Raw genomic sequence first — 140,349 nt, forward strand, 5'->3', positions numbered from 1 at the left:
GCTCGTAGGTTGAAGAAAGTGGCTCGAAAACGTTATCCAGGACTCCTTTTCGGTCAAAAACTGAAAATTTTATACAAAAAACTCTGTCTGTATATCCAGATGTCCGGATAACAGTTCTGATAATCTTGACATCGTGAAGTACGTATAAATAGATTACTGTAGCAAACTAAAATGTGGCAAATGCGCTCTAATTATAATCTTGTGAAAATACAGTTTTTAATAAGAAAACTGGAATTTTTATGAGATTATGAATAGAGCGCATTTAGTCACGCGTAGGGGGGAACCTATGCCCAAATTTTTCGAAGTGAGACATCCGGATGCACAGACAGACAGACAGACAGAAATGTTTTTTTTGCATCAAGCCAAATATCTAGACGTCCGGATGTCCGGATACATAGAAATAGAGCAAAACGTTAGCTTGTCTGTCTGTGTGTCCGGATATCCAATTGTTTGGAAAAGTGCTTTTTTTTGGTCAAAAAATGCCCAAAAAATTAAAAATGCGAATATCCGGACACACAGACAAATATTTTTAATGCACTCGCATGCATCCGGATGTCCCATTTTTTTCTCTTTTTTTTGTCAGTCTGCACATTTGGATATCCGGATGTCCATCACATCATCACCCATCTAACCCCATTCTCAGTTGAATTTGTGATTTTTTGTCAAAAATGCATACTGTAGCAAACCAAAATGTGGCAAATGCGCTCTAATTATAATCTTGTGAAAATACAGTTTTTTCGCTGGAAAAACTGGCATTTTCATGCGATTATGAATAGAGCGCATTTAGTCACGCGTAGGGGGGAACCTATGCCCAAATGTTTTTCCGAATTTGCGATTTTTTGTCAAAAATGCGGATATCCGGACACACAGACAACGAAAATGCGGTCTGTGCGTCTTTGTGTATCCGGATATCCCACTTTTTCAGTTTTCTGACAGTCTGTACATCTGGATATCCTGATGTCCATCACATCATCACCCCCATCTAATCCCATCCTCAGTTACAGCATGGTCCTGGAAGCCTGGATGTCGTCCACCCACACTCACATCTTCCACTTCATCTTCCGAATCTCCCACCACTTCCACCTCAACCACGAACCCCTGCAGCCCGGATGCCATCGATTGCGAAGGATATCGAGCAGAGTTTGTCGAATAACGATGCGAAGTAAGCCCCGCCCCCCCTCCTTTCAGAAAATCTTTAAAATTTGAAAAAAGAGTTTTCAGTTTCCGCCGTCAAGATTTCATGAATCGCAAGAACGCCTATAGTATCATCAAATGGTTGGATTACGTGGCGTCAAAACAGGGCGAGACGAATAGTGTCATCAAGCAGAGGATACGATTCGAATTTCAGCACGCAAGCCTTCCGGCGCTTTTCGAGATACGTAATCGGCTGGAATTCGCGTTGTCGACGAACGAGTCGGCGATTCGGGAGAGGGTATTCCTGTGTGGATTGAGAAAACATGAAAGTGACAGTAGTCACGGCGGTGTGATTTCGCTTCGAGAATCGAATCTATCGATTTTCGGTACGAATTCCCATGACGGACGCTTCGAAGTTCTCACCACTGATCCGTTCCACGCGATGACAGAGGATTGTGGAGTGGATGAGAGTCAGAATCAGGAGGAATACATTCTTGTCAGCTGTATTAAGAATGTGTTCGACGGGTTTTGTGAGAATGATATCCGGACGAAAGCCGATGTCGATGCGATGCGACACACGTTTTCGACGCATTTGCGTGAGTTTTCGGAGAGACATCCGGATACACAGAGATACGAATTTTCAAAATAAGGGAGAAAAATGGGGGAAACTTGTGAAAAAAATTGAAAAATTAGTGAAAAATTACTGAAAATCGGCAGTATTTGAGTTTAGAGGCATACGGTCATTCGTCTAAACAGATGGACATCTGAATAGATTTCAACAGACAGATAGGTACAAACATTTGGACATCAGGATAATCAGACAGACAGATAGACAGAAAATTTGGTTCCTCCACTGTTTCAGACCGATTTTTTTCGAGAAAAATGGGATTTTCTGAGTTTTAGAAGATTGTCTGTCTGTCTGTCTGTTCATACAGATGTCCATTAAGATATAGTTTTGTTTATATGGACATCTGGACATCCGGACACATCTACAGATTACTGTAGTGAACTAAAATGACTGTCTAAATGCGTTCTAATTATAATCTTGTGAAAGTGACAATTTCTTCACTGAAAAACTGACATTTCCATAAGATTATAAATAGAGCGCATTTAGTCACGCGTAGGGGGAACCTATGCTCAAATTTTCACAGTTTTGGAGATCTGGACTCACAGATAAACAAGAAGACATTTTGAAAGACAAGAATCACCGAAAAATGTGTTTTTTTGAGAATTTTTCGACATTCAGCATCTGAAAACGCGCCAAAAGTCACGCCAGACTCGAAAACTATAGTTTTTGCTCGGAAATCTCGTTTTTCTGCCTGAAAAGACGGACGCGTCACAGGTGGGCCAGACACACTTTGGAAAATCCAATAGTTTTAGATCGGTTGAGATCCGATAAATAGATAGACATGGATTACTGTAGAAAAGTAAGATATGGCAAATGCGCTCTAAGTATAATCTTGTGAAAATACTTTTTTTTTCACTAAAAAACTGACATTTTCATAAGATTATGAATAGAGCGCATTTAGTCACGCGTAGGGGGAACCTATGCCCAAATTTTTTGCAAATTTCCAGACATCTGGATTTACAGATAAACAGACAGAAGGGGGCGGAACCTCATCTTTCTATTTTCAGACGGAAAATACAGTCCACTGGTCCAACAAAGAATGTATTGTCCACGTCAACGTATAATGATGGCATTCCTGAAAGGAGACTTCATGACGATCTACTTCTACAACTATCACTCGAACATTCATCAAGAAGCCGTCGATTGCATGAATCGAATCGTCGGATTCCACAACGCCAAGTCACGTCTTCTCCGTGAGATTGGACTTCACAAAATGGGCATCACTCATTTGTCGCCGTTCCACACGGAACCGATACACGAGTACGACTACGAGGTGCTGATTTGGACGGATCCGACGACGTTGATCTCGAAAGAGTTCCCGATTGAGCATAAAGCACCGCCGGCGTATATGAAGGAGGCGCAGTGCTCGAACATCTTTTTCCGAATGTATAGACAACCGGATTTGCAGGAGACGATGGGAAGGAATAAGACATTGTTTAAGGTGCGGAATTGGAAGAAAGGGCGGAAAAATTGGCTGAAAATCACAGAATAGACATCTAGATTCACAGATAGATTTGCATCTTCATTGATGTAATATGTGGCAAATGCGCTCTAATTGTAATCTTGTGAAAATGACTGTTTTTATTAAGAAAACTGACATTTTCATGAGAAATAGAGCGCATTTAGTCACGCGTAGGGGGAACCTATGCCCAAATTTTTCGCGTTTTGGACATCTGGACTCACAGATAAGCAGGAAGGCATTTTGAAAGGCAAGAATCACCAAAAAATAGTTTTTTTGAAAATTTCTTGAGATATCTGGACATCTGGACGTCCGGACACACAGAAACAACAAAATGAGAAATGGTAACGTTGTCTGTCTGTGGGTCTGTGTGTCCGGATGTCGAGATGCTCGTAGAAACGTTATCTAAGACTCAATTTCAGCCAAAAACTGCCGAAATTTTGAAAGTTTTGTACAAAAAAGGTTGTCTGTATATCCAGATGTCCAGATAACAGTTCTGATAATCTTGGTGGGCATCTGGACATCAGGACACGTCTATAGATAAACGAGGATAGCATACCAAAAAGTGGCAAATGCGCTCTAATTATAATCTTGTGAAAATGACAGTTTTTTATCGGAAAACTGAAATTTTCCTGAGATTACAATTAGAGCGCATTTAGTCACGCGTAGGGGGAACCTATGCCCAAATTTTACACGGTTTGTGAGCTAAAAACGCGATTTTTTGCAGAGTGATTGTGTCAAAACAATGCACTACGAGCAACTTCTCCGCTGGCGTAGCGGTCTCAAAACGAAACTAGATTTCATCCAAAAAGTGCATCGATGCCACGTGGAGATGACTCGAAAATCGCCGATTATCACCGAACACGAGCTTCTAATGTTCATTCGACCACCGAAGTTAGCGAAGAAGTGTGGCGGCGGACCGCCGACGACGTCATCCACGTCTTCGGTGGTTCGACACCGCCCGTCTTCTCATCACCACCAACACCACAACGACGACGATCATCATACCATTGAGGATAACGGATCGATGACTGAACGAACATCGAAACGAGCCTCGATTTATGGGGAATCGGTGAAAAGTGTTCATTCACAAGTTATTGCGAATGAATCTGAAATTTTCAAAGGGAAAGGAGAGTTTTTGAGGAAAACAGAGCTGAAATTGGGATTGGCCGCTGAAAAGTTCCATGAGATCCGCACGCCCTTTTTCCTACGCTCTGAATGGAATCGAGATGCTCCACGCCGAGCTGGAGAGCTCTTTGATGAGGTCGTTCGGGAGACTGATATCAGATCGATGCTCGAGGAGCCCCTTAAAGAATTTCTGGAGATTTATGAGGTTCAGAAGGCGAAGACGACGAAACAGCTGATGAAACGCAAGTATTCGGAGAAGAATGTGGAGGTGCAAGTGGCTGAGATGGTGGTGAAGAATGAGCAACGGCACGAAGGGGAGGAGCTATTTGAGAGGGATGAGTTGGACGAGGATTGGTCGGAAGTGGATAGCGATTTGGAGGATGACGAGGAGGAGGATTCGGGGGGAAGTGGAGGACAACAGATGATGACGGGAGATGAGAATTTTCAGCGGATGGTGAGGAGAAAATTGGACAAAAACCTTCATATCTATCCAGCCAGACTCATCTCGTCGAGAGCTTTCAAAAAAGTACCCACAAGCCATGGTTCCGTGCAAGTTGGGTCTCGCCACGAAAACTACAGTAATCCTTCGGGTTACTGTAGGTTTCGTGGCGAGACCCAACTCGCTTCAAATCCAGGCTTGTGGGTACTTTTCTGAAAGCTCTCGACGAGCTGAATTCAGCTATGTAAATTACGAGGACTAGTTTTGGGTTTCTAGGCCGTCATTATCGTTTTTGACCCATTTTTTGTGTTCAATCGTCCAAAAAAACCGCTATTTTAATGATTTTCAGTACGGAAAAGTGCGTCGCTCGTGGAAAGTCAACCCACCAGTGTCTCCAATGCCATTCGACTCTCGTCACAACTCGATATCCTCTTCGATTCCATCGTCAAAACCATCCGAATCCGGGCCAATTGAGAAAATGTTCAGTTTTACGATGAACGCGGCGAGCAAATTGACGAGACGTTTGAGCAGGAAACCGACGGAAAAGTTAGTGCAGAGAAAATTGACTTAAAGCGAACGAAAAAGTGGCAAAAATCGGAATTTCTGACTGAAAATACACTTAAATTGTTGAAAATCACTTTTTCGCAATGCCCTCCGAGGACTAGTTTTGGGCCTAGAAACCCAAAACTAGTCCTCGTGATCTACATAGCTGAATTCAGCTCATCGAGAGCTTTCAGAAAAGTACCCACAAGCCTAGGTTTGCAGCATTTCAGGTCTCACCACGAAAACTACAATAATCCGCAGGACTACTGTAGTTTTCGTGGCGAGACCCAGCCTGCACGGAACCATGGCTTGTGGGTACTTTTATGAAAGCTCTCGACGAGCTGAATTCCGCTATGTAGATCACGAGGACTGGTTGTAGTTTTCTAGGCCACCAGATCAATTTCTGTCCGCGATCAAAAGGAGGGCATCAACCGTGCGGACATTAAGGATTTTTGGTTTTTGACTGAAATTTCACCTTTTTCGGATCGAAAAACCTCTAAAATCCACGTTTTTTGCAGAGAACAATCGATCGATAAAGGAGAAGACGTCGCCCAAGAATTGGAAGACCTGGATAACGAAGAATCTGGAATGGAACCAGCGGCGATCGCTCCAATCATGTATAAACACGCTGAGGAGTTCTCACACTATTTCACGCAAAAATACGGTTTCATCCAGTTTCAAGTGGAAAAATGCAATCGTCGATCGAAAGTTCTGAATCGATATACGACGAACACGAATGTCTACACGGATCTACCGTACCTCGTGTTCTTTAAAGCGTTCGACGGTGGCGTGATTTTCGCCGATTTGAGATACGAAATGCCCGAGTTTGTTGTCAATTTTTATATGTATGAACGGGCGAAATCGTCGTCCGCCGACTATTATATGGTCGATCGAATGGAGGCGTTGTATTGGAAAGAGACTGAAGAGTTGCATTTGGCGGCGAAACAGTTGAAGGTTAGGTATAGTGGACGTATCCGGATATTCTGACGAATAGACCGACAGAGAGAGAGAGAGATTAAAAAGGAAATCAGAAAGTCTGGAAATCTGGACGTCTTGAGAAACAAACAGGCAGAAAGATCGATGGAACCGTTATCTAGGACTCATTTTCAGTCGAAAACTACCGAATTTCTGAAAATTTCGTGTAAAAAACGTCTGTCCGTATATCCAGATGTCCAGATAACAGATCTGATGATCTTGATGGACATCTGGACAACCGGACACACTTATATATAGATACACGAAGATTACTGTAACAAACCAAAATGTGGCAAATGTGCTCTAAATATAATCTTGTGAAAATGACAGTTTTTTATTTGAAAACTGACATTTTCATAAGATTATGAATAGAGCGCATTTAGTCACGCGTAGGGGGGAACCTATGCCCAAATTTTTCACACAAAATGACGTATGGCGCTCGAAAAGCCGAACTTTTCGAAATTCAGCATCTGAAAACGCGCTAAAAGTCACGCCAGACTCGAAAACTATAATTTTTGCTCGAAAATCTCGTTTTTCTGCCTGAAAAGATGTCACAGGTGCGCCAGACACACTTCAGAAAATCCAATTTTTGACTCAAAATGACGTATAGAGTTCAAAAAGCCGAACTTTTGGACATTCAACATCTGAAAACGCGCCAAAAGTCACGCCAGACTCGAAAATCTCGTTTTTCTGCCTGAAAAGACGCGTCACAGGTGCGCCAGGCACACTTTAGAAAAACCAATTTTCGACACGAGACGCCAAAAGAGTAGTTCAAGATCGGTTGAGATTCGATAAATAGATAGACATGGATTACTGTAGCAACCCAAAATGTGGCAAATGCGCTCTAATTATAATCTTGTGAAAATGACAGTTTTTCCGCTGGAAAATTGAAATTTTCAGAAGATTATCAATAGAGCGCGAATAGTCACGCGTACGGGGAACCTATGCCCAATTTTTTTGCGGTTTTTCTGTGATTACAGTAATCCTTCGTTTTTCTCCCACCCACTAACGATTCGAGATAGTTACAGGACAGTGTCTGTTTCATGACATTCAATTTCGACTATCATCTTCGTGCCGTCGCCACGTATATCGATGCGAAAGTGAACAAGGAGAAGTGTCTCTACGGCAATTCGATGAACGTCTTCCATCTCATCGAACGTCTTCTTGATTTCTATCAACACGATCTCATTCTCTCACGAAATCTTGTGGCTATAAGTATGTCGGCGCTGGCGTACCTTTGACGCGAAATAGCAATTTTGTATTTTCTTTCAGAATACGTGTACATGACAAAAGAGCAGAACGACGAAATCCTGGCGAGAGCCGAAATGGATCGAGGAATGGTTTTGATGAAGATGGAGGTTAGTGGTTAATGCTGGCGCACCGTTGACGCGTTTTTTTTCTGAAAAAATGGAAAATTTCGAAAATTTCAGAGCGATCCGGTGACTGAGAAGAGATATGCGGGAACACCGATTGAGGATGCAATGTGTCGAGTGACGGAGAGTACGCTTTATAAAACGGTACTGTGGAGAACATCTGAATTTGTGACGATGTCGGGATTCTGAATCTTTTGACTTCGAAAAAATTCTGAAGTTTTTTTTTTGGAAATTTAAGCAAAAAATGGAATTTTGACGTATTTTGGAGCTTCTGTAAAGATTAACGTCGGGATTCTGAATCCGAGATTCTAAGATTCTAGTTATCAGTGTCAGAATATGAAATTTTTAAAATTCTGAATTTTGACGACTTCAGGATTCTGAATTCTGTGTTTTTTGAAACTGGGAATCTGAATCTTGACGTCGAAAATTCCGAAAACCAAAAAAAAAAGAGTTTTGACGTGAGGATTCTGTATTTTGGAGCTTCAACGTCGGGATTCTGAATCCGAAATTGTAAGATTCTAGTTAACATCGTCAGAATCTGAAATTTTAAAATTCTGAAATTTCGGAATTCTGAATCTGAGGTTTTCGAGATTCAGAGATTCAGTATAATGAAATCTGAATTCAAAACTCCAGATTTCGACGGCCTGAAATTGTAATTTGGATATTGTGAACTTGAAATTGGAAGAATTTTCCAGCTTGCAACCGCTGGCCTAGAAACCCAAATAGAGAAAGTTCGGCCACCAGAGAGCACTGACCACTTTCGAGTGTGCCGATTCATGCGGATGTCCATACAGAGCTCTGATGATATTTTTGGGCTTCTGGCCGTCTGGATTCACAAGACATTACTGTAACAATATAAAATGTGGCAAATGCGCTCTAATTACAATCTTGTGAAAATGACACTTTTTTCATTGAAAAATTGACATTTTCAAAAGATTATAAATAGAGCGCATTTAGTCACGCGTAAGGGGAACCTATGCCCAAATTTTTCGCGATTTGTGAGTTAAAAACGCGGAATTTGACGATTTCGAACATCATATAGAGTTGAAAAAAGGGAAATCCAGACATCCGGACATCTGGACGTCTTGAGAGACAGACATACCGAAAGATCGATGGAAACCTTATCTAGGACTCATTTTTAGTCAAAAACCGCCGGATTTGCTGAAAAGTTTGCACAAAACGTCTGTCTGTATATCCAGATGTTCAGATAACATGTTCTCCTGGTCTTGATGAACATCTGGACATCTGGAGATACTTATAATTAGATAGACAGAAATTACTGTAGCAAACAAACCAAAATGTGGCAAATGCGCTCTAATTGTAATCTTGTGAAAATGACAGTTTTTAATAAGAAAACTGACATTTTCATAAGATTATGAATAGAGCGCATTTAGTCACGCGTAGGGGGAACCTATGCCCAAATTTTTTGCAACGCTCATTTTGAAAATCACTGAATTCTGTAAATTCTGTAAACGGATTCAGAATCCTCCCCCACGTCTTCATCATTTTCATCTGAATATCATAATTCCAGAGTCATCCAGTCACCATCATCGAAATGACGGGTCTGCTCAGCGCGTTTCCCACAATCAGCGGTAAACAGTGCTCTCGCGTCGTGCCAGCCATCAAACTCCGTGTTCACACTGAAGACGTTGGCGACGGTGAACTGTGGCCACCGACGGAAGACCGTGAATTCATCGAATCGTTCGAGGGAAAACAACGACGACGTCTTCTGGAGAATATGTCGAAATACGGGACGGAACACGTGCCGACACCGTGGGAAGACAGTTGTGTCCGACGAACTGTTCGGGAGATGATGGCCGACGGAGGAGGCGGACCGTCGAACACCAATTCGCCACGATTTTTGTAATGACTATTGATTTTTCTAGTTTTGTAAATTGTACTGTATTGTGAATTTTTGACGTTGAAAAGTGGGAATTCTGGAGTTTTGACGTAAACTTTCTGAAATTCTGAATCTCAGCGTCAAAATCTGGAAAACTGACGTCCAAAATTGGGGATCAGTGGTGGGCGCGAGTGAAGCTGAGCTTCACTCCAAAATCCACGGGGGGAGGAGAAATGTCTGCGTCTCTCGCTGTCGGCAATGGTGGGGCGCGCTCTCTCGCGCTCTCTTCCCCCCGCGCTGTGGCCGCTGCCGCCACGGGGAGAGTCACTAATTTCACTCCGCGCCCACCACTGTTGGGGATTCTGAATTCAGATGCCAAGATTCTGAATCGTGAGCTTCAGGATGTTGAATTCAACATTTGAGATTCTGAACTTTTCCATCAGAATCTGGAGATGTTGAAGTCAAATTCTGGTATTCTGAATCCAAAAATAGAGTTTTTTTTCTGAATTCTTGACGTTGAAAAGTGGGAATTCTAAATTTTTGACGTCAAATTTTGAGATTCTGAATGCGAAAAACGTGAATTTTGACGTCGGAATTCCATATTTTGAATTTCAGCGTCGAAATCTGAAAAAACGACGTCAGACGTCCAAGATTGGGGATTCTGAATCCGAAACCCTGGATGTTGACGTCAAGATTTGAGATTCTGAAGTTTTGACGTCAAATTTTGAGATTCTGAATCTGAAACACGAGAATTTTTACTTCGGAATTCCATAATTATATATATCTTGTAAATTGTATTTCTCCCCAGTCTTCTGAATCCTCTCCTTCAGAATTCGGAAAACTTCTGAATCCCCATCCATCCATTTCCCTCTGATCTTCTCATTATTTTTTTTGGGTAATTCTCTTCTGTTTTTCTCATTTTATTCAATTTTTTTGTTTGTGATAAACTTCATTCAATCGTTTCAATCCCTTCCAGTTCTCAACGATAACGTCTCCGTCGTTCCCGCCGTCGACGTCGTCGTCGTCAGATTGGGATTCTGATGACCCGACGGTGGTGGTGGTGGTGGTGATGAAGTTGGGGGCGGAGCCACTGGGAGCCGCATCGTCCGCGTCGACTTCTCTTCAGATGGAACCACGACAGTGGGCTCCGGCTCTTTTTCCAACGGAATCGCAGTTTTTGGAGCAACTTCTGGTGGCGGCTGGGGCTCCACAGCCGTATGATCTTCAGATGACGTCGTGGATTTAGAAGACGTGGAGGCTCCAGGAGCATAGAATATGGGTGCCGTTTTAAAAGAGTGAATCATCATCGGCTGGGGCACGTTGACGCGACTCGCACTATCCACTTCTTGTATTGTGAAGTCAATCTCCTCGTCTGTGTACGTCAAACCGCCGCGCTGCAATTTTTTAATAAAAATCGATAATTTTGGGGGCGGGGCCGAACTTTGTGGTGGCCTAACTTTTCGCATTCCTAGTGGGGGGACTAGGAATTTGAAAAGTTAGGCCACCAAAGAGTTCGGCCATCCCTCCAGGACAGAAAATTGGGAATTCATAGGCCACGCCCACTTTCTTTGCAGTTTTCCCGCACGTTTTTACCCTCTTCAGGGTTTTTCGTATCTTTTTTGTTGTTTTGTGCGGCAAAATTGCAGAAAAATAGGCTCCGCCCACTTTTTTTTTTGCAATTTTGCGGCACGGTTTAGTCAATCCAAGGTGTTGTGTTTCGGATGAAAACAACAGTGCGGCTAAATTGCAAAAGTGGGCGTGGCCAAAATAGGCTCCGCCCACTTTTGCAACTTTTCCGCGGAACAGAAATCGGAAATTCCGAAATTTCCGTAAAGTTTTCGGAACTGGATGTAACCTTGCGTCAGAATCGTCCGAAAAAAAGTGGGCGTGGCCTAACTCACCAAGCCACGCCCACTTTTCATCAATCCTGCGGCATCAGCACTGTTTACCATGAGACGTCATCATATTGCTTCTTTTCGAAAGTGGGAGTGGTCTAAAAGTGGGCGGAGCCTAACAGAAAGAAAATCTGACGCCGCCCACATATTTAGGCCACGCCCACACATTTAGGCTCCGCCCACTTTTTGCGACTTTTCCGAACAAATGTAACTCGGGGAACGTGCGGAATGGATGTGCCCGTCGTTCAAAATGGAAAAAAAAGTGGACGTGGCCTAAAAGTGGGCGTGGTCTGAATTCCGGATGAAATAAAGAGTAGCTCCGCCCACTTTTGCAAGGACCGCACGGATCATAAGTTAGTGACTGTCCGGATTAAAAAGAAAATTAGTGCCGCTAAAATTCAAAATGAAAAGTGGGGGGGGGGGGGGCGTGGCTTATACAAGCTGTGATGAATTCTCAATAGAGCGCACTTAATCTTACCGGTTGAATGACAATATAATATAAAAATGGGCGTGGCCTAAATTAACAAGCCACGCCCACTTTTTAAAAGAAATTCTGCCGCAACAGCATTGTTTAACAAAAAACGTCATATCATGTTGCTTCTTTTCGAAAGTGGGCGTGGCCTAAAAGTGGGCGGAGCCTAACAGACAAAAATCTGACGCCGCCCACATATTTAGGCCACGCCCACACATTTAGGCTCCGCCCACTTTTTGCGACTTTTCCGAACGAATGTAACTCGGGGAACGTGCGGAATGGATGTGCCCGTCGTTCAAAATGGAAAAAAAAGTGGACGTGGCCTAAAAGTGGGCGTGGTCTGAATTCCGGATGAAATAAAGAGTAGCTCCGCCCACTTTTGCAAGGACCGCACGGATCATAAGTTAGTGACTGTCCGGATTAAAAAGAAAATTAGTGCCGCTAAAATTCAAAATGAAAAGTGGGGGGGGGGGGGCGTGGCTTATACAAGCTGTGATGAATTCTCAATAGAGCGCACTTAATCTTACCGGTTGAATGACAATATAATATAAAAGTGGGCGTGGCCTAAATTAACAAGCCACGCCCACTTTTTAAAATAAATTCTGCCGCAACAGCATTGTTTAACAAGAAACGTCATATCATGTTGCTTCTTTTCGAAAGTGGGCGTGGCCTAAAAGTGGACGGAGCCTAACAGACGAAAATCTGACACCGGCCACTTTTTGACCACGCCCACGTTTTGGCTCCGCCCATTTATTTTTAGCTGTGATGAATTGTCCAATAGAGCGCACTTACTCTTACCGGTTGAATAACAATATAGCATGAAACGACGACGCCAAAGAATATCATTGGCATGACAGACAACACAAGAAGCCACGATATCGACCACTGATCCCCATCATCATCCGACGTCTTCCCATTCTTTTCTTCCATTTTCTGATATTGCCACGTGGCAGGTGGCAGGTATACTGTAGGCGTGAAAAAGTGATGCAGAGACAGGGGGGCGTACGACAAACGATTGAGTCGAAGCATATGCTCGACAGTCTTCTGAATCTTCGAAATCACCGTACGACGATGGAATTCAAATTGGACGCCGAGATGACCGCCCGGGTTACGGTAGGCGAGTTCCATGCGGCGTGTTGATGAGTTCCGTGTGCCGTCGATGAACATTTTTATCTGGAAAAGACGTTTTGAAATTTTTCGGAAAAAAATTATTCCAAAAAATCTGAAAATTCACCAACTTTGACATAATGTAACTCTGTCAGATATTGCTCGATTTTAATGATCTTTACTTCATTTTGTAGATCAAACCTAGTTCTCCATTTTTGTGGTTGACAACTTTTTGATACGGGCGGTCCCTAGAGAGATATTGCTTGGGGGAGTACTGTAGCTCCAAATGAGAGCCCACATGTGCTTCAAGGCGCTGTAACTCGCTAGGGAACGGTTTTGCCTAAAAATTATCAACTGCAAAAATGGAGATTCAACTTTGATCTACAAAATAAGGTAAAAATCGATAAAATCAGACAACATCTGAAAGAGTTACATTATGTCAAAATTAGGGAATTTTCAGATTTTTCCGAAACATTCAAACCGTTGTATCTCCCCTCACTTTTACGCTAGAAAAATTCTGAAGCCAGATTCAGAATCCTCACGTCTTCAACTTCCCGCCACTCACATTCAAAATATTCGGAATCGGTCCATAAATCGACGGCGTGCAATTCTGTGCACTCTGTCCCTCGCTCATCACAACAATCAGTTGTCCGACTTTCACATCGATCGTCGATATCCCGTAACATATCGTCTCATTATCCCCTTTCGTATCAATCGAGAACGCTCCGACGATTCGAAAATTCTTCTGAAGCCAACAATCCACGTCGTCGAGTGCTGACGTCATCCGGATGTCGTTCGAGTGGTGCTCACGGAGCACAACGATAGGAGGGGTGGACGAGGAGGACCAGGTGGAGGGCACGTCGTGGCATAGCTAGAAAACGATGGCCTAGAAACTGGTGGCCTAGAAACCCAAATCCCTACTTATGGCCTAGAAATCCTTCTGGCGGCCTAGAAACACAAATCCCCAAGCTATGGCCTAGAAAACTCCATGGTGGCCTAGAAACCCAAATCCCAGATTATGGCCTAAAAGACTCCATGGTGGCCTAGAAACCCAAATCCCAATCTATGGCCTAGAAAACCTTTTGATGGCCTAGAAACCCAAATCCCGACTTATGGCCTAGAAAACTCTTTGATGGCCTAGGAACCCAAATCCCAACTTATGGCCTAGAAAACCTCTTGGTGGCCTAGAAACCCAAATCCCAGCTAATGGCCTAGAAAACTCCATGGTGGTCTAGGAACCCATACCCCAACTTGTGGCCTAGAAAACCTTTTGATGGCCTAGAAACCCAAATCCCAACTTATGGCCTAGAAAACTCCATGATGGCCTAGGAACCCAAATCCCCTCACTATCTGGCACAATCTAGTCAATGGCCGAGGATATCGCCGGTGACCTAGAAAAATCTTGATGGCCTAGGAACCCAAATCCCGACTTATGGCCTAGAAATCCCTCTGGCGGCCTAGGAACACAAATCCACCTAACCCAATGGCTTAGGTATCCGTGGCCTAACTTTCTCCATGGAAATCAGTGTGGTGGCCTAGAATCCCAATGGCCTAGAAAACTCACCGAAATGTTCGCGGCCACCGAATCGACTGGTGTCACCATCATCATCAAAACGAACATAACCCATAGTAGTTTGACGACTAGATTCATTTTGCAATCAATTCTATGGGAGTACTGTAGGAAAATGAATTGGCGGGGAAAAAATATTGATTGATTTATGGGGGACGGTGACGCGGCGGGGGAGGTCAAATTTGAAAAAAAAATTGGAAATTGGGGAAAAAGTTCACGTCTCTTAAAATGCTACTGTACTCTGCCTCGGGTTCCTAGGCCACCATGGAGTTTTCTAGGCCATGACTTTGAATTTGGGTTTCTAGGCCACCATGGAGGTTTCTAGGCCATGGCTTGGCGATTTGGGTTCCTAGGCCACCATGGAGTTTTCAAGGCCACGGCGTGGAATTTGGGTTCCTAGGCCACCAGAGGGACAGGTTGTGTAAACTGTGTTTCAAGAGAGATTTCTAGGCCACTGGTGATTTCCTCGGCCATTGACTAGATTGTGCCAGATATTGAAGGGAGTTGGGTTTCTAGGCCAGGCCACCAAGGAGTTTTCTAGGCCATTGGTGCACAGTGGTGATCTGTGGTCTAGAAAGCCCCACCATGGCCTAGGAATCATTGGCGCGATTTCCGTGAGCTGGCGCGTTTGTTGAGATGTCACGAACTAGTAGGAATACAGTACGGACAAGTCTTGTTTAGCCGAATATCTATACTTTTTAGTAGCACCACCGCTTTGAGGTTCCACGTGTCAACTTTACTGCTGACGCGTTTTTGGTGACTATCAGAGCCCGACTGACGTGTTTCTAGTGAGAACTAACTGGTAATAATGCTCATAAATCTTTATTCCAATTATCAAATCAGAATCAATATCAAATGGGGCAACCATATTCCGAAAGACAATCTTTGTAGTTAGGACATTCGCTACAGTCGTACGGTGGGACTCCAGCCCACGTTCCAGGGACAGGCATACAGTGTCCTTGGATGCATCTTGCCGAGAATCCACAGTTTTGATGAGTCTTGCACACGATGCCGGTTCTAGCGGTGTCAGTGAAGGCGGAGACGGTGGAGATGGTGAGGAGAGCGAGGAGAAGGATCTGAAACATGGGTTATAGGATTATAATGCAAATGAGCTCCACGCTAAAGAAATCACCATGAAAATCTTCATTTTCGAACGAATATCAGGAAGTTCTCTTGAGAGAAAACTGTCGGATGATGATATTTTCCACTGACAGGGACTGATATTTATAGTCAGTTTTCCCCTTCTTTTTTCTGTTTTTTTCCCATACGCCCCTCTGGAAATGGGGAATCATAAAATATTGAAAGATCGAAGACTACGGACGATAAAATCGGAGGGTCGCATGGGAATTCGGAGAGAAAAATAAGAAGGAAATCGTACAGTTGGTGGGAGAGAGAGAGGATAGTTGTGGTGGTGGAATATACTGAAATTGAATCTATGGATGAGGAGGTCCGTAGATAAGATAGATACCAGTAGACACAATTCGTACCATTGACATAGAAACCCAAATCGTGACAATCAGGTCTATGCTACAGGGGGTACAATGCTCAAGGGGACAAAGGGGACATTTACTCTTGGGGGTACATAGTTGATGCTCAAAGGGAGAAAGTCTCAGAGGGACACAGGCTCAAAGGGACACTAAGTTATTGTATTTGAGGGGGCACAAAGTTATACTCTAGGGAACAACAGTTTATACTCAAAGAGATAAAGATAATGGCAATACTGGAAGGGAGAGAGAAGAACAACAAAATAGTTATAATAATAGTAACAACAGAATAGTTACAGAATGTTTCTTTGAGTACAGACTGTTGTCCCCTTGAGTATAACTTGGTGCCCCCTCAAATCCAATAACTTAGTGTCCCTTTGAGCCTGTGTCCCTCTGAGACTTTGTCCCTTTGAGCATCGAATATGTACCCCTAAGAGTAAATGTCCCCTTTGTCCCTTTGAGCATTGTACCCCTGGAACATTGGCCTGACAATCATTCCCTAACTTTGTGTGCCTTCCGTATAGTGACAATAGAGCACAGTTGCCTTAACCTTAGTCCGACAGGTTGTCATGATGCAATTGCGCTCTATTGATACCTCTGGTATTGGTAAGGTTGTATAAGCGGTACTTGAAATCTGAAACCGACGAAATGAAGAACAGCGTATAAATTAACTCATTTTATTAACTCTCAGAAAGAAATCGATCGAGAAATAGATGAAAAGAGACAGAAAAGGATAGGAAACTGATACAAAGAAGGAGAGAAACGGAAAAAAAAACAAGAAATTATTAATATGGGTTGAAACGTCCCCGTCCCCCACGGAATCCTCCACGTCCTCTTGGTGCAGATCCATTCACATACACGTACTTGACTACCACTGCGTGCTGTCCTCCATGTCCTCCTCTGAATCCCCCACCTCTGATTCCACCTCTACCTCTCTGTGCTCCCATACCAGGCTTGTTCGTCCGTTTCGAAGTGACCACAATTTGACGCTCACGGAAGGTAGAGCCATTCATGACCATGGCGTTCTCAACGCTGTCAGATGATTCGAACTCGATGAAAGCATAACTGAAAACATAGGAGGTTATATATCCGAGGTAATGCAAACGCGCTCTGTTGACAATATTCTCAATGGAGCGTAACTCACTTCTTTTGCTTCTTCGAAATCTTATCCTTTGGGATCGTGATCCTCACAATCTCCCCACATCCCTTGAAGTGCTCCTGGAGCTCCTCGATCGTTGCTCCAAATTCGACGTTGCCAACAAAGACTGACCTAGAGTCAATCTCCTTTTGCTCCTCCTCCGTGGGCGGGGCAGTTTTTCCAATCTCCATCTTCTCAGCCAGCCTGTTCTGGATCTGCTTCAAGACTGCGGCCTCCGCCTCAATCTCCTCCTCCATTGAGCACACATTGCTATTGTTATCGATAAGAGAAGCCATTGTTGATCAGAAGTTGTAGAGAGTAAGAAGTTCTGAAAACACAAGGAAACGGTTGAAAGGAGGATGTGACAGGGAGGAGAAAATGCGAACGAGAGAATAGGGGGATACGACCATCTCAGACGGGGACACAGAGACCATAATGAGATGGGACCGCCACTCCGTCTTACTTCAACCAGAAAATGCGTGCGAAATCTGCAAACCACTGCGTCCGTCCCTGGGAAGTTGGGTTTCTGGGAAGTTGTCCCTGAGAAGTATGGGAGTTATTGACTTTCATGAGTGACCGACTGGCAAAAGAAAATTCACCGTTAAAATGTAGCAGAGGTGGCTTGTTGTAAGCTTGGTTTAAAGAAATGGCGCGTATTGGGTTTCTAGGCCTTAGGCCCAGGGTTGGGAAATCCCGGGCCGGGCTGACAACAAATTCTTCCGGCCCGGCCCGGATTCAAAAAATGTGACCATTTTTTCACAAATTTCTGCAAATTTTCATTTAAAAAAGTCAAAATTCACAAAATTTCTCGTACGCAGAGGCTTTTACCTATGTTCTGAAACACAGTCGAAAAATCCACTTTTTTGCAAAAAAAATTTAAAAATTTCAAATTTCTACAGGAGCCGGGCCGAGGAAAATTTTTCAGTCGGCCCGGCCCAGCCCGGAATTTCCCAACCCTGCTTAGGCCTGACTGGTTAAGGAAATCATTATTAGTGGGATGTGACATTAGGAATGGCTAGAAGGCTCAGGGAGGACTAGGTAGTAGGTGCAAGGGGAAAACAAAATGAGAGAAAGGGGGATATGACCATCTCAGACGGCGACTGAGAGTCCATAATGAGTAGGAACCGTTACTCCGTCTTACGTCGACCAGAAGACGCGCGCGCAATCACTGCGTCCGTCCCTGGGAAGTTGGGATTCTGGGAAACTGTCCCTGGGAATTCATGTCAACGGATCGATAACAAAAGACCATTGGAGTGTAATGGGGCGTGGTTGCAACTACAGCTAGATAGTCAATAAAGCGCAATTGCCTCACGACAATATACTAGACCGAAAAATCACTGTTAAAATGAAGCAGAGGTGGCTTGTTGAAGCTTGGTTTGAAGAAATGACGCGTATTGGGTTTCTAGGTCACGGGAAGGGGTTTCTAGGCCTTAGGCCCGAATGGTTAAGGAAACTATTATTATCAGGGGATGTGACAGTAGGAGAAAATGAAAATGCTAGAAGATTAAACTGAAGGACTAGGTAGTATGTACAGGGCAAGGGGCAAACAAGATGAGAGGAAAGGGGGATACGACCATCTCAGACGGTGACTGTGAGTCAATAATGAGTAGGAACCGTTACTCCGTCTTACGTCGACCAGTAGACGAGCGCGCAATCACTGCGTCCGTCCCTGGGAAGTTGGGATTCTGGGAAACAGTACCTGGGAATCTATGTCAATAAATCTATACCAACATGACATAGAGCATAGAAGGGATTTCGGAGCATCGTACTGAACCACCGCACGGCTGACGCGTTTTCAGTGTTCTGATGAATTTAGGAAACAAATCTCATTGCTTCAGAGCGTCGTTGGAGTCACTACTCCATGTGCCTTCCGTTTTATTACAGCTGGCGCATTTCCAGTGAGTTGACGTGTTTTTAGGCACCGATTCTCATGGCGGAGCAACTAGTCCGCTTTGAGTTGAAATACGCGGGTACTTAGAACATATGTCCCCACCGCTTTTCTGCTGACGCGATCTTGGTGACTATCAGAGCCGAACTGCAAACATGCGCTTTTCTAACAGGTAATAATGCTCATAAATCTTTATTCCAATTATCAAATCAGAATCAATATCAAACTTGACTATATATGCACTTCCCTTCGACACACTCATAACATCCAGAATGACATTCTTCGCCGGATGGCCCATCGCGTCCAATCAACGTTCCAGGGACAGGCATACAGTGTCCTTGGATGCATCTTGCCGAGAATCCACAGTTTTGATGAGTCTTGCACACGATGCCGGTTCTAGCGGTGTCAGTGAAGGCGGAGACGGTGGAGATGGTGAGGAGAGCGAGGAGAAGGATCTGAAACATTTAAGGTATGCAAATGCGCTCCACCCTGAACTCACCATGAAAATCTTCATTTTCGAACGAATATCAGGAAGTTTTCTCGAGAGAAAACTGTCGAATGATGATATTCTCCACTGACAGGGGCTGATATTTATAGTCAGTTTAGAGAGGTATGGGGGGGGTACTTGTAACACACACGCAACGGAGGGGAGTCGCGGCTGCCAGTGTAGGAGGAGAGGAGCATGGAGATGCAGTGTAGGGGGTCCTCAACTGTGGTAATGAATGGTGTGTAGCGGTTGTTCACTGCTTTTCAATGGGTTACCAATTATGGATAAACGAAAATTTGTTGTAGAAACCAAAGTCTACGTAGGTGTGTCTTAAAAATACATGATTCTCTAATTATCGTTATCACCGATGTAAACTTTGTGAGTACATACCGCCAGTTTGTTGTTTCAAGCAGATCACTTAACATATCGCAAGGTTTCAAGTTATGGGATGTGGGAATATTTTTGCGTCTCTGAAAATTCTGCAACGGCGCACGACTATGTTCTTACGATTATGCTCTTGCGAAGTCATGTATCTTATGCTCATGCGAAGTCATGGGAATTTCATTCCATATTCATTACGTAATTGTTCCGAGACATTTTCTCAACCTTCGTTCGACTCCAATTGATTCAGGTTAGTGACACAATTTACACAGGTGTATGCAAAATTGACTCCACAATTCTACAGTTCCAGAACTTCAAGAAGAAGTTATGAGGATGCTACATCAACAATGCAACACAAGACAAACAGTCCCACTTTTTCATTTCTCATAATTTTGGAAAACACAAACCAACACCTTTGTTTCAAAGATGATGTAAGCAAAGTACACAAGAAGCATTGATATAGGACAAGAACAAAAATTATCAGATTCACAGATTGAATTCCTTCTTGAGTGATGGGCAATCGTGCTGGAAAAACTTCATGTTTTTCTGGGCAATGAGATGAGAACGACACACGGTGCATAGAGCGAGAGCTGAAATTTGGAAATTGAAACTTTTGAAATTTTGATACAAGTAAACTCACGAATCTGGATCATCCCATCTTCAATCTTGACAGTTTCGCGGGTTGAGTTGAACTTCTTGCATGGAGTACACATGTGAACAATAAGTGGATCCAAACCTTTGAAAAGACGTTCTGGCATAACATTGGCCTTGTCCTCGGTAGGAATAATGGACTCAGCAGCCTTCTCATACAACCACTATAAACAGATTCATTTTGAGTTTTCTACAAATTAAGGTCAACTCACAAGCTTAGCACCAGGGTTTTCACCTTCAGGGACAACGAGCTTCTTTTTCGGAATCTTCTTCTTCTTCTTCATCGGTACATGGTTAGCCTCTTTGCCGTCTTCAGAACATGGACCTTTCTCACGTTGACCGTTCATCTTGGGCTTAGTAGGAGTACCATAATCGAGGTGAACACCAGACATTCTCTAAAAATAATAAGAAAATTGGGACGAAAAATTTATTGAGGAGAGGAAGCATAACAGGGGATGCGAATAAAAGTCGGAAAAGTGAGGGTGCAAATGAGAAAGTAATGAGTACATTACTTAAATAGGTGTCTGAAAAACATGAGTCATCCACAAATAGGGACAGGTCAACTCGAAAAATTCAATACCCCGAGGTTCAGGTGAGGCATGAATAATCACCAGCAGGAGAAATTTTTGCACGAAGTGGACGACTGAAGGACAATGAGCAAGCAAACTAAGGTTTTGGTTGAATGTGGATGGTAGGCATGGAACTCTTAGCAAAGTTGAAAACGTAGGCTTCAGGCTTCTTTTCAGGCTTTTGAGTTGATGAGGATGTATAAAAGTACTGATTCAGACCGTTTGAAGAAACTGAACAATTTGGGGATTTTTCAACTGTCAAGTGTTTGTAATCCTCACCACTCCAACTGGATCTTGGGAACTAGGTTGATATGCATATTCTGAGCTTATTTCATCACTAACGGCAGGCTTTTGAATGCCAGTTTTCAGAATGAGTAGCTACGATAACCACGAGATCACCGCACTTGGCAGAGAGATGATCGATGAGGCCGTGGAGCAAGAGGAGTTGAGAAGTAATGAAAGCCAGAAGTGGTCACACAGTTTTTCAATGTAGTCCAAGGAACTAAGTCACGAAGGAGAGTGTACGACAGTTCTCAAAAATGGATCACTAGTGCTTGATCATACTCATGCATTAGGCAGACATTTTGCCTATCGAAATAACGTTTGCTGAATTGCAAGAGCAGCAGCTAACGCGGTTGGAAACAGTGATGTCCTGAAAAATGCATTATAAATTCAAGAATCGAAGAGTTCACGGATTCCCTTTCTGTTTCTGAATGAGCGCTTAACGAACTGAACGAAAAATAGAAATATTGTGCAGAGCAATGCATCCTGTGTGATCACGAAGAGAACCTTCACAAATTTGGAAATGTGAATAATTCGGGGGTTGTTTTAGCAAGGGGAAAAAACCCCGGAAACATGAAAAACTGAAGCATTCTCTCCAAGAACAGAAAATCAGACTATGCACATGAAAACGGTTAGAGACAGTGAAATGACACCAAACAGAACAATCGTAACGCAGAACGATTGGTTTTGATGACTCATCAGAATTGAAACTTTGAAACCCTGAGAGTTACCTCTCGCGATGACTCATCAAGGATGACTCATCAAGGTTGACTCATCAATGATGACTCACTGTTTCCAGGTTCAGCATATATTGGGATTTGCCGACAGAGCAAGGAATTCTACATATTCTGTGGAAACCATCCATGTTTCACTGAGGAAAGATAGAAATGAGTCATCACATAGGGACACAAACACACCCATTTTCAACAAATCTCCGATGGTTCAATGAAATAAGGAGAAATGTGAGCTATAAGGACAAATTATAGTGCAAACCGACAAATCCTGGGGAGTAATTGAACACAACAGACGAGAATGAAGAGGTATATAAGACAACCAGTGCAACACCATAAACCATATCACACTTCATTCCGAAGTGAACGTCATTGATTCTTTTGACGCTTACCTTTATCATTTTCATCATCATCGTCAATCCCTCCCTTGTCTTGATTCTCATCCTCATCAACTCCAACTTTGTCTTGATTTCCATCAACATCATCAACCACACCAATACCGTCGTTGTCTTGATTTTCAAGAAGATCTACAACCATGATGGTTGAAAACTTTGAAGAGGTAAGTGTAGAAGTTTTTGAAGTCGTCATTAACGTCAACTTTTACCAGGAACAAATTGGTGGAGCAAAGATCCGTGTTTTGGACGTCCATGAAAAGACCCCCAAGGGTCATTTTGAAGGTCGAATCATTTCACGCACCCTAGGCTTGGAGCTTCCTGATTCTATGACTACTCATCCACGAGGTCCTGAAATGTTTGCTGAAACTTTGATAGAGCTCGCTCATCGCTATGACCCATTCAAAAACCCCCGTGTAAAAGTGGGTATTGTATTTGAATCAAGCGAGATTCCTGAAAGCGTTGGTTTGTGCTATCAACCGATTGACCGGATCAAGGCTGAACACATTGTTCAAACTCTTGCTCTTCAGTCACAGTCAAACAAATCTGTCTTGGAACTTGAAACTCCAAAAATCAATGCCAGATTTACATACATCAATCCACCAGTTGGTAGCGGTAAACGTCGCTTTGACACTGGCAAAATCCTGGAACTCACTGTATTTGAAAAACGACGAAAAACGAGCGAAACGGAGCTTGAGATGAAGAAGGAACTACCAAAAGTCAAAAAGCTCAGATCCAACATCATGCCGAACGAAGGTAAAGTTTTATGAACATTGTTGTTCAGGTTAATATCATCATCATCGACATGTTTTCAGTGATCGAAGATTGTCTGGTTCATGCATTGTACCAGACCCTGATGTACCACAATTGGAAACTCTGTAGAACACAGGAAAGCAAGAACAAGTATCGAAATGCACTGAGAAAGACTTTCAAGCGACCACACATTTGCCAAGAAATTTACGAAGCGGTGAAAGCTATGAAAGAGGTAAGATTCAGGGCAAACTCAGCAATTCAATTTCAGAAAACTTGCAGAAAGCAGGTGTGTCAAAATCGTCAAACTTCTGCAGGATGGATGTTGAGCGATTTCAAAACACAGTTTTTGCCGGAACACATCAACTGATTGTATTTGTGAAGAACTCAACTATACCCTACTACTCAGGACCATACGTGGGCGAGAAAAAACAGCTGGTCTTGTACTTGGACGATGGACACTATAGAGGTGTCAGAAGTATTTGTGCACTACTGAGGACCGATTACTATTGCGCTCTCTGCAATAGACGCTATAAAAGTACCGTACAGCACTATAAATGTCCACTGGTTCACCGTTTATGTGGTCAACGTCATTGCCCCGTTACAGAGAGTGATCAACCAACTCGATGCAAGACATGCACCGTGTTATTCAAATCGCAAATCTGCTATGAAAATCACATCAAAAAAGGTAGGCGCTTGGTTATAGGAACGCTCCCGCTCAAAATCACTTCTTTCAGGTTCAAAAAATGGCAAAAGCCGATGTGAGTATACAGCAGTGTGTAGGAAATGCGAGGACATCTACTACACGAACAAAGGCAATCCACACAAGTGCGGACAGAAATGGTGCTACCGCTGCAACTGCGAAAGAATGATGCCACACAACTGCATCATGTCCATTTCAAAGAAAAATGAGAAAAAGCTGACACGGCGTCGTGTATATTTTGACATTGAGGTTTGTATATCACCAAAACTGAGTTCACACCGTAAAAATTACAGAGCAGAGCAGACGAATCAACTGGACAGCAATACCCCGTCTTGTTCGTGGCTCTTCGTTGTTGCCCAGGCTGCGCAATCTTCATACCAAATGACATTGAACAAGCAAGAAACATGGTGTGCTCGAAATGTGCACCTGATGGTCGATTGAAGGTCATAGAATGTATAACCATCGAGAATCGAAATGTGGATGTTGGAAGTGAGATGACAAAGTGGCTGTTTGCTGATCACCACCGAGGAGCTGTTGTCGTGGCACACAATGCATCAGGGTAAACCTTGATGTTGCATATAATACAAAGATGCGGTATATTTTAGGTACGATGGTCAATTCATTCTCGAGAATTTGATTGCCAGCAACAAAGCTTCACCCAAACTTGTCATGGATGGAACCAAACTGATTTTCATGGAGCACAATGGAGTAAAACTTCTTGATTCAATCAGATACCTATCAATGAGTTTGAGTTCACTTGGAAAGACGTTTAACGTGGATTCCGTCAAGGGGTAAGACAGTGTGAGACCAGAGTGAAGATATTCTCAAAGTTTACAGGGACTTTCCGGTGTTGTTCATCAAACCCGAAAACTACACTTACGTGGGACCGCTTCCTGATGATTGTCACTACGCGATGGACAACAAATCGTCAGTGGTCAAAGAGCAACTTTCAACATTTTTGAGTGCACAAAGGGCTGAAGGCAAAATTTTCAACTTTGTCGAAGAGATTTTTAAGTATTGCTACAACGACGTATACATTCTGGCAACTTCAATGGGACTCTTCGAAACGGAATTTGAAAAAATCACAAACGTTTGCCTTCTGGAGGTAAGGTTCTGTAAAAATTGTACCACACAACTACTTTCAGGAGTCTACGACTGCGGCGTCAGCAGCTGCTCTTGTGTTTCGTCGAAATCATTTGGATTCAGAAAAACCGATTGTCTTGGATGTGAAACCGTCAGTATCAATAAATGCATCAGAAGTCAGTCAAAAATATTTGGCATGGTTCGCTTCGAAAGAGGGTGTGCAGCTGAACATGTCAACCACGTATGGTGAAGAAAAGGTGAGTGGAGCATACAGGCTCACAGCCGATAATGCAAAATTTTCAGATTGGGAGGTACCGAGTGGATGGTTTTGTACATCCATGCCCAAAATATCGTCAAGGACTTATCGTTGAGTTTTTCGTAAGTGCACACAGCTACGAGATTCCTAAATAATCACAATTTCAGGGCTGCTACTGGCATGCACACGAGTGTACTTATTCAGAAGAATCCATGATCGGTTGTGAAAGTGCCAAAGAAATTCGCCTGAAAGATGAGGAACGTTTGAATGCACTTCGTGAATTCCACCCAGTCAAAGTTGTATGGGAATGTGAAGTGAAGAAGCAGCTTTTGAGAAATCCTGAGATGGCCGCATTTTTTCGAGACTATGAAGCTGTGGTAAGATTTCAATGCATACACCATCTACACATAACTGAATTTAGGGACTTCTACACTGTGACAGGGCACTGACAGGTGGCAGAACCGAAGTTTTTCGACTATACGCCAACAATGAGGGTAAAACACTACGATATGCAGACGTTGTCAGGTGATTTCCGGCTCTACTTTCATCAAAAACTATAGCATTTGCAGTCTCTATCCTACGGTGATGAAACACGATCCATTTCCTATTGGTGCACCTGAAAATGTACCTAAAAGCTCCATGGAAGTACCAATGAGGAAACCAACCGATTTGACATTTCGAGGGTTTTTGAGCTGCAAAGTCTTACCACCACGGCATCTGAAGTTACCAGTGTTGCCAATCAAGGACAACGGAAAGCTCTTGTTTGGTCTTTGTAAAAGTTTGTCACGGCAAAAGTCCACATAGAAACCTCGTCAGTTTTTCAGAATGCTGTAGAGACTCAAATCAACATGATTGTGAACACTCGGACAATGATCGTTCGTTCAGCGGAACGTTTACTACAGTGGAACTCCAGAAAGCATTGAGCTTAGGCTACCAAATTACAGAAGTGTTCCATGTGAAGACAGGTATTTGGGGGATTCATGTAATTTTATTTTTGCAGGGTGTCAAGTATGAAAACTGGGTGCAAAACGATGAAAGTGGTCGTGGAGGACTATTCACCTCGTACATCAACCAAATGATGGAGGAAAAAATTGTGAGTGAGACTGTGCTGGGTGCCTAATTTATTCAGCCGTTTTCAGTATAGCACAGGATGGCCAGCAAATGTCATCACAGATGCTCAAAAAGACGCGTACTGCAAAGCATACTTTGACAAGGAACAAATTCATCTCACGGACTACTCACGGTTTTCAAAAAATCCAGGGAAGAGAGCTGTTGCCAAGTTGATGTTGAACTCACTGGTATGGTTTTCAATGTTCTCACTGTAGATAAACCAATTTTTTCAGTGGGGCAAATTTGCACAGCGAGTGGATCGAGAAACGACTTGCATAGTGACAGACCCAACGGTTTTCTGGAACATTTTCTATGACACAACAATCGTCATTTCGGATGTACTATGCGTGAATGATGCTCTGATCATCAAATACAGGAAACAGGCAGAAACTCTTGAAAGTTTCAAAACCAGTGCAATGCAACTTGCTGCACTCACTACGTCTTATGCTCGTCTTCGACTCTACCGCTTCATGGAGATGGTTGGTGCGGAAAACATCATGTACACAGGTATTTTCCAGTCAGTGGTCAATTTTTCGCACTCAAAATTTACAGATACGGACTCAATCATTTATGCTGTACCCGAAGGATCAAATGACCCATTGCGTGGAGAAATCGGACCTTATCTCGGGCAGCTTACTGACGAATTGGATGGAGCAATGACAGAATTTGTAACCCTAGGTCCCAAAACGTATTGCTACAAGGAGGTGTCAGCCGATGAATCCCTGAAGGTGAGTGGTATAAACAAGTTTAATGCGATAGATTACCAAATTTTCAGGTCGTTCGAAAAGCAAAAGGCATCACAGTCAATTCCGTCGTCAAAAACCTAATGTCTTTTGATCTGATGAAAAACATGGTGGATGAAGTTCTGCAGGATGTATATCAACGAACCCGAGTTCAATTTCCGCAACACGTCATGTATCGCGATGCATATCACCACGTCTACAGCAAAAAGATTTTCAAAAAATTCCAGTTCACGTTCAACAAGAGACGCATCGTTTCCGATGGATCTACACTCCCATATGGATTTTGTGCCTGAACTTATGAAATTGTCTTTGCCCACATATAAATAATTGTCGTTGCTCACATATAAATAATTGTCGATGCCCACCTATAACCTATAAATAATTGTGAACCATGTGCTTCTACAAGTTTTCAGACAGAATTTGCTGTGACCAAGTTTTGAGCGTGAAGTATATCTGTAACCAAGTTATGAGTCTGAAGTAGTTTTGATATGGGGAAATTTCATAAACGGAGTGTATTTGCGGGTGAAATTTCAAAATTACATCATTCTGTGCCATATTTGGAGACTGGAGTGCTTTTGATATGACCAAATTTCCAAATTTACATCATTCTGCACCAAATTTGGAGATTGGAGTGCTCTTGCAATGACCAAGTTTTCAAATTTACATCATCCTGTGCCATATTTGGAGACTGGAGCGCTTTTGATATGACCAAATTTCCAAATTTACATCATTCTGCACCAAATTTGGAGATTGAAGTGCTTTTGATATGACCAAATTTTCAAATTTACATCATTCTGTGTCACATTTGGAGAGTGGAGTGCTTTTGCTATGGGCAAATCTTCATTCTTCTGTGCCTACATTTGAAGAGTGGAGTGCTTTTGCTATGAAATTTTTTAGATTCATACCCTTGTGACCAAATGTTCTGACTGAAGGTCTTCTGAAATTTTGTTTTCTGTGGCTAGAATTCAGACCCTAGTGTTACAATTTCGAGAATGCATATTTCCAACCATTGCAAATATCCACATCACGTGAACCTATGGCGTAACAACTGTAAAGCAACTCGTGACAGGTAAAATTCAGTTAAGATACATAATTTTTCCAGCTCATTCCCGAAGAAAGTCGTATCAATCCTTGGAAGTCCATGCTTAGGGGTTTCGACGAATCCTGTAAATGCAAAACCATAACCCATTTTGAGCCACTATAAGGCCCACGAGAGGGAAATTGAGGGGTTTTAAGGACGCGAGAGAAGTATGGGAGCGTATAAGGCGAACGAATTTTTGTAGTCGATGCGTCTCTCGCTTGGAAGGTGTGGGGCTAATTCTCTGCGTCTCTCTCACTCACCCACTCTCTCACTATGTAACCTATCCTTCACGCCTATCATTGATGAGGCGTCTATCCTTAATGAGGTCCTTAGTGCTTATCCTTAATGAGGTGCCTATCCTTAATGAGGTACACATCCTCAGTGACGTGCGTAGTACACATACCGGCCTATCTATACGCATATCACACATTGGACTTTTTGGAAAATCAGTCAGAGTACCGGGTTGGGTATCGAACCTACCGGAGGCGATCGACCGCACGTGTAACCTAGACTGAGAGGTAAGAGGATGTTTATATACCGAGCGCCGGCGCCCCCTCGAGCGCCCGGTGTGGGGAGCGAGGGGGTTGTGTCTGCGTCTCTCATGCCAAACACACCTCGTGAGACGCAGAGACAACCCCCTCGCTCCCCACACCGGGCGCTCGAGGGGGCGCCGGCGCTCGGTATATAAACATCACCTCACCCCTTGGTCTAGGTTACACAGTTAGCGCACCCGGTTGTGTGTTTAATCAGCGGTCGGTCGCCTCCGGTAGGTTCGACACCCACCCGGTACTCTGACTGATTTTCCAAAAAGTCCAATGTGGGATATGCGTAGAGATAAGCCGGTATGTGTACCTCATTAAGGATACACACGTCACTGAGGATGTGTACCTCATTAAGGATAGGCACCTCATTAAGGATAAGCACTAAGGACCTCATTAAGGATAGGCGCCTCATCAATGATAGGCGTGAAGGATAGGCTACAGAGTGAGAGAGTGGGTGAGTGAGAGAGACGCAGAGAATAAGCCCCGCCCCCTCCAAGCTACAAAGTGAGAGAGTGTGTGAGGTGGAGAGACGCAGAGACATGACTACAAACTACAAAAGTTCGCCTTATATTCCCCCATACTTCTCTCGCGTCCTTAAAACCCCTCAATTTCCCTCTCGTGGGCCTTATAGTGGCTCAAAATGGGTTATGGTTTTGCATTTACAGGATTCGTCGAAACCCCTAAGCATGGACTTCCAAGGATTGATACGACTTTCTTCGGGAATGAGCTGGAAAAATTATGTATCTTAACTGAATTTTACCTGTCACGAGTTGCTTTACAGTTGTTACGCCATAGGTTCACGTGATGTGGATATTTGCAATGGTTGGAAATATGCATTCTCGAAATTGTAACACTAGGGTCTGAATTCTAGCCACAGAAAACAAAATTTCAGAAGACCTTCAGTCAGAACATTTGGTCACAAGGGTATGAATCTAAAAAATTTCATAGCAAAAGCACTCCACTCTTCAAATGTAGGCACAGAAGAATGAAGATTTGCCCATAGCAAAAGCACTCCACTCTCCAAATGTGACACAGAATGATGTAAATTTGAAAATTTGGTCATATCAAAAGCACTTCAATCTCCAAATTTGGTGCAGAATGATGTAAATTTGGAAATTTGGTCATATCAAAAGCGCTCCAGTCTCCAAATATGGCACAGGATGATGTAAATTTGAAAACTTGGTCATTGCAAGAGCACTCCAATCTCCAAATTTGGTGCAGAATGATGTAAATTTGGAAATTTGGTCATATCAAAAGCACTCCAGTCTCCAAATATGGCACAGAATGATGTAATTTTGAAATTTCACCCGCAAATACACTCCGTTTATGAAATTTCCCCATATCAAAACTACTTCAGACTCATAACTTGGTTACAGATATACTTCACGCTCAAAACTTGGTCACAGCAAATTCTGTCTGAAAACTTGTAGAAGCACATGGTTCACAATTATTTATAGGTTATAGGTGGGCATCGACAATTATTTATATGTGAGCAACGACAATTATTTATATGTGGGCAAAGACAATTTCATAAGTTCAGGCACAAAATCCATATGGGAGTGTAGATCCATCGGAAACGATGCGTCTCTTGTTGAACGTGAACTGGAATTTTTTGAAAATCTTTTTGCTGTAGACGTGGTGATATGCATCGCGATACATGACGTGTTGCGGAAATTGAACTCGGGTTCGTTGATATACATCCTGCAGAACTTCATCCACCATGTTTTTCATCAGATCAAAAGACATTAGGTTTTTGACGACGGAATTGACTGTGATGCCTTTTGCTTTTCGAACGACCTGAAAATTTGGTAATCTATCGCATTAAACTTGTTTATACCACTCACCTTCAGGGATTCATCGGCTGACACCTCCTTGTAGCAATACGTTTTGGGACCTAGGGTTACAAATTCTGTCATTGCTCCATCCAATTCGTCAGTAAGCTGCCCGAGATAAGGTCCGATTTCTCCACGCAATGGGTCATTTGATCCTTCGGGTACAGCATAAATGATTGAGTCCGTATCTGTAAATTTTGAGTGCGAAAAATTGACCACTGACTGGAAAATACCTGTGTACATGATGTTTTCCGCACCAACCATCTCCATGAAGCGGTAGAGTCGAAGACGAGCATAAGACGTAGTGAGTGCAGCAAGTTGCATTGCACTGGTTTTGAAACTTTCAAGAGTTTCTGCCTGTTTCCTGTATTTGATGATCAGAGCATCATTCACGCATAGTACATCCGAAATGACGATTGTTGTGTCATAGAAAATGTTCCAGAAAACCGTTGGGTCTGTCACTATGCAAGTCGTTTCTCGATCCACTCGCTGTGCAAATTTGCCCCACTGAAAAAATTGGTTTATCTACAGTGAGAACATTGAAAACCATACCAGTGAGTTCAACATCAACTTGGCAACAGCTCTCTTCCCTGGATTTTTTGAAAACCGTGAGTAGTCCGTGAGATGAATTTGTTCCTTGTCAAAGTATGCTTTGCAGTACGCGTCTTTTTGAGCATCTGTGATGACATTTGCTGGCCATCCTGTGCTATACTGAAAACGGCTGAATAAATTAGGCACCCAGCACAGTCTCACTCACAATTTTTTCCTCCATCATTTGGTTGATGTACGAGGTGAATAGTCCTCCACGACCACTTTCATCGTTTTGCACCCAGTTTTCATACTTGACACCCTGCAAAAATAAAATTACATGAATCCCCCAAATACCTGTCTTCACATGGAACACTTCTGTAATTTGGTAGCCTAAGCTCAATGCTTTCTGGAGTTCCACTGTAGTAAACGTTCCGCTGAACGAACGATCATTGTCCGAGTGTTCACAATCATGTTGATTTGAGTCTCTACAGCATTCTGAAAAACTGACGAGGTTTCTATGTGGACTTTTGCCGTGACAAACTTTTACAAAGACCAAACAAGAGCTTTCCGTTGTCCTTGATTGGCAACACTGGTAACTTCAGATGCCGTGGTGGTAAGACTTTGCAGCTCAAAAACCCTCGAAATGTCAAATCGGTTGGTTTCCTCATTGGTACTTCCATGGAGCTTTTAGGTACATTTTCAGGTGCACCAATAGGAAATGGATCGTGTTTCATCACCGTAGGATAGAGACTGCAAATGCTATAGTTTTTGATGAAAGTAGAGCCGGAAATCACCTGACAACGTCTGCATATCGTAGTGTTTTACCCTCATTGTTGGCGTATAGTCGAAAAACTTCGGTTCTGCCACCTGTCAGTGCCCTGTCACAGTGTAGAAGTCCCTAAATTCAGTTATGTGTAGATGGTGTATGCATTGAAATCTTACCACAGCTTCATAGTCTCGAAAAAATGCGGCCATCTCAGGATTTCTCAAAAGCTGCTTCTTCACTTCACATTCCCATACAACTTTGACTGGGTGGAATTCACGAAGTGCATTCAAACGTTCCTCATCTTTCAGGCGAATTTCTTTGGCACTTTCACAACCGATCATGGATTCTTCTGAATAAGTACACTCGTGTGCATGCCAGTAGCAGCCCTGAAATTGTGATTATTTAGGAATCTCGTAGCTGTGTGCACTTACGAAAAACTCAACGATAAGTCCTTGACGATATTTTGGGCATGGATGTACAAAACCATCCACTCGGTACCTCCCAATCTGAAAATTTTGCATTATCGGCTGTGAGCCTGTATGCTCCACTCACCTTTTCTTCACCATACGTGGTTGACATGTTCAGCTGCACACCCTCTTTCGAAGCGAACCATGCCAAATATTTTTGACTGACTTCTGATGCATTTATTGATACTGACGGTTTCACATCCAAGACAATCGGTTTTTCTGAATCCAAATGATTTCGACGAAACACAAGAGCAGCTGCTGACGCCGCAGTCGTAGACTCCTGAAAGTAGTTGTGTGGTACAATTTTTACAGAACCTTACCTCCAGAAGGCAAACGTTTGTGATTTTTTCAAATTCCGTTTCGAAGAGTCCCATTGAAGTTGCCAGAATGTATACGTCGTTGTAGCAATACTTAAAAATCTCTTCGACAAAGTTGAAAATTTTGCCTTCAGCCCTTTGTGCACTCAAAAATGTTGAAAGTTGCTCTTTGACCACTGACGATTTGTTGTCCATCGCGTAGTGACAATCATCAGGAAGCGGTCCCACGTAAGTGTAGTTTTCGGGTTTGATGAACAACACCGGAAAGTCCCTGTAAACTTTGAGAATATCTTCACTCTGGTCTCACACTGTCTTACCCCTTGACGGAATCCACGTTAAACGTCTTTCCAAGTGAACTCAAACTCATTGATAGGTATCTGATTGAATCAAGAAGTTTTACTCCATTGTGCTCCATGAAAATCAGTTTGGTTCCATCCATGACAAGTTTGGGTGAAGCTTTGTTGCTGGCAATCAAATTCTCGAGAATGAATTGACCATCGTACCTAAAATATACCGCATCTTTGTATTATATGCAACATCAAGGTTTACCCTGATGCATTGTGTGCCACGACAACAGCTCCTCGGTGGTGATCAGCAAACAGCCACTTTGTCATCTCACTTCCAACATCCACATTTCGATTCTCGATGGTTATACATTCTATGACCTTCAATCGACCATCAGGTGCACATTTCGAGCACACCATGTTTCTTGCTTGTTCAATGTCATTTGGTATGAAGATTGCGCAGCCTGGGCAACAACGAAGAGCCACGAACAAGACGGGGTATTGCTGTCCAGTTGATTCGTCTGCTCTGCTCTGTAATTTTTACGGTGTGAACTCAGTTTTGGTGATATACAAACCTCAATGTCAAAATATACACGACGCCGTGTCAGCTTTTTCTCATTTTTCTTTGAAATGGACATGATGCAGTTGTGTGGCATCATTCTTTCGCAGTTGCAGCGGTAGCACCATTTCTGTCCGCACTTGTGTGGATTGCCTTTGTTCGTGTAGTAGATGTCCTCGCATTTCCTACACACTGCTGTATACTCACATCGGCTTTTGCCATTTTTTGAACCTGAAAGAAGTGATTTTGAGCGGGAGCGTTCCTATAACCAAGCGCCTACCTTTTTTGATGTGATTTTCATAGCAGATTTGCGATTTGAATAACACGGTGCATGTCTTGCATCGAGTTGGTTGATCACTCTCTGTAACGGGGCAATGACGTTGACCACATAAACGGTGAACCAGTGGACATTTATAGTGCTGTACGGTACTTTTATAGCGTCTATTGCAGAGAGCGCAATAGTAATCGGTCCTCAGTAGTGCACAAATACTTCTGACACCTCTATAGTGTCCATCGTCCAAGTACAAGACCAGCTGTTTTTTCTCGCCCACGTATGGTCCTGAGTAGTAGGGTATAGTTGAGTTCTTCACAAATACAATCAGTTGATGTGTTCCGGCAAAAACTGTGTTTTGAAATCGCTCAACATCCATCCTGCAGAAGTTTGACGATTTTGACACACCTGCTTTCTGCAAGTTTTCTGAAATTGAATTGCTGAGTTTGCCCTGAATCTTACCTCTTTCATAGCTTTCACCGCTTCGTAAATTTCTTGGCAAATGTGTGGTCGCTTGAAAGTCTTTCTCAGTGCATTTCGATACTTGTTCTTGCTTTCCTGTGTTCTACAGAGTTTCCAATTGTGGTACATCAGGGTCTGGTACAATGCATGAACCAGACAATCTTCGATCACTGAAAACATGTCGATGATGATGATATTAACCTGAACAACAATGTTCATAAAACTTTACCTTCGTTCGGCATGATGTTGGATCTGAGCTTTTTGACTTTTGGTAGTTCCTTCTTCATCTCAAGCTCCGTTTCGCTCGTTTTTCGTCGTTTTTCAAATACAGTGAGTTCCAGGATTTTGCCAGTGTCAAAGCGACGTTTACCGCTACCAACTGGTGGATTGATGTATGTAAATCTGGCATTGATTTTTGGAGTTTCAAGTTCCAAGACAGATTTGTTTGACTGTGACTGAAGAGCAAGAGTTTGAACAATGTGTTCAGCCTTGATCCGGTCAATCGGTTGATAGCACAAACCAACGCTTTCAGGAATCTCGCTTGATTCAAATACAATACCCACTTTTACACGGGGGTTTTTGAATGGGTCATAGCGATGAGCGAGCTCTATCAAAGTTTCAGCAAACATTTCAGGACCTCGTGGATGAGTAGTCATAGAATCAGGAAGCTCCAAGCCTAGGGTGCGTGAAATGATTCGACCTTCAAAATGACCCTTGGGGGTCTTTTCATGGACGTCCAAAACACGGATCTTTGCTCCACCAATTTGTTCCTGGTAAAAGTTGACGTTAATGACGACTTCAAAAACTTCTACACTTACCTCTTCAAAGTTTTCAACCATCATGGTTGTAGATCTTCTTGAAAATCAAGACAACGACGGTATTGGTGTGGTTGATGATGTTGATGGAAATCAAGACAAAGTTGGAGTTGATGAGGATGAGAATCAAGACAAGGGAGGGATTGACGATGATGATGAAAATGATAAAGGTAAGCGTCAAAAGAATCAATGACGTTCACTTCGGAATGAAGTGTGATATGGTTTATGGTGTTGCACTGGTTGTCTTATATACCTCTTCATTCTCGTCTGTTGTGTTCAATTACTCCCCAGGATTTGTCGGTTTGCACTATAATTTGTCCTTATAGCTCACATTTCTCCTTATTTCATTGAACCATCGGAGATTTGTTGAAAATGGGTGTGTTTGTGTCCCTATGTGATGACTCATTTCTATCTTTCCTCAGTGAAACATGGATGGTTTCCACAGAATATGTAGAATTCCTTGCTCTGTCGGCAAATCCCAATATATGCTGAACCTGGAAACAGTGAGTCATCATTGATGAGTCAACCTTGATGAGTCATCCTTGATGAGTCATCGCGAGAGGTAACTCTCAGGGTTTCAAAGTTTCAATTCTGATGAGTCATCAAAACCAATCGTTCTGCGTTACGATTGTTCTGTTTGGTGTCATTTCACTGTCTCTAACCGTTTTCATGTGCATAGTCTGATTTTCTGTTCTTGGAGAGAATGCTTCAGTTTTTCATGTTTCCGGGGTTTTTTCCCCTTGCTAAAACAACCCCCGAATTATTCACATTTCCAAATTTGTGAAGGTTCTCTTCGTGATCACACAGGATGCATTGCTCTGCACAATATTTCTATTTTTCGTTCAGTTCGTTAAGCGCTCATTCAGAAACAGAAAGGGAATCCGTGAACTCTTCGATTCTTGAATTTATAATGCATTTTTCAGGACATCACTGTTTCCAACCGCGTTAGCTGCTGCTCTTGCAATTCAGCAAACGTTATTTCGATAGGCAAAATGTCTGCCTAATGCATGAGTATGATCAAGCACTAGTGATCCATTTTTGAGAACTGTCGTACACTCTCCTTCGTGACTTAGTTCCTTGGACTACATTGAAAAACTGTGTGACCACTTCTGGCTTTCATTACTTCTCAACTCCTCTTGCTCCACGGCCTCATCGATCATCTCTCTGCCAAGTGCGGTGATCTCGTGGTTATCGTAGCTACTCATTCTGAAAACTGGCATTCAAAAGCCTGCCGTTAGTGATGAAATAAGCTCAGAATATGCATATCAACCTAGTTCCCAAGATCCAGTTGGAGTGGTGAGGATTACAAACACTTGACAGTTGAAAAATCCCCAAATTGTTCAGTTTCTTCAAACGGTCTGAATCAGTACTTTTATACATCCTCATCAACTCAAAAGCCTGAAAAGAAGCCTGAAGCCTACGTTTTCAACTTTGCTAAGAGTTCCATGCCTACCATCCACATTCAACCAAAACCTTAGTTTGCTTGCTCATTGTCCTTCAGTCGTCCACTTCGTGCAAAAATTTCTCCTGCTGGTGATTATTCATGCCTCACCTGAACCTCGGGGTATTGAATTTTTCGAGTTGACCTGTCCCTATTTGTGGATGACTCATGTTTTTCAGACACCTATTTAAGTAATGTACTCATTACTTTCTCATTTGCACCCTCACTTTTCCGACTTTTATTCGCATCCCCTGTTATGCTTCCTCTCCTCAATAAATTTTTCGTCCCAATTTTCTTATTATTTTTAGAGAATGTCTGGTGTTCACCTCGATTATGGTACTCCTACTAAGCCCAAGATGAACGGTCAACGTGAGAAAGGTCCATGTTCTGAAGACGGCAAAGAGGCTAACCATGTACCGATGAAGAAGAAGAAGAAGATTCCGAAAAAGAAGCTCGTTGTCCCTGAAGGTGAAAACCCTGGTGCTAAGCTTGTGAGTTGACCTTAATTTGTAGAAAACTCAAAATGAATCTGTTTATAGTGGTTGTATGAGAAGGCTGCTGAGTCCATTATTCCTACCGAGGACAAGGCCAATGTTATGCCAGAACGTCTTTTCAAAGGTTTGGATCCACTTATTGTTCACATGTGTACTCCATGCAAGAAGTTCAACTCAACCCGCGAAACTGTCAAGATTGAAGATGGGATGATCCAGATTCGTGAGTTTACTTGTATCAAAATTTCAAAAGTTTCAATTTCCAAATTTCAGCTCTCGCTCTATGCACCGTGTGTCGTTCTCATCTCATTGCCCAGAAAAACATGAAGTTTTTCCAGCACGATTGCCCATCACTCAAGAAGGAATTCAATCTGTGAATCTGATAATTTTTGTTCTTGTCCTATATCAATGCTTCTTGTGTACTTTGCTTACATCATCTTTGAAACAAAGGTGTTGGTTTGTGTTTTCCAAAATTATGAGAAATGAAAAAGTGGGACTGTTTGTCTTGTGTTGCATTGTTGATGTAGCATCCTCATAACTTCTTCTTGAAGTTCTGGAACTGTAGAATTGTGGAGTCAATTTTGCATACACCTGTGTAAATTGTGTCACTAACCTGAATCAATTGGAGTCGAACGAAGGTTGAGAAAATGTCTCGGAACAATTACGTAATGAATATGGAATGAAATTCCCATGACTTCGCATGAGCATAAGATACATGACTTCGCAAGAGCATAATCGTAAGAACATAGTCGTGCGCCGTTGCAGAATTTTCAGAGACGCAAAAATATTCCCACATCCCATAACTTGAAACCTTGCGATATGTTAAGTGATCTGCTTGAAACAACAAACTGGCGGTATGTACTCACAAAGTTTACATCGGTGATAACGATAATTAGAGAATCATGTATTTTTAAGACACACCTACGTAGACTTTGGTTTCTACAACAAATTTTCGTTTATCCATAATTGGTAACCCATTGAAAAGCAGTGAACAACCGCTACACACCATTCATTACCACAGTTGAGGACCCCCTACACTGCATCTCCATGCTCCTCTCCTCCTACACTGGCAGCCGCGACTCCCCTCCGTTGCGTGTGTGTTACAAGTACCCCCCCATACCTCTCTCAGTTTTCACCCTCTTTTTTCTGTTTTTTCCCATACGCCCCTCTGGAAATGGGGAATCATAAAATATGGAAAGAGCAAAGACTACGGACGATAAAATCGGATGGTCGTATGAGAATTCGGAGGGAAAAATAAGAAGGAAATCGTATAGTTGGTGGGAGAGAGTGTAGTGAATGTGGTATGCAAGGCTGTCGCACGGCCGGCCGCGGCCCTCGGCCTTTAGGGCCGCCGAGGCCGCGGATTAACCAAATGGGCTGAATTTTTGTATATCGACTAATCTTTTGGTCCTCTACAAGGCCGCCTGAAGAAGCAAAAATTTTCCATGGCTGGGAACTGAGATATAGAATCGGCCCACGGCCTTTTTGACAGCCTTGGTGGTATGTACATGCTGAAAATAAATCTATGGATGAGGAGGTCCGTAGATAAAGTAGATACCAGTAGACAATATTGGAAAAGGAACAGAAACAATTCTTGAGCAGACTTGAATCCTATCAAAACGACCCATCCCGGCGTGTCACGTAACTTCCTTCGAGTTCATTCTTGAATCACGGCAAATACTATGCCATTTTTCCATTCCGGACCAGATGAATGTACCGCGGCTCGACCAACAGTGGGAAAACTGCAAAAATAATCAAATAGCAATTCTAGCCCGTCCCGCAGCAATATAACAACCCGAATTAGGACATAGACCTATAATTCGTTGACATTAACATTTTGGTTCATTTTTCAGCTTTTAACATTGAGTTTGAATCCCGTTTTGTACATATTCCTGGAGGAAACACTGGTTTTATATGATTAAAAATTTCCATATTCATGAGAGCAATTACCATAATTACACCGAACTGCCAAACTATCAAACTGTTATATTAGTATCCAAATATGATACGTGTCATACTGTCACTTATATTTCCTACTGTAGTTCATAGTTGTCTTGTTGTGAGGACAAGTAAGTATTCACTAATCAACAAAATAGAATAACCAAATACTTCCAGCAAAATGTGAATGTGACTCCATGGCTCTGGACATTTCAAATATTCAATCAATAATTGGAGATCGCGAATTCTATCGATTGAATATATCCCAGAATTCAATCAGTGCTCCAATTATTTCAATCGATGACTGTCACACTTCGATTCGTTGTGAAGGGGACTCCAGTTTAGTGGTGTTTGATGGCACAGAGAAGTATCATATGGTAGGAAGCTTACAGGCAAACCGGGCCGGCTCGTAGCTCGCTTCAAACTCAATATTACAGACTGAAAAATATACCAAAATGTAGATCTCAGCGAGTTCTATGTCCGTGACCTGCTTAATGTGCCGCGGGCCGGGAAAAAGTACCAAAAGACGCAAAAATGGGCAAAAAAGCAATTCTAGCCCGGCACGCGGCACATGAACAAATAGCCATCCGGCTCGTAGTGGGTCACGGACATAGAACTCGCTGAGATCTACATTTTGGTATATTTTTCGGCCTGTAATAATGAGTTTGAAGCGAGTTACGGGCCGGCCCGTGTCGGCCCGTTTCGGCCCGGTTTGCAAGTCCGGTAGGACATCCGGATGGACATCCGGATGGACAGACACAAGTAGTTTCAGTTTGGTGCCTACTCAGCTGATGGTCTTTGTGACGCTTACACTCAGAAATGGTTGGTGGATGATTTATCTGTGGAATTGACAACTTATGGGAAGATGCAAGCAGTTTGTGTGGACTACGGTGAGCTCCGCCATCTCAAAAACCGCATTCCGCTAAACCATTTAACCCATTCCCTTATTTCAGCCAGTTGCTGTAGCAACCCATTTACTTCCCCAATTAGCGATCTCTGCTCGAAGACGACACTCATTTGCACAGTACCAGATACTCTAGCAACGATGACTCTGGAAGTCAGTATTCTCGGAAACACCTCGTCGACTACTGACCCTTCCGAGTACCTGTCACACACGGTGGCATCTGTGTTAACCACTGAAAGCTTAAATGTTACGGTCACTGTCGAGTGTGATAGAAATGAGAAATTGTGGACATTTCATGAGATGCACTATTCCAAATTCAATTGTTTGTACAAACTTAAGAGTGGGGACTATTTTCCTCATTTTTGAATTTTTTTGAGAAAATTACATTTTCAAACATAAAGATTCAAATTTCTAGACTGCGGGTGGAAATTTAAAGGAGAATGCACGAGATTTTCGGTTTCGAAACGTCCCGGAGTCACTTCTCTAAACGAGCTCGACGGGACTACGGTATGCTCCTTCAAACGGTCAACGGTAGTTCACGTGGCAAGACCCAACTTGTTTTCAACTTTAGAGTGCCGAATGTTAAGCAGGTGCCAAAGTGCATTGATGTAGAACTTGTCTTAACGGTACACAGTCGTCTCGTCACAGCTCATTGGACTACCTGACAGTCCAAAACTTGAAATCTGAAACCGACGAAAAGAAGAACAGCGTATAAATAAACTCACTTTATTGACTCTCAGAAAGGAATCCATCGAAAAGTAGATAAAAAGAGACGGAAGGTAAAGAAAAATGAATCAAAGAAAGAGTAAAACAGAAAAAATAGCAATATATTCTCAATACGGGTTGAAGCGTCCTCGTCCTCCACGAAATCCTCCACGTCCTCTTGGTGGAGCTCCATTAACGTAGACGTACTTGACTACCACGGTACGTTGACCCCCACGTCCTCCTCTGAAACCTCCACCTCTTCCTCTCGTAGCTCCCATTCCTGGCTTGTTGGTCCGTTTCGAAGTGACTACAATTTGACGCTCACGGAAGGTAGAACCATTCATGACCATGGCGTTTGCCACGCTGGCAGCACTTTCGAATTCGATGAATGCATGGCTGAAAACAAATGGGGTGTTATACATGTATCAGACTCTAGGTAATGCACACGCGCTTTGTTGACAACATTCTCTATTGTCCCCTCAACTCACTTCTTCTGCTTCTTCGTCAGCTTGTCTTTTGGGATCGTAGTCCGGACGATCTCCCCACATCCTTTGAAGTGTTGTTCCAACTCTTCTGGCGTCGCTCCATAGTCCACGTTTCCCACGAACACTGACCTCGAGTCAATGGCTTTCTGCTCCTCCTCAGTGGGCGGGGCAGTTTTACCAGTGTCCATAGTTTCAGACAACTTCGTTTGAATCTCCCTGAGGACTCTAGCCTCTGCCTCAATCTCCTCCTCCATTGTGCACACATTGCTATTGTTATCGATAAGGGAGGCCATTGTTGGTTTGCGAAAAGTACTTCTGAAAATACATGAAAACGATTATAAAGGGGGATGTGGCAGTAGGAGAGAGAAAATTAAACGGCAAGAAGACTCAAGTGGAGGACTACGTAGAAGGTACAGGGCAAGGGGCAACGAGATAAGAGGAAAGGGGATACGACCATCTCAGACGGCGACTGAGAGATCATAATGAGGAAGGACCATCACTCCGTTTTACGTGAACCAGAAAACGCGCGCGCAATCTGCAAACCACGGCATCTGTCCATGCGAATATGGGTTCTGGGAAGTCTGGATACTGGGAAACTGTCCCTGGGAAGTATGGGAGTTATTGACTCTATGAGTGGCAGTGAGAATATCAGAAGAGACGAGACATAAACTAACTATAGGAGGATTCCCAAGCACATTTTGAGTTCTTTCTTAACGTATTTTTCGTGAGCTGGCGCGTTTGATAATACGTCATCAATAAGAATTAGCGGGACTACAGTGAAGACATCATTGCTTGTTTTTGATAATCTGAGATCGAAAAGAAGGTGGAGCGTTTTTGCATTTACCACGATTGTAAGTAGAGCTCATTCGCAGCATGACTAGCTTCTAGACCATGAGAATGCGATAGGGCGTGGTTGTGCACTAGTAGGGCGATAGTCAGTAGAACGCAGATGAACATGACAATTTACCAGAAACGACTAGTTAAGGAAATAATTATAAGGAGGATGTGACAGTAGGAATGGAATACTCAAGTGGAGGTCAGGAAAAGAGAAAAACAAGATGAGAGGAAAGGGGAATACGACCATCTCAGACGATGACTGAGAGACCATAATGAGATGGGACCGTCACTCCGTCTTACGTCGACCAGTAGACGCGCGCGCAATTACTGCGTCCGTCCCTGGGAAGTTAGGATTCTGGGAAGCTGTCCCGGGGAATATATGTCAACGGATCGATAACACAAGAGATCATCAGTATGAGAAGGAGCGTAGTTGCAACCAAAACGACAGCCAATAGAGCGCAACTGTACAGGAAAAAGTACCATACTAACTGATGAAGGAAAATGTGCTCCGTTAATAATGTAACAGAGAGGTGGATATCTATGACTTGTGAGAGCATGTTTTAAAGAAATGGCACGATTTGGAGTTCTAGGTCACGGTAAGGGATTCTAGGCCTTAGGCCCGACTGGTTAAGGCAATTATTATTATTCACTCCGTCTTACGTCAACGAGAAGACGCGCGCTATCACTGCGTTGGGACTTTGGGAAGTTATTGACTTCATGAGTGACAGTGAGAATATCAGAAGATACGAGACTTCCTTCAGCAAACGCACTCTATTGATCACTTTTGTTTATAAAGACAGTGTCTTCTTATTACGAGTTGAATCGTCCCCGTCCTCCACCCAACGAAAGACAATATTGCGCTCTAATGTACTTTCATTTGAGTCAATTGTGTTCTCAAATTATACGCAGCAGTCACCTAACCTGATGTATGGATAGACAAAAACTTGAAATCTGAAACCGACGAGAAAAGAAGACAGCATAGAAGAAAAAATCATTTATTTTTACTTTCAGAAAGCAATCGATGGAAAGAAAGATAGAAAAATGACACAAAGAAAGAGTGAAACATATTAAAAAACAAATATCTTCTCAATAAGGATTAAATCGCCCTCTTCCTCGACGGAATCCTCCATGTCCTCTTGGTGCAGGGCCATTTACATAAACATACTTGATGACTACTGTCTGGTGTCCTCCACATCCTCTGAATCCTCCGTGTCCACCTCTTCCTCTCGCAGCTCCCATTCCTGGCTTGTTCGTCCGCTTGGCGGTCACAACGATCGGTCGGCCACGAAATGTCGAACCATTCATCACAGCCGCGTACTCCACGCTGGCAGCACACTCGAACTCAATATAGGCGAAACTGAAAAGAAATAGGGGTTATATATCCGAGGTAATGCAAACGCGCTCTGTTGACAACATTCTCTATTGTCCCCCTAACTCACTTCTTCTGCCTATTCGTCATTTTGTCCTTCGGGATCGTCGTCCGGACAATTTCTCCGCAGCCCTTGAAGTGTGTCTCCAACTCTTCAACCGTCGCTCCGAATTCGACGTTTCCAACAAAGACTGACCGAGAGTCTATGGCTTTCTGCTCCTCCTCGGTGGGCAGGCACACCTTTCCGATCTCCATTTTCGCAGCCAGCTTGGTCTGGATTTGCCGGAGGATCTTAGCCTCTGCTTCCATCTCCTCATCCATCGAACACGAGTTGCTGTTGTTGTCAATAGTCGAAGCCATGGTTGGTTTGCGGTAGGTAGTTCTGAAATCAAAATAAAATTATTATAAAGGGGGATGTAACAATTGAGTGTGAGAGAGAATGTAACGGCTTGAAGACTCCGAGTTGAGAGAAAAACGAGAGGAGAAAAAGCGAAATTACTATTCAAAGAAAAATCAGAGAAGAAAGAAGGGGACCAGCCATACAGTAGGCAGTCCGGAAAGCAGAATGAGATGGGAGATTGTCTATGCCTCACGTCAACTGGAAACATACCTGCGTACTTTGCGTATTAACTCCTGGGAAGAGCGCGCACCACTTTTAGGGTAATAAGCCTAGAGTTTTCCCAGGAGCAGTGTCTACTACCCTAAGAAGTGGTGCGCGCTCTTCCCAGGAGTCAATAGGCAAAGTACGCAGGTATGTCTTCACTTGACGTAAGCCAGAGTCAATATCTCATTCTGCCTTCCGGACTGCCTACTGTATGGCTGGTCACCCCTTCCCTGATTCTTTTTGAATAATAATTCCCCTTACCTTCCCATTGTTCCCTTCTAATGATCTCAATCTGTAAGTTTCATTTCCTTTGATGATTGACAGTTTCTGTCAATCGACAGTTGAAAAGATTATCAATTCATTGTTTTCCAGCATGTAGACAAATAATCGTCGATACTGCGAAGAACTTCGAATCAATTATATTATGACGCTAACAACACTTACACTTGATGGTCGACGATGGCCAGGAAGGAGAGATAACTGAATGCTGGTTGTCCGACTTCCGCGTCGCTTATGAGAACTCGAACATACAGTTGATCAGATAGTGATCCCGTCAGGCTCTAAGGGAAATTTCAAGCCTCTCAAGTGCAATCAGCTCGCGGTGCAGGCAACGATTATCTTGATCGAGTTTTGACGGATCTAATTGATTGTTATTCTCATTCCATTTCTCAATCAATAAATCTTAATAATAACAAAGAAATGTGTATTAGCGTTTGTTTAAAGTGAGAATGTTGCGAAATTGAACTTTTACAAATCAGAACAGTCGAATCTAAATCAATGGAGCCTATTCCATGGGATTCTGGGATTCAGCGTAACGAGAGCTTCCAGAAAAGTATAATCATGCCTATATTTGGACTAAAATGGTTCCCACCATGAAAACTACAGTACCCCAGTTTAAATGCGCATACCACAGTTTCTTCCAACTATAGCCATGATTATACTTTTCTGAAAGCTATCGAAGTCAAACTAGATCAAAATTTTTGTAGTTGAATAATTTTTCGTCTATGTAAGATATTTTATGAAGACATATTTCCTTTAATTTTGTGGAACCCTTTATGCAGATCAAACACTCCAACTTTTGAATTTTCACTATTTCTCGTTTTCTTATTTGAATAAGTAGTGTGAATCCTTCTAATAAACAATTAACTCGTTACTCATTGTTTCTCTACTCGCACTGTATTCATATGTGAAGACAACCAGACCCATATGTCCCTTAACTAAGCATCCTATCTTCACATTTCCGTAACCTCTGCGTCTCGGCTCCTGGGAAGAGCGCGCACCACTTTTAGGGTAATAGGCCTAGAGTTTTCCCAGGAGCAGTGTCTATCACCCTAAAAGTGGGGTGCGCTCATCCCAGGAGCCAATACGCAAAGGACGCAGATATATCTCCACCTGAGGTAAGTCAGACGTCCCTCTGGAAATGGGGAAATGATAAAACTTTCTGGGCTGTTTTTAATTACCAATTCTTACATTAAAGGCGTATTGTGGTCTGTTGTGATGTTTTCATATTTTAATGTATGAGTTTCGGCGAGTTCATTTTCATAGTTCAAGAATTTTTTAATTCGGTCCACAACCCGCTGAGAGCGAGCGCCGGAAAGTTTGGTCATTGAAAGGGTCGCAGAAAATTGGGGGCCGTGGCCTAGAAATTCGACTTCGAAAACGTTGATTTTTTGAATGTTGACGGTATTTTCGATTATTTTTGTTATATTTCTTCAATAATTTCGATAGAAAACGGCAAATATTGATAGAAAAACACTAAAAACTATAGAAAATAACGCCAGAAATAGCAGAATACTGAAAAAACCAACGGAAAGTTTGGCCAGCGAGAATTTTCTAGAAATTTTACTTTTGTAAAGTTGTTTTTTCAGAATTCTGCTATTTCTGGCGTTATTTTCTTTAGTTTTTAGTGTTTTTCTATCAATATTTGCCGTTTTCTATCGAAATTATTGAAGAAATATAACAAAAATAATCGAAAATACCGTCAAAATTCAAAAAATCAACGTTTTCGAAGTCGAATTTCTAGGCCACGGCCCCCAATTTTCTGCGACCCTTTCAATGACCAAACTTTCCGGCGCTCGCTCTCAGCGGGTTGTGGACCGAATTAAAAAATTCTTGAACTATGAAAATGAACTCGCCGAAACTCATACATTAAAATATGAAAACATCACAACAGACCACAATACGCCTTTAATTACCAATACCAATTCTTACATTGAGTGACTTAATCCAGGGAACAAGGTTGTGCGGTCACGGTGAACTGAAAACGTGGTCAGATATATTGCCCAGCCCTGCTACAGACGATACATACGGTGGGGTGCATGGGAATTCTCTACTGTACTGTCCACTGCAATTTGGGCTGCGAGGACATTTAAAGGAGCATGCAGTAATGAAGTCGAAATGTTTACGGAATTAGGGTTCTATGTCACTAATGAACAAATACTATTTTGGTTTAAAGAGTTTATTAGGATTTTGTCTTAAAGACTACAAACAAGTGACAGAAAAAAAGAGATGGAAAACTTAAAGAATTGCAAGAAAACAAGATTTTATCAATAAGGGTTGAATCGCCCTCTTCCTCCACGGAATGCTCCATGTCCTCTTGGTGCAGGGCCATTCACATACACATATTTGATCACTACGGTCTGCTGTCCTCCACGTCCTCCTCTGAATCCATCTCTTCCTCTTGATGCTCCCATTCCTGGCTTGTTCGTCCGCTTGGCGGTCACAACGATCGGTCGGCCACGGAAAGTAGAGCCGTTCATCAAAATGGCGTTCTCCACGCTAACAGCACATTCGAATTCCACGTACGCGAAACTGAAGCAAAAAACGGTATATACCCGAGGTAGTGCAAACTCGCTCTGTTGACAACATTCTCAATACTCACTTCTTTTGCTTCTTTGTCAATTTGTCCTTTGGGATCGTGGTTCTCACAATCGTTCCGCATCCCATAAAATGGGCCTCGAGCTCTCCCAACGTCGCTCCATAATCCACATTTCCCACGAAAATCGATTTGGCGTCGATTGCCTTTTGTTCCTCTTCAGTGGGCGGGGCAGTTTTTCCAAAATCCATCTTTTCAGACAACTTGTTCTGAATTTGCTTCAGGACTCTAGCCTCCGCCTGAAGCTCCTCCTCCATCGAGCAAAAGTTGCTGTTGTTGTCGATTGAAGCCATTGTTGAATGAAGAGTAAGAATTTCTGAAATCAAAAGAAAATTATTATAAAGGGAGATGTGACAGAGAGTGTGGAGAGAATGTAACGACTAGAAGACTCCGAGCAGAGGGGAAAACGAGAAGAGAGAAGGTGAATTACTATTCAAAGAAAATCAGAGGGAAGAAGAGGGGACCAGCCATACAGTAGGCAGTCCGGAAGGCAGAATGAGTTGGGATATTGACTCTGGCTTACGTCAACTGGAAATATATCTGCGTCTTTTGCGTATTGGCTCCTGGGAAGAGCGCGCACCACTTTTTAGGGTCATAGGCCTACAGTTTTCCCAGGAGCAGTGTCTATTTCCCTAAAAGTGGTGCGCGCTCTTCCCAGGAGTTAATACGCAAAGTACGCAGATATACCTGCGTCATACCTGCGTCTTCTGCGAATTGGCTCCTGGGAAGAGCGCGCACCACTTTTTAGGATAATAGGCACTGTGTCTTGGCTCCTGGGAAAACTCTAGGCCTATTACCCTAAAGAGTGGTGCGCGCTCTTCCCAGGAGCCCATACGCAAAGTACGCAGATATGTTTCCACTTGACGTAAGCCACAGTCAATCTCCCATTTCATTCTGCTTCCCAAACTGCCTACTGTATGGCTGGTCCCCCTCTTTCTTTCCTGATTTTCTTTGAATATTAATTCCCTTTTCTCTCTTCTCATTTCCCCCTTGTCCTGTCCCAACTACCAATTCACCCAATAGAGTTTTCTGGCTGTTTCATTTTCTCTGTCTCTCACTGTCCCATTCCCTCTTATAATCATTTCCTTGTTTTCAGAACATTACCTTCAACAACAGCTATGGCCACCTTCGATAACAACAGCAACTTCTGCTCGATGGATGAGGAGCTTCAGGCGGAGGCTAAGATCCTGAAGCAAATCCAGAACAAGCTCTCGGAAAAGATGGATATTGGAAAGATGACCCCGCCCACTGAAGAAGAACAAAAGGCGATCGACGCGAAGTCGGTCTTTGTTGGAAACGTCGAGTACGGAGCGACGATCGAGGAGTTGGAGCAGCACTTCAAGGGCTGCGGAACGATTGTGAGGACTACGATTCCAAAGAATAAGGTGACAAAGAAACAAAAAAAGTTAGTTAAGGGACTATTGAGAATGTTGTCAATAGAGCGCGTTTTCACTAGCTAGATATATAATCCTTTTTGTTTTCAGCTTCGCATATATTGAATTCGAATCTTCTGGCAGCGTGGAGAACGCTATTGTAATGAATGGATCAATTTTCCGTGGCCGTCCAATCGTCGTGACGAGTAAGCGAACCAACAAGCCTGGTATGGGAGCTCAAAGAGGAAGAGGAGGATTCAGAGGAGGACGTGGAGGTCCGCAAACCGTTGTGGTGGAATATGTGTACGTGAATGCGCCAGCACCTAAGGGACGTGGAGGATTCCGTGGAGGACGGGGACGCTTCAACCCTTATTAACAATTTCTTTTTCTGTTTTACTCCTTCTTTTTATTATTTTTCTATCCTTTTCTGTCTCTTCTTATATATTTTTCAATCAAAAGTAAATAAAATGAGTTTGTCTTCTTTTCGTCGGTTTCAATCTATCCCAGATGTTATGTGACCGCTGTGTATATCTTTTCCAGTTTAAACAACTTCAACCACATCTGATGTATCAATATAACGCAATCACTTTATGGTCTCTCAGTCTTGATATGGGTGGCCTGGCTCTTCTACATGAAGTTTACGCTATTTGCAGTTCGGCTGATAGTGATGAAAAGCGCGTTAACTCATTGAGTACACGCCAGAAATGGTGTCGAAGCTTCTCTTGTCTGTACTGTATTCTTTTTTATTGGTGAATCGCATCAGCTCACGAAGAATACGTCAATAGGGAGGAAGTCGCTTCTGATATTCTCACTGTCACTCGTAAAATCAATAACACCGATACTTCCTAGAGGGTCTTCTTCCAGTATCCAGACTTCCCAGAATCTATAGTTCCCAAGGAAAACTAAACGAAATCTGAAAGCGACGAAAAGAAGGCAATTTAGAAAAACTCTATTGACTTTTGATTGAAAAAAATTTATTGACTTTTGATTGAAAAATAGATGAAAGGAGACAGACGGCATAGAAAAATGAGACAAAAAAGGAGTGAAACATTTAAAAAACCAATATCTTCTCAATAAGGATTGAATCGCCCTCGTCCTCTACGGAATCCTCCACGTCCTCTTGGTGCTGCCCCGTTCACATACACGTATGTACTTGACTACCACTGTCTGGTGTCCCCCACGTCTTCCTGAGATGGCGACCGTCACTCCGCTGCATACCATTGCGTCCGTCCCTGGGAAGTTAAGATTCTGGGAAGTCCGGACACTCGAATATGACACTATAGGAAGTATGGGTGTTATTGATTTCTTGAGGGACAGTGAGAATATCAGAAGAGAACCAACTACGGGAGAGTTCTCAATTGTGACGTGATAAATTGTGATGAATGACGAAATTTGGGCTTCTAAGTCAGTAAGGAACAAACACAATTTTGGTTTGAAAAATTTATTAGTTTTTTTGTCTTAAAGACTACAAACAAGTGACAGAAAAAAAGAGATGAGAAACTTAAAGAATTGCAAGAAAACAAGATTTAATCAATACGGGTTGAATCGACCTCTTCCTCCGCGGAATCCTCCACGTCCTCTTGGTGCTGCTCCATTCACATAGACGTACTTTATGACTATCGTCTGCCGTCCACCACGTCCTCCTCTGAATCCTCCTCTTCCTCTCGAAGCTCCCATTCCTGGCTTGTTCGTCCGCTTGGCGGTCACAACGATCGGTCGGCCACGGAAAGTAGAGCCGTTCATCAAAATGGCGTTCTCCACGCTAACAGCACATTTGAACTCGATATAACCGAAACTGAAAATAAATGAAGTTAGACGAACCTAGGTAATCCAAACGCGCTCTACGGACAACATTTTAAATATAGCGTAACTCACTTCTTCTGTCTATTCGTCATCTTATCCTTCGGAATAGTCGTCCGAACGATTTCTCCACAGCCCTTAAAGTGAGCCTCCAGCTCTTCAATCGTTGCTCCATAATCTACATTTCCCACGAAGACTGACCTAGAGTCAATCTCCTTCTGCTCCTCCTCAGTGGGCGGGGCAGTTTTTCCAATATCCATTTTCTCGGCCAGCCTGTTCTGGATCTGCCTCAGGACGGCGGCCTCTGCTTCCATCTCCTCATCCATCGAACAGAAGTTGCTGTTGTTGTCGATAATTGATGGCATAGCTAGATGTTAGCGTAAGGTAGTTCTGAAACCAAAAAAAAAATTATTATAAAGGGGGATGTGACAGTAGAGCGTGAGAGAGAATCTAACGGCTAGAAAACTTCGAATTGAGAGAAAAACGAGAAGAGAGAAAGGTGAATTAATATTCAAAGAAAATCAGGAGAGAAGAGGGGGACCAGTCATACAGTAAGCAGTCAGGATGGCAGAATGAAATGGGTTATTGACTCTGGCTTACGTCAAGTGGAAACATATCTGCGTACTTTGCGTATTGGCTCCTGGGAAGAGCGCGCACCACTGTTAGAGTAATAGACACTGTGGGTCTATGCTCCTGGGAATACTCTAGGCATATTACCCTAAAAGTGGTGCGCGCTCTTCCCAGGAGCCAACAACGCAAAGTACGCAGATATGTGTCCACTTGACGTAAGCCAGAGTCAATATCCCATCTCATTCTGCCTTCAGGACTGCCTACTGTATGGCTGGTTCCCCTCTTCTTCGTTGATTATTTTCACCTTTCTCCTTTATCCTGACTCTGCTACTCAGTCCTCCGCTCGAGTCTTGTAGCCGTTTCATTCTCTTTCTCTCTTTCTTCTACTGTCACATCCCCACTTATAATAACTTTCTTGTTTTCAGAACTTAACTCTCAACATCCGCTAACCAGCTATGGCACCAATCATCGACAACAACAGCAACGGGTGCTCGATGGATGAGGAGTTGGAAGCAGAGGCCGCCGTCCTGAAGCAAATCCAAAACAAGCTTTCGGAAAAGATGGGAATGATGACCCCGCCCACTGAGGAGGAGCAGAAAGCGATAGATGCCAGATCGGTCTTCATAGGGAACGTGGAATATGGAGCGACGATCGAGGAGCTGCAGGACCACTTTAAGGGCTGCGGGGAGATTGTGAGGACTACGATTCCAAAGGATAAGGTGACAAAGAAACAAAAAAAGTTAGTTAAGGGACTATTGAGAATGTTGTCAACAGAGCGCGTTTCCACTAGCTAGATATATAATCCCTTTTGTTTTCAGTTACGCCTATATTGAATTCGAGTCTTCTGCCAGCGTGGAAAACGCTATCGTCATGAATGGATCAATTTTCCGAGACAGGAAGATTGTGGTCACCTCGAAACGAACAAACAAGCCTGGTATGGGAGCTACGAGAGGAAGATGTGGAGCATTCAGAGGAGGACGTGGAGGTCCGCAAACCGTGGTTGTCAAATATGTGTATGTGAATGCGACAGCACCAAGAGGACGTGGAGGATTTCGTGGAGGACGGGGCCGATTTAACCCATATTAATAATTTCTTGTTTTCTTTTCTGTTTCACTTCTTCTTTGTACAAGTTTTGTATCCTTTTCCGTCTCTTTTCATCTATTTTTCAATCAAAAATCAATAAAATGAGTTTTTCTATGTTGTCTTCTTTTCGTCGGATTCAATCTATCCCAGAAGTTATTTGACAGCTGCGTATGCCTTTTCCAGTTTATACAATTTCAACCATATCTGAAGTATCAATAAAACGCAATTACTTTATGGTCTCTCAGTCTCTCATTTCGTTTTCTCTTTGTCCTGCCTCTTCTACATAAAGTTTACGCTATTTGCAGTTCGGCTGATAGTGATGAAAAACGCGTTAACTCATTGAGTACACGCCAGAAATGGTGTCGAAGCTTCTCTTGTCTGTACTGTATTCTTTTTTATTGGTGAATCGCATCAGCTCACGAAAAATACGTCAAGAGGGAGAAAGTCGCTTCTGATATTCTCACTGTCACTCGTAAAATCAATAACACGCATACTTCCCAGAGGGTCTTCTCCCAGTATCCAGACTTCCCAGAATCCCATGTTCCTAGACGCACCGCCACAGCTCATTGGACTATCTGACAGGCTAAAACTAAACGAAATCTGAAACTGACGAAAAGAAGGCAATGCAGAAAAAACTGATTTTATCAACTTTCAAAAAGCAATTGATTAAAAAGTAGATGAAAAGAGACATACGGCATAGAAAAATGACACAAAGAAGGAGTGAAACATTTTAAAAATCAATATCTTCTCAATAAGGGTTGAATCGTCCTCGTCCTCCACAGAATCCTCCACGACCTCTTGGTGCTGCTCCGTTGACATACACGTACTTGACGATAACTGTTTGTGGACCCCCACGTCTTCCTCTGAATCCTCCACCTCTTCCTCTCGATGCTCCCATTCCTGGTTTATTTGTGCGTTTGGCGGTGACGACGATTGGACGGCCACGGAAAGTTGAGCCGTTCATCAAAATGGCGTTCTCCACGCTAACAGCACATTCGAATTCGACGTACGCGAAACTGAAAGCAAATAGGGTTAAGCGATTCTAGGTAATGCCAGCGCGCTCCGTTGACAACATTCCAAATAGAGCGTAACTTACTTCTTCTGCCTATTCGTCATTTTATCTTTGGGAATAGTCGTGCGGACGATCTCTCCGCATCCCTTGAAGTGCTCCTGGAGCTCTTCAATAGTCGCTCCAAAATCCACGTTGCCAACAAAGACTGACCGAGAGTCAATGGCTTTCTGCTCTTCTTCGGTGGGCGGGACCATCTTTCCAACGTCCATCGTTTCAGACAGCTTGATCTGAATTTGCTTCAGGACCTTAGCCTCCGCCTGAAGCTCCTCATCCATTGAGCAGAAGTTGCTGTTGTTGTCGATCAAGGCCATTGTTGATTAAAGAGTAAGATGTTCTGAAAACAAAAGAAAACTATTATAAAAGGGGATGTGACAGAGAGTGTGAGAGAATGTAACGACTAGAAGACTCCAAGCTGAGAGGAAAACAAGAAGAGAGAAAGGGGAATTACTATTCAAAGAAAATCAGATGAGAAGAGAGGGACCAGCCATACAGTAAGCAGTCAGGATGGCAGAATGAGATAGGATATTGACTCTGGCTTACGTCAAGTGAAGACATACCTGCGTACTTTGCGTATTGGCTCCTGGGAAGAGCGCGCACCACTCTTTACGGTAATAGACAATGCTCCTGGGAAAACTCTAGGCCTATGACTCAAAAAAGTGGTGCGCGCTCTTCCCAGGAGATAATACGCAAAGTACGCAGATATGTCTCCACTTGACGTAAGCCACAGTCAATATCCTATCTCATTCTGCCTTCCGGACTGCCTACTGTATGGCTGGTTCCCCTCTTCTTCGTTGATTATTTTCACCTTTCTCCTTTATCCTGACTCTGCTACTCAGTCCTCCGCTCGAGTCTTGTAGCCGTTTCATTCTCTTTCTCTCTTTCTTCTACTGTCACATCCCCACTTATAATAACTTTCTTGTTTTCAGAACTTAACCCTCAACATCCGCTAACCAGCAATGGCACCAATCATCGACAACAACAGCAACGCGTACTCGATGGATGAGGAGTTGGAAGCAGAGGCCGTCGTCCTGAAGCAGATTCAGAACAAGTTGTCTGAGACGATGGGAAAGATGACCCCGCCCACTGAGGAGGAGCAGAAAGTGATAGACGCGAAGTCCGTCTTCATAGGGAACGTGGAGTATGGAGCGACGATCGAGGAGCTTCAGGAGCACTTTAAGGGCTGCGGGGAGATTGTGAGAACGACGATCCCAAAGGATAAGATGACGAATAGGCAGAAGAAGTGAGTTAAGGGGACTATTGAGAATGTTGCCAACAGAGCGCGTTTGCATCACCTCGGATATATAACCCCCTTTGTTTTCAGTTTCGCGTACATAGAATTCGAATGTGCTTCCAGCGTGGAGAACGCGACTGTGATGAATGGATCTAGCTTCCGTGGACGTCAGATAACAGTCACTTCGAAACGGACCAATAAGCCTGGTATGGGAGTTTCGAGAGGAAGAGGTGGAGGATTCAGAGGAGGTCGTGGAGGTCAGCAGACCGTTGTTATCAAGTACGTGTATGTAAATGGACCAGCACCAAGAGGTCGTGGAGGATTCCGTGGAGGAAGAGGTCGATTCAATCCTTATTGATAAGATATTTGTTTTTTTCCTGTTTTCTTTGTATTCTTCAAGTTTTCCATCTCATGTTTCTTGTCCACTTGTTTGTAGTCTTTAAGACAAAAACCTAATAAATTCTTTCAACCAACATTGTGTTTGTTTCTTAATGACCTAGAAAGCTAATTAGCAATAGAGCGCGATTACCATCTCATCCTTCAAATGCAATCGTGGTAACATTCTGCAACCCTATCCCTTCCTTGTTGATATCCTATCACCAAAAACCATTTCCAAAATTCAGTTCCTCCTTGTATTCCACACCCACTTCCGTGTCTTATCATTTGACCATGAACTTTTTTCTTTGGTTCTATGTATATATAAACGCCGTCCATTATTGTTTTCCAAATTCAAAAATGACCGCCGTCTTGTTTATTTCTGCTATTCTCCTCCCGCTCCTTTCCCACTGCAGTTCCGAAATTTCGGTTCCCGTCATTTCTGGTCGTTCCTACACTTTACAACTGGAATATCAAAATGCGGATGGAACGAATTCGAAGAAAGCGGAAGGTATTAAGCGACAACTGTTTGATGAGACTGGCGGCAAATGGCAATACTTTTGGTTTTGTGGAGGAGCAAAGAAGACATGTGGAAAGTGGGTGGATGAGGTGAGTCGTTCGGAAACTAGGGAGACGTTTTAGAACTAGGGACGTTTTGAAACTGTGACACTTGGAAACTGTCTGATAGTTTCAAAACGACTCGACTTTGGACATTTCGGAACCACGACGCTTCGCAACCAGGACGCTTCGCAACCGGGGGGTGTTTTGCAACCATATACGAGTCGTATCCGTTTCGAAACGTCCTTTTGAAACGTTCACGGTTTCAGAGCGTCACAGTTTCACAAAAAAGCCGTCTAGAAACCCAGATACTTCAAAATCAGGACGTTTCAAAACTGACACTTTTTCTCCGATTTCCAAACGTCTTGTTGTAAACTCTTGGAGTTTCAAAACCACAAAATCTGACATTGTGGATGTTCCGGTTTCGAAACGTCTCTAAAATCAGACATTTCGCAACTGTGACATCTCGAAACAGTAAGCCTTGTACTCGTTGGAAATCAAGACGTTCTAGAACCAGGACGTTTGGAAACCAACAAATTTTTACCCAAAATCGGTTATTTCTGGTTACAAAGTGTCTCACATTAGTTTTGAGACATTTTATAACCAGGACGTTCTGAAACCAGGATATTTCGGGTTTCAAAACGTCCTGGTTTCGCAATATCTTGGTTTTCGGGGGTGTCCCGATATAGAAATGACTGAAAAGACGTTTTGAAACGTCTCGGTTCCAAACTGTCCCAGTTTCAAAACATCCATATTCCAGAAAAACAAAACTATCCCCTCCGGCCCCAAAGTAACAAAAACCAGCGAGGGCGCCGTGATCTCTAACATGCAAATTCGGGATGCCGGAAAGTATGCTCGTCTTCCAGAGGATCCAAATGCCCTCACCGCCGAGTTACAACAAGTCGGTGTATATGTGCAGGACGGGCCAACTACAGCAGCACCGGGAAAAGTTTATAAGTATTGATTATTTATTAGAGCGTTTCAATAAACTCATTTAACGAGGAGAGAAAAAAACAGTTTGAGCGGGGAGTAGAATCGAACCCGCGACCCCTCGCCTCGCGTCCCGCCGCACTACCGGCTGCGCCACCAGTGACCACACCGAACATAAGGGAGGAGGCGGTGATAAAAGCGGGCACTCCAAACATTTTTCACCGCGTATACTTTTCCCAAAACAAAAAACCTTCAAATTCTTTATTCTTTTACACCATACAATCACATCTTCTTTCAAAATTTTTTTGACTGAAAAATTCAAATTCGGGAGAGAGCGGAGTGCCTCCGTCACATCACATCAGTCTTCTTGATTTTGCGAGCCCGATACTTCTGTTTATTGATCACTTTCTTGTAATTCGACTCCTCTTTTTGAAGACTTGCCGACGGTTCCGACCAGCATTGGAAGTTCGAGCAACCGTACGAACCTGGAAAACGTCCCGGTTTCAAAGCGTCCCGGTTTCGAAACGTCGCCACTTACCATCCGGATTCTTAACAATGCCAAAGCACGCCTTGCACAATAAATGATCACACTTTCCCATCGTAATCAACAGTCCCGGCGGGAACATGGCGCCACACGGTCCATCGCATTTCGTCGTGACACCTTCAGAAGAGGTGTCGGATATTCCGAAGGCACCGACTGTCTGCACGCTTACGGTATACGTGAATTCCTTGCGTTTCGTGATTGGATTGATGGCGGTGGTGAGGTTGTAGCCGAGCACATTTCCCGCTGGAAGAAACGAGGGCACCAGGTGGTTGGGGTCACTGAAATAGTAAAGTTTGGGACGTTTTGAAACCAGGGACGTTCTGAAACCACGACGTTTTGAAATGTCTCAGTTTTAAAGCGTCTCATGCTCTGGGACACTTGAAAACACTTCGAAACAGGGGCGTTTCAAAACCATATACGAGACATCCCGGGTTTGAAACGTCCTGGTTTCAAAACGTCACGGTTTACAAAAAAAAGATGTTTAGAAACCGAGACACTTTGAAACTGGGGCGTATTGAGACTGACATTTTTTCTCCGGGTAGTTTCGAAACGACTTTGACTTTGGACATTTCGAAGTCACGACGTTTCAAAACCGCAGAACTTAAAAGTTATGAAATGTCCCAGGACACTTCGAAACCAAGACACTTCGCAACCAGGACGTTAAAAAACCGAGACTTTTTCCTGGTTTCGAAATGTCCCGTGATGAAACTTGATGGTTTAGAAATGTCCTTCGAGTTTGGGGACGTTTCGCAACCATATCATTTCGCAACCAAACTCACTCAATATCGGTCATTCCTGACATCGTGTTCATCGTCGTCACACCGATTCGAAATTTTCGCGAAGAATGAATTTTCACTTTTCAAAAATTAATCGATAATTGGGGTAAAACGTGGAATCAATTGTTCCCAAAAAAAACGAGTTCAGTAGAGCGCGATTGCATATTCCACGTGAGCAAAATCGATGAATCATATCATTCTTAGCAAATCATGAGTAACCTTGTTGTAGATCAAAAAATCCTTCCGGATATATCAAAACCCCAATGGGATCAAGCAACGTATTCAGGTAAGAGGGGACCACAGTTTTCTAGGCCATGGGAAACCTCGGCCACCACGGATTTCCAGGCCGTGCCCGTCACTTCTTCTCTTCAACCAACCCTCTCACACTATTCTCGTCACATGCTCGCCAAGAACAATGTCGTGAAATTGTCACCAACTACCGGAAAGGAATCATCAGTCCGACACTGACAGTCAGCGAGCTGTGGAAGGCGAAGACGTTGTACGACTCGACGTTTCATCCGGATTCTGGAGAGAAAATGTTCTTCTTGGGAAGGATGAGCGCGCAGGTTGGGCTCTGGTCTTATACGTCCTGCAGCCTTTTGTTGTTGTGTGCACGCGTGGTGTGGGCGGTTGCGTTTTTGGTTCGGAGGAGACGGGTCGGGGGTTCGATTCCGCGGGGCGTGTGTTTTTGTGATTTTTGTGTTTTGGTTTTTTTTGCATTGATTATTTAGAGGTTTCAGATGTTGGAGATTCCAGAAAAAGTGATTTTCCAGAAAAATACATTTAAAAAAGTTCCAATTTGAAAAAATTTTAGAACTCAAAATCGATTTCTATTAATTTATTCTGGTATTTTATTTCAAAATTAAAAACTGAATAGTTCCGGAAAATTCCGAAAAATTAGGATTCTGGAATTCCGTCTCTCTCCCACTACTCCTCCCCCGACCAAATCTGCCCCATTCTTATCCGCTCCGCCACCCTCTCTCTTCATAGTTCCGCATAGCCGACCTAGCAACGCTTTTGCCTCCCACCCAAACGGTCGATGGTTCGACCCCCACCTACGCCAATTCCTTTTTTCTTTTTTTGTATCCCCTATTCCAGATGCCCGGCAACATGGTGATCACCGGTATGCTGCTCAGCCTGTACCGTACCTTCCCGGGCGTCGTCTTCTCTCATTGGATCAATCAATCATTCAACGCCGTCGTCAACTACACGAATCGTAGTGGTAATAGTAAGGCGTCTAACGAGAGACTTTTTGTGTCTTACTGTTGTGCGACGGGCGGTGCGATGACAGCTGCATTAGGCTTGAATAAGATGGTTAAGGTAAGTAAGTTAGAAAGTGCGCTCCATTGATAAAAGTGAAAATTTTAGAACAGTCACGGTTTAGCCGCTCGTTTAGTCCCGTTTGCTGCAATAGCCTTGGCAAATGCAATCAATATTCCAATGATGCGGAGCAGGTAGAGAAGATTGGCAATAGAGCGCAGCTGCATCATTATCAATTGATTTTTTAGCGAGGTCACAGAAGGAATGGAGTTACGTGACGAGAACGGGGAGTTGGTCGGAAAATCTCGGAAAATGGCGATTCTATCGATTGCGCAAGTCACGTTGAGTCGTATTGCAATGGCTACGCCGTATATGGGTAAATAAATGGGAGCTACAGTACCCTTCCCACAAGTTTTTTCCAGTCGCCACACCTATCATCATGAACCGTATCACGCGCACCGCCTACTACCGTACCCGCCCATGGATGCAAAAATATTCGGAAATTCCTATACAAACGTTGTTGGCCGGAGCGGGTCTATACTTCACCACCCCACTGTGTTGTGCACTTTTCCCGCAGAAATCTGCGGTCGAGGTGAGTTTTGTCTCGAATGGTATGCGCCTTTAAAAGGGCGGCAGTACAGTAACCCTTGTAAAGTTTGAGCCATTTGTCACAACGCCTGGAGTTTATTGATTCTTTTGAATTTTGGATATGTTATAGAACACGCCTGAATCTCCATTTTTGTAGTTTATCACTTTTTTGTACGAGCGATCCTTAAAGAGTTATAACGCCCTAAAGTTGTTAAACCGAAAGGGAACTCCTTCTGGCTATTTTAGTGATTAGCGACTTCAAAGAGCTATAACTCTTTAGGGACAGCCTGTACAAAAAAGTTGTCAACAGCAAAAATGGAGAGCTAGGCTTGATCTACAAAATGAGTTAAAAATCAAAAAATTGGAGTCAAAACTGATTTTGTGACAAAAGTTCGAAAATTTAAAAAAAAATTAAATTTATTTATCTTCCAAAAATCAGGCAACTATGACATACTGTAACTTTGTCAGGTATAAGTTGATTTTATTGATTTTTTGTGCATTTTGTAGATCAAACCTAGCTCTTCATTTTTGTAGTTAATCACATTTTTGTACAGTCACTCCCTAGAGAGATATGAGCTGTGGGAAGTACGGTACGTCAGTGCGCGTCCACAGCTAGTCACCATTCTTCGAGGCGCTATAACTTGTTAGGGACGGCTCGCACAAAAAAGTTGTCAACTACAAAAATGAAGGTCTAGATTTGATCTATACAATCATATATTAATTTTTAAGAATCTTTACAAGGACGTTTGTCAATTGTGGACCTTTTAAAACTTTTCAGGTATCGCGTCTCGAGGAAAAAGTGCAAAAAGAGATTTTATCGCGCCCCGATCCGCCGAAAATCGTGTTCTACAATAAAGGACTATAGACACGTGGCAGCTTCTCAAATTTCCATAAAGTCGAATAAATAAATTTATTTTTCGAAAATTTATTAGTACTCTCTTTTTCAATTAGAAATGAGTGATCTTGTCATCAATCAAAAGCATCGACCCGATATATCGAAACCCCAATGGGATCAAAGGACGTATTACGGTAACTGGAGTTTTCTAGGCCACCTAAAACCAATTTCCAGGCCGTGTCCGTCACTTCTTCACTCTTACTAACCCACTCACGCTTTTCTCATCGGAGGCCCGACAGGAGCGTTGTCGACAAATCGTTGTCGACTACAAACATGGAATCATCAGTCCGACACTGACAGTCAGCGAGCTGTGGAAGGCGAAGACGTTGTACGACTCGACGTTTCATCCGGATTCTGGAGAGAAAATGTTCTTCTTGGGAAGGATGAGCGCACAGGTAGGAGTCTGTTCTTTTACGCCCTGCCATCACACATTGAATGTGTGCGCGCGTGGTGTGGGCGGTTGCGTTTTTGGTTCGGAGGAGAGGGGTCGGGGGTTCGATTCCGCGGGGGGTGTTTTTTGCTTCTTTTTATTCTTGACATTTTTTGCATTGATTAATAAGAGGTTTTAGATCATGGGGATTCCAGAAAAGGGAAAAATAATTTTTTTGACCATCAAAAAATTTTCCGTCGGGAACAATCGCCGAAAACCACGCAATTTTTACGTGATTTTCATTCATTTTTGTAGGAAAAAATGTCCAAAATCTCAGAAAATAGTTTTTTTAAGCAAAAATTGTTGAAAAAACCGAATTTCTGGAAAAAACTTTATTTTTTTTAAGCCGCATAGTTCACTAAGGGTTTAGCGTAATTTTCAGACAACTTCTATCAAAAATTATTGCCCTAAACCTGAAAATTTTCTCAATGAAAACTTTAAAAAAAATTTCAGCAAAAATAATAATATTTTCAAGAAAATCGAATTTCCAAGCTTCCCGCAACTACCGATTCCCACCCGCACTTATACGCAGTGCCTCCACACGATACTGTCTGCCCGCATAGCCGACCTGGCTACGCTTTTGCCTCCCACCCAAACGGTCACTGGTTCAACCCCCACATACCCCAATTCTTTTTTTTTCTTTTTTCGTATCAACTATTCCAGATGCCCGGCAACATGCTAATCAACGGAATGTTGCTAAGCCTCTACCGTACATTCCCGGGCGTCGTCTTCTCTCATTGGATCAATCAATCATTCAACGCCGTCGTCAACTACACGAATCGTAGTGGTAATAGTAAGGCGTCCAACGAACGTCTTCTGCTGTCCTATCTGTGTGCGACGGGCGGTGCAATGTCGGGTGCACTCGCGTTGAATGCAATGGTCAAGAATAAGAATAGTGTGGCGGCACGGTTGGTGCCGTTCGCCGCGGTCGCCCTAGCTAATTGCATCAATATTCCGATGATTCGGAGCAAGTTGGTCATTTGTTTCGGTGGAGCGCAATTACATTATTAATTTTAGCGAGGTGACAGAAGGTATGGAGTTACGTGACGAGAACGGCGAGTTGGTCGGCCGCTCCCGTCAAATGGCAATTCTCTCCATTGCACAGGTCACGTTGAGTAGGATTGGCATGGCTATGCCGGATATGGGTACGTGTTAAAGGGCGGGGCCTAAGGGTGTACAGAAACCCATTTTTGGGCGGGGCTTAGGGTACAGTAACCCATAAGTTTTTCTAGGTTCCCCCTCTGTCAAGAACCACAGTTTTTTCCCCGATCTTTTGATATCCCGTTATTTTTAAATCCTCTCAAGACTTGAGTGTCTGAACTAGCCTGAAATAAATTTTTCAACTTTTTGGCTTCCCACAAAAATATGAGCGTTTGATCTTGAAAAGTCTGACCCCCCCCCCCTTTTTGAGTGATTTGGGTTTCTAGGCCACCACCACCAATTGTTCTTCCAGTCATGACGCCCATCATCATGAACCGTATCACGCGTACCATGTACTACCGTACCCGTCCGTGGATGAAATACTCCGAGTACCCGATTCAGACGATGCTCGCCGGAATGGCTCTGTTCTTCACCACTCCGATGTGTTGTGCACTTTTTCCGCAGAAAACTGCCGTCGAGGTGAGCTTTGATGCGCCTTTAAACGGGTGGCGGCGGTACAGCAACCCTTGTGAATTTTGAGCTGGGGTGTTACGACGCCCGGAGTTAATCAATTCTGCTGAATTTTGGATATGTTATAGAACAGGTCTAAATCTTCATTTTTGTAGTTAACCACTTTTTTGTACGAGCGGTCCCTAGAGAGATATGGCTTGGGGGAGTACGGTAGGTACAGTGAGCGCGTCCACAGGTCTAGAGTCAACATGCTTCAAAGCGGTGTAACTCTTTAGGGAACGCTTATACCTAAAAATTGTTAACTGCAAAATTAAGGAACTAGATTTGATCTACAAAATAAATTTAAAATTAAAAAATTGGAGTATAAACTGATTTTGTGGCAAAAGTTTGAAAATGTGAAATTTTTCAAAAACAATTTTTTTCCAAAAAATCCCGCAACTTTGACATAATGTAACTCTGTAAAGTACTGATTGATTTCATTGATTTTATGCGCATTTTGTAGATCAAACCTAGCTACTCATTTTTGTAGTTGACCACTTTTTTGTACGGCCTTTTCCTGAAGAGATATGACTTAGGGGAGTACGGTAGGAGGCAAGGTGAGAAGAGAGGTTGCAGCACTTTGAAACGCTAGAACTTGCTAGGGACAACTTGCACAAAAAAGTTGTCAACTACAAAAATGAAGCCCTATTTTTGATCTACATACTCACCAAAAATGGGAGATGTGGGACATCAAATTGTTCTAAAACTATAGATTTTTTTCAAAATTTTTAAAAAAAATTCTGATGCGTAGTGTGTGGGGTACTGTACTTTTTTCTCAATTCAAATTTATACTCATCTGAAAGCTTATTTCCTGTAAATTTTAAATATCTATATTTCCAGGTGACCAAACTCGAGGCATCCGTGCAAAAGGAGATCTTCTCACGTGCCGACGCTCCAGAAGTGGTGTTCTACAATAAGGGATTGTGATGATGAGAGGAGAGATCTATGATGGAATGAATATTATTTATGTTCTCTTTTTCTATAAATTTAAAAAACAAAATACGTTATTTAAAAAAAAACAAAAATGAAGCCACTTTTGAAGGGTTTTCTGGAAGGGAGGCGCCCCGATGCGGAAGAAAAAGAAGAACACTTTTTATTTATCAAAACACAAAAATCGTTTGATTTTGTCATTTTATGTCATTTTTGTGTCTTTGTTGAATGGTGGTCACCCTATTTTTATCCGTCTTCTTCTCCTTAATTTTCTATACTGCGGATTCGCAGAACTTTACAAGGACCAACTCAAGTGTTGTGAGAAAGACGGTGAGTAAAGATGCTCTATTTCTGATATTTCACATAGAAAGTTATATTTCTTGAAAGCTGAAGACGTGAGGATTCTGAATCTGTTTGAAAATTTGAGCTATCGTTAAAAAGAAAGATGATACAAACGATTTTGTCAATGTCCGCGATCAGAGGGAAGGCGTTAAAGGCGGCGCGGGCATTTTAGTGAATTTCGCACGCGGTTAGCCAATTCTTAGCAATTGTTATATGATGATGAAACAGCTGAAAACATGAAAATTCTGAATCTGCTTTTAAATTTGAGCTAGCGTTTAAATGAGCCGAGTTACAAGGCTTTTACCTAAGCTCGGTTTTTACCATTTGTCTAGGACCGGTTTCCACCGAGATACAGTGGGTTTTGTCCGCGATGAGAAGGTGGACGTCAACGGCGGCGCGCGGTGTATGAGTTGATTGATTATAAATGGGCTTGAAATACTATGTTTTTACTGAAAGTTACATTTCTAAAAAGTTGAAATCACGACGATTCCAAATCTGTTTTCAAATTTATTCTAGCATCAACGCGAGCCGAGTTACAAGGCTTTTACCTAAGCTCGATTTTTGTCATGCAGCTTCACGCTTCTCACCACCAAGCTGGGCACGCCACATGATTACTGAAAACTTTTTTGATTTATATGTTCTGAAAGCTGAAAACCTGATGATTCTGAATATGTTTTTAAAATTTGTATACGACCGATTTGAACCGAGATACAGGCGGTTTTGTCAGCGATCAGAATAATGACGTCAACGGCGGCGCAGTGTCTATGAGTAGGCTGGTCTAGGAAATCAATTTTTATTGAAAGTTATATGTTTAAAAAGCTGAAATTACGAGGATTCTGAATATGTTTTTAAAATTCGTCTATAACCGATTTGAACCGAGATACATGCTATTTAGTGAAGCGAACCTAAATTTTCTCAGTTGCTCATTTTTAAAACTTAGTTTCGGTCTTAAACAAAATCTGAAAACATATTCGACATCATTACGTCTTCAGCTTTCTGGCTATGTAAAATGTTATGTTTCCAGATAAAAATAGGCATCGCAGCTGCCCAACAAACCGAGACTGGCTCAATTGGATGGTCAGTATGCGGTGGAGCTGTGCCAATGGCAATTGAGCGATTACGGCAGAATGGTTTTGTGGAGAATTTTGATTTTGAGTGAGTTTTTTGTGAGAATCAAAAAGTACAAAGCACGGAAGCCTTTATTTATGCAGAAAAAGAGAAGGTTTGAATAACAATAACAACGAAACCATTGTTTTGACCGATTAGTATTGTCCACGAGGACTACACGATGCAAAAAGTTGATTGCGTTTATTTATTGAGCGTATTCTCATACTAAATATCATAGTTATCCGGAATCCGGATTCCGAATTCCGGAATTCCGGAATTCCGTGTTTTTTCGGCATTCCGGGTCCGGATTCCGGAAACTGAAGAATGGCATTCCGTACAACTATGCTAAATATACCATTTTTGTGGCATTTTCGAAAAATGTTGGTCCAAAAATTTAAAAATTGTTTTTTTCTCCCACAGATACATCGTCGACTACACGGAATGCGACCTCGGTAGTGTCGTCCGTGCCGGCATGGAATTCATCAAAACGCACAAAGTGGACGTGATCATCGGTCCCCCGTGTGCTCAGGCACTCCGCACAATGTCTCTGCTCGCCTCGATTTACCGGATGCCGGTGCTCGGCTGGGGATTCGTCAGCGACTCGGATTTGTCGGATGTGGAAAGGTTTCCGTATCTGACGACGGTTCTACCAAATTCACAGATGTGAGTTGTTGAGCGGAGTGCGCTCTATTGATAAATTATTTTGTTTGCCGCCAAAAGTTATATGATTAGAAAGCTGAAAATGTGAGGATTCTGAATCTCAATTCAGAATTCGTCTAGAGTAGAAGTGAACGGAGATACATCCCTTTTAGTGTAGTGAACCCCGAAGACCGCAGAAATTGAGAACAAGCGGTTGTATCTTTATTCATTTTGATGCTAGATGAAATCTGAAAACAGATTCAGAATCCTCGAGACATCAGCTTTCCAGCCATATATATCACTTCGTATGAATAACCAACTGATTCCCTAGCGCCCGCTTCAGTCAAACCCCGCTGTTCCCCTCCTTCTGATCGCGGACATTCACAAATTTGAAAACGGATTCAGAATCCTTACGTTTTCAGCTTTCCCAGTAATAGACATACCTCACAAATCGTGTTATTCCACCAGGCTCGGTTTCGCCGTCTCCAAACTGCTCGAGCAATTCCATTGGAATCGTGTCGCCATGCTCTACTATAAGAGTAATCTCAACTACTGTGCCGGTGTGATGAATGACGTGGAATCCGCGTTGAATGATCCGAGTACGCCCACTATAAATATAGTGTTGAAGGCGGAGATGTATCTGAATGATAATGAGACGACGGATTTAGTACTGCAAGCAGTGAAGAAGAGTGCCAGAGGTGAGGGTTTCGATTAGGGACGTTTTGTAACCGTGGTCGAATCGTGGTCGAATCATCGCCGAATCGTGGTCGACTATTGGTCGAACCGTGTTCGAGTCGTGGTCGAGCTGTGGTCGAGTCGTGGTCGAGTCAATATCGAATTGTGATCAAAGCGTGGTCGAGCTGTGGTCGAGTCATGGTCGAGTCAATATCGAATTGTGATCAAAGCGTGGTCGAAGCGTGGTCGAGTCGTGGTCGAATTGTGATCGAATTGTGGTCGAGTTGTGTTCGTGGTTTCGTGGTGGTCGTGTGTAGCTGTTCAGAACCTAAACTATCCCCCCTTATTACAGTAATCCTCTGGTGTACACAAACCGCCATCGAAAAACGTGACTACCTTCTCAAAATGTCTGCGCATGAAATGATAGATAACGAGTACGTCCATGTGATGCTGTCAATGCGTAACATTGCATTTGGAGTGCAGACATCACTAGGGAAGAATACGTGTGAGTCGGTGTTTCTACAAGCGCGCTCTACCGAAAAACTGAAAAATTGATAATTACAGTCAGTCAATCCGGTCTAACACCTATCTGGGAGTCATTCTCTGAAAGCCCGGATGGCTTGGAGGATACTGTAAAGCAAGCCGCTACTAAGATGCTAGTAGTAAGTGTTCCGTGCGGCGTTTTTGCAAAAGTGGGCGTGTCTAACAAATTTTTTTCAGCTCGACGTGAACAGCGAGGTTGTCGATAAAAGCTATCTGCAATACATGCAGAAAAATATCATAGGAGCCGTCAAATCCCCGCCAATGAACTGCACTACAGTAGCCTGCATGAGTGTTAATAATACAGTAACCCATATCCAAACATCTTACTGTAAAACCTTCTGTTTGTTCAGATTATGGGCGCATATGCACGTCATTTGTTCGACGTTGTTTATCTCTATGGCACTGCGCTGACTCATACGAATTCCACGGATCCGGCGGTCTATGATGACGTGGATGTGTTGGTACCACAATTCGTCACGTCGTTTCAAGGTATACGGTAACTGACGGGGGCGTACGGTAGGCTTGAGAAAAAACACAAGTTGCAGGCATGACTGGTGAAGTGATAATCTCCACCAACCTAACCCGTATGTCCATTTTCCAACTGTACGGTCTCAACGTCCAGTACGACCAAGTCGCCCTCATCAACTTCACATTCATCAACTCACGGATGGTACCAGTAGGAATTCTAGCCCCGCCTACCGTAACCCCAATACCTTTAGTTAATTTCAGAACGTCTCACTATTCTACAAGGACGAGGCGCAGGCTGTCTGGCACTTTTTCGGCTACACTCGACCGTTAGACACCCCCATTTGTGGATTCCTCGGAAAATCGTGTCCGGTGCCGTTCTGGGAGCAATACCGTATTCTGGTGGGCGTGGCTGTCCTGGTGATAATGCTAATGTTCCTTATCATTTGCGTTGGTTGTGGGTGTATGATAAGCTCGAGACGCGCGGAGCAAGCCAGAATAAATTCCGAATGGCAGATTCCGTTTGCCATGCTTCTGGAGCCGGAGGAGAAACGGAAGTGCCATGGAACAAGTCGTCGATCCCTGCAATCTTCTATTGCTACAGGAGCCACTACGACAAGTGACTTTTGTGAAAACTATACAATTATGATCTACGAGAAGGATTTGGTGCTAACCGCCAAGTTTCAATATACGAATTTAAGCAAGGCGGATATGGAGAGATTTGTGAAGATGAGAAAATTGGAACATGAGAATTTGAATAAGTTTATCGGATTATCGATTGATAGCTCGATGTACATCTCAGTGACAAAACTTTGTTCGAGGGGATCGTTGCAGGATATCTTGTCAAGGGGAAACTTCTCAATGGACTTCTTTTTCATGTTTTGTATCATCAGGGATGTGGCCAAGGTGGGTACTGTAGGTACAGTAGAGAGATTAGTTCAGGTTACGGTAGCACTCCTAATGTAACCATGCCGCAGTATGTACATGAAACTATGCCGCAGGAAAGGGAGCATAGCCTAAATTTTAAAAAATTAGTGAAAAGTATCGTACTTTGATGCATTTTGCGAATTAGCAATATTTTTAGTTGGTGGGCGGTGCTTACGGTTTCATTTTCGTTAAATCCGTCCATGCCGTACGGTGGCGCGTACTGCCTATTCGCGGTTTTTGTGAAAAGTGGGCGGAGCTTGAAAAACTTCGCGCCTAAGTTTTCCGACATAGAAGACGTTATGATTTGTCTTCACAGATTTCCATAATCCAGGGATTCTGCAAAAATGAAACCGTGCCGCACTTTTCGCACAATCCACATTGCCTTATTAGCACAGAGCTTATTGTGTGGTTTTACCAAATATGGGCGGAGCTTAAATACCAGCTTACTATTAACTCTTACTGTAGCACTGTCGATTTAGACCAACCTTTGTAAATCCACACCTACCGTACCCTTCGGACACTTAGACACCTAACGCGACGGAAATTGGGTTAGAGCGCGTTTGCATTGTTGCAGTACTCCTTATATGAGCGCCGTAATTCTACACCTTCCATATTCCTTCTAGGGCATGGACTACCTTCACAAAAGTTTCCTGCGCCTTCATGGAAACCTCCGTTCTGCAACGTGCCTTGTCAACGACAGTTGGCAAGTAAAACTAGCGGAATTCGGTCTGGACAACCTCCTGGAAGAACAGACTGCGCCCAAAAAACGGTTGCTTTGGGTGGCTCCAGAAGTTCTAAGAGGATCCCTGACGGTTAGTCAGATGGAGCCAAATGCGGATGTCTACTCATTTGCTATCATTGCTTCGGAGATATTAACAAAGAAGGAGGCATGGGATTTTTTGGATCGCAAGGAGGATTGTGAAGGTTTTCCTTCCCTTATTGGATTACTGTACCTTCAAAATTTCAGAAATAGTCTACATGGTGAAAAAAGGCGGCGCATTTCCGATCCGCCCTGAAATTGTCACAGACTGCCCCGACGTGAATCCTGCGCTTATAGCATTGGTAAAGGATTGCTGGTCAGAGAGTCCTAAGGATAGGCCAACATCTGAAAATATCTGTCGACAGCTGAAAAATATGATGTCGAAAAAGTCGAAATCGAATCTGATGGATCATGTGTTCAATATGCTCGAGGAGTACACGTCGACGTTGGAGGTGGAAGTGGAGGAGAGGACGAAGGAATTGACATTGGAGAAGAAGAAGGCGGATATCCTGTTGAGTAGAATGTTGCCAAAGTAGGTGTCACCACACTTTCAGATCAAAAACCTACAGTACCCCATTCCAGACAAGTAGCGGAACGTCTAAAAGCGGGTCAAACCGTCGAACCGGAAGGCTTCGACTCGGTGACCGTCTTCTTCTCGGATGTCGTCAAATTCACAATTCTAGCAGCCAAGTGTTCCCCCTTTCAAGTTGTAAACTTGTTGAATGACTTGTACAGTAACTTTGATAAAATCATTGAGGAGCACGGTGTCTATAAAGTTGAATCGATTGGTGATGGTTATCTGTGTGTCTCCGGATTGCCCACAAGGAATGGTTATGCTCATATCAAGTGAGTGGTGGCCTAGGAATCCATTTTTATAGTTTCTCTTCCAGACAAATCGTGGACATGTCACTTCGCTTCATGGATTACTGTAGGAACTTCAAAATCTCCCATCTGCCGAGGGAGCAAGTGGAGTTGAGGATTGGTATTAATAGTGGTAAGCTAGAGGTGTGGGCCAGAAGAAATTTGTTATAGTGCTACCGTGTTTACGGTATCTTAACCGTTAGTACAATAGTCATACTGTAGCTCGTTATACGATGATTACGGTATTTTACGGTGGGATAACTAAAGCCATCTGCGATTAGGACTAAGAACACATCTAAAGGTAAACTGATAGTGTGTACCTGTATATTTGTACTGGTTACTGTACTGAAACACTGACACCGGCTTCTGTACTGGTACTGAAACTCAATATTAAGGTTACTGTACTTGTACATCGGTCACTGTACAGGTCTGTTTTTCAAATCGCTCAACTAACTAAGGAAGACCCTCGAGTCAGTGTGGAGTTACGGGATGTGACCTATATCATTGGAAAGCTGAGAAAACGCTGATTACAAATATATGTTCAGTTTTTGCCCTTGAGGCCTAGTATTCGAGAAAAACGAGGTCAAAGTTTGGACCCCTGACAAGTCTCGTCGTGAAGGTCGGGAAGGTGACTTGTCAGGGGTCCAAACTTTGACATCGTTTTTCTCGAATACTAGGCCTCGAGGGCAAAAATTGAACATATATTTGGAATCAGCGTTTTCTCAGCTTTCCCAATGATATAGGTCATGTCCCATAACTCCAGACCGAGTCGAGGACCTACCCTAGTAAGTTAAATAAGCCTCAGCTATCAATCATTAGAGCGTGTTTTCATAGTTTATACCATTTTCACGTTTTAAAAATGCGCCTTTCAAGAACCAATGGATGGCATTTTTAAGCAATGTTTTTGCAGTACTAAAGTACTAGAACGGGTACGGTGTTGAAACGGCTTGCCTACTGTAGTTACTGTTACCGTGATCTTCCTAGGAGTACTTTTCCTCTCACCAAGCCTACCATCCTTAACTAGTTTTGGGGTTACCGTAGTCTCTGACGGATTCTAGGAGTACTGTAGAAGGGATTCTAGTTACTGTACAGAGTTGAGTGGAATGCGCTTTTTGAAATGGTTACTGTTACCGTGATCTTCCTAGGAATACTGTAGCTCTGATGATCCTAGATTATATCTCCAAGCCTAACATCCTCAAGTATACAGTACTGTAGTTTTTGGTTACCGTAGTCTCAAACGGATCCTAGGAGTACTGTAGCTCTAATATCTTCTATTCCAGGCCCCTGCGTCGCGGGTGTCGTCGGTCTCTCAATGCCCCGCTATTGTCTATTCGGTGACACTGTTAACACGGCGTCCCGAATGGAATCCAACGGAAAACCATCCATGATCCACGCGTCCTCTGCAGCTCACTCGTTGCTCACCTCCCATTATCCCCATCAATACGAAACGAATTCCCGTGGAGATGTGATAATCAAGGGGAAAGGTGTCATGGAGACATTTTGGGTGCTCAACAAGAAAAACGATAGTCTGAGTAGCAGGGAAACACCACCAATACACGAGTTGGAGAGAGAATCAGCAATGAATCAAATAAAAGAGATAAAGTTGGAGCCAATACTCAAAAAAGAGAAGGAGATCCGGTCGGTGAGCTCACACGGCTCACGTCCGGCGTCCAGCGTGTTCAATCCACTCGACGATCACAGGAAGTATAAAATGGATACGCTTCAAGTCATGTGTCCTGTCTAAGCTTTTGTTTTTTTTGTCTTAGTTTGGAAAATAAATGATTCAGAGTAAGAACTTTTGATAAAAACATAAAATCTCGCGTCATGGAAGCCAATTTTCTAGGGATTCGGTTTCAAAATTCTTCCATTTTCCCCCTTTTTAGTTATTCGCCTCCCCCCCAATTCTCAGACACTTCCTCTTCATTTTTTTGGGTTATGAGCTCTTACTGGCTCTTCCTACTGTATTTCATTGCTACAGTATCCGCTCAGACAGGGAAAACCATTGTAAGTCATACCTTCTGAGATATCGATTAATTTCCCTGCATTCCAGATAAAAGTTGGAATAGCGGCCGCCCAGAAAACGCAATCCGCATCAATCGGTTGGAACGTGTGTGGAGGAGCGATACCGTTGGCGGTGGAGTACTTGAAGAGGAATGGATATGTGGGCGATTTTGAGTTTGAGTGAGTTGAAATTGAACGCTGGAGATGTGAGAATTCAGAATCTGATTTTGAAATTTTTCAAGGATTGAAATTAACGAAATTACAGCATTTTAAATTAAGGTCAATTTTCAAGCATGTGTAACTCGGCTCAATCCGGTCCTTGACAAAATTTGAAAACGGATTCAGAATTCTCACGATGTCAGTTTTTTTTCTCCATCATAACCGACCATAGACGCTAAAATTCCCGCGCGTCGTTGACGCCGTCCCTGTGATCGCGGTCATTCAAAACATCGTTTGTATCCCGCTCCATTTTGATTCTAGGAAAATTTTGAATACCAATTCAGAATCCACATGACTTTGGCTTTCTAATCATGTAACTTTCGGTTATCACGTCAGCATCCGTGAAAAAAGATTTCGCTCAGCCTTGTCCAGAGACCGCACGCGCCGCTTCCTCTAATTGCGGACCCTCACAAAACCGTTCGTATCTCCGTTTATTTTGAAGTTACTCGAAATTTGAAAACGGATTCAGAATCCTTGCGACGTCAGCTTTTCAAAAATATATAAATTACTTTTAAATATTGAGATAAACTTTATAAAATGACCGCGCGCCGTTGACGCCCTCCTTGTGATTGCAGGCATTGGGAACATCGCTTGTATCTCGGTTCATTTTGATGCTAGAATAAATTTGAAAACAGATTTAGAATTCTCATGACTTTGGCTTGCTATTCACGCAAATTTTGTTTAAAAAACCCAACATTTTTCTTTAAAATCTTGCCTACCTAAAAAATAGCATAGCGTGACGTAGCCAACGTTTTTCGATCTTACGCACTTTTGTGGCATAGATCACACACTCTCCCTCTTTGTAAAATGTTAAACCTCTGAATCATCCCCCTATTCCTAAGATCACAAGAACAGATTATCAGATTATCTCATTTGTTTTTCTATGAATCACCCGGGCATATCGTCAAACTAGACAGAAATTTCTCGGAATTTCGTATTTAAATTCTAAAATTTTCCATGATACATATCTACGTGACTTTCGAAAGATCAGTTTCTTGTTTTTTGGAAATTGAACGCAAAGATCTTCGCTAAGCCTATTTTAGAAAGCGTTGACGGGATTCTATTCGAACATTTTTCAATTTTGTTAGCTTTTGAAAATCAGAAAGAAAAAAGAAATAGGGGCTTCTATTTCCGGGAATAAATATGAAATAGTATTCCATAGGCGGCTGTTTGTAGTGTTCCTTACTAGGGAAGGGACGCGACCTATATCGTTGGAAAGCTGAGAATACGCTGATTTCAAATATATATTCAGTTTTTGCCCTCGAGGTCTGGTATTCGAGAAAAACGAGGTCAAAGTTTGGACGCCTTCGACAAAATTCCAAACTTTGACCTTGTTTTTCTCGAATACCTGACATGGGAATGACCCAAGGTGAAACGCTGGGTTTTCTTAGATATTTTGGGAAATGATAGCCCTTACCCCAACTAGAACAAAATAAAAATATTACGTGCCCCTTTTAAGTTTCCAGAGAATGGCAGACATAATTCGATTTTTTAGAATTTTTCGAGTTGAACCACTTCGAGACATCATAACTCGGTCTATTCAAGAGCAATCTTTTCAAACTAAAGTGTAATCGCAAGATATAGATCAAGGCTTTATAAAAGGTAATAGACTCATGTTTCCAGGTGTGACTCCCGAATTACTATAAATGAAAATGTGAAAATTTGCACTTCTCATGAAATCAGAAAGTGGTCATTTTCGAAAAAAGGTATTTGGGAGACTATGTCTATCCGATTGCCAGTGACAAGTAAGGTATATATACGTATTCAAATATATGGCTCACCTTTCATTCCAGAGACTTATTTTCATTTTTTCAGTTTTTCAGTTCAACTTCATGTATAGGGATACGTGTGATTTTTCAACTGTAGAGTTGATCAATTGTTCTGAGCAAAAGGTATACTGACATTTAAGCGTAATATGGTTTTTAAAACATTGTGATTGCCGTCTAACTAAAAAAAGGGAGAATTCACTGAAAAACGCGGAAGCTATTTTTGACGAATTGACGTACCCCTATACATGAAGTTGAACTGAAAAACTGAAAAAATGAAAATAAATACTCTGGAATGAAAGGTGAGCCATATATTTGAATACGTATATATACCTTACTTGTCACTGGCAATCGGATAGACATAGTCTCCCAAATACCTTTTTTCGAAAATGACCACTTTCTGATTTCATGAGAAGTGCAAATTTTCACATTTTCATTTATAGTAATTCGGGAGTCACACCTGGAAACATGAGTCTATTACCTTTTATAAAGCCTTGATCTATATCTTGCGATTACACTTTAGTTTGAAAAGATTGCTCTTGAATAGACCGAGTTATGATGTCTCGAAGTGGTTCAACTCGAAAAATTCGAAAAAATCGAATTATGTCTGCCATTCTCTGGAAACTTAAAAGGGGCACGTAATATTTTTATTTTGTTCTAGTTGGGGTAAGGGCTATCATTTCCCAAAATATCTAAGAAAACCCAGCGTTTCACCTTGGGTCATTCCCATGTGAGTTCGAGAGCAAAAACTGAATATATATTTGGAATCAGCGTATTCTCAGCTTTCCAACGATATAGGTCACGACACATAACTCCACGGTCACCTGGAGGCCTTCTCTAGTTAGAATACGGACTTTGCTCATTGAAGCATTTTTTGCAGTTGCGCTTTACCAATCATGACGATTAAAACTTTTTGTCAATAGAGCATGCTTGCTAATTAAGCTTTGAAAAAAACTAAAAACTCAAAGTTGGGTTTTTATCTGACTAGGGAAGTCTTTTTTGAGACGCCACTTTCAAACGATCTATAAATTTGGTTGTAGGTATTTTCGACCACAGGAAGTCCATTTCTGCAGTCAAAACCTGCTAAATGTCAATGGGAGCCGAGTTATGAGCTCTCAAACTTTTCAGGAGATAGAGCACCTTTTATTGGTGCTCCCCAGCGGTTTACCTGTGCTCGTATGTTGCAAAAATGAGAAAATCTCGCGTATACTACTTGTCGATTTGGATGTCCACGTGAAAAAGCTCTATCTCATGAAAAGTTTGAGATCTCATAGCTCGACTCCGCAGAGACATTCAGCACGTTTTGACTGCAGAAATGGATTTCCCGTGGTCGAAAATACCTATAATCAAATTTATAGGTCGTTTGAAAGTGGCGTCTCCAAAGACTTCTCTTGTCAGATAAAAACCCAACTTTGAGTTTTTAGTTTTTTCAAAGCTTAATTAGCAAGCATGCTCTATTGACAAAAAAATTGATGCATCATGTTTGGTAAAGCGCAAATGAAAAACCGGACGGCAACTGAAGCTATGAGTCCAAATAAGAGCCAACGCGCTCTACCAAACGGCATTTTGCAGAATTTGAGGGCTTACTTATGCACTGTTCAGTAGAGCGGACTTGCTTATCAATAATTTGGGGATTTTCAGACGTTTCGATAAAGCGCATTTTCCAACTTAAACGGATCAAATGCGCCCTACCGAACTCTATTATACCCTTTCCAGATACCACGTTGAATTCACCGAATGCGACAGAGAGTCCACTATTCGAGCCGGTCTATTCTTCATGAAAAACATCAGTGTGGATGTTGTCATCGGTCCACCTTGCGCAGAAGCTTTACGAACCATGGGCACTCTGGGTACTCTCTATAAGAAACCGGTGCTCGGATGGGGGTTTGTTAGTCAGTCAGATTTGTCGGATACCACTAGATTTCCCTATGTTCCTACAGTACTACCTACCTCCCAGACGTGAGTTTATCCGAAGAATATTGTCCACGAGGACTACACTATCCAAAAAGTTAATTGCGCGTGGCTCGCTTCAAACTGATTTCTATGAGCTGAAAAATATACAAAAATGTAGGTCTCAGCGAGTTCTATGTCTACGATAACTATTTGTTAACCCGTTTCGATGTAAAGTGTTGTAAGTTCGAAATTTCTTTTACTTCGGACGTTTCGAGACCGAGAAATTTTGAAACTAGAAACTAAACAATGTTATTTGGGGAAGAAATTGATTGTTCAGATTTTGGGCCCCACAGGTCGGCCTAGAATTGATTTTTTGGCACTTTTTCCCGGTTATAGACATAGAACTCGCCGAAATCTGCATTTTGGTATATTTTTCAGCTTATGATATTGAGTTTTAAGCGAGCTATGCAGTATCCTCTTATCATAAAATATGTTTAGACTTGGCTATGCCGCCTCAAAACTAATGGAGCTCTACAAATGGAACAAAGTGGCTCTTCTCTATTACGCAAGTGATATTAATTACTGTCAGGGAGTCATGAATGACGTGGAAGCGACGCTGAATGACCCGAATCTGTACCCGGTGCAGATAGTGATGAAGTCGCAGATAGATGTGGCTGATAATGTGACAACGAATGCCGTGTTGCAGGCGGTGAAAAGTAGAGCTAGAAGTGAGTGTACAAAAGTTTTGTAGTTTGTAGCTAAATTTCGGTTTTTTGAGATAAACATTAAATACAGTACTTACGGTATGCGCCTTTAAAGAAATGCAGATGAGAAATAGCGAGGACGCAGAGAAGCTAGAGTATAGCCAACATGTCTAAGAACCGTTGTATCTCGGTTCATTTTTATGTTAGGAAAGTTTTGAATACAGATTTAGAATCCTCATGACGTCAGCTTTTCAAAAATATAAGAGTTTTTTCAAAGTCTACCGACGGTGGTGAGAAAAATTCATCAAAGAATGCGCGGTTGACGTTATCCTGTTGATCGCGGATATTGCGGAAAATTGCCTTTATCTCGGTTCAAATCGGTGGTTGTCAAATTTTGAGAACAGATTCAGAATTCTCACGTCTTCAGCTTTTCAAAAATGTAACTTTGAGTAAAAACTGTTATTGATTTCTAAATCCAATCTCCTCATAGACCGCGCGCCGCCGTTGACGTTCTCCTTTTGATCGCTGACAAAACTTCTGTATCTCGGTGGAAAGCGGTCCTAGACAAATTTTGAGAACAGATTGAGAATCCTTACGTCTTCAACTTTCTAGTTGTACACTTTAAATAAGAAACGTTAATTTCCAAGACCAACCTGCTCAGAGACCGCACGATGTCCTTCTTCTGACATTGCGGAAAACTGCAAGTATCTCGGTTCAAATCTATCCTAGACAAATTTTGAAAACAGATTCAGAATCCTTGTTATTTCAGCTTTTCAAACATGTTACTTTCAATAAAAACATTAATTTCCAAGACCAATCTCCTAATAGACCGCGCCGCCGTTGACTTCATTCTTCTGATCGCGGACAAAACCGCCTGTATCTTGGTTCAAATCCATCAGTAAAAAATTTTGAGAACAGATTCTGAATCCTCACGTCTTCAGCTTTCCAGATGTACAATTTTGAATGAAAAAACGTTAATTTTCAAGGTCGTTTTTAACCAATCTACCCATAGGCCGCTCTTCCCTCCCTCTGATCGCAGACATTGCGGAAAGCCATCTGTATCTCGGATCACATCGATCCTAGACCAATTTTGAGAACAGATCCAGAATCCTTACGTTTTTAGCTTTTAGGCTATACCATATGTCATTTAATAATCTTTTCAGTAGTCCTGTGGTGTGCCCAGCTTGGTGGTGAGAAGCGTGACTACATGATAAAAATCGCGCAACTGGGGTTGGATGACAACGAGTATGTGCATATCATGTTGTCGATGAGAAGTATCGGGTTTGGAGTGCAGACATTTGTGGGAAAGACTACGTGTGAGTTAAGGGGGTTTCAAAACGTCTCCCTCAAATTCACATAACTTCAGTCAAACAATCCGGCCTTACACCTGTATGGGAAGCCTTCTCTAATGTGACGGATGGCTTAGAGACTATTGCGAAACAGGGAGCAACAAATATGCTGGTGGTGAGTTAAAATCTGTTTACAGAACTTGTTGAGAGCACAAATAAACCGAACGAATTTCTCAATATCCGCGGTTATCGGTGTCTACGTTACTAAACGGGATGTATCTCTGTTCACTTTGACTCTGGACAAATTCAGAATAGAGTTTCAGAACCCTTATGTCTTCCGCTTTAAAATCATAACTTTCAATGAACACAATAATTTCTGTACAGAGGCCACGTGCCGCCATTGACGGCGCTCCGGTGATTGCGGAGATTGGTTACATTGCCTTGCATTTCGCTTCATTTTAACGCTAGAAAATATGTTAAAACGGATTCAGAATCCTCATGATTTCAGTTTTCAAATCATATATCAAATACTTGAAATTGACAGACCGCGTGCGAAATTCGAAATTAAAAAAAATTCCAGTGCCCCTTTGACGCCATCTCTGTGATCGCGGACATTCAGAAAACCGACTGTCTCCTCGTTCATTTTAACGCTAGCTTATATTCTAAAACGGATTCAAAATTCTCCTGACATCACCGTTCTAAGCATATACCTCACTTCTTACTAATCACTAACCGATTCCCTCTTCCATGTCAATTCCCAAACACCTGCTTCAGTCAACCGCGCGCAACGCTGTCCCCCTCCTTTTGCCGTTGACAAAATCGTTCGTATCTCGCTTCATTATAACGCTAGCTCAACTTTAAAAACAGATTTAGAGTCCTCATGATTTCAGCTTTCTAGCCATACAATAATTGCTGAGAATTGACGGACTGCGTGCAAAATTCACTAAAGTGCACGGGCTCCTTCCTTCTGATCGCGGTCATTCAGAGAATCTCTTGTATCTCCGTTCATTACGATGCTAGCTGAAATTTAAAACAGGTTCAGAATCCTCGTGACATTAGCCTTCTAACCATATACCTAACTTTTGCAAATCACAAGCCAAATATTGATTTTTGCGTCGATTCCCACGCCCTGCTGTTCCCCTCCCGGACATTGACAACATCGTTCGTATTTCCGTTTATCATGATCCTAGTTGAAATCTAAAAACGGATTCAGAATCCTTGTGACATCAGCTTTCCAATCATATATCACTTTCACGCATCACTAACCGATTTCCGTTTTTACCTCTATTTCCGAGTGCTTGTTTCAGTCAACCGGACATTGACACAATCGTACGTATCTTTGTTCATTTTGATGCTAGGAAAAATCTGAAAACAGATTTAAAATCCTCACGCCTTTAGCTTTGCATCTATATCTATATTTCCTATGATATTTTCAGATCGACCTGAGCAGTGACGTCAAAGACAAGGACTACCTGCAATACATGCAAAAGAACATCATCAACTATGTTCGGACACCGCCTATGAACTGTGTGACACCGGAATGCACGAATTCCACAGCATCAGGAATGGGTGCCTACGCACGTCATCTGTTCGACGTCGTCTATCTATACGGAATAGCTCTGACTCGTACCAACTCAACGAGTGCGGGTGTCTATGATGATATGAGTAAACTGATACCTCAAATGGTGACCAGTTTTGATGGTAGGTACCAATCAAGTGGTTAACCGGATTACTGTAACTCACTACTATTTCCAGGACTAACTGGTCTGGTGGCTATCAATCAGAACCTGTCGCGAATGCCTTTGTACCAAGTGTACGGATTGGATCCGTCGAATGAGCAAGTCTCCCTGATGAACCTGACGTTTAGCAATGGATCTACGGTAGCTGTAGGATTTAGTTTCACTTTTTTTCGTTTTTGGTGGTTTGTGGAATTTTGAGATTCTGAATATGTCTTCAGATTTTGAAAAATGATAGGACAGCCCTCTCAACCAAAGTGTCTCATTCAGAACCGCTGTATCTCGGTGCATTTTGTTGTTAGAAAGATTTTGAATACAGATTTAGAATCCTCATGACGTCAGCTTTTCGAAAATATAATATTTTTATTATAATCTACAAACGGTGGTGAGCAAAACCCACCAACAAGTCCGCGTCGCCGTTGACGCCCTCTCTTTGATAGCGGTCTTGTCGGAAAACCGCAAGTCAGGGTTGGGAAATTCCGGGCCGGGCCGGGCCGACTGAGAAATTTTCCTCGGCCCGGCCCGGTCGGCCCGGTCGGTCCGGCTCTTGTAGAAATTTGAAATTTTTTGAAAAAATCTTGAGTTTTTTTTTGCAAAAAGTCGAATTTTCGACTAAAACGTTAATTTCCAAAACCTTTTTCAACCAATCTACTCATAGACCGCGCGCCGCCGTTGACGTCCTCCCTCTGATCGCGGACATTGGAAAAATCTCTTGTATCTCGGTTCACAGCGGTCGTAGACACATTTTGAAAACATATTCGGAATCCTTGTAATTTCAGCTTTCTAGTCAAGTAATTTTTTGTTAGTAAAAATTAAATTTGGTGTAGTTAGAAACTGTTAAATGTTAACTTAGCTAGATGTATCGTGGCACTCTGTACTACCTAGTTAGAACCTCCAGGTTTAAAACTGTCGAAAAACTTATTAAACAACTGATTTGTAACACCATCTACTTTTCAGACCGTCTCGCTCGCCTATCAGAACGAGAGCTCCTTCGTCTGGCACTTTTGGGGTGGCGTCCGACCGCTAGCCACCCCAATTTGCGGATTTCTCGGAAAATCGTGTCCGATCCCATTCTGGGAACAATATCGAGTGCTTATATTTGTAGCTGCTGGTCTTATCCTCCTGATGCTCACCACTAATATAGTATGTGTCGGTTGTATGATAAAGAATAAAAGGGAGGAGCAAGCGCGGATAAATTCCGAGTGGCAGGTCCCGTTCGTCAAGTTACGCGAGTTGGAGAAGAAGCGACATGGCACGAGTAAACGATCCCTCCAGTCGGGACCGTCTACAGTAACCGGTGAGAGTCGGTTGTCGTCGGGAAGCGAGTTCTGTGAGAACTACACCGTCATGATGTACGAGAAGGATATGGTGTTGACGATGAAGTATCAATATCTGAGTTTGAACAAAGCGGATATGGAGAGATTTGTAAAGATGAGGAAATTGGATCATGAGAATTTGAATAAGTTCATTGGATTATCGATTGATAGCTCGTTGTACATCTCAGTGACAAAACTTTGTTCGAGGGGATCGTTGCAGGATATTTTGTCGAGGGGAAACTTCTCGATGGACTACTTTTTCATGTTTTGTATCATTAGGGATATTGCAGAGGTGAGTCGTAGGCTTTATACCAGTATAAAACTGGCGGTCCCAACTAGAGGTGCTTTTACTCCGAGTAGTTGAATTGAGGCACTACGCAGCGAAGTATTCAGCGCCGGTGTCTAATGCTTCATAGTGCACTTTTTAAAACCGCCCCGGATAAGAACCAAAATAAATCAGAACCGCGGAGTTTTGATTTGGACAGGTTCTAATTCGGGCGGTTCTAAAAATGGCAGCAGATTTTATGAGTCGTTACGCAGTCCAAACTTTTGACGTTTGGACTATCCGCCCTGTAGCTTAGGATACTGTAACTCAATTTCTTGTGAGTAACATCACACTACAAAGATTACAAAAACTATTAACAGTCTCTTCATATTGTAATTGCGCTCCACGGCACAGATTCACAACGTCTTGCTTTTTTTGTGTCTCTGAGTTTTCCGTACTATTTTTCTATTTTTCACAGTTCAGTAGAGCGCGATTGTGACAACTAAATTCTGCATACAGTACCCTTTGCATTGTTACAGTACTCTTCATACTGTAGAAGTGCCAATTTAGGCCAACCTCTATGAATCCACATCTATTGTAACCCCGGGAGTCTGGAAACCTGCGCAACAGAAAGATATTTTGAGTTTTTGGGTTTGGATTACTACAGTACTCCTTATATGAGCACCGTAAATCCACACCTACCGTACCCTTTCTACCTTCCAGGGCATGGACTACCTGCACAAAAGTTTCCTACGCCTCCATGGAAACCTCCGTTCTGCCACGTGTCTTGTCAATGACAGTTGGCAAGTGAAACTAGCGGAATTCGGTCTGGACAATCTCCTGGAAGAGCTCACCCCAACCAAGAAAAGGCTGCTATGGGCGGCTCCAGAAGTTCTTAGAGGATCCCTGACGGTTAGTCAGATGGAGCCAAGTGCCGACGTCTTCTCGTTTGCCATCATTGCTTCGGAAATATTAACAAAGAAGGAGGCGTGGGACCTCCAAGAGAGGAAGGAAGCGTATGACGGTGAGTGAGAAGACCTACATAGAAATTCTTGGAATTTCTTGTTGCAGAAATAATCTACATGGTGAAAAAGGGCGGCTCGTATCCGATGCGTCCTGACATCATCACTGACGTGCCCGACGTCAATCCGTCGTTAATCGCGTTGGTCAAGGATTGTTGGTCGGAGGCGCCGGAGGACAGGCCGAGTGCCGATAACATTTGTGCTCAGCTGAGAGATTTAATGCCAAAGTGAGAATTTCCTTGTGAGATGAGCGGGAAAACATTTATAATTTATAAACTTAGGACGAAATCGAATCTAATGGATCATGTATTCAATATGCTCGAGGAGTACACGTCGACGTTGGAGGTGGAAGTGGAGGAGAGGACGAAGGAATTGACATTGGAGAAGAAGAAAGCGGATATCCTGTTGAGTAGAATGTTACCAAAGTAGGTCACAGAAGTTCTAGAAGAAAAAAAGTGGTGGAAAGCGGGAGCGGAAGTCGGTAGTCGGAATTTAATGCAACTCTGACTGTTACCGAAATTTCCAAACAGAACAGTTTGCAAAAGAAGCTGAGAATTGTAGTATGGCATGTATACGGCACTCGTTGGGTTAAAAACCAAAGAGCACCAAAATTTTAAAATTTTTCAATTTCGCACGATAATTAACCCAAAAAAGTTTGTAGACGAGGATATTGAAATTTTTCTGAAACTGGTTGTGAGTTACTGAGGCACCAATAACTACCCCGTACTATCAGAAATGGCATTATGGCTCAGCGGCGTGTTAGCGCTACAGTGTCTTATGCCATAGATCTGTACTACCTTTTAGCGCTACAGTACCTTGTTCTGGTCATTTTTAAAAGGCCATTTTAGAGAATAACTTAAGTTTAGTGTCAGGATTTTATCTCAAACCTACAGTACTCTATTCCAGACAAGTAGCGGAACGTTTGAAAGCGGGTCAAACCGTCGAACCGGAAGGCTTCGACTCGGTGACCGTCTTCTTTTCGGATGTCGTCAAATTCACAATTCTAGCCGCCAAGTGTTCGCCGTTTCAAGTTGTAAACTTGTTGAATGACTTGTACAGTAACTTTGATACAATTATCGAGGAGCACGGTGTCTATAAAGTGGAATCGATTGGTGATGGTTATCTGTGTGTCTCCGGATTGCCCACAAGGAATGGTTATGCGCATATCAAGTGAGTGGTGGCCCCTAAGAATCCATCTACATTTAGTTGCTCTTCTAGACAAATCGTGGACATGTCCCTTCGCTTCATGGACTACTGTAGGAACTTCAAAATCCCCCATTTGCCGCGAGAACGTGTGGAGTTGAGGATTGGGGTGAATAGTGGTAAGTTTTGCTTGCTAGGCACTTCCTTCTAGCTTCGAAAATGTGAAACTAGAGTCTTTACAAGGCTTCATTTGTGATAATGATGAGATGACAAGTGTACTGAGAAAAAGAAAGGGGGAGGGAGTGCAAGATTTTGAAATATGCATATCAGAAATCAGGCGTAGTGGAGAAGAACATGAGAAACGGCACGTTTTTTTCCTGAATAGAAAGAAGCCATATGGCCCTAAATGAGGTTTTGTGCTAAAATCGCTGAGAATCGGTTAAGAAGGTAAAATCCAGTTTGTGAGAGATTTGAGCGGTGTAAGTACAGCTGAAATCGGTCATTTTGTGTGCTCTTTGCGTAACCTTTGCAGTGAACCGCCCAAGTTTATGGTTATCAGTAGAGCGCGATTACATCATCAAGATTATATCTAGAACATTATTCGTGCCGTTTCGGAACCGATGACACCCCTTGGTTATAGAAACGCGCTCCACTAGACTTGATGGCTTGAAACTTATTTTCGAGGCGTCATCATGGGTTTTCGATACGTAGAGAAATTGCTTTTTTTGCCCCAGAACTCCAGTTTTTGAAAATGTTGAACATCTGGGATTTCACAGGCATTTTTTCAGCCTAAAAATAGTTCAAGCCAAAAAGAGGGGGTAGTTCTAAAACGGAGGGACGGTTTCCAAGCGGTCTTACATTACCAATATTACCAAAATGTGGACTGAACTAATGTAGTCTCACTGTTGTCGAAATCTTCCTAGGAGTACTGTAGCTGTGATGATCCTGGATTACATCATCACACCTAACATCTTAAAGTATACAGTACTGTAGTTTTTGGTTACCGCAGTCTCAGACGGATTCTAGGAGTACTGTAACTCTAATAACTTCTATTCCAGGCCCTTGCGTCGCCGGTGTCGTCGGTCTCTCAATGCCGCGCTACTGTCTATTCGGTGACACTGTGAACACCGCGTCCCGAATGGAATCCAACGGAAAACCATCGCTAATCCACATGTCGACTGCGGCTCACTCGTTGCTCACCTCCCATTACCCCCATCAATACGAGACGAATTCCCGCGGAGAGGTGATAATCAAGGGGAAAGGTGTCATGGAAACATTTTGGGTACTTGGAAAAGCTGGAGACGTGGAGGCGTCGGCTACTCCGCCAGTGACTCAGGAGAGGTGGCCGGTGAAGACTGTGGATACGGTAGAGACTGTGAAGGCTCTAACACCGGATGCCCGGTCTGTGAGCTCCCATAGCTCCAGACCGTCCTCGTCGTCAAATAATAATAATGACCCTTTATATCGACAATATAAAATGGATACGTTGAGAGTCTCTTGATTTTTGCTCACTCGCTCTTTTTGTATATACATTCCTATTTTTAAATAAATAATTTTAAAATTTTCTCTTTTCTCTTTTTCCCTCAAAAGATTAAATTCAAACATTGAGGCACAAGCCGGGAAGCCTTAGAAGTAAAATGCATATGGTTTCAATGGGGGAGAGAAAGGTTCAAAATTGAAGAAATAATAATCTCCTTCACGGACTGCCCCCTTTTTTTATTTTCTCGAGAAGTTTCTATTTTGAAACCAAAATTTTTTGAGACCAAAATATTATTTTGAATCTGATGAAACAATGGAGTTCTGGTTATTCAAACTTTCATTACTACTGTTATTGGATTACGGTAACTCTCAATTGGTGCAGCCTACAGTAACACCGACAAGGCGGACGGTAAGTGATAAGGAGCGTCTGAGGTACGCCAGACAAGCTTAATAGTCGAATACATTCCAGATCCGTGTTGGAATAGCCGCTGCGCAGGCCACACAATCCGGTTCCATTGGTTGGTCATCGTGTGGTGGTGCTGTACCCATAGCGGTACAGTATCTGAAAACAAAGGGATTGTTGCAGAATTTTGATTTTGAGTGAGTTGACACGTGTCTAGCAGAGTTGCATGGAAGTAAACTCGGAAGTTAGACGGAAGTGAGTTTTATTTCGACAATATAAAACGAACTGCAAAATTATGAAGTGAATACGTTGTATTGATGGTATTACTACCCTTTGAGCATAGAAAACTCCAACATTTTACCTATCCCCTACCAGTAGACTTGAAAAAAGAGGTGATTTTGAAACCCGGAATATCCCGGAAGTCGGAAGTCGGAAGTGAAGACTTTTTCAAGTCTACTGGTAGGGGATAGGTAAAATGTTGGAATTTTTATGCTCAAAGGGTAGTAATACTATCAATACAACGTATTCACTTTATATATTTGCATTTCGTTTTATATTGTCGAAATAAAACTCACTTCCGTCTAACTTCCGAGTTTTCTTCCATGCAACTCTGGTGTCTAGACGGGTACTGAGAAAAAAAGGACATGGGGGTTGGGGAAGCTCAGAATTTCAAAAAAAAACTGTCGGGCTCCAATTTTACATATAGATTTCTTAAAATAAACGGTATTCTTGTAAGAAAAGTGAAACGTTTGTACAATGTGTGTCCTGTTTAAAATTTCAGTGGAGCGCACTTACAATTTTCGTTGATATCACAGCTGAGAGACGGTTCCTAACCAGAGCATTTTACTTAACTCGCTTCAAAACTGTTCATGTGGGACAAACACGCTCTATTGCGAAAAAAAACGGGACATTTTGAAGATTTACGTGAATTGAATATCAAATTCCTAAAATTCTTACTTGCAAACCTATCCGACTCGTTCGCTTCTAAATGAATGTTATGAGCTGAAAATGTACTAAAATGTAGATCTCATCGAGTTCTACGTCTCTGATATAATACGGGCCCAATTTGAATACTTTATCATACCGCGGGACGCGCTAAAGTTCCAAAAAAGGTAACAATCGTCAAAAGTGACGTCCGGTATTAAATCAGAAACGTGAACCTCACTGAGATCTATATTTTGGTATATTTTTCAGACCAAAATATTTTTTTGAACCGAGTTATGTGCCGACCGTATGATAAGTATGGAGTTTCGGGACTTGATATTCAATTCACGTAAATCTTGAAAATTTCCCATTTTTCCGGTATAAGACATCCGGACACACGACGCATTCCACAAATTTATGAGCACACATCGTTCTGAATATCTTTCTATGCAAAAACGTTATCACTTAAAAATCCAAAATTTCCCATTTTTCGCATCACCTGTCTGTTGGTTGTACGGTATTTTGGATATCCGGACAAAAAACTGTTTTGAAGCGAGTTATGTGCCAACCTAAGGTATAAACTAGTGGAGTCGCTACGCAGCGAGCAGGAAACTTTAAGTGACATATCGAATAGCCCCTAGACACGTACTCAATGTAAGTCTCTAGACAGTCACTAGCAGGGTTTAGCGGAATTCCGCCTTCCCCTCAGCCTTGGCTCTAGTCCCTAAACAGCTCCGTAGAAAGTTCTGGAAACTTCCAGAAAGTGTCTGTACACCAAGAAAGACCAGGGCTCATTTACAGTAACCTGTTTCAGATATTTCATGGAATACACCGAATGTGACAAAGCGGCGACCGTAAAAGCCGGTTTAAAATTCATGAAGGACATGAAAGTCGACGTGGTCATCGGCCCTCCGTGTGCAAAAGCTCTCGAAGTGATGGGTACCCTCTCGGTAATCTACAAAACACTGGTACTTGGATGGGGTTTTGTAAGTGAATCCCAACTGGCGGATAACACACGATTTCCGTACGTGACGTCTGTTCAGCCGACAGCTACTACGTGAGTTTGTTTGGGATGGAAAACCAAATATTTTCGAAGCGATCAAAATTTTGACTCTTTTAATCCTTTACTGTTAGTCATTCACTAGTATTTTTTATATATTTTATATATTTTTTACTAGAAATCGTAAATTTGACATTTTTAAGTTTTCTTACATATTGTCAGTAAGAAATCCTACGTGTTCAGACTTGGTCTCGCTACGTCTAAAATCTTGGAACTCTACAATTGGGACCGTGTGGCACTGCTCTACTACACCGATGAGCAAAACTACTGTCAATCTGTGATAGATGACGTGGAGGCGACGTTGAACGACCCGGATAACTATTCTGTGAATATCGTTTGGAAGGGGCAACTAGTTTATGCGAATGCGGCGGCGACGAGGGCAACATTGAATGCGGTCAAGTCGAGGGCGAGGAGTAAGGATCTTTGGGTATTGGGGTTGAATAGCGATGGAGCGCACTTTCATAGTACACAGATTGAAATGACGCCTGGGACACTTTAAAGGCGTATTGTCGTCTGTTGCGATGTTTTCATATTGTAATGTATGAGTTTCGGTGAGTTCATTTTCATAGTTCAAGAATTTTTTAATTCAGTCCACAACCCGCTGAGAGCGAGCGCCGGAAAGTTTGGTCATTGAAAGGGTCGCAGAAAATTGGGGGCCGTGGCCTGGAAATTCGACTTCAAAAAAGTTGATTTTTTGAATTTTGACGGTATTTTCAATTATTTTTGTTGTATTTCTTCAATAATTTCGATAGAAAACGGCAAATATTGATAGAAAAACACTAAAAACTATCGAAAATAACGCCAGAAATAGCAGAATACTGAAAAAACAACTTTTTCGAAGTCGAATTTCTAGGCCACGGCCCCCAATTTTCTGCGACCCTTTCAATGACCAAACTTTCCGGCACTCGCTCTCAGCGGGTTGTGGACCGAATTAAAAAATTCTTGAAGTATGAAAATGAACTCACCGAAACTCATGATATGAAAATATCACAACAGACCACAATACGCCTTTAAGTCATACAAACCGGGCCGGCGCGTAACTCGCTTCTACTTGAGTTTTGTGAGCTGAAAAATATACCAAAATGTAAATCTCCGCGAGTTCTATGTCACTGACCTACTACAGGCCGGATGGCTATTCGTTAATATGTTGCGGGCCGGGAAAAAGTGTCAAAAAACGCGAAAATTGCCAAAAAAGCCATTCTAGCCCGGCCCGCGGCACATTAACGAATAGCCTTGTGGCTCGGAGTAGGCCACGGACATAGAACTCGCTGAGATCTACATTTTGGTATATTTTTCAGCTCACAAAACTCAGGTTGAAGCGAGTTACAAGCCGGGATGTGTAGGCCCGTTTCGACCCGGTTTACAAATATGCTTTAAGTGCATCGAGTGGAACAGTAGATCTTGCTTATGAAACTGCGCTCTATGACACTTTGGGGAAAATCTTGTTAAATTCAGATTTCTAGTCATGTTTAATTTTCGGAAAACATACATATTAGTTTCTGCGCCACCCGTTGACGTCCTCCCTCTGATCGCGGACATTGACAAAACCGCTCGTATCTTTTTTCATTTTGATGCTAGCTAAAATCTGAGAACAAATTCAGAATCCTCATGATTTCAGCTTTCTAATCATATATAACAATTGAAAACTGGCCAACCGCGTGAAATTGACGTAAATGCCCGCGACGCCGTTGACGCCATCCCTCTGATCGCGGACATTGCGAACAACCGCGTGTATCTCGGTTAGTTGCCGGTGGCAAGGTACCCTCATAACCCTGTAGTCTCCGAGTCCTCACAATAAATACGCAACGACACTCCGCCAAAAGCTCACGCGCCTACCGTAACCTCAGCGCGTCAGTTCACGTGGACACGTGTACTCCACGTGGCAAAAGTAGTTTTCTGAAGTCGGTTGGCTTTCAGAGTTAGTTCTAGTTTTAGCGTTGGTTGTTTTGTAAGTTTATCGCTCTCTTTATTTATTTTCTTGCAATAAAGTAAATTTATTGTAAGAAATTGTGTATTTGTCGTCATATTGTATCAGGACCCTATCACCCCGTATTCGTACGCGGGCAACTTGGGGGCCGAACCGGTTATTCGTGTTTCTTAGTGAATCTTTGAATTTATCGTTTGGGCGAGTATAAAACCCAGGCGATTTCGAAGTTTTGCGGAAAAATAAGAATTTTTGGTAAAATTTGGATAAATTTTACGGAAATTTGTGAATAATTTTCGTCGATTGGATAATCAACGAATTGTAAACAGTTTTTGGATAAAAACTTTGTTTACGGACAACAACGCAGAAGATGAGCGACAAAACATCGTCGAAGCAGTCAACGTTGAAAGTAGACGACAATCGGATGATTGTTGTGGAAACTCAAATGAGCGTGAAGGAGAGAAGAAAGAAAGTGAAGAAGTTCACTAAACTTATCGCTAGCAGCGTCAGAGTCGAGGACGAAACAAGGTTGCAACTCGGGGAGTTGACAGCAAAATGCAGCGAACAGGAGGCGGATGCGATTCTGGAGCCGATGAGAATTTTCCACAGAGAGTTGTTGGAAAAGTTCGAAGAAATCGGAGGAGATGAATGGCCGCGATCGGTGATTCGAGTTATGAGAGAGTTCAAGCTCGAATCGGTGGAAGAGTTGAGAGAAGCGTGTGCGAAGGCAGCGCAAGTGCAAGTCGAGGAGAACTTGTTGACGGAGTTCTGGAATGAGGAAAAGGAGATGCTCGGGGAGCAAATCCGGAAAATTCAGAAAGAAAAGGAGGTGGCTGAGGCTCAGGTCAGGAAGCTGGAGAAGGCGCTGACGAAACTGAGGAAGAAGCTGGATCAGGAGGAGCGTAAGCCGAATGGCTTGCGGGATGAAGCCCAGGAAATCGCTGTGGAAACAGTGACGGGCGGCGAAAAAACGAGTAGTGAGGAGAAGAAGGTTTTCATGGTAGGAAATCTGGGAATCCGTGTGGAAAACAGAAATCCGTACAGGGAAACGGCGGAGAAGAGCAAGGAAATCGCTGTGGATACAGTGACCGAGGAGAAAAAAGAAGGGACGAAGCCAAAGAAGACGGTGATTAGAGAATCTAAGATTCTCATAACTCCGAGAATCGGCGTGAAGGGAAAATCCATCTTTGAGTATCGGAAAAGTGCGCTGAACACGTGGAAGGATAAATTCGATTTTGCGAATGTAGAATCGGTCGTATTCTTGTTAGAGCTCACGGAGGACGAGGAGACGAACCAAAAGTTGAGTAACTTGGTTCGAAAGTTAGCTGAGGAAGTGAAGGAGATCACGATCATTCCATACAAAATGGATTGGGCAAAATCGGGATTGGTGGAAAGTTGGAAACGGAGTTGGATAACTGCCGGTCATGTGAAGTGGAGCGATTCGGCTGCGAGTGCGGGCGAAAAGTTCAAAACGTGGGAACAACTGCTTGAGTTCCTGGAGGCGAGGACGACAGAGAATGTGGTGGTGGCCCAACTGAGAAAGGAGTCGGTGACTTCGGAGCCACGGATAAATGAGGACAAATGGAGTCACCATTGATGTCATCTTGGTGGACAATCCAAATTGTTAATTAATTATTTTTGTTTTAGTAGTTTTTATGTTAGGGTGGTGTGACTGAGTTTAGGCTAGGTGGTGTGAGATAAGGGGAGAAGAATGTAAGTCGTATCTGTGAGAGTACTCGAACCGGTCGGGGTCCGGTTTCTGTAAAGGGGGGGAAGTTGCCGGTGGCAAGGTACCCTCATAACCCTGTAGTCTCCGAGTCCTCACAATAAATACGCAACGACACTCCGCCAAAAGCTCACGCGCCTACCGTAACCTCAGCGCGTCAGTTCACGTGGACACGTGTACTCCACGTGGCAAAAGTAGTTTTCTGAAGTCGGTTGGCTTTCAGAGTTAGTTCTAGTTTTAGCGTTGGTTGTTTTGTAAGTTTATCGCTCTCTTTATTTATTTTCTTGCAATAAAGTAAATTTATTGTAAGAAATTGTGTATTTGTCGTCATATTGTATCAGGACCCTATCACCCCGTATTCGTACGCGGGCAACTGGTTAATTTTAAAGCAAATCAGAATTTGAAGGCAGAACCAAAATCCTTGAATCATTAGGTTTTTCTGGCTTAAAGGATGATGCGCTTTTGACCCGGACTGGCAGTTTTTTTGTGAATCGATAGTGTCACCATCATTAAAACCAGCTTTTAACTGCAGCCGAGGTGTGCAAGCCAATCCAGTCATATAACTAAAACTGCTTTCAAAATCCGTCCGTGTGGAACAGTTTTGAACCACGATGCAAAAAGTTTTCCGCAATGTCCGGGTAGGAAGGAAGACAACAACGACGCGCAAGTTCTCTGGACCATAGTTTTTTGCTTATCTCAGGAAATATAGATATCAATAAAAATCTGGAGGCGGGAGGGTTCTGAATCCGTTTTCAACTCTGAGCTAGCGTTAAAATGAACGCTTATACAAGCAATGTTATCAACCTCCGCGATTATAGAGATGGCAACAACGGTGCGCGATCTCCCAGGGATCATATTTTTCCGCTTTACATTCAAATTTTTCCAGTAATCCTCTTCTGCGCCATTTCTGGACCTGAAAAACGTGACTACCTCATCAAAGTCGCTCAGGAGAACATGACAAACTCAGAGTACGTGCATGTGCTACTAACCATGAGAAGTGTCGGATACGGAGTGCAGACTAGTGTGGGCAAGAAGACTTGTGAGTTATCTACCCAAGACTTAATTATCTTCTAAATTCCAAATTCTAGTCGCAAATGGTCTAACACCTCTTTGGGAGTCGTTCAGTGTCGCCGCAGATGGAAATGAGACGATGGCAAAGAGAGCGGCGGAGAAGATGCTTGTAGTAAGTACCAAAAATTAATTGGTTTTTAAAATCTTGGAGAATTTTTCAGATCGACGTGAACAGTGACGTGCAGGACACTGACTTCCTGCAATATCTCACAAAGAACATTGCCAATGCTGTGAGAGACCCACCAATGAACTGTAACTCATCGGCATGTATCAATGCGTCGTCTACGGTAGGTTTTGAAGGGGGAAATACTAGAATTGAGTGGTGAAGTTGGGAAACTGAAGTTATGAGGATTCTGAATCCGTTTCCAAAATTTGTCTAGAACCATTTTGAACCGAGATACAAGCGATGTTCTAAATGTCCGCAATCAGAGGGACGGTGACAGAGGGAGGGTGGCGCGGGCATTTTTGTGAATTTGTCTCACCATTTTTTGAACAAATTATATATTTTTGAAAAGCTCACATCGTGAGGATTCCGTTTTCAAATTTTGTCAAGGTCCAGATTAAGCCGAGTTACAAATGTTTGAAAATTGACCAATTACAACATAAGTCCCAACAAAATACTGAAACTTTGTTAATTTTGACTATAGAAAAATTTCAAAAACAGATTCAGAATCCTCACACTATTTTATTTTTTTGCAGTCAATGGGCTCCTACGCCCGTCACCTCTTCGACGTCTTCTATCTCTACGGACAAGCTATCGACCGGCTCAACACCACTGATCCGGCGGTCTATCAGGACTTGGCTTATTTGATTCCTCAGTTGATCACAAGTTTTGATGGTGAGTACGGTAGAAAATTTTTTGGGTGCGCGTCGCGGTGGTGTCGAGGCTTCATCAATCTCAATTTTGGTCCAGGGGTCATAGTCATGCGTTGCGGTCGCGTCGCGGCTGATCATCTCAGTCGGCAGAAATAAGAGAAGTCGTGGCCTAGGATCCGTCAACTCGGCCGATCGACACAACTGAAACGAGTGTTACCGTAAGCACTCTTGTATCGAATGACTTCATTTTCGTGGTGCGATATCACGATGGCCGAGTTGTCGGATTCTAGGCCACAACTGTCTTTTATTACGTTTGCTATAATATCTGTGGGGCGTCGCGGTTGCGTTGCGGCTTTCTGAGAACTTGAAGTTTCCAGGCATGACGGGTCGGGTGCAAGTCAGCAAAACGCTCTACCGTGTCCCATTCTACCAACTCTACGGTTTGGACGCCAACTACGAACAAATCCCGCTCGTCAACATGACATTTTTCAACTCCTCTTCGGTAATTGTAATACCAATTTCAATGAATTTCAGTTCAAATCTCTAAGACTTTATGCTTTTCTAGACTATGTCAATGGGTTACACCACTGCAAACGAGGGCACCGCTGTCTGGCACTTCTGGGATAACAAACGCCCGACTGATTCTCCGATTTGTGGATTCTCCGGGAGGTATTGTCCTGTCCAGTTTTGGGATCAATATGGAGCCCTGGTTTTTGTCGCTGCAGTGGTCATACTCTTTCTTCTATTCATAATGTTTACATGCGTTGCTTGTGTCCTTAGAAACCGAAGATTGGAGCAAGAGCGTCTAAATTCCGAATGGCAGATTCCTGCGATCAAGTTGATCATGCCAGAAAGACACAAGAAGCCCAACAGTCGTCGCTCCATAAATTCCGGCCCATCTACAGTAACCGGTGACTCGAAAATGACAATGGATAGTGGCATGGGATTCCACGAGAACTACACCGTACAGATGTACGAGAAGGATTTGGTGTTGACTACCAAGCATCATGGCACTCAGTTGAGCAGGGAGGATCGGGACAAGTTCGCGAGGCTGAGAAAAATGGATCATGATAATCTGAACAAATTCATCGGTTTATCGATCGACGGTCCGATGTATGTGGCGGTGTGGAAGATGTGTTCGAGAGGATCGCTGCAAGATATCATAGCGAGAGGCAACTTTTCGATGGATGGCTTCTTCATGTTTTGTATTATAAGGGATATTGCGGAGGTGAGTGCTATCCACTACATAATCGCCACCCCGAAGTAGAACCGCCCAAGTCACAACTAAGTAATGCAACGCGCGGTCTCAATTTGGACGGTTTTGGTACAGTTTTAACACGGGCGGTCCTGAGTCGCAAGATGGGCGGTCTCAGATTCAAAACAGTCGCTAGGCAGTCAATTTTTTGCTGCGCGTTTCAAGGTTCTAATACGGGCGGTCCAATACGTCGTAAATCGACACTGCTATCATTCTGAAATCTTTGAGAGAGCAACTCTTAGCAGCTTTTACGCTTGTAAATCAACACTTCTTGCACACAAACCGCCCATCTTGGCTTTCAAAAAAGAATTTACGCCGTAAATCTACACAGCGACTTTTGAGTGCACTGTCAGCTACCATAAGCCGCCTAAAGCTACCTTACAGTCTGAATAGCTTGTCCCAAAAACATTTAACCTGTAAATCAACACGACATCAGGCATCGTCTCACCCGATGTTCCGTAGAGCGTAGTTTCGATTGCCACAAAGACTACAAAGACCGAAAGTCTTCAAGCATCCTACTCCCGTATATCTTTACCTACCGTACCCCTATTCTTCCAGGGCATGAACTACATCCACAAAACGTTCCTCCGAGTGCATGGAAACCTCCGCTCTGCCACGTGCCTTGTCAATGACAGTTGGCAAGTGAAACTAGCGGAATTCGGTCTGGACAACCTCCTGGAAGAGCACACGCCAACCAAAAAACGATTGCTATGGGCGGCTCCAGAAGTTTTAAGGGGATCCCTGACGGTTAGTCAGATGGAGCCAAGTGCAGATGTCTACTCATTTGCTATAATTGCATCGGAGATTCTCACTAAACGGGAAGCATGGGATATAGCGAATCGGAAGGAGGGTGCCGATGGTAAGTGCACCATAAAATGTTTATGCTCTGTTATAGAACTCTACAACCTTCAGAAATTCTGTACATGATAAAGAAAGGAGGTGGATCTGGTGCTATCCGACCAGAACTGATACTTGACGCAGAAGTTAGTCCATCCCTTACAACCTTAGTGAAGGATTGCTGGGCGGATGTACCAGAGGATCGACCAAAGTCCGAGCAGATTTGTAGACTGTTATTCGAAATGACACCAAAGTGAGTTAGAGCGCATTTACATCATCATTATCATTTTGGGTTCAGAGCTAACACAAACTTAATGGATCATGTATTCAATATGCTCGAGGAGTACACGACGACGCTGGAAGTGGATATAGAGGAGAGGACGAAGGAGTTGACATTGGAAAAGAAGAAGGCGGATATCCTGTTAAGTAGAATGTTACCAAAGTAGGTCAACACGCTTTCAGATCAAAAACCTACAGTACTCTATTCCAGACAAGTAGCGGAACGTCTGAAAGCGGGTCAAACCGTCGAACCGGAAGGCTTCGACTCGGTGACCGTCTTCTTCTCGGATGTCGTCAAATTCACAATTCTAGCCGCCAAGTGTTCGCCGTTTCAAGTGGTCAACTTGTTGAATGACTTGTACAGTAACTTTGATACAATCATTGAGGAGCATGGTGTCTATAAAGTGGAATCGATTGGTGATGGTTATCTGTGTGTCTCCGGATTGCCCACAAGGAATGGGTATGCTCATATCAAGTGAGTGGTGGCCCCTAGAAATCCAACTACATTTAGTTTCTTTTCCAGACAAATCGTGGACATGTCACTGCAATTCATGGAGTACTGTAGGAAGTTCAAGATCCCGCACTTGCCGAGGGAGCAGGTGGAGCTGAGGATCGGTATTAATAGTGGTAAGGTTTACGGTGTCTATGAAGCAAATGCGCTCTACTGAGATCTGAGAATAGTGATACACGACGCATCAACCAGGATAAGCATCCAACGGTCTTTAAGAGATACTCTTGGAAAACGCGCAACGCAACGGCACCGCTTCTGAAGATTAGCCAAAGTTGCAACAGCCTAGTGTTGGCGTACTGTAGTTCTAGGGGTACGGTAGCTCAGGTAGTACTGACTTACTGTAAAGAGGGCTAGTTCTAAAGGTGCTACTGAACTACTGTAGTCTGGGCATACTGTAGTTATTGTTACCATAATCTTCCTAAGAGTACTATTGCTCTGATTCTGATGATCCTGGATTACATCATCACACCTAAAGTCCTATTGTCTCCGACGGATTCTAGGAGTACTGTATCTCTAATAACTTCTATTCCAGGCCCCTGCGTCGCCGGTGTCGTCGGTCTCTCAATGCCCCGTTACTGTCTATTCGGTGACACTGTGAACACCGCGTCCAGAATGGAATCCAACGGAAAACCATCCATGATCCATATGTCAGAAGCAGCTCACTCATTGCTCACTTCCCATTATCCCCATCAATACGAAACGAATTCCCGTGGAGAGGTGATAATCAAGGGGAAAGGTGTCATGGAAACATTTTGGGTACTTGGAAAATCCGGCGAGACCAACTCGTTGAGCACACGGACAACACCACCGGTGACCGATGAGAATTGGCCACCGCAGTTCAAGGAGGAGCAGAGGAAACGCGCGGTGACACCGTATCCGGAGAGGGTGGTCACCACGGCAAATCGGAGGAGGGACACGTTGCATGTGACTGATGCTTGAGTCTAGTTTGTAGCTTATATACTGATGTCTTGCCATATATCTGTTTTACTGAAATTAAATACATTCTAAAAACACACTATCAGACATCCGGACATAGGGTCACGCACAGACAGACAAGACTTTCATGAAGATGGTGGTTAACTCGGGTAACATCGCGTTATCCTGAAAGTGGGCGGAGCTCTGTTAAACAACTATACACAGAGACAGCATGTGGACATCTGAACACACAGACATTTGGACAGACATTGGGCATTGGAAGCCCCAACAGACCCCGACAACCATAAAATTTCAACTTTTTATTTCCCGCGCTTTTTTGTCATTACTTTATCTCCGTATTAAGGCTAAAGACAGTGAGAATAGAATGTAAGTCGCATAGTTGTCAAGGCCCGGGCCGGCCCGGCAAGGCCCGGCAAGGCCCGAAAGCCCGGGCCGGGCCGGTAGAAAATTTTCAAGGCCCGGCCCGGCCCGAAGGCCCGGCTGAAATTTTTTTAAAAAATTTCTATAAATTTCTATTTTTTTTGAGGAAATGTATTGTGAATTTTAATGTGAATAAAACCCGAAAAAATCGAAAACAACAAATGACTCTCAAAAATCAATAATATTTGAATTTCCAATCGGAATGATAGTGGAAACTTGGACTTTTATGGGGAAAATTTCAAAAAAAATTCAAAAATTTTGAAATTTTGACTTTCGCGCCAATTTGGCCGGGCCTTCGGGCCGGGCTTTGATTTCGCTGACAAGGCTCGGCCCGGCCCGGCCCGGGCCGGGCCTTGACAACTATGGTAAGTCACTACTCAGTCAATTTGAGTCGGAAGTCGGAAGTCGTAATTCCATGCAAGCACTCGGACACTTAGAACGTTTTCACTCACAATTCTCATAACTCTTAATCCCCCAAAAATATCCAAAACATTTTAAATTTATGATTTTAATTCCATACGTCACCCCCGCCCCGCTAACCAGAAGAAGCCCCTCATGCCTCTGCCCACTACTTTCTCTATGAGCCCAACCTCCCTCTCGTTTATTAATTATTATCATTCAGTTCTTTATTCCAATATGCGTCTTCTCTATTTTATTTCCCTTCTATTTCAATCAATATCCTGTCAAAACAGACCCCTCATCCGTGTCGGTATAGCTGCAGCCTTGAAGACTCAAAACGGATCGATCGGTTGGGGATATACGGGCGGTGCAGTGCCCCTAGCGTTGCAGTATTTAAAAGGACACGGTTATTTGAAGGATTTTGATTTTGAGTACGGTGACAGAAAACAAGAAAACCCGCTCCATTGGCAATCCAAACAATTTTCTTCTTCTTCAGATTCCACGTGGAGTACACCGAATGCGATCTATCAGAAGTTGTGAAAGCAGGCGTTTCATTCATGAAAACTAATGACTACGATGTAGTCATTGGTCCCCCTTGTGCTCCGGCTCTCAAAATGATGGGCACCTTGTCTACGCTCTATAAGAAACCCGTGCTCGGATGGGGGTTTGTGAGCGAATCTGATTTCTCTGATATGTCAAGATTCCCATATGTTACATCGGTGTTGCCCAGCTCACAGACGTAAGTGACCGAAAATATTGGTGGCCGAACTTTTGTCAGGTCTGTTTCAAGTTGACTAGCGTCCTACGCATCCCGGCGGAACTTCCGTTCTCGTCCAACTCCGTTCGTCCACAATTTTTTTTTCCTTTTCCACTCATTTTTTCATCGAAAACAAATTATGGTTTCACTTAAATGTATTTTCAGTATTAGCGGCCCACCCCCTCTAACAACTGCGCCCCACCGCAAACGAGAGAGTATCGGTGAGAGACGCAGAATTTTTTCTCGCGCGAACAAATATTTTTACCATTTTTGACCTATTTTCGCTGTTTTTAAGAACAAATTACATAAAAACTTTCGAAAAATAGTGAAAATAGGTCAAAAACTGTGAATATAATTGTTGGCGCGAGAAAAAAATCTGCGTCTCTCGCCGATACTCTCTCGTTTGTGGCGGGGCGCAGTTGTAACGAATTTGCTCGGCTAATATACTATTCAATTTTAGTTTTTCACTTGCCAAAACGATCTGCGTACCAAACGATTGAGGCGCATCTCTCGTGCTCTCCTGCAAGAAACGCGCAAATACTAGAGATGCACTCCTTCGAAAATCCAAGATTTCACTCTAGAAAAATATGAATAGAAATGCTCATAAACAAAAAAGAAATAATTTCAAACCTACATTGACAACTTTTCAGACATCCATTCCGATCCGAGTCGGGTAAATTTCAGTTTCAGTTAAAATCTGTTTTTTTCGCGTTTCTACAGATTTTTCTGGTGTTTTCTTGATTTTAAAACAACATTCACATCATTAGAACGTGCAATTTATAAATTGAAACCATTTTTTGTCGAAATCTGGACATAGTTAAAAATTACAAAAACGCACTAGTGAAAGCTGAAAATGCAGCTACTTTGTTCTGTATGTATTAGGTTGGCAAGAAAGTTTTTATGCATGATTCAAGTTATTTTTACTTAAACAGGAAGCATACCAAATACCAAACATAGTAACCATCTTAGTCCACAACTGTCTCCAATTTACTGGATATGTTCCCGATACCGTCCTGGCAGAGCTCCGGTTGTTTCGAGGCAAAATAGGCTTCCACCCATTTTTCGACTTGACTTCAAGTATCGAAGTCCTGTTCAGCGGCAGAGCGCTGAATTACTCCGAACTTATAGTAATTCGTTAGAAGAAGGTCCGAGCTCTAATTTGCTTGATTAAAAACTATTTTCCAATAATAGGTGAGAAAATATTTTGTCGGGTATGCAACTAGCGGAAATGCAACATTATGGAGGTGGCAGACTTTTCGACCGTGTGTGGCTAAAGACTCACGTATAGTTTTGATTTTTTGCACACAAAAAGAACAGAAGTAGAAGATTATTGTTTCACATTTTCCAATCATATACGTTGTTTTGGGTCCTCCACATTAGGGTCATTATTTTCTTTGAGTATGATTCCCTTTTGATGATGTCTACCAGCGTTTGATCAACGCCAAGTCGGTAGGTTTCCCTGGGGTAGTTTGTGTGCAATACCCATTCTCTATCAGTGATACCCAATTGGTTAGATCGATTGAAGTTTGAAAGAGGAGAGAGAATTCGAAGCCGCAGGTCTACCCTTCACTGAACGCGGATCTAGGCCAAAATATGACTATTCAATGTCTCTTTTTTTATTCTTGCCGACACATTTCAAAAAGTTTCCAATTGTGTTATAAGTAGTAGTGATTATCATTGATAATTCACAGGAAGATTGAGATAAAAACTCTCCTTCTACAGCTCACAGCATGTACAAATCCTATTCATATGCACTTTTAGTACGTGGTATTTCGACCACAGAAAAATCGCATTTCTCAAAGTTGGAAACTTCATTACTCATAGTGTGCCAAAAGAAGAATTCATCCTTGTAAACTTTTCCTGTTGGTTGCACAAATTTAGACATTTTGGTATTAGATGGAAAGCGGAAATAAAAATATTGCTGTAAGAGTTGTCGGTCAAGAATAAAGATAGGCATGACTCTTGCAGAAGAGAAGTGTCGGGGGTAATTTCTGACTGCTATCAGAATCACAGAGAGTTTATCTAACAAATGGTATGCGTAGTTGGTTTTGATTCTTGTAATTTATCTGACAGCATTCAAAACAAAACATGCACAAAAACTTTCTTGCCAACCTAATATTTAAAACAGCTAATATAAGTGTCAGAAGTTTGACTGGTTGATATTTTTTCCAGAAATAACGCGAAAGTCCAATTTTGAAATGAAAACGGTGGCTCTGAAATTTTCAAACTGTAACAACTCGCCACAGACATAATTTTATTCCACATTTTTGCCTTTTTTATTTAGCCAGATGTCTAACTCGAAAAACACAGAGGAAAAATTTTCGAAAAAATGTCGAAAACACACTTTTTTTTCAACGAATACCGAATTTTCCGTTCATTCAAAAAATCGAAAAAAAAAGCACGAGGAGCGCGCCAAGAGACTGCTGGCGCACGAAAAACAGGTGGGAGGCAGCTAAGTTTGGCGCTTTAGTGGACGGGGTGGGCGTGTGGTTAGTTAGGGAGTATGATTCCATGCCGAACAGTGCAAAAGTTCGGCCACCACAATCCTTAGGTTGTTATAACCAGAGAAAACCTTTGAAACCTACAAAACATCAGTCTTAAAGGAGGTGAGAACTCAAAACAAATTGTGATTGAAATTGTGATTGGCATGCATTTTTGCGAAAACTATGATGCAAGCACACAATGCATCATATTTGACGACATTTATGGTTTTCCTGTTTAAATTAATAATTACACGTATTAAACAAGGAAAATTATATTCCGTAAAATTCATTCAGTAATCCTACGATGACTATGACAAAACGCAGTTTAAAAAACTGCGCTTTATGGGATTCGCTGAAAATTTACCGAGATTCTCGGTAAATTGAGTAAAAAACTGATGAAGTCAACAAAAAAAGGAAACCGCTTATTGTAAGATGGTCGTTAGGGCTGACTCGATTTGAGTATAGGGTCCACTTTTCTTCTCATATGTGTAGTTTGAGACTTTAAGCAGTGTTTTTAAAAATAAATCGGAAATTATTCGAAGGAAAAAAAATAGAATTTTCGTCCGGCCCGACCCGGTCCGTTTAAAAGTCTGGTTATAACTGGCTGAACTTTCGAAATAGTCGGATTCTAGGCCACACAATGTATATTTCGTATTCCAGCCTAGGCGTCGTCGTTTGGAAACTTCTGGAACTATACTCCTGGGAACGTATCGCCTTGCTCTATTTCAAAAACGAGTTCAATTACTGTCACTCTGCTATCATGGACGTGGAGTCTTTGCTATACCAAGAAAATATGTCTCAGACGGTGCGAGTGGTGGTAAAAAAAGAGTTGGACAAAACTAATCCCGAAAGCTTTCATAACACCCTACAGTTGGTCAAATCAAGGGCGAGGGGTGAGTTTGGCTAACTGAAATTGGGTATCAATAAAAATCTGAAGAAGCGGGGATTCTGAATCAGTCGGAAGAATTATAATAGGTGTCGAACAAACCGAGTTACAACGCATTTTGTACGGTAGCCTTCAGAGACCGCGGGCGCGGTCACCGCCCTCCTTTTGATCGCGGACATTGCGGAAAACCGCCTGTATCTTGGTTTAAATTGGTCATAGACAAATTTTAAAAACATATTTGGAATCCTGGCGATTTCAGCTTTTCCGACATGTAACTTTCGAAAAAATACATTAATTTCAAAGCCAATTTTTAACCAATCTACTCATGCGAGGTCGACGCCCTCCTTTTGAACGCGGACATTCCGGAAAGTTGGGTGTATCTTGGTTCAAATCGATCCTAGAGAGAATTTGAAAATAGATTTAGATTCCTCATGTCTTCAGCTTTCCATTCACACAAATTTCTGCTCATAAAAGTGCAAGTTTTTCAGTAATCCTTTGGTGTGCCCAAACTGGTGACGAGAAACGGTTCTACATGATTCAAGCTGCACTCCAACAAATGAATACCAGTGAATACGTGCATGTGATGTTATCAATGAGAAGTGCTGGGTTTGGAGTCCAGTCAGCGGTCGGGAAGAAGCCATGTGAGTTTTGTGAGGCCACGCCCAATTTTTTACAGTGGTTTTTTGAGTGTGCCACCTTTTACGCTGTTAAACTCGTTTAGCTTAATGTTGTTGTAACTCGGTTGTTTTTGACGTAGGATCAACTTTGAAAACTGATATTCTGAATTCTTACGTCATGAGAATTCTGAATCTGTTTTTAGTTTTTTTCTAGCATGAGAACAAAAAAAGTTACAACATCATTTAGTATGCCGGGTCTCAGTCACCTTAACGACCTCAGAATCCTCACAACTTTTATTACGAAATTTTCACTTACAGTAACCCAAACCGGCTTACCACCAGTGTGGGAATCCTTCCAAGTCGAGCCAGATGGATTCGAGGACTTGGCAAAGAGTACCGCTGCGAAAATGCTCGTGGTAATTAACTTTTTTGAATTGCTCTCTAATGTCAATTTTCCAGATAGACACCAACAGTGAGGTGCGTGACAAGGAATTCCTGGAATACATGACGAAGAATATAGTTAATGCAGTGAGAGCACCACCATTGAGTTGTATGGCTCCGGAATGTTTGGCTGCGAATGGGGCGGTAAGTTTTCACTTTGTCGTAAGGTCTTGCGCAAAAGTCCTGCAAAATCACTCCCGGGGTAGTATTTGACGCTTAGTCTGAATCTGGCTATATTTTTCAAAAATTTTCAGTTCATGGGCGGCTACGCACGTCATCTATTCGACGTCTTCTATATGTACGGCTTAGCAGTGTCTAGCCTAAACTCCACGGACCCCAAAGTGTATCGTGATTTGTCATTGTTGATTCCTCAGTTCACAACGCCTTTTGAAGGTATGTTGTAAGTGCACTCTACCGAGAAACGAAAAATTTCCAGGAATGACGGGTGAGGTGAAGCTAAACGACGAGTTGTCACGAATGCCATTGTACCAAGTGTATGCGTTGAATAGTGATTATGACCAGATATCGCTTATGAATATCAGTTTGATCAATGGAAGTGCGGTAGGTCACATTTTCATAGGAATCGACAGTAGAGCGCGTTTACCACGTTGAGTACATGATGGCCGAAAATTCAAACGCGCTCTATTTCCTCGCTTTCAGTTGTTGCGCTCCAGTGACAATTGCCAGTAGAGCACACTTAAGGGATGTTGGCGGCCGAAACTGTGTCAAACCTCGGTCATCGGCGTCGCCGGCACAGTAGAAGTCGATGCTCAGCCCCCGTATCGTCGCCATATGGTCTATTTCCAGAGAGTCACTCTCGCCTACAAAGACGAGCCCACCGATGTCTGGCACTTCTGGGGTGGTGTCCGGCCGCTAGACACCCCGATTTGCGGATTCCACGGAAAATCCTGCCCGATCCCATTTTTCGATCAATACCGTATCCTGATTATCGTCGCCGTGGCAGTAGCAGGCCTCCTGGTACTAGCTATCTTCACGTGTCTTTCTTCCATGATAAGGAATCGACGCGTCGAACAAGAACGCCTGAATTCCGAGTGGCAGATCCATGCGATCAAATTGAGACTCCCAAAAATAAACAATGATCGGAGAAAGTCAGTTTTATCAGCGGATTCTGGAGAGGAATCCGAAGAAGATGACGTCTCCAGAAGCACTAAGAATTCTGGAATCCGTAAATTCAATGAGAACTATGTAATACAGATTCTGGAGAACGACCTTGTTCTAACCACTGCTCATCAGATACATGAGCTTACTAACCTCGAAAAATCGAAGCTGGTGAAACTGAGAAAACTGGATGACGAGTTTGTGAACAAATTCATCGGATTATCGATTGATGGGTCGAGATGTCTGGCGGTGTGGAAGATGTGTCCGAGAGGATCGCTACGAGATATCATGTTGAAAGGCAATTTCTCGATGGACTATTTCTTTATGTTTTGTATGATTAGGGATGTTGCCGAGGTGAGTGTGATTCTTATTATAATAGTTAGATAGTTAAAATTGAAACTATCCGTTCAATCACCGCCCCGTCTTATATCAGTTATGAAACCGGCGGTTCTAATTCGGCCGATATCAATACGGGCTGTCTACGCTTGTTTTTGCACATTTTCCCGGCCCGCGGCACATAACCAAATAGCCATCCGGCCCGTAGTAGGTCACGGGCATAGAACTCGTTGAGATCTACATTTTGGTTTATTTTTCAGCCCATAATTTTTTCAGCCCATAGTGTCGGCCCGTTTCGGCCCGGTTTACAAGTATGAATACGGGCGGTACCTATTTGTGCTGTTCGATCCCGATCAGTTTTTGAGTCGCTACGCAGCGAACTTTTTGGTGCCAGTGCATGATGCATGATAGTGGACTGTGCAGTCTACATGATTCTTATGAATGATTAACACGAAACCCCTTTTTCCTCGAGCCCAGCAAAAACTGAATACAGATTTCATATCAGCGCAAATTTTCCGTTCAGGATCCTTCCCAAGTTTAAACTGTGCCAAAGTATTAGAACCGCCTTTTTCATAATTGGAATACCTTTTTGAAGCGTGAATCCGCACCTAACCATTTCTACCGGTTCCAGGGCATGAACTATCTGCACAAAAGTTTCCTGCGCCTCCATGGAAGGCTCCGCTCTGCGATATGCCTTGTCAATGAGAGTTGGCAAGTGAAACTATCGGATTACGGTTTGGAATTTTTGGTGGATGAGGAGGAGAGACCAGCAAAGAAGCGGTTGCTCTGGGTGGCTCCAGAAGTTCTCCGAGGATCCTTGACGGTTAGTCAGATGGCACCAAGTGCGGATATCTACTCATTTGCTATTATCGCATCGGAGATTTTAACGAAGAAGGAGGCGTGGAACTTGCATAAGAGGAAGGAGGGTTATGAAGGTAAGTTAGTTGAGTGGCCTAGCTTTTTCTAGTCCCCCTGTTCGTTCCAGAAATAATCTACACCGTAAAGAAGGGCGGTGCAGATGTGCTCCGTCCGGATCTTCACACAGAGCCTGACGTCAATCAGACCCTTATCGCATTGGTCAAAGATTGTTGGTCGGAAAATCCAGACGACCGCCCGTCGGCTGAAACTATCTGTAATATTATACATGAAATGACACCGAAGACGAAAGATAATCTGATGGATCATGTGTTTGCTATGCTTGAGGAGTATACGACTAGTCTGGAGGTGGATATTCAGGAGAGGACGAAAGAGTTGTCGGTGGAGAAGAAAAAGTCGGATATCCTGTTGGGTAGAATGTTGCCAAAGTATGTCACTGATTATGGGGGAAGGGGTCGGAACAGAAATTGGAAATTTCGGCATTTCCGACTACTTTTTGGAGAATTTTTTGGCGGAATTCCGCTCAATCCTGTTTTGAAAATTTCCGATTTCCGGGACATTATTTTCCGGAAGGACTTTGGTGAAAAGAACTTGTACGGATCAGAGTTGCATGGAAGTGAAAATTTTTTATCCGGAAGTCGGAAGTCGGAAGTGAAAAAACGCCCGAAAGTCGAAAGTTGAAAATCGGAAGTCGGAAGTCGGAATTCGAGTTTTCCGAAAAAATTCAAAAACGCCAAGAGGAAATCATAAAATGGCCGAAAATCAGTGGAAAATTAGTTTTTGGCTGAAGAAAAGCCTATTTTCTGTCCTTTTAGACCATTTTTCCATGTATTTCTGCGAAATTTACTTTTCCGAAATGCCACCGTTATGAAATGACGGAAGTCGGAAATAAAATTCCTTATCCGGAAGTCAAAAGTCGAAAGTCGGAATTCCATGCAACTCAGGAATAGATGTGAAAATCTTTGGCGAAATTTGGATTTGGCACCGTGCCACGCCGTTGTGCGACGGAGCGAATTTCCGCGACCGTACTCCTCGCACTGCTGAGCGTGAACAATGTGTCGAAGTTTACAAAATTTGTAGTTTTTTGCTGCATATTTATTGATTTTGACTATAGGCTAGGCCAAAAGTGGTGTTCAAATTAAATTTGAAAAATCGTTACAAAAAATTCGGCCACCGTCAGTTTTCTAAGTACCTATGCACTATTTTTGCCGATTTTTCCGCAAAAGTCACAGTTTTCAAGGTTTTTTCCGTTGAAAACAATGTTTTCAGAAAAGAAAATTGGCTGAAAACGAGTAAAATTCAGAATGTCTTTGAAATGGTGCATCGACAAATTCATTTTTCAAATTTCTCAATAATTGTGGTTATTTCATGAAAAATAGCTGAATTACATTGAATTCTTATGTTTTTATGTTAGAATGTGATGAGCTTCGCGCTGAAAATTGGTTCTTTAATAATTTCAGACAAGTAGCGGAACGTCTGAAAGCCGGTCAAGCCGTCGAACCGGAAAGTTTCGACACCGTCACCGTATTCTTCTCAGATCTTGTCAAGTTCACCGATCTGGCTTCAAAGTGTTCCCCATTTCAAGTGGTGAATTTGCTGAATGAAGTTTTCAGCAATTTCGATGCAATTATAGAGAAGCACGATGTTTATAAGGTATGTTAATTCCAGATGCACCATTTATAGTCCATTGTTTATTTTCAGGTAGAATCCATCGGGGATGGTTATCTCTGTGTGTCCGGATTGCCTATAAGGAATGGTGTAGATCATATACGGTAAGTTGTTTGGAAAACAATTAACTGTAAAAAGAAAAAAACAACAAAAATGAAATGGGCCGAACCGGGGATTGAACCCGGGACCTCTCGCACCCAAAGCGAGAATCATACCACTAGACCATTCGGCCGCGGCAGAAGTCGATTAGCGGGGGGAGTGAGGAATAGGCGCTTCTCGCCGCGAGATGACCGCAGCGATGCCACGCTCATGACCACTCCAATGTTTTATGTTTCCTCGCGGCCGAATGGTCTAGTGGTATGATTCTCGCTTTGGGTGCGAGAGGTCCCGGGTTCAATCCCCGGTTCGGCCCATTCCTTTTTTGCTTTTTCAAAAACATATTTTAACCCATTTTTCCAAACAAATCGTGGAGATGTCCCTTCGTTTCATGGAGTTTTGCCAAAAATTTCGGATTCCTCACTTACCAAGTGAACGTGTAGAGCTAAGGGTTGGGATTAATAGTGGTAAGTTGAAAAACAATTGTTTAACTTGAATTTAGTTTAAAAATTAAATGTTCCAGGCCCCTGCGTCGCCGGTGTCGTCGGTCTCTCAATGCCTCGCTACTGTCTATTCGGTGACACTGTGAACACGGCGTCCCGAATGGAATCCAACGGAAAACCATCGTTAATCCACATGACAGAAGCGGCGCACACCCAACTGACCAATAGTTTTCCGTATCAATACGAGACCCGGTCTCGTGGAGAGGTGATAATCAAGGGGAAAGGTGTTATGGAGACATTTTGGCTGATTGGCAAGGCCAGTATGAGTAATCGATCGACTCCGCCAGTTTCCCAAGTCAAACAGATTCCCAGGAAGATTCCGAGTTTCACTGATACCGATGATAAGGTCACTATTCGATCTGTTAGTCCGTATATTGAGAATATTAGTGATGCCGAGGAGGAAATCGAGGAAATGCGACGAGTCATGAGGAGAGAGATGATGAGAGTGGTGTAAATTTTTTTTCTGTTTTTTTCGATTATTTTTTGAATATAAAATTGTCTGTTTTCAGCAGTTTCCAGTACTTATTTCGTCGTTTAAAACGGTGACGGATTTCTACACCGTCAATAGCTCCTCCGAGAGGAGTACACGGCCGGCGGCCTAGGAACTCCCCACTCAAAATCGCGGTAGTTTGAATTCCAGAGAGTAATATTATTTTTTCAAGAAAAATACGATTTTGATTGAAATTTTGGAGGAAATGAATTTTTTCAGGTCAAAATTTCGAATGGGGATTATCATATTAAAAAAATCAATTTTTGAAAATAAAAAATATTTCATGTTTTATTTTATTTTTTCGGTTAGTCGAAGGACTGCGGTCTGAAGTAAATTTATGATTATGAGATACAGATTTGTGATGGCTATTCAAAAAACATAAACAACTCTTCCAGATTTCAGTATCAAAAAACAGAAAAGCCAACACAGCCTTCGGCCCGCCCGGGTCGAGAGCGATTGTAGCTCGAGTGATGTTCTTGGGAATTTTATGTTATTTTTAACGAGTGATCGCTCGAGTGACAATTTAACATACTTAATTTTGAGCTATTAAGCAACCTGACACGATTTTTTTTTTGAAAAAAGCTATTAAAGATAAACGGTCTGCCCGGTTGACAAGTACGATTTTTCGAGTCAAGGCTTTGAGCTCTCGCAGTTTTCCAGATTATTTGAGAAAATAGTGGAATATACTTCTAAAAAACAAATATATATGAAAGTTGATTATTTAATTATAATTTGTAAAAAAGAATATTGGTATTTCATGCGCCAGAATATCTCACTATCGTAGATCCATAATTCTATCGGAAATGAAATGAAACTAAGGTTGAAGAAAACGACAGAAACTGACTATCCCATCAGAAACTTCGTTAATCTAGCTTTACTTACTAGGGAATGATCCAGACGTATTTCGGAGATCTGGGTCGACTTATATAAATCGATGAAAAGCTAAGAACGAGCTCTTTTCAAATCTGTATTCCAATTTTGCAGAACGATTTCGTGAAAAAATTTTTCAGGTTTTTATGACATTTCAGTACTAAAAGTAGAAAGTTTGAAATCACTTGAATCATCCAAAAATTGGATTCAGATGAATGAAATGAACCAGAGTAGGTTCCAAACGACGAAGAGCATTTTCACGAGTTTTTTCGAGAAAAATCTTTTCCACGAATTTTGAAGTTTTTGGTAGCCATAGGCGAACATTCGACCAAATTTTTTTTCTCAAAAATTGTTGTTTTGTGAATGTTTAAAATATGAGTTTACAACAATCCATTTTTATCACATTATCTCCTAGATAGACATGAGGTGAGTTGATCATAGGATTGCTCTTTTTACGCTTTTTATTATCGAAGAACAGAGGAATACGGTTAAAATGTCAAATTTTAGATGTTTCCCAATAGCCAGATTAGCGAGATTCTGATGGTGCACATATCTAGATTGATATACTCACTTGCAATAGATCTTCATTATAGCTACACTGTCATTACATAAACTCCATCTTCCTAATAGCCAACAGAAATCTGTATTTCATAAACAGGGATGTGCGGAAATAAAAATTTCGGAAACTCGATTTTTTTCAACTTTTTATAGTCAAAATCCAATAAATATGCAGTAAAAACTAAAAATTTTGTATATTTTGACTCAGGTGGGACGTTTTGGCACCGTTCACGTTGGATTGAGAGCAATTTATTTCGATTCCGCACAATTCTTTTTTTATCATAATGAAAATATATGGAATTTCGGAAATTTCGAAAAAAAAGTTTTTCCGGAAAAAATTCTCCGAAATCGCGATTTAAATCGGAAATTTCCGAAAGTTCCGAAAATAAACTTCGGAAATGTTCAGACGGAAAACAAAATTTCGGAATTTCCGATTTCCATTCCGCTCATCCCTGCTCATAATCATAAATTTACTTCAGACAGCAGTCCTTCGACTAACCGAAAAAATAAAATAAAACATGAAATATTTTTTATTTTCAAAAATTGATTTTTTTATAATGATAATCCCCATTCGAAATTTTGACCTGAAAAAATTCATTTCCTCCAAAATTTCAATCAAAATCGTATTTTTCTTGAAAAAATAATATTACTCTCTGGAATTCAAACTACCGCGATTTTGAGTGGGGGGTTCCTAGGCCGCCGGCCGTGTACTCCTCTCGGAGGAGCTATTGACGGTGTAGAAATCCGTCACCGTGTCGTTCAAATCGTTTAAAAAATAATTATTTTTAAAAGGGGCTGCTAACGCGCTCCACCGACACGGCGGCACATTTCAAATTCGCGCGCCAAACGGTGTTATTCGAATTTCGGTCGTCATCGTTTTCGCTCATTTTTGCTCGTTTTTCGTCATTTTTTCGAGTTTTTTAACTTTCAGAATGATTTTCAAGCGAAAATTCATGTTTTCCACCCAAAAATGTATACATTTCGACAAAAAACCCATATTTTCGGTCAGTTTTCAATTTTTAGACTGGAATGTGCGAATAACACGATTTTAAGTAGTTTTTCTTCAATTTTTCCGTGTTTCCGATGAATTTTCGGAGAGAAATCGCAATTTTTCAGTCTACAAACTCGAGAAGCCGTCAGAAAACTCGATTTTAGTCGTTTCATCTCATTCAGCGAGAAAATTTTCAAGTTTTCAGTTTTTGGTATTTTTTCGCGCTTTTACAGTTTTTCTGGTGAATTTTAATGCAAAAATCGCGATTTTTCAGTATAAAACCTTCAAATTTCGACCAAAAACTTTGATTTTCTGAGGTTCACAGTGTATTTCATTTAAAAATCACAATTTTTCAGATTTTTTGACAAATTTTTCAGGAAAAAACGCAGTTTTCTGCCTACAAACGTCAATTCTTGACCAGAATATTCAGGTTTTGCGTTTTTCACACGATTTTGTTTGAAAATCATTATTTAAACAATTTTCTGTCTTCCTTCCATATTTTTCAGGCTCTCGTGTCGATTTGGTTGCGAAAATTTTGATTTTTGATTCTAAAAATGTGAATTTTCGATCAAAAACTCAGTTTGTCATCTTCTTGCCAATCAATGCCAAATTTATATGTTTTTTTTTCCAGCGGAAACTTCGATTTTTGTCGAGAAATGTCGAATTCCGCTCAAAAACTCAGTCTTTCCGCGGTTTTTTTGCAATTTGCGCATTTTTCAATCGTAATTTTCCGATTTTTATCGTCCGATTCTTCTTTTATTGCTTTCTCTTCACATTTCCCGCTCTTTTTCGTTATTTTCAACCTTCCAGAAATGTCCGAATTGCTCGCCGGTGTCAAGTTGATGGATCAAGACCTCGAGCCGGTCGATCCGGAGGTTCTCAAGGGAAAGGTACCGCTCATCTCTCTTTCCTCAGAGTGTTTTGGCGCCAAAGTTTAAAAATTTGAATTTTTTTGCGAAAAAGTCAAATTTTGTGAATTTTTTCGCGAAAAAGTTTAAATTTTTTGAATTTTTTTCGCGAAAAAGTCTATTCTTTTGAATTTTTTTTCGCGAAAAAGTCAAATTTTGTGAATTTTTTCGCGAAAAAGTCAATTTTTGTGATTTTTTTCGCGAAAAGGCGATTTTGTTCGCGAAAAAGTTAAATTTTATCATTCAGAATTAGAAGAAATTCTGAAAAATCCTCAGAAATGTTCACATTTTCGATTAAAAAAATGAAAAAATTTCAATTTTTCCCAGGTCGTCGGCCTCTACTTCTCCGCCGGATGGTGTCCACCGTGTCGTCAGTTCACACCGAAACTCAAGCGTTTCTACGAGGAAATCAAGAAGACGCATCCAGAGTTCGAGGTGATTTTCGTGTCTCGTGACAAGGAATCACAGGATCTCAACGAGTATTTCGCCGAGCACATGGGCTCGTGGCTCGCCATTCCGTTTGGAGAGCCCAAGATTCAGTGAGTTGCAAGGCTGGGGAGAGTTGTGCAATTTTCAGGGAAAATTCGATATTTTCCACGTAGCGATGATTTCAAAATCCGATTTTTTGAAAATTTCAGCAAATTTTCTAAAAGTTTCAGTTCAAACGCTAATTCGAATGATTTTTCTAGCGGATTCCATTCAATACCGCCCGCATCGCTCCATGACGAAGATTTCTAAAGTTTAGCTGAAAAATGTCGCTAATTTTTGTCCCGGACAGTAATTTTAATGATTTTTACAGCTAAAACCCTTTTTTCCACTAAAAACCCTTTTTTACAGCTAAAATCCCAATTTTACAGCCAAAAACCCATTTTTTACAGTTAGAAACACCTTTTTACAGCTAAAAACACCTTTTTACAGCTAAAACCCCAATTTTTGGAGCTAAGAACCCATTTTTATAGCTAGAAACCTATTTCTACAGCTAAAAATTCATTTTTTACAGCTAAAATGCCATTTTTTACAGCCAAAACTCATTTTTTCAGCTAAAACCCCAATTTTTCGAGCTAAAATCCCATTTTTTATAGCTAAAAACCCAATTTCTCGAGCTAAGAACCCATTTTTCAACTAAAAACCCAATTTTTTACAGCTAAAAACCCCTTTTTTCAACAAAAAACCCTATTTTTACAGCTAAAACACCGTTTTTACAGTTAGAAACACATTTTTTCATCCAATAACCCATTTTTACAGCTAGGAACCCTACTTTTTCGGTTGTGCCACGTGGGTTTTATTTAGAACCGCCCGTAAGGCTCCACGTGGCAATTATGGGTCTCGCCACGATTTTCAGTGTTTTTGAACAAAACTTTCGAAAATTTTCATTTTTTGGGTTCTGCCACGTGGATTGGCATGATTTGGAATGTTTTGAAACCTGTGGGACCGCCCATATCCGTTAGAAAGCTATGGGCGGTTTAAATTTGTGGGGACACGTGACAGATACGGGTCTTGCCACGAAAATTGTGGTTTTCACCGAGTTCTCGTCGATTTTCACGATTTGAGACCATTTTTTGCAAAAACCAAGTCAATTAGCTGAAAATTGGTTGAAAATCTATGAAATTTGGCGTGTCAGGCGTACCTTTAGCGCTTTAGATGGATATTGACCGAAAATTGTTCAAAAATAAGCTAATATTGGCACAAAAATCTCAAATTTTGGCTCAAATTCTTATTTCTCTCCAGAGAACTGCTCGCCCAATACGAAGTCAAGACGATCCCATCGATGCGCATCATCAAGCCAAACGGTGACGTCGTCGTTCAGGACGCTCGTACCGAGATTCAGGAGAAGGGAAGCGATCCGGAGGCTCTCTGGGAGGAGTGGCTCGCCTTTTACGAATAATTTTTTCACCTCAATTTTTTTTGAATTTTCGAATTATATTAATTTTGTGTAAAATTGCGTTTACTAAAATCATTGACAATCATTTATTTCACATGTATTTTTTCATTCAACCCCTCGAATCTCCCGCTCGCTTCTTTTTCTTCGTATTTTTCGAATTTTTTTCCACCGATACTTCCTGTTTCTTTGGCGGCGACGACATCGCCGAAACTTTCGAGGTATTCGTTGACTCTGCTGCCGGAGTCAATGCTGAACTCGAAACGCTGGTGGATTGTGACTTCTTTTTCTTCGTCACCGCCGCCTCCAACGATTCCTTGAGCTTTTCGGCGGTCGGACGTTTATCCGGCGCCGCGTGGCAACACTCTTTCATAATCTCATCGATTTCAGATGGCATGTTGTCGGGTGCCGGGAGACGGTAGCCAGCTCGAGTTTTGCGCTGGAAAAGGTATTTTTTTTCTTACAACTGCGCCCCGCCGCAAACGAGAGAGAATTTCTCGCGCCGACACTGATTTCCACAGTTTTTCACCTATTTTCGCTATGAAAAGTACCAAAAATAGGTTAAAAACTGTGAAAATCGGTCTCTGCCTCTCTCTCGCCGATACTCTCTCGTTTGCGATGGGGCGCAGTTGTAAGCCCACGTAGAGTCCAGAACACAACCTATGCAAACGCGCTCTATTGACAAACATGGTACAAAAAGTGTGTACCATGTTTGTCAATAGAGCGCGTCTGCATAGGTTGTGTCCTTGGACTCTACGCGTGGCGGCGCGCACACACTCACTTTCACCTGTCCCGCCTTCATTTCCGAATAGGGCGTCTCGTAGGGAACTTGAAAAAACTCCCAAATCATTATGCCAAACGCGAAGACGTCGGTATTGAACCGCGTCTCGCCGGTATCCCAAACCTCCGGTGCCAACCAGCGAACGTTGCACGGCTTCGTCAAGTCCATTTTGTAGACGGACTGTGCGCGGCACATACCGAAATCCGCCATTTTCACGATTCCCTTGTGAATTAGGCAGTTACGGGCGGCGATATCTCGATGGATGCAACCTTTTTTGTGGAGATAATCCATACCGCACGCCGCCATGTACGTATAGTTGCTACGGGTGATTGTCGTGATTTTCTGGAAATTTTTTTAATTTTTTAAGCTTTTTTTGTAGAAAATAGCCAGAAAATCCACTTTTTTGTCGAAAAAGTCAACTTTTTTGTTATTTTTCATGAAAAAAACAGGATTTCGGACTTTTTTTTTTAAGTAAAAATGTCAAATTTTGACAGTTTTCACTTTAATAGCTCCGCCCACTTTTAGATCCCGCCCATTTTCGAGACCACGCCCCTTTTAGGCTCCGCCCACTCTTTCGAACCGAAAAAACATACAATTTTCAATGGTTGCTACGGGTGACCGTCGTGATTTTCTGGAAATTTTTCTCGTTTTTATTAGCACGGCACAGTGTGAGTCTCCCGGGAAATGCTGTTTCGGGAAATTTCCCGGGAAATTTTTACCGAAAATTTCCCGGTAAAGTTCCGGGAAGCTCCCGAACTTCCCGAAAATTTCCCGGGAAAAATCCGGGATTTTTTTCGGGAAATTACTGAGAACTACTTTGGGTACCAATCTGACAACCGGGGTTCGATCCCCACTCGTGCCAAAACTTTTTTGTTTTTTGTTTTTGACTTTTTGGTAACAATCTGACAACCGGGGTTCGATCCCCACTCGTGCCAAAACTTTTTTGTTTTTTGTTTTTGACATTTTGGTACCAATCTGACAATCATGGTTCGACCCCACTGGTGTCAAAGCTGTTTTTCATTTCATTTTTGGTTTTTGGTAAAAATCTGAAGACCAAAGTTGCTTTTTCGGAGAAGGACTGTTCTGAAAATAGACACTTGTAATCTAAAAATGTTTTTTTGTTCTGAAATGGTTTCAGAATGGTACCAAAAATCAAGAAATGAAATGAAAGAAGGTTTGACACCGGAAGGGTCGAACCCTGGTGATCAGATTGTTACCAAAAAGTTAAAAACAAAAAACAAAAAAGTTTTGCCACTAGTAGGGGTCGAACCCTGGTTGTTAGATTTGTACATAAGTGAAATTTCCCGGGAATTTCCCGGGAAGTTTACTTCCCGAAACTATAAATTTCGGGAAATTTCCCGGGAAATTTTTACCGAAAATTTCCCGGTAATTTCCCGGGAAGTAACCGGGAAATTTCCCGGGAATTTCCCGGGAAGCGATCGGGAAATTTTTACCGAAAATTTCCCGGGATTTTCCCGGGAAGCAATCGGGAAATTTTTACCGAAAATTTCCCGGAAAATTCTCGGGAAATTTACCGGGAAACGCTTCGTACAATCGCGCTCTATCGAAACCGAAGTGAAATTGTGTGCGAAATTGAGAGACGCAGAGAAAAAGAGAGATTTTTCAATGGCATTTCGGTGGAGCGCAGTTGTAAGAACTATGCCGAGCTAATAAAGCGTTTTTTTTTGTTGAAAAAGTCAATTTTTTGTTATTTTTCATGAAAAAAACAGGATTTCGGACTTTCTTTTCGCAAAAATGTCAAATTTTGACAGTTTTCACTTTGATAGCTCCGCCCACGTTTAGATCCCGCCCATTTATAAGCCACGCCCACTTCGAAACATGAAAATCGAGAGTTTTGTGATATTTGAGTTGATTTTAATCAAGGTTTCATGTCTTCGAAGCTCCGCCCATTTTCAGACCACGCCTCTTTTTAGGCTCCGCCCCCACTTTTTTCGAACATGCAATTTTCGTATATTTTGATGAAAAATTTTACGAATTTTTCTGTTTTTTCGATTTTAGAGCTAGAAATATGAGATTTCTCAGATTTTTAGACTTTTCGGGGGTGAAAATGTCAATTTTTTATATTTTTTTTGCAAAAAAATCAATTTTTCCGTGTTTCCTCATATCTGTCCATCCCGATGTCCTCCTCCCCCCTACTCACCGGTCCCTTCTCCCTCAACCGATCCTCCACCGATCCTCCATTACAAAACTCCAAAACCAGCAAATACGGCAAATCGTCCAAAATGAAACCGTGAAATTTGACAATATTCGGATGATCGTACAACTGCATCACTCTCGCCTCCTTCATCATTTCCGCCAGTCCATCCTCGTCGGCGGATTCTGGATCCAACTTCTTCACCGCGATCACCTCATTCGTTCTGACGAGTCGGCCACGGTAAACTGTGCCGTACGCGCCGGCGCCGATCTGAGAAAGAGTTATCATGAGCTTGTGGGAAGACTTGGGTAATGGTCGGGTGGCGCAGCCGGTAAGAAGCTAGATTTTGGTTCGCGGCGGTGGGGGTTCGAGTCCGCTTGCCAGCTAAATGTTTTTTGTTTTTTTGTTTTGTGATATCTAAGTGAACAAGCCCGTTTTTAATCCATTTTCTCCATACTTGTCACGGGCCGGGCCGGGCCGGGCCGGGCCGGGCCCGCTAAAAAAATCTTCCGGCCCGGCCCGGCCCGGCCCGGCCCGGGCCGGCCCATCAAAATATTGAAAAAAAGGCTTGCTGCGGGCCCTGCGGGCCGGCCCGGGCCCTGAAATTTTCAGAGGGCCCGGCCCGGCCCGGCCCGGCCCGGGCCGGCCCGCGGGCCGGCCCGTGATTTGACAAGTATGATTTTCTCGATTTTCAGTTCTAAAATTTCCCGGAAATGCGACGATTCGAAACGTTTTCCAGAGCTCCCCCACCGCGCTACCTTTATCACTCCCCTCGCTTCTTTATAAACTGTTGCCCTCGTGGCTTAGGGGTGAGCGCGTTCTCCCGTGGAATCTCACGACCCAGGTTCGATTCCTGCCCCAGGTCAAACATTTTTGCATTTTTAAAAACCGTTTTTTCTTCACTTTTAACCATTTTTAATCAATTTTCCAGCAATTCCCACTCACTTTCTTCTTAAAAATCACATCTTTATGCATCAACTGGAACTTTCCCTTCGCTATCGCCCTCTTCAACACCACCTTCTCGCCCTTTATCTCCACGGGGTCCGTTTTCAACAAATTTATCAATTTCTCAATGTTCGCCGCACTTCGTGTCGCCATTTTCGCTTGTGTTGCGCTTCTTTTGATCTCATATCGCCGGACACCTTTTTTGAGACGAACCGCCAGGAAGAATTGCTAAAAAATTTTGAAAAAAATCTAAAAAAAAGAGGCAAACGCGCTCCACCGTACTAATTTATTAATATCGATTTGTAGCTTCATTGTCACCATAAAATCACCGTCATTCACCAGCAATTGATCGGCGTCAATATTCATGAGGGCGCCGTGAAAGTACGGTAGACACGCGTCCTCTTCTGGAATCTTCTCTTTGCTGCCCATTGTGTGAAAAAAGGAATAAAATTTTTGTATTTAATCAGAAAATGATTACATCACGTTATTTAAAGCCGTACAAATATAATTAAATAAATACATTTTCAAACACATTAAAACGCGCTCCATCGCACCACACTAAAGGACTGCAGAAGTGAGTAGACCGCCCGTAATTGTCGAACACATCTTGGAAACCAGCACTACGATGATATTGTCCGTCATCGAGACCGTCGGGAAGAGAACTCGTTGCACTTGGACATGGGATACCAGAAGGAAGATTTGCATTACGATTTGATAGGAGAGACGATGCGAGAGACAGAAGATGAACGAGATCACCACTGCCACGTTTCCTGAAAATTTGAAAAGTGGGCGTGGCTTAGAAGTGGGCGGAGTCAGAGAAGGGAAATTTGGGAAAGAAAATCGGTCAAAAATGACTCAAAAACGACATTTTTCAGTGAGGAATGGGACGTGGCTCGTGGCAGAGTGGGCGTGGCTTATGAATATGCGAGACCTGAAAAGGGGCGTGGCCTAAAAGTGGGCGGAGTCAGAGAAGGGAAATTTGGGATCTTTGAGAATAACGAAAATCGGTCAAAAATTCCTCAAATACGACATTTTTCTGTAAAAAATGGGGCGTGGCCTAAAAGTGGACGGAGCTTTCAGAAACCGAAATTTACTGCTGAAAATTAGTTCAAAAACATCGTTTTTGAACCCTAAAGTGGGCGGAGCCTAAAAGGGGCGTGGCTTTGTAGTGGGCGGAGCCAGTGAACGAAAACTTGGAAGTTCTGAAAATCGGCCGAATTCTGCTTAAAAACGACATTTTTCTGTGAAGAAGGGGGTGTGGCCTAAAAGTGGGCGGAGCTTTCAGAAACTGAAAATAACTGTTGAAATTCGTTCAAAAACATCAATTTTGAGCCCTGAAGCGGGCGGATCCTTAAAAAGGGCGTGGTCTGAGAGTGGGAGGAGCTTCGAAGACAGGAAACCTAGAGAAATCTTATGAAAATCGATTGAAATAAACTCAAATATGACCGATTTTCATGTCTCAAGTCTTAAAGATTAAAAATGGGCGTGGCCTATAAGTGGGCGGAGTCTTATATAAAAATTGAGCAATATCAACTAAAAACAGCTCAAAAATGCCTGAATTTCCGATAGTCATGTCGCGAAGTGGGCGTGGCTTAAAAATGGGTGGGATCTGAAAAGGGACGTGGTCTGAATGTGGGCGGAGTCTTATAAGAATTGAGTAAAGCCAACCAAAAACAACTCGAAACTAAAGCTTTAAAATGGTCGGAGCTGAAAAAGTGGGCGTGGCCTCTCTGTTACCGTAATATCCCAACAAAGTGGATCCGATCAAATGTTTAAAATTCGTCCCATTCTTCTCATTTTTCCATAACGAATACAATAGAATTACGCAGAGATATGAGCAGATTTCGGCGGCCGAGAGGAGGAGACAACGGTAGAACCTGCAAGAAAAATGGAAAAAATGAGATTTTTGGCAAAAAAAATTTAAATTTTTCTGAAATTTTTCGATGATTTTTCAGTACTTGTTCTAATTCTGAATCATAGTCGAAAAATTATTTGACTATTTCGCGAAAAATTCTGGTTTCTGAAAAAAATTCAACAAAAAAAATTTACAAAAAAATCGAAAAAATTTTCGGATTTTGGTGGCCCCAAGCTCCGCCCACTTTTCCGATAGAAATGTTTATGAATATGCAATTTTTGAGCTTGAAATCAGGGTTTTTCGTGGAAAAGTGCGAAAATTGACTCCGCCCACCACACCTAGACCACGCCCATTTTTGTAGTTAAGCCGCATGGCCCACGCACATTTTTAAACAAAAATTTTGGAAAAAATCACATATTTCTGGCAAAAAAACCTCCTAAACCCCTGTTTAAAATCAATTTATTTGTGATTTTAAGTGGAAAATGATACTTTTTTACTCAAAATCAACTAAAAATTGGTGAAAAAGTGAAAACCAACTTGACCACGCCCATTTTAGCAAGTTTGTCGCATGGTTCGTTTCTCGGCCACTTTTTTAGCGATTTCTGTCAATTTTTGAGTTGAAAACTAGATTTTTGAGATTTTTAAGCTGTTTTTTCAACGGAAAACCGGAAATTTGAATAAAAACGAGGCAGGGTTTGGTTCGTCAAAAAAAGTGATTTTTGAGTGAAAAAATCAGCTAAAAATACAATTTTTAGGTCGAAAATTTGATAAAAATAGGTTTTCCAGTCAAAAATGTGCGAGAAATGTGATTTTTGGGTAATAAATTAGCTAAAAACACAATTTTCAGTTCAGAATTGGCTGAAAATGTGATTTTCAATCAAAAAATTGCAGAAATTAGCGTTTTAAGGTTTTTTTCGGCCAAAAACATGATTTCTGATATAAAAAACGGTGATTTCCTCGATTTTTCGATCAATTTTTGTCTAAAACCCTTACATCCACTCCTGATCGGCGACTTGTTGTGTCTCACTGCTACTCTTATCCCGAATCCACACTTCTGCCGCGTGGCTCAACCAAAAAATCACAAAAAGTCGCTCCGGCCGTTGAATTTTGACGTTTAGAAGGAGATGACGATAAGCTTGAACATATTGGAGCATCAGATCGATTACTACCAACACAACGTCCTGCTCGATGTACTTGTCCACCACTTCCCCGCATTTTTCCTGAAAAATCTTGATTTTTTGGAGTTTTTGAGAGTTTTTAGTGGAAAAACTTGCTTTTTGAGCATTTTTTCGGCAAAAAATCGATTTTTTCACTCTAAAAACATTTAAAAACATCTAAAAACCAACACATTCTGTCAATCTGATGACTCCTTCCGAGTATTTTCTGTATATGGTCGTGGAAACTTCTTGACAGTTTACGCACGCGTATTCTTCTCTTTCTTTTGATTTATATCGACTTTTCCACATTCTGAAATCTCGAAAAAAGACGAATTTTGAAGAAATTTCGCAGAAAAATGAGCGAAAAAGACGAACAAATAAAATTTCGTGGCTCGTAAATCGACACAACAAAATCATCGCGGCCGTGGCCGAAGAAAAACTTCGGCCATATTGGAAATATGCTCTATCTGCACGTGTTAGAGAGTGGAGAGTGCAGAGAATTTTTTAAATCCACGATTTTTATAGTGAAAAATGAGATTTTCAGAGGTTTTCGAAGGTTTCAGAGCGATTTTTCTTGATTTTTTATTGAAAAGGTGCGAAAATATGATATTAAAACCATAAAAGTCACATTTTAACAAAAATTTAAGTGTATTTCGCTCATTTTCTTAAAAAAAATTTTTTTTCTAATTTTTCTAAAACTCTTGCGACGATTTTCAGACATAAATTTCAAGTTTTTCAGGTTTTTAATGGTAACATAAGGATCAATTGACGGGAGTTTGCTGCCAGAAATACAATTTTATTTCTGCCAAAGTGAGTTTTACGAGATGTTTTTCAAATTTGAAAAATTGATTTTTAAAATAGAAAACTGCTGAAAAATCGAAAAAAAAAAGTCATTTTCTAAACCAAAAATTCAGAAATTTCGGGAAAATTTCAACTAAAAACCTGAAAATTCTCCGAAAAACTTGATTTTCGTGGGAAATTTTGAATTTTTGCATTTTTCCCACGTTATTTCTCAATAGGAGCGTATTAGAATTGAAAAAAATCCGAAATGTGTTCAATATGTGGAAATTATCATTAAAAAATACCAAAAACTGGAAATTTCAGTTTGAAAATTCATTTTTGGCTATTTTTCAGTTTTTTTTTGAGTATTTTTCCCTTTAAATCGTCGATTTATCTGAAATTCCAAGTCTAAACGAAATTGTACAAAGCAGTTTATTTTTGAATTCAATTTTACGACAAAAGGGAGAATTTTGGACAAAAATTTGGACAAAAAGAAATATTTTAACTACCTAAAAAAGAAAGATCCGAAAGACATTGTTGGAACGCTTTTGTACAAAAAAATAGGACAACAAAACTACAATTTAGGGGGCAGCGGCGGAAATCAAAAAAATTCTCAGAAATTTCTAGAAAAAAACATGGAAAAAAGTTAGGAAAACATTAGAAAAACGAAGAATTGGAGGTGAAAATTCAATTTAAAAAAAGAAGAAATTATTAAAAATGACACTGGGGGTGAGAGAAACGGTTCATTGAAAGGGGTGGGGGAGCTGAAAGAAGTGGTTTGGCGCCGACCGAAGCCGAAACGCTCTGAAAGACTTCGTGGGCCTGATTGTCTGGGACGACATGCGTTAGCATGTTGAGACGGAAAATGGGGGGTACCGGGGGTAACTGGTATGGAAGGGGGCGGGACAAAGAGGGACATACAAAAAAATGAGTGAGGGAGGGGGCGGAGAAAGGGGTCTGTACAACGGTCACCGGGGGGCACTCGGCAGCGACGGTGAACACCTGAAAATAACAATTTTGATAGGTTTAGTGGTCGGGTTACTGTAGATTTGGACATCTGAATCTCTAGAAAAGGTTCTCGGGATACTGTAGTCCGATCTATCTGTAGGTTCGGACATCTGGATATCCGGATACACCAAAAGACAGATATAGATCTCTAGAACGGTTTCCGAGTTACTGTAGGTCCGGACATCCGGACACTCCAACAGTTACAGATAGACATCTCTAGAAAGGTTCTAGGGTTACTGTAGGTCCGGACATCTAGATACACCGACAACCAGATAGACATGTCTAGAAAGGTTCTCGGGATACTGTAGATCCGGACATCTAGACAACCGGCTACACCGACAGCCAGATAGGCATGTCTAGAAAGGTTCTCGGGTTACTGTAGTTCGATCTATCTGTAGGTTCGGACATCAGGATATCTGGACTTTCTACCAGACAGATATAAATCTCTAGAAAGATTCTCGGGTTACTGAAGATCCGGACATCCGGACACTCCAACAGTTACAGAGACATCTCTAGAATATCTAGAAAAAGTTCTCGGGTTACTGTAGTTCGATCTATCTGTAGGTCCGGACATCAGGATATCTGGGCACACCAACAGACAGATATAGATCTCTAGAAAAGGTTATCGGGATACTGTAGTTCGATCTGTCTGCCCGTTTGTCCCGTGTAATGATTAAGTTACTCTAAATCTGTCTTTCTGTAAGTCCGGACATCTGGATATCCGGCTACACCGACAACCAGATAGAAATCTCTAGAAAGGTTTTCGGGTTACTGTAGGTCCGGACATCTGGATATCCGGATACACCGAAAACCAGATAGACACCTCTAGAAAGATTCTCGGGTTACTGTAGTTCGATCTGTCTGTAGGTCAGGACATCCGGACATCCGGACACTCCAACAGTTACAGATAGACATCTCTAGAATATCTAGAAAAGGTTCTCGGGTTACTGTAGTTCTATCAGTCTGTCGGTTTGTCAGGATATCATCATTAGTCTTGCTGTAGTACTGGTTGGGTTACTGTAGGTTTGTCTGTCTGTCCCTTGGTCCGGATGTTCCCATACTCTTCATCTAACTCACCTCAAAATCGCCAAATTTGTTATTTTTGTTATTTTTTGTTTAGAATTTTTCATCGAGTAGTATATTAGCAAGAATTTTCACTTCCAAAAAATTGTTTTCTTCACGTCTTCCGAAAATTGTTCCACGACATCTTCTAGAAACTTCTGGTGTTCTTCTTGAATTTCTTCGGCTGTGTGGGATGACATTGGAGTCCAAATTGTTCAGTGGTGTTGTCCTTAAGTGAATTACCAAGGAGACGTGGAATGGTTACATCTGGAAATAATTGAGGTTAGGTATAGTGAGAGAGAGAAAATAGTAGTTTTTGAGAAAATATGAGTTTGAGAGCACAGTTGACAAGTTTAGAATTTCAACCTAGAGAGATAAAAAGATTTGAAAAAAGAAAAAAGAAATCATTTTTTCAATTCCTCATATCTCCCTAGGCTGGCAGCCTACGAAATTGTTGCCAACTACAAAAATGAAGCCTAAGACCTATAAAATACAAAAAATATACATTTTGAGCAAATTGACGGGATCTCGGAGCAGGAAGATGGGGGATACGGTAGGAAGAACTAGGGTTTCTGGGCTCGAATCGTAGTGGGTCATAGTCTAGAAGCCTGGACTTCAACCTAGAGGATGTAAAGATTTGAAAAAATTACAGCCTGAAAATTTTTCAAAGCCTCGTATCTCTCCTGCGTGAAGTTTTACAAAAAAGTTGTGAACTACAGAAATGGAGTTCTAGAATTCTAGAATGCGATGCATATACTTTTTTTTGAGGTAATCGGGCTCTCAAAGTGACGTAACTCAAATTAGGCGAAATGTAGGTCCTGGGTCCTACGGTACACATGACTTTCAAACAATTAGGAATAGCAGGGTACGGTAGCTATAGCAGCGCCGCCATCAAAACAACGCTAGAACTAGCTCTAGATCCAAAAAGCGAAGAGAAAAAAGACCTTCCCTCCCCTCCCAACTATACGAAGTTTGTGTTGTGTGAGTGTGAAGGGAGGGGCGGAGGACGCTTTTCTCCGCGACGACTGCCGCCGCCATCGTCCGCATGTGTCTGGAGCTCCCCACACACACATAAAAAATAGTATAGACGAGCATAAGAGGATTAGAGAAACGCGTTGGTCACAGCGCTCTCTCTCAGTACTTGCCTAGTAGTGTCTGGGGACGGGCGGAGCGGCCGGCGGGGGGGAAGGGTTGCGCAATGTGTGTGCATGTGTGTAATATAAAATTGTTGGTTGAAAGAGGAGAGAGAGGAAAGAATCTGAATCTCCTCATTATACACTCTTCGAAATCGAAATCGAAACAAATTGCCACTTTTCGACGACGGCAACGGCGGTGATTCAGAATTGGGAAGGAGAAAACGGGTCTTTCGTGTGGGATTTATGACTTTTTTCGTTTCTTGTTCCCCTCCTAGCGGATGAAATGAGAAGGGCGGAAGCACCTGAGGAAACTAGGAAACGGGAGGAGCGGTGGCCTAGAAACCCAAAAAAAAACTAGGCCGTGGACTTTCTGGAGTTTTGGACGATAGGAATTGATAACTAGGAAGGATGGGGACGGACTAGTTTTCTAAAGTGGGAAAGTTAGGCCATCAAGTGTTGGAAATGCTTCAAAACCCTAGAGTTTCGATAGTTCTTGAGTTATCAGGGATTGAATGTCTCGGTGGCCTAGAAAACCAAACTTGGGGAAAGTTAGGTCACGGGATTTGTCTGAAGTTAGCGGAAACCCTTGTCAGGAATCAAAGTGTTATCTAGGCCACGGAAAACTCTTAAAAATGAAGGGACTAGAAACCCGAATCTCTTGAAAAATTAGGCCATCACCCAGAGCGAGATTTAGGAATCCAAGGATACAGCTGGAAAGTTGTATATCTAGAAAGCTGGACACCTAAGGACTATGAATCAGTTTTCAGAATTAGATTAGAATCGAAACGAACCGAGATACAAAGGTTTGAGTGCGGGCGACTTTTACCGTACTTAAATGCCTCTTATCTCAAGTTACTGTAACCCTAGTAAAAACCCTGAAAACATTTTTGGGCTAGAAAAAGTGAAGTGTCACCATTAAAAACAAGAAAAATAATGGCTAGACACCCTGCGCGCCCCCACCCAATACGAAACAGCAGAAGCATAATACTCGTTCACGAAACAATAGTCGTCGCCCAGGGCAGCCGCCCCCACCCCGAAAAATTTGCATCGAAATCGAGAGTGTTGCAAATGTCTGCGTCTCTCTCGTTTCGCATATACTCTATTCCCTTCCGATGCTATTGTCCACTCCGATTGCATCCATCGACTGGCTTTGTTTGATCAGGCAAAATGCGATTGCCCGAATTTATTTGAGGGAGGAAGAAGAAGGAGGAGGAGACATTTGAAACAGTCATGTAGAAATAAATGTGGAAATGCAAAAGACCACGCATTGTATTGTGGGAGGGGTGGGGAAAGGAGAGAAAGTTGAAGAATGGCTTACATTGGGAAGGCGTGGCGCCTCTGGTCCTCTCAAAAGAATCTTGAATAGAGCAAGAAGAGCTCTATATTTTTGTAGCGGACCACCTTTTCGCAAGATTTCATCTTAAAGAGATACAACTCGATTCAAACTCAAGATAAGCTGAAAAATATATCAAAAGGTAGATTACAGAGAGTTCTAAGTCACTGATCTCCTGCCATAGCCGAAAAGTTATTCTAGCTCGGCTTATCTATCCGCCATCCGACGGTCAGAGAATGTCTGAGACATAGAACTCGTAGTCTTCTTCATTTTGATGCCAAGGATATGGCTAAAGTTCCACAAAGTCGTCAAACTCGGCCGGAAGGTTCAGATAGACGGCGGACGCACAGGTCATACAGTACCGTCCAAAAGGTTGTAAACTTTGACCGTTTTCAGTTGAAATTGCTCAACTTTGAGAGTGTAGCATTGTAATTCTGATTGTTCAATCAAGTAAATTTTTAATGAATTATACAGATCAAAGGTATAGCTTCATTTTTGTAGTTGACAACTTTTTTGTACGGACACTCCCTAGCAAGTTACATATCGACAAAGTAATTTCTCCCTCAAATTGACCAATTTCAGTGCAAAATAATGCAATTCTTGAGCTGCCGTCTTAAAATGGCCTTAACTCTCTAGGGAGCGTCCGTACAAAAAAGTTGACAACTACAAAAATGGAGCTCTACCTTTGTTCTGTATAATTCATTAAAAATTTTACTTGATTGAACAATCAGTATTACCATGACACACTCTCAAAGTTGGCCAATTTCAACAGAAAAGGCCAAAGTTTACAACCTTTTGGACGGTACTGTATAAGCATCCGTGCTATAGGATAATTATCACTAAATTCAAATTGGTGTCCACGTTACAAAACGCGGTTTAGCTGAGCAGCGACTCAATTAACAGCCTGTCAAATGGTCTGCAAACATAGAACTCGTCGAGATCTACATTTTAGTATGTTTTACAGCTTATAACATTAAGTTTGAAGCAATTATTTCGGCGGCACAGTTCTTACAACCGCGCCCCGTCGCAAACGAGAGAGTATCGGTGGAGAGACGCAGAGTTTCACGATTTTTGATCTATTCTCGTAATTTTCATGAAAAATGCGTGAATAGGTAAAAACGGTGAAAATCTGTGTCGGCGCGAGAAAAAAACTCTGCGTCTCTCTCGCCGATACTCTCTCGTTCGCGGTGGGACGCGCTTGTAAGAGCGGTAGACTGCTAATAGATATGTATGTAATATGTAAAAGATAACTGATTTGTATTATATAAAAATTTCAGAAATTTCAGACGGTCATCTTCAGAAGTTGTAAATCAGAACGACGTCATTCATAATTTGTGTCATAAACGTTATTTTCCCCTTGTGTATAATTGCCAATTAGCAGATAATAAATATTTTATTTTATCTAATTTATAATTGGTTCATCATAATTGTGTTAATTATCACTATTCATATATCTTTTCTTGTCACGGAAACCGCGCTCCACGGCTAAATGGGATCGTCGAGCATGCGGTTTTCAGCCGCGACGCACACGCAACGCAACTCCAATTTTCAGAAGAATGACACCATCAAAAGGAGCGAATTTTCTGGAGAAAAAGAACAAGTTGGAGTCGTTGGTTTCGCGTTTTCCACAGAAACGGAATAGTGTCATTCCCGGTGCTGAGGAGGAAGATCCTCCGCCAAAAAAGGAATTTGAAGTGAAAATAGAGGTAAAAACTCAAGAAAAACTTTTTTTAGAAAATTTTTGACCTAAAAAACTGTAAAATTCGAAAAAAAACTTCAAAAAATCAAATTTTCAGCGAAAAATCTCAAATTTTCAGCGAAAAATGTCAAATTTTCAGCTAAAATTCACAAATTTTCAGTCAAAATTCACAAATTTTCAGCCAAAGTTGGCAAAATTTCAGCCAAAATTCTCAAAATTTCAGCCAAAATTCTCAAAATTTCAGCCAAAGTTGGCAAATTTTTAGTCAAAATTCACAAATTTTTATTCTAAATTGCACGGTCTCCCATACGGCGAAAAAGAACTGCAAGGAACGTGAAGGCGATTTTTTCACGTTTTAATTCAATTCTTTTATTTTTTGCACTGAAAATTCAGTTTTTCGGGTTTTTAGACGGCGCAATTGATGAAAAAAGGTCCCGTCCTACAGAATTGTAGAAAATAAAATGGTCTATCTCATGAGCCAGAAAACGTGAAATTTGGTCTGAAATCCATTTTTTCTATACAGAAAAACTGATTTTCAGAATATTGCGTATAACTTTTTTGGTAGAAAACATTTTCTAATAAAACTTGCACATAATGTTTCTGAGGATTCTCCAAAACTGTTACAATTTTTTTGAAAAAAAATATCGGATGAAATGGCAGAAAATCTCAATATTCTGAAAATCAGTTTTTCTGTATAGAAAAAGTGAATTTTAGACCAAATTTCACGTTTTCTGGCTCATGAGATAGAGCATTTTATTTTCTACAATTCTGTAGGACGGGACCTTTTTTCATCCATTGCGCCGTCTAAAAACCTGAAAAAACTGAATTTTCAGTGCAAAAAATAAAAGAATTGAATTAAAACGTGAAAAAATCGCCTTCACGTTCCTTGCAGTTCTTTTTCGCCGTATGGGAGACCGTGAATTGGCAAATTTTCAGCGAAAAATGTCAAATTTTCAGCCAAAATTCATAAAATTTCAGCCTAAATTTATAAATTTTCAGCCAAAATTCACAAATTTTCAGCCAAAATTCTCTAATTTTCAGCCAAAATTCTCAAATTTTCAGCCAGAAGATGTTCCCCCTCGACCAAAAGAACCAAAAATCGAGATTGATGAATTCGCCGTCACGACCACTCTGATTGAACCAAAAGAGGAGCCATTTGATGACTATGGCGAGCAATTTGCTACCGATGACTTGGCATTTCGATATTTAAATTATGACTCGTTTTTACCTGAAAATCCGCCGAAAATTGAGATAGAGCCACCAGATGACGTCGATTTTAAGACGGATATACTAGAATATGGCGACTACCAAATCGAAGAAATCCCAACCAAAAATCAAGAAGAAGACTATTGGAAGAATCCAAGGAATAAGCACACTTATAGCCTCCGAGAACATCCAAAAGTCAAGAATTACCCAGAATATTTATCAGGAGAAAACATGGAAACTATCGATAACAGTAGTCAGCCATCGACGTCATCAGAAGCGTATAGAACTGAATATATTGTTGAATCCGAAGAGATTTTGGTTCCGCCTACCACGTAATTCACATTTCATTTTATTAGCTGTCCACCACTTTTGCAACTGCGCTCCACCGCAAACGAGAGAGAGAGAGAGTATCGGCGAGTGAGACGCAGAGTTTTTTGAGCTATTTTTGCTTTTTTCCAAAACAATTTACGAAAATAACTTTTTCAAAACAGCAAAAATAGGTCAAAAACTGTGAAAATCTGTGTCGACGCCAGCAAAAAAGAAGAAAAAACTCTGCGTCTCTCACTGATACTCTCTCGTTTGCGGTGGAGCGCAGTTGTAATAAAAATGCAAAACGCAAACCGCGAATTCTCTGCCCGAAAATGAAAAAAAAAAGCGAAAAAATTAAGAAAATCTTAAAATTTTTATCGAAAAATTTGAGGAAATTGCATGTTTTTATACAAATTATTAAAACAATTCGACATTTCTGCCAAAAAAGTACGAAATCCTGTTAAAATTTCAGCCAAAAATGGGGAAAAATGCTCGTTTCCGAGAAAATTGAAAAAATTTGAAGATATTTTTCGAATTCCACTGTCTTCTACATATTTTTATATCCATATCCATATTCCTGAAATCCCCTTTATAAAATTCTCATTTTCACTCAAAATATTACGGTAACACTCGTTCCCAGCTGTGTTGAATCACGATGGCCGAGTTTACAGCTCTTTCAACTGCGCTCCACCGAAATCCGCTTGAAAATGTCTCTTTTTCTCTAAGTCTCTCATTTTCGCACTCAAGGCTTCGGTAGAGCACGATTGTAGGAAGCGTGCCATGCTTACAGAGATTACTATAGAAAACTGAACTGTGGCAAATGCGCTCTAATAATAATCTTGTGAAAATAACAGTTTTTCACTGGAAAACTGACATTTTCATAAGATTATGAATAGAGCGCATTTAGTCACGCGTAGGGGGAACCTATGCCCAAATTTTTAGCAATTTTTGAAAAATGTCTAAATTTTCGAAATTTGATATTCAGGACTGTCTTTTAATACAGATTTCAATGCATATGCTAATTTTAACCATTTTCAGAGGAGGCAGACGATGCACTCTATGTTTCAACGTGCAACATCTCGGGAACACGAGAACAGTTTCAGTTAAAAACGATACGATGGTCCTGTTGGTTCCACGAGTGCTCCAAGGTCATATTAGTATAGATCAAGCGAAACATATGCTGAAAAAAAGAACGCATGTTGTATGTCGAAACCATTTCAAAGACACCGTCGACACACTTTGCACGTATCTGAGTATCGAATCGTCGGATCAATTTTCCAGTGCACCGCCCGAGTTATTAGTGAATATTGTGAACGAACTTTGTCCGGATGTTGGATATGAAGGATTCCAGAATTTGATCCATAAATTTGATGTGAAGAACAGAAAAGTCAAAGAAGTGGTTCGTATTGAAAATATTCCGAAAGTGAAAAGTAATCGTGGCAGGTGAGTAACATTGAAATCGCCGTGAGTTATGCACCAGAGCTGTGCGGAAGTGAAATTTCCTTATCCGGAAGTCGGAAGTGAATTTCCTTATCCGGAAGTCGGAAGTCGGAAGTAGATTTTTTCGCAACGATTCAAAAACTCCTAGAAAAAGTTCATAAAATTCGCGAAAATCAGTGGAAAACTAGTTTTTGGCTGAAGAAAAACCTATTTTCTGTCCTTTTAGACCATTTTTCCATGCATTTTTGCGAAATGCGCTTTTCGAAAATTCCACAGTTATGGAATGAAGGAAGTCGGAAGTAAAATTCCTTATCCGGAAGTCGGAAGTGATTTTTGTTATCCGGAAGTCGGAATTCCGCGCAAGTCTGTTGTGCGGAATTCCTTCGACTTCCGACTTCCGTGTAAAATGTTCACAAAATGTTCGAATTTTCGATGAAATTCTGTTAAAAAACGAAGCCAAAATTCTTTCGCTTGAAAAATTTTCCTTAAATTGAAATTTTCAAAATTTCACTTCCGTTTTCCGACTTCCTTTTTGAAAATTTCCATACTTGGAATGGTCCGGGCCGCGAAATTTAGGCCCGGCTGGAAGGCCCGATTATTTGGCGCAAAAATTCTAATTTTTTTCGATTTTTTGAATGTTTTTTTGCGAAAAAGTCAAATTTTCTACTATCATTCAAAATCAAAAGAATTTCTGAAAAGTCGTCAAAAAAGTTCCAAAGCCTTGATACATTTTACTTCCGTTTTCCGACTTCCGACTTCCTTTCCCACAAAAACTACTGCCGCACTCCTCTGTTATGCCCACAAATTCCCAAAATCTTATGAAAGAAATTGATTCCAGAAAACCGAAAGAGAAAACCGAAAAACCGCCAAAAATGGATCACTATTGCTCACTATGCTCAAAGGGTCAAGAACTACCAGCGATGCAAGAAGTGCCGAATGCAAATCACGTATTGGTTATAATAGTCGGATGTATCATCCGCCAAAAGTACACCATTGCTCAGGCTCAAATTTTCTTGCAACTCGTCGAAAAGTGCTATATCTGTCATGTGCACTTCGCAGAGGCTTCCAAAGAGATTTGCAAATATTTCGAAATTGGCGGATTAATGGATATTAATTCGTGTAAGCTGGAACTGCTGACCGAGTTGATGCCTATTGTGAAAAGCTTATTCCCGGCGTATACATCGGCTAAATTTCAATTAACTGTCGGCAGCTTCTATGAGCAGTACAAGGGGATTATTGAAGGGGTGAGGGATTTTTGGCCCATAATCCAAAGGTACATCGAAAAAGGGTACATTGTGATCAGACGTAATTCGAGGAACATATTACTGCTGTTTTCAGAGAGATATTAAGATTTAGCATTTTAGAAGATGTTTGAATCAATTATGGAAACTCCAATATGATCATCTTCCAAATGTTTGTTGGAGTAGTTTTTATTCTCTCTGAAAACCGCAATTGAACTCCTTCTGTGAAGAATTTCTCGAAATTTGATGAAAACTGTGAGAATTCTGAAATTTTATGAAAATTCTGACTCGATGTACCCTCTGATTCAATGTACCCTTTTTCGATGTACCCTTGAATTATGGGCCCCTCACTCAAGATTCTCTTTCAGTTCATCACTGAAAACGTAAAAGTCGAGCCACCAGAAGAATCAGAGAAACCAGATACCACCGCTTACAAAACAGGAATATCTGAAGTTCTCGAACTGCAGAAAAAAGGATTCTGCACTCTAACGAATCCGAATGACGCGTATTTGATGACCGTTCAGTATGTGTTGTTGATTTTCAGCATACTTACAAACCGGGCCGGCGCGTAACTCACGTCAAACTCAATATTATGAGCTGAAAAATATACTAAAATGTAGATTTCGACCGTGATCTACTGGCTATTCGTTAATGTGCCGCCGCGGGCCGCGAAAAAGTGCCGAAAAATGCGAAAATGGCCAAAAAAGCCATTCTAGCCCGGCCCGCGGCACATTAACGAATTGCCATCCGGCCCGTAGTGGGTCACGGACATATAACTCGTCGTGATCTGGCCTATAATCCAAGGGTACATCGAAAAATGGTACATCGTGATCATATGGTACATTGAATCGGAGGGTACAGTGAATCTTAGGGTACGTCGAGGAGCTGTGATCATAGGGTACTGTCGAGTCAGAATTTTCATGAAATTTCAGAAGTCTCACAGGATTCATCAAATTTTGAGCAAAGCTTTGAAGACGTAATGCAATATGATCATATTGGAGTTTCTATAATTGATTCAAGCACCTTCTTAAATGCTAAATCTTATTATGTCATCCTTCTGAAAACAGCAGTAATATGTTCCTCGAATTACGCTTTTCTCAAAATTTGATGAATCCTGTGAGACTTGTGAAATTTTATGAAAATTCTGACTCGATGTACCCTATGATAACCCCATGGATGTACCCCATGATCATAGGTTCTCGATGTACCCTAAGATTCACTGTACCCTTCGATTCACTGTACCCTATAATCAAATTTTTCATAGATGTACCCTTGGATTATGGGCCTCGATATCTACATTTTAGTATATTTTTCAGCTCATAATATCGACTTTCAAGCGAGTTACGCGCCGGCCCGGTTTGCAGCCCTTGAAACATCATATCTATTTCAGAAAATACAAACACGGGATATATATCGATTTCACTCAATGCACACTATGCTTAAAACTGAAAAGTCGTACGGAGCTGAGAAAAGTGTGCAATGGAGATCGTCTGGTGATAAGTGTTGGATACGTGCTGCTCGAAAAGTTCACCGTGACTCAAATTCAAACACGGATGCACAAAAAAGAGAACATTGTGTGTCATTCTCACTTTGCGGATGCATTTCAAGCGATTTTGAATAATTTGAATGTTGATAGTATTGTTGATGTTCCAAAAAGTCCCATAGATCGTAAAGAACATGTGATGACAACTGTCAGTGCGTTGAGTTCTTCATCTCAGAACTCTCATAACGCATTTTTTAGTATTTTGGATAAGTTCTACGCTCAAAATGCTGATATCGTCAGTATTGAATAGTGCGTTTCTTTATTATTTTGGAATTTTCTATTTCCGGTTAATAAATTTTATTTTTTATATGTTTTGCAGATTAATCAATGGTTTAAAACATTAATTTTGAAAACCGCGCCGAAATTTTTGCTGATTTCAGCGGAGTGAGGTTGATTTTACTACAGATCCCGTGCGGTCTCCTCCTTTTTTGAATTTTTTCCCTAAAATGTTGGAATTTTTGACTATACTTCAGAATTCAATCAAAAGCTAGTTATGCATCAAAAATTGAAATTTTTAATGTGAAATTTCAAAAAATTTGGTAAAAACGGGTCAGTTTTGAAGCCGGGCTTGAAAATTCTCTACCGGCCGGGCCTTAAATTTGCAAGTATGTTTTTTTCGAAATTATGAAAATGACGGCAATAAGACAAAGTTAATTAGTTGTAATTAGAGTAACGTGTCGATCGCTATGATCATCGATAGAGTCGACGATAATCGGTAAAATCATGTCGATTTGATCAAACTTTAGTTTAGTCGATGACCAAAAAATGAGTCGAGACTCGACGATAATCAAAAAGTCATGATTATCATCTCTAAATTATCGATGACTATCGACGATCATGATCACTCATGATTATCGACAATTTATCGACCGGCGATTATCGATAGTCGGTCGACGATTATCGACGATAATGAGCAAAAATAAAAGACTCCGGAAACGGTTTTAAATGGCTCAAACTGGTCAAAAATGGTGTTTTGATAGTCTTGTAAGAGTCCTCTATTGATTCCATAAAAAAAAAAATTTAAAAATGAAAGAAAATTTTTCAGAAATCTATCAAAACACCATTTTTGACCAGTTTGAGCCATTTAAAACCGTTTCCGGAGTCTTTTATTTTTGCTCATTATCGTCGATAATCGCCGATCGCCGCGACGATCGACGATTATCGATAATCGTCGACCGACTATCGATAATCGCCGGTCGATAAATTATCGATAATCACCAGTGATCATGATCGTCGATAGTCATCGATAATTTTGAGGCGATAATCATGACTTTTTGTTTATCGTCGAGTCGCGATTCATTTTCTAGTCATCGACTCGACCACCTATCGACTGTGATCTATCAATTTTCGATTCAAAAATCATCGAAAATTTGGTCGACACGTTACTCTAGTAGTAATTAAGGTATAACTACCCTTCGAGCATTTTGGGATGTTTTTAGGGATTTTAGACATTTTTTGGCATTTTAGACCAAGTTTTTAGACCAAGTTAATTTGAGGTATAACTACCATTCGAGCATTTTGGAATTTTTTATGTTCGATGGGTAGTTATACCTCAAATACAACTAATTAACTTTGTCTTAAATCCCTAAAAAATACCAAAATTCTCGAATTGTAGTTATACCTTCAATACAACTAATTAACTTTATCTAATTGCCTTCAATTTCATAATTTCGAAAAAAATCATACTTGCTAATTTAAGGCCCGACAAGGCCTTTAAGCCCGGCTTCGAAAAATGACCCTTTTTTACCAAATGTTTTGAATTTTTTCGAAATTTTACATTAAAAATTTCAATGCATAACTAGATTTCGATTGAATTCTAAAGTATAGTCAAAAATTCGGTATTTTTGAGAAATTAATTCAAAATTTCGTTCAAAATTTCAGTTCAAATTTTTCAGCCGGGGATTCGGGCCGGGGCGGGGCCGTCAAAATTCTTGTCACGGCTCGCCCCGGCCCGTTGCAAGTATGGTCACTGCTCCCTTCCTTAAACAAGTTCAAAAACTCGAGTTCAAACTTTGATTTTTTTTGAAGTTTAATAACATCTGGAAGTCGTTCAACCAGTAACACATGGGCGGAACATTTCCCAGAAATTCCCCCGATTTTTCACTCAATCGCTTCGAAATCTTGATCCACAGCTCGTCTTGAGCACAAAAAAACCGAAAATAAATTGAAGAGTACTGGCTGAGTGACTATTGACGGTAAACAAAAATAAAAACACACTTACGGACAGAGAGAGAGATAAATAAATGGATGGATGGGAATATACGAATTGGAAATGAGAGGAAGAGAAAACAAATTGAATATATTATAGAAGAAGATAACAAAAACAAAAACAAAAATATTTTTTCAAAAATAGGGGACGAGGGCGAAGACAAATCTACAGTAATCTTTCCATGAGATCAAGGAATTCTTGTGAAAATTGATAAAATTTGAGTTCCCATCACGGTTTTTCTGAATATCTTAAATTATCTTTTGGGTAGAAATTTTTTTCGAAAATATGCTTGGTTTGACAGAGATCCACGATGTCGGGAAGGGTTCAATTTATTTAAATTTTCGGTATGTTATAAATCATACTTGCAAATCGGCCCGGCTCGTAACTCGCGTCAAACTCAATATTAAGAGCTGAAAAATATACCAAAATGCAGATCTCGACGAGTTCTATGCCTGTGACCTACTACGGGCCGAATGGGTTTTCGTTGATGTGCCGCACGCCGGGCTAGAATGGCTTTTTTGGCCATTTTCGCGTTTTTTGGCACTTTTTCCGTAGTAGGACACGGACATAGAACTCGTCGAGATCTGCATTTTGGTATATTTTTCAGCTTAACATTGAGAATCCTCGCAATATCAGCTTTCTAGTAGTGTAACTTTTCATTCAAAATCTTCAATTCAGGAAAACATAACACCTAATAATCCAAGGAGCTCGCATACAGTCGTTCCCCTCTATCTGACCGCGGACATTGGCAAAATCGCGTGTATCTCTGTTCAAGACGGCCATCGGCAAAATTTGAAAACATATTCAGAATCCTCACAATTTCAGCGTTCCAGGCATACTAAACAGTGTTAAAAAGGGAAATAATTTTTACATTGTTAGCTTAGAAGACATGGATTCTTGAGGAATCCTTTTTGCCACTAATTCATTTCAATTTCGGTAGAGCGCATTTCCCAACATTCCTATCTACTTCCCAGGGTGACGTGTCTCTTCTCCTCCCTATCTCCCAACCTTTGTGCTCTTCTCAATCATAGTCCCGTCACGGGCGCCTCCATCTCTCCGTCTCTCTCTCTCTCTCTCTCTCTCTCTCTCTCTCTCTCTCTCTCTCTCTCTCTCTCTCTCTCTCTCTCTCTCTCTCTGTCTAAGATACTTCAAAACATCGTCAATGTCCTCTCTCTCTCTCTGGGATCCCGTGTGCACCCATCTCTTGCTCCGCGAGCACTCTTTCCCTCCCTTTGTAATATTATTTTCCTCTTTTCTCTCCTCTCATCCCCGCCCCGTGTGTGATCTACCAGCACAACCGCCTCAATCTTTTCTCGAGCTCTCACCCCTCGAAAGGTTTTTTGTGTTGAGAGCACATTGCGGCTTCAAAGCTTGTTTTCCTTTATTTTTTAACGATTTTCTTTAAAGAAATCATGTTTTTGTTGATATTTTGATATTTCTAGAACTTTCGAAATCTGAAAATTTAGGCCACGTCACCCAAAACATGAAAACGCTCAATGATTTAGGATTAAGGGTTTAGGCTTAAGGGTTTAGGCTTAAGGGTTTAGGCTTATGGCCTTAAGCCTATGGCTTTAGGCTTAGGGCTTTACGCTTGAGGCTTTAGGCTTAAGACATTAGAATTAATGGCTTAGGCTTATTTGAGATTTCTTGAACATTCGGAAATCTGAAAATTCGCTTTCAAAACGTGACGTTTTACAACCGTAGTGACGTGTTATCACGGTTTCAGAACGTCTCAAACTCTCCAGATTTTAAAATTTGTTTTTATTTTTCAAAATTTCTCTGGAAAAACCAATTTTCTCAACCGGTAACCTAGAAACCCAAAATTCTGGAAAACTAGTCCCCGACTCAAAATCATAAAATTACAGACTAGTTTTTCAAGTTTCGGGGTTTCTAGGCCACTAAAAAGTATTTTTTCTTCATTTTTTCTGGATTAAGTGGCCTAGGAAACCAAAAATTGCAAAAAATAGTCTCCAGATCGGAAAATTGAGTTGATGGCCTAGTTTTTCACATTTTGAGTTTTCTAGGCCATAAATACTTCTACAGGTTGTTTTGCCTTTTTCAGCAAGGTATAAAAATCCAAAATTGCGAAAACTAGTCCATTTTCCACATTTCAAGTTTTCTAAGCCACCAAATCTTACTGCCAAGACCTTTCGACTTAAGGCCTTAGGCTTAAGGCCTTAGGCTAAAGGTTTAAGGCTTAAGGCTTTTGGCTTAAGGCTTTGGGCTTCAGGCTTTAGGCTTAAGGCTTTAGGCTTAAGGCTTTAGGCTTTAGGCTTAAGGAATTAGGCTTATTACCGTTTTTTTTTAGCAATCTCACGTTCCTCTCGTTTTCTCGAAATTTTTTTCGAATTTTCAAAAAATTTCAGATCCCCCAGAATCTCCATTCAGAAACCCCCTACAAGGTCAAAAAAAATGCGCTGATTATGGTGATGAAGTCTCTTCTAAATCTTTGTCTTTCGGCAGTGTGCCAACACGAATTGAACAGTGAGCTCAGTTTCATTCCAGTCGAGTGTCGGCAGAAGCTTCTGGAATTCTTTTGTAGTCATGATCAGGTACGTGGCCTAGAAATCCAAGGTCTCAACAATATTTCCTCTTCCAGCTCTCAGCGTCAGACTGCTCGAATCTGGTGTGCTCGAAATACTTTGGCTGTAACATCCCATCGCTAACATTCTATTTGTCAGCTGAGCTCACCGACGAGATGCTCCATCAACTGACCACCAACAATAAATATGTGGAGAAGATCACGCTGGTCGATTGTCCGAACGTCACTGATCACGGCGCACAGGCGGTTACCACCGGACAGATTCTGTTGAGACAGTTGGAGTTGAGGGCGATGCATCAGTTGACGGATGAGTGTTTGGAGAGTGTGTACAGTCCGTTTTTGTATTCGGTGGATTTGTCTGGGTGTGGAAAGGTAGAGTAATGTTTTTGTTGGGGGACTAGGATGGATGGATGGAAGACAAAAAGCTAGGTCACGTCATCGAGACCTTAGGCTTAGCCTTACAGAAGAAAACATTGCAAAAATGTTATGGTCAATTTGAGTTTTTCCGGGCGGCTGGTCATTTAATACACTTTGAACCGTGGCCTAGAATCCGACAAAGAATTTTCGGCCGTCAAATCTTGAAGACCTTTAGGCTTATGAGCTTAGACTTGAGACCTTAGGCTCAAGGCTTTAAGCTTATGGCCATAGTCTTAAGGCCTTAGGCTTAAGGGCCGAGAGTCAAGGCCTTAAGCTTATGATCTTATTCTTATTATCTTAGTCTTAAACTTACGGTTCAAAAACTTGCAAACATGTATTTGTTTCTCAATTTCGGTTTTTCCGCGGTATGACCTGGAATCTGACAAAGAATTTTTGACCACCAAATCTTGTCCTTTCGACTTATGGTCTTAGACTTGTAACCTTAAGTTTACGGCTTTATGCATAAACCTTTAAGCTTATGACCTTAAGCTTGGATCCTTAAGTTTATAACCTTAGGCTTCTGGTCTTAGGGTCAGACTTACGGTAAAAATTATTAAAAAAACTAGTTTTGTTCAATTTGCTTTTTCCGGGCTTTGGCCTAGAATGCGGAAAAATAGTTTGCTTAGTCCATTTGACTGCCAACGTTTCCAGACTTTTCTAGGCCATGATGGGAAAAATTCTTCCAGATCACAAGTCGTGGAATCCGAACCCTTCTCACCAATAACCCAACCATCGGTTGCTTATACCTAAACACGTGCAGATCCCTCGACGACCAGGTTCTGTACGACATTGCTCATTACGTCGGGGACCGTCTTCACGTAAGTTTCTTGTGGGATAGTTTTGGGTACGATAGATAGAAAAGAAAAAATGTTAGGCCATGTCACCCAATACTTTTTGAACCGTGGCCGAGAATCCGGCAAACAATTTTTCGCCACCAAATCTTCTCGCCGAGATCTTTTGGCTTAAAGCTTTAGGCTTAAGGCTTTAGGCTTAAGGGTTTAGGCTTAAGGCGTTAAGCTTAAGACTTCAGGCTTCAGGGATTAGGCTTCAGGGTTCATGCTTAACGGTTTAGGCTTAAGGTCTTAGGCTTAAGGTATCCTGGACAACAACTTCCTCATGTTACAGTACCCTTCCCAGACTTCCTTGTGATGCAATTCTTGTCGAATATCATTTTTTCAGGTTCTCGAGCTCGACTTTCCCACATCACTCGCCGACCCGGCAGCCGCTCTCCACTACTTGTCCTCGCTTTGTCCCAACCTGTCACAGCTGTCCCTTGCACGTTTTTTTCATGAGGTATGTACTCTCAACATAGAAAATCTTATGACTTTCGACTGAAGAACACATTCAGAGCCTGGAAGATGTCGAAAACAATGTGCAATTCGTGATTGATGGCGGTAATTTGAAGACACTGGATTTGTATGGAAACTATTTCTCCCTGATGCCTCAGCTACCGCCAACAGTTCAGTCGATTCGGTTGTCAGTGTCAGGGGATGAGGATTCACAACAATTATTGACGACTCTGATGAGTCAACCGTTTTTGAGTAGTATCAACTTGATTGTATCGGTTCGAGAGGCTAATATTGTGAGTTTGGGTATTGGCGCAGGTGGCCTAGGATCCGACAAGATGTTCTTAGGCCAGGAAGACGTGAGAATCCCGAATCTGTTCTTAGTTTTGAGCTAGAACTGAATTACACCACAATATTCTCACGCTTCCCTAGTTTCCCACAACATGTTGCCCGTTTTTTTCTTCCCCACCTAGCAGTATGACAACCGGAAATCCCTTTTCGGTATCAGTTTCACAGTTGAGTGTGAAACCGGGATGGTTGGTAACATATGACGATGAGAATGTGTTGGGTGGATAAGTTACCGAGAGAAATAATAACAGATGGCAGGTACTGTAGAAGGTGTTAGGTAACTAAAGGAGCAAAATTTTTGGAGAAAGAATTGGTATGCCTGGAAAGCTGGAGATGTGAGGATTCTGAATCTGTTTTTAGATTTGAGCTAGGATCAAAAGAAACCGAGTGACACCACATTTAGTAAGTAGAATCAGGAGACCGCGCGCGCAGTTGTTGCCCCCCGCGGGCATTGACAAAATCGCTTGTATCTCGGTTCAATTAGATGCTAGGAAAAATCTGAAAACAGGATCAGAATTCTCGTGACTTCAACTTTCTAACGATGTACAACACCTTATCGGAAATCTTGGTGCTCCTTGTCAGAGCGCCTGTTTAAGCACCCGCGACCTTTCAACCGGTTGTTCCCCTCCCCTTGATCGTAGATATTGATAAAGTTGCTTGTATCTCGGTTCAAACAGGTTTTAGGAAAAATTTGAAAACAGATTCAGAATCCCCATATTTTCAGCTTTCTAATGATGTGAATTTTAGTGAAAAAAGATTTTTCTGGAAAAATTTCCCTCGTCTTGGCCTGAGCCCGTGCACGTCGTCGCTGACGTCCTCAGGTCGCGGTTACTGAGGAAATCCAGTTTCTCTCGGTTCAATTTGATGATAGACAAATTTTGAAAACAGATTCAGAATATCCATAACTTCAGCTCAATATAACGTTAGTTCCAGAAATTGTTTTTAGGGAAAAATGTTCAGAAAGTCGGTTTTTGGAAGAACTGCAAGGGTGATTATGTTACTACTGTAGCTGAAAAGGTTACTGTATTGAAATGGGTTACTGTAGTTTTTAAAACATCTTGAAAATTCTTTTGAGTTTATACTGTCCTCGAAAAGTTTCACGTTTTTCGACAACTTTGAGAAAATCCAATATTTCAAATTTTTGGATAAGAAATTTCAATACTTTAAAAAACTATATCTATATGAAAACTACATGTCCGGAAAGCTGAAACCCTGAGGATTCTGAATCTGTCTTCGAAATTTGTCTAGCACAAAAACCAACCGAGATACACCATTTTTATTGTGAGTGGTCGACGCCCTCCTTCTGATCGCGAACATTGAGAAAACCACGTGTATCTCGGCGGGAATCGGTCCTAGACGGATTTTGAAAGCAGATTCAAAACCCTCAAGTTTTCAGCTTTCTGCACATATAAATTTCTAGACAAGTTTCAAAGATTGGAAGTATGCAACAGCGCTCTGAATACCTTAGATGCTCGCCACCCGTTGATGCCCTCCCTCTGATCGCGGACATTGAGATAACCTTCCGTAACTTGGCTCAAATCATTCCTAGACAAATTTTAAGAACAGATTTAAAATTCTCATGACATCAGCTTTCAAAGATATACTAACTTCCCCTATTTCCTCTTTCCTATTTCCAGCAAGCCGTCGACAACGCCAACTCTCTGCTTTGCGCCATCATCCCGCTGCTCGGCCACAAAATCACAAAACTCCAAATCTCGGTACCCCGTCTCTTCGATGAACCTCTTCATCTCGTCACCGAATTCCTTCCCAATCTGACGCATTTATCTCTGGAAATCAACCATCTCAACACGAACATTCTACAAAAATATTTTGCGGGCGGCTCAAAGTCCAACG

General features: G+C 41.9%; 28 protein-coding genes across 28 annotated transcripts in view; 15 read left to right on the forward strand and 13 right to left on the reverse strand.

Moving 5' to 3' along the window:
• Nucleotides 1-10,481: 10,481 nt before the first annotated feature.
• GCK72_004259 (uncharacterized protein) lies at nt 10,482-13,777 on the reverse strand (the record flags this gene model as incomplete). The annotated part of the gene is made up of 3 exons (XM_053724574.1): nt 10,482-10,913; nt 12,685-13,059; nt 13,559-13,777. 3 exons carry the CDS (start codon nt 13,775-13,777, stop codon nt 10,482-10,484), a joined length of 1,026 nt encoding a protein of 341 aa, XP_053588768.1.
• Nucleotides 13,778-15,414: 1,637 nt separating this feature from the next.
• Nucleotides 15,415-15,710, reverse strand: GCK72_004260 (uncharacterized protein; the record flags this gene model as incomplete). The annotated part of the gene is made up of 2 exons (XM_003091836.2): nt 15,415-15,639; nt 15,696-15,710. 2 exons carry the CDS (start codon nt 15,708-15,710, stop codon nt 15,415-15,417), a joined length of 240 nt encoding a protein of 79 aa, XP_003091884.2.
• Nucleotides 15,711-16,832: 1,122 nt separating this feature from the next.
• Nucleotides 16,833-17,481, reverse strand: GCK72_004261 (uncharacterized protein; the record flags this gene model as incomplete). The annotated part of the gene is made up of 2 exons (XM_003091827.2): nt 16,833-17,112; nt 17,192-17,481. 2 exons carry the CDS (start codon nt 17,479-17,481, stop codon nt 16,833-16,835), a joined length of 570 nt encoding a protein of 189 aa, XP_003091875.2.
• Nucleotides 17,482-19,294: 1,813 nt separating this feature from the next.
• On the reverse strand, nt 19,295-19,587 carry GCK72_004262 (uncharacterized protein; the record flags this gene model as incomplete). The annotated part of the gene is made up of 2 exons (XM_003091835.2): nt 19,295-19,528; nt 19,573-19,587. 2 exons carry the CDS (start codon nt 19,585-19,587, stop codon nt 19,295-19,297), a joined length of 249 nt encoding a protein of 82 aa, XP_003091883.2.
• Nucleotides 19,588-20,427: 840 nt separating this feature from the next.
• GCK72_004263 (uncharacterized protein) lies at nt 20,428-20,984 on the reverse strand (the record flags this gene model as incomplete). Its single annotated transcript, XM_053724575.1, has 3 exons — nt 20,428-20,531; nt 20,582-20,756; nt 20,805-20,984. 3 exons carry the CDS (start codon nt 20,982-20,984, stop codon nt 20,428-20,430), a joined length of 459 nt encoding a protein of 152 aa, XP_053588769.1.
• A 15,906-nt stretch (nt 20,985-36,890) lies between these two features.
• GCK72_004264 (uncharacterized protein) lies at nt 36,891-37,447 on the forward strand (the record flags this gene model as incomplete). The annotated part of the gene is made up of 3 exons (XM_003092997.2): nt 36,891-37,070; nt 37,119-37,293; nt 37,344-37,447. The coding sequence occupies 3 exons, from the start codon at nt 36,891-36,893 to the stop codon at nt 37,445-37,447; spliced, it is 459 nt and encodes a 152-aa protein (XP_003093045.1).
• Nucleotides 37,448-39,072: 1,625 nt separating this feature from the next.
• Nucleotides 39,073-40,577, forward strand: GCK72_004265 (uncharacterized protein; the record flags this gene model as incomplete). Its single annotated transcript, XM_053724576.1, has 5 exons — nt 39,073-39,139; nt 39,186-39,385; nt 39,781-39,898; nt 39,962-40,109; nt 40,484-40,577. 5 exons carry the CDS (start codon nt 39,073-39,075, stop codon nt 40,575-40,577), a joined length of 627 nt encoding a protein of 208 aa, XP_053588770.1.
• A 168-nt stretch (nt 40,578-40,745) lies between these two features.
• On the reverse strand, nt 40,746-41,395 carry GCK72_004266 (uncharacterized protein; the record flags this gene model as incomplete). Its single annotated transcript, XM_003091832.2, has 2 exons — nt 40,746-41,013; nt 41,106-41,395. 2 exons carry the CDS (start codon nt 41,393-41,395, stop codon nt 40,746-40,748), a joined length of 558 nt encoding a protein of 185 aa, XP_003091880.2.
• A 1,630-nt stretch (nt 41,396-43,025) lies between these two features.
• GCK72_004267 (uncharacterized protein) lies at nt 43,026-43,668 on the reverse strand (the record flags this gene model as incomplete). The annotated part of the gene is made up of 2 exons (XM_003091840.2): nt 43,026-43,296; nt 43,379-43,668. The coding sequence occupies 2 exons, from the start codon at nt 43,666-43,668 to the stop codon at nt 43,026-43,028; spliced, it is 561 nt and encodes a 186-aa protein (XP_003091888.2).
• A 2,790-nt stretch (nt 43,669-46,458) lies between these two features.
• Nucleotides 46,459-47,080, reverse strand: GCK72_004268 (uncharacterized protein; the record flags this gene model as incomplete). The annotated part of the gene is made up of 2 exons (XM_003091825.2): nt 46,459-46,723; nt 46,794-47,080. 2 exons carry the CDS (start codon nt 47,078-47,080, stop codon nt 46,459-46,461), a joined length of 552 nt encoding a protein of 183 aa, XP_003091873.2.
• An 825-nt stretch (nt 47,081-47,905) lies between these two features.
• On the forward strand, nt 47,906-48,536 carry GCK72_004269 (uncharacterized protein; the record flags this gene model as incomplete). The annotated part of the gene is made up of 2 exons (XM_053724577.1): nt 47,906-48,192; nt 48,272-48,536. 2 exons carry the CDS (start codon nt 47,906-47,908, stop codon nt 48,534-48,536), a joined length of 552 nt encoding a protein of 183 aa, XP_053588771.1.
• Nucleotides 48,537-49,690: 1,154 nt separating this feature from the next.
• GCK72_004270 (uncharacterized protein) lies at nt 49,691-50,325 on the reverse strand (the record flags this gene model as incomplete). The annotated part of the gene is made up of 2 exons (XM_053724578.1): nt 49,691-49,955; nt 50,036-50,325. The coding sequence occupies 2 exons, from the start codon at nt 50,323-50,325 to the stop codon at nt 49,691-49,693; spliced, it is 555 nt and encodes a 184-aa protein (XP_053588772.1).
• A 660-nt stretch (nt 50,326-50,985) lies between these two features.
• Nucleotides 50,986-51,616, forward strand: GCK72_004271 (uncharacterized protein; the record flags this gene model as incomplete). The annotated part of the gene is made up of 2 exons (XM_003091838.2): nt 50,986-51,269; nt 51,349-51,616. The coding sequence occupies 2 exons, from the start codon at nt 50,986-50,988 to the stop codon at nt 51,614-51,616; spliced, it is 552 nt and encodes a 183-aa protein (XP_003091886.2).
• Nucleotides 51,617-52,361: 745 nt separating this feature from the next.
• On the reverse strand, nt 52,362-52,996 carry GCK72_004272 (uncharacterized protein; the record flags this gene model as incomplete). The annotated part of the gene is made up of 2 exons (XM_003091834.2): nt 52,362-52,629; nt 52,710-52,996. The coding sequence occupies 2 exons, from the start codon at nt 52,994-52,996 to the stop codon at nt 52,362-52,364; spliced, it is 555 nt and encodes a 184-aa protein (XP_003091882.2).
• A 645-nt stretch (nt 52,997-53,641) lies between these two features.
• Nucleotides 53,642-54,274, forward strand: GCK72_004273 (uncharacterized protein; the record flags this gene model as incomplete). The annotated part of the gene is made up of 2 exons (XM_053724579.1): nt 53,642-53,925; nt 54,007-54,274. The coding sequence occupies 2 exons, from the start codon at nt 53,642-53,644 to the stop codon at nt 54,272-54,274; spliced, it is 552 nt and encodes a 183-aa protein (XP_053588773.1).
• A 377-nt stretch (nt 54,275-54,651) lies between these two features.
• GCK72_004274 (uncharacterized protein) lies at nt 54,652-55,813 on the forward strand (the record flags this gene model as incomplete). The annotated part of the gene is made up of 2 exons (XM_003091828.2): nt 54,652-54,900; nt 55,610-55,813. 2 exons carry the CDS (start codon nt 54,652-54,654, stop codon nt 55,811-55,813), a joined length of 453 nt encoding a protein of 150 aa, XP_003091876.2.
• A 314-nt stretch (nt 55,814-56,127) lies between these two features.
• On the reverse strand, nt 56,128-57,134 carry GCK72_004275 (uncharacterized protein; the record flags this gene model as incomplete). The annotated part of the gene is made up of 3 exons (XM_003091831.2): nt 56,128-56,264; nt 56,318-56,601; nt 57,103-57,134. 3 exons carry the CDS (start codon nt 57,132-57,134, stop codon nt 56,128-56,130), a joined length of 453 nt encoding a protein of 150 aa, XP_003091879.2.
• A 175-nt stretch (nt 57,135-57,309) lies between these two features.
• GCK72_004276 (uncharacterized protein) lies at nt 57,310-62,849 on the forward strand (the record flags this gene model as incomplete). The annotated part of the gene is made up of 11 exons (XM_003091830.2): nt 57,310-57,385; nt 57,445-57,665; nt 58,198-58,419; nt 58,468-58,553; nt 58,608-58,735; nt 58,782-58,970; nt 60,017-60,237; nt 60,936-61,243; nt 61,290-61,417; nt 61,726-61,892; nt 62,763-62,849. 11 exons carry the CDS (start codon nt 57,310-57,312, stop codon nt 62,847-62,849), a joined length of 1,833 nt encoding a protein of 610 aa, XP_003091878.2.
• A 1,354-nt stretch (nt 62,850-64,203) lies between these two features.
• On the forward strand, nt 64,204-70,915 carry GCK72_004277 (uncharacterized protein; the record flags this gene model as incomplete). Its single annotated transcript, XM_053724580.1, has 14 exons — nt 64,204-64,349; nt 64,722-64,964; nt 65,409-65,638; nt 65,968-66,120; nt 66,180-66,277; nt 66,336-66,461; nt 66,509-66,647; nt 66,704-66,834; nt 66,888-67,529; nt 68,174-68,474; nt 68,518-68,842; nt 68,893-69,156; nt 69,201-69,304; nt 70,452-70,915. 14 exons carry the CDS (start codon nt 64,204-64,206, stop codon nt 70,913-70,915), a joined length of 3,366 nt encoding a protein of 1,121 aa, XP_053588774.1.
• A 17,770-nt stretch (nt 70,916-88,685) lies between these two features.
• On the forward strand, nt 88,686-89,912 carry GCK72_004278 (uncharacterized protein; the record flags this gene model as incomplete). The annotated part of the gene is made up of 1 exon (XM_053724581.1): nt 88,686-89,912. The coding sequence occupies one exon, from the start codon at nt 88,686-88,688 to the stop codon at nt 89,910-89,912; it is 1,227 nt and encodes a 408-aa protein (XP_053588775.1).
• A 903-nt stretch (nt 89,913-90,815) lies between these two features.
• GCK72_004279 (uncharacterized protein) lies at nt 90,816-95,749 on the forward strand (the record flags this gene model as incomplete). Its single annotated transcript, XM_053724582.1, has 13 exons — nt 90,816-90,873; nt 90,928-91,080; nt 91,130-91,224; nt 91,274-91,399; nt 91,812-91,950; nt 92,306-92,430; nt 92,494-93,156; nt 93,742-94,042; nt 94,096-94,273; nt 94,319-94,462; nt 94,511-94,774; nt 94,823-94,926; nt 95,343-95,749. The coding sequence occupies 13 exons, from the start codon at nt 90,816-90,818 to the stop codon at nt 95,747-95,749; spliced, it is 2,757 nt and encodes a 918-aa protein (XP_053588776.1).
• A 1,053-nt stretch (nt 95,750-96,802) lies between these two features.
• Nucleotides 96,803-105,856, forward strand: GCK72_004280 (uncharacterized protein; the record flags this gene model as incomplete). The annotated part of the gene is made up of 13 exons (XM_053724583.1): nt 96,803-96,954; nt 97,062-97,304; nt 100,466-100,698; nt 101,180-101,332; nt 101,627-101,724; nt 101,768-101,893; nt 102,004-102,142; nt 102,186-102,310; nt 102,452-103,222; nt 103,836-104,139; nt 104,190-104,508; nt 105,541-105,733; nt 105,782-105,856. The coding sequence occupies 13 exons, from the start codon at nt 96,803-96,805 to the stop codon at nt 105,854-105,856; spliced, it is 2,931 nt and encodes a 976-aa protein (XP_053588777.1).
• A 364-nt stretch (nt 105,857-106,220) lies between these two features.
• On the forward strand, nt 106,221-106,801 carry GCK72_004281 (uncharacterized protein; the record flags this gene model as incomplete). The annotated part of the gene is made up of 2 exons (XM_053724584.1): nt 106,221-106,311; nt 106,368-106,801. The coding sequence occupies 2 exons, from the start codon at nt 106,221-106,223 to the stop codon at nt 106,799-106,801; spliced, it is 525 nt and encodes a 174-aa protein (XP_053588778.1).
• Nucleotides 106,802-110,068: 3,267 nt separating this feature from the next.
• GCK72_004282 (uncharacterized protein) lies at nt 110,069-112,049 on the forward strand (the record flags this gene model as incomplete). The annotated part of the gene is made up of 3 exons (XM_003092692.2): nt 110,069-110,146; nt 110,492-110,703; nt 111,893-112,049. The coding sequence occupies 3 exons, from the start codon at nt 110,069-110,071 to the stop codon at nt 112,047-112,049; spliced, it is 447 nt and encodes a 148-aa protein (XP_003092740.1).
• Nucleotides 112,050-112,155: 106 nt separating this feature from the next.
• Nucleotides 112,156-116,353, reverse strand: GCK72_004283 (uncharacterized protein; the record flags this gene model as incomplete). Its single annotated transcript, XM_003092695.2, has 5 exons — nt 112,156-112,482; nt 112,825-113,166; nt 114,986-115,249; nt 115,925-116,152; nt 116,207-116,353. 5 exons carry the CDS (start codon nt 116,351-116,353, stop codon nt 112,156-112,158), a joined length of 1,308 nt encoding a protein of 435 aa, XP_003092743.2.
• A 129-nt stretch (nt 116,354-116,482) lies between these two features.
• Nucleotides 116,483-119,245, reverse strand: GCK72_004284 (uncharacterized protein; the record flags this gene model as incomplete). Its single annotated transcript, XM_003092701.2, has 4 exons — nt 116,483-116,694; nt 117,662-117,801; nt 118,773-118,999; nt 119,126-119,245. The coding sequence occupies 4 exons, from the start codon at nt 119,243-119,245 to the stop codon at nt 116,483-116,485; spliced, it is 699 nt and encodes a 232-aa protein (XP_003092749.2).
• Nucleotides 119,246-125,811: 6,566 nt separating this feature from the next.
• On the forward strand, nt 125,812-131,943 carry GCK72_004285 (uncharacterized protein; the record flags this gene model as incomplete). The annotated part of the gene is made up of 6 exons (XM_053724585.1): nt 125,812-125,961; nt 127,017-127,492; nt 128,508-128,912; nt 129,748-130,153; nt 130,519-130,673; nt 131,541-131,943. 6 exons carry the CDS (start codon nt 125,812-125,814, stop codon nt 131,941-131,943), a joined length of 1,995 nt encoding a protein of 664 aa, XP_053588779.1.
• A 4,382-nt stretch (nt 131,944-136,325) lies between these two features.
• GCK72_004286 (uncharacterized protein) overlaps nt 136,326-140,349 on the forward strand; it is a gene marked incomplete at both ends in the record, with an annotated part of 5,255 nt that continues 1,231 nt past the window's right edge. The window contains 6 exons of the mRNA XM_003092704.2: nt 136,326-136,454; nt 136,502-136,816; nt 137,548-137,679; nt 138,041-138,154; nt 138,210-138,443; nt 140,133-140,349. The exon at nt 140,133-140,349 is cut by the window's right edge and continues 226 nt beyond it. Of these exons, the coding sequence (XP_003092752.1) occupies nt 136,326-136,454; nt 136,502-136,816; nt 137,548-137,679; nt 138,041-138,154; nt 138,210-138,443; nt 140,133-140,349 (1,141 nt within the window). The remainder of the gene's footprint in view (nt 136,455-136,501; nt 136,817-137,547; nt 137,680-138,040; nt 138,155-138,209; nt 138,444-140,132) is intronic.

The sequence above is a fragment of the Caenorhabditis remanei genome, chromosome II, assembly GCF_010183535.1.
Source record: "Caenorhabditis remanei strain PX506 chromosome II, whole genome shotgun sequence".
In the NCBI taxonomy this organism is placed as follows: Eukaryota; Metazoa; Nematoda; class Chromadorea; order Rhabditida; family Rhabditidae; genus Caenorhabditis; species Caenorhabditis remanei.